This window comes from Podarcis cretensis (assembly GCF_951804945.1).
Source record: "Podarcis cretensis genome assembly, chromosome: 1".
NCBI classification, from domain to species: Eukaryota; Metazoa; Chordata; class Lepidosauria; order Squamata; family Lacertidae; genus Podarcis; species Podarcis cretensis.
In genome coordinates this window covers 71,053,905-71,180,542 of record NC_137170.1, presented here as the reverse complement: position 1 = coordinate 71,180,542, position 126,638 = coordinate 71,053,905, and the positions used below count along the sequence as shown (strand labels likewise).

Below are 126,638 nucleotides of genomic sequence, written 5' to 3'. Positions count from 1 at the left end.
GTTGCCCTCGTCGCCCCTTCTTCACTTTTAAGCCCTGCTTCCTTTGTACCATATATCAGGAGGGAGAGGGAGCATCATCATTATTAACACCTCCTGGATTTGTGCTCATGTTGTTTGGCCGCATGGCAGAAATGGAGGTTATAGCTATTATCACATTTTTCTTGATTGTTCCAAAGGTTTTGCTTTCTTATTACTACTGTCCTCCTCCTTCTTGGCCCACAGCAGGGATTGCTCCCAAATTGTTTTTTCGCGGAGAGAGCACAGTGCGAAGACAGAAACATGATTGTTATCTAATTTGAAACATGATTCTTACCCTAATTTTAACATAGCTACATTTAGGTAGTGTTAGGAAACTGGCCCCAAAAGAGTTGTACACAGGGCCTCGGCAGACCATCAATCTGCCAATAGTAATAGGAGGAAGAGCAGGTCCAGGGGGCAGCTGTGGGCAGTAGATCAGCTAGGCTTGTTGCTTGGGGTCAAAGCATGCAGGTGGAGGGCAATACCACCTAGTGTGGCAGATAATGTGGACAACAACATTTCCCCCTCCCTGCCTCCAAAAAGCAGCAGTTTTCTGCAAAGAATTAAACAGAAGCATAAGAAGCTGTTTACCATTAACTGATTGAAAATTAATTTTGTTTTCCAAACAGACCCTTCAAAAGCCGTTAAAATGTAGAACTAATTTGGAACTAATCAGGGTTGTGAGAATGGCAGGCACAAAGTTCTATGCACAGCCCTATGCTGAAGTCTGCATTCACATGAGCACTAGGCTTCCAGCTTAAAAGGTAAAAGGTAAAGGTACCCCTGCCCATACGGGCCAGTCTTGACAGACTCTGGGGTTGTGCGCCCATCTCACTTAAGAGGCCGGGGGCCAGCACTGTCCGGAGACACTTCCGGGTCACGTGGCCAGCGTGACAAAGCTGCATCTGGCGAGCCAGCACAGCACACGGAAACGCCGTTTACCTTCCCACCAGTAAGTGGTCCCTATTTATCTACTTGCACCCGGGGGTGCTTTCGAACTGCTAGGTTGGCAGGCACTGGGACCGAGCAGCGGGAGCGCACCCCGCCGCGGGGATTCGAACCGCTGACCTTTCGATCGGCAAGCCCTAGGCGCTGAGGCTTTTACCCACAGCGCCACCCGCGTCCAGCTTACTCCACTCTAAAGTGCCCCTGCTGCTATATACTTCACGCTTTTTTCAACAGTAGCTGTGTGTTAAAACTGGCTGAATTGCTGCAGGAACATTCTGCACTTGTTCCAAGTATCCCATAGGGCCCAGTATTAAAGAGATAGTACATGAGGCTCCTGGCAGCAGTCAACTGAAACAGATGCAAAGAGTTACCATGGTAATTACCAGAGGAGTAGAATCAAATGCAGCAAACAAGAAAAGGGGACAAGGGCTAATGTTGCTGGATGCTAACGCAGAGATTCAGACTTCTGCTCTGCAATTCAAACAGGCCTTTTTGTGAGCCCAAGGGATAGAGTTTTTCTTGCTCTAGCGGACAGGAGAGATGAGTAAATTAAGGGACTGGTAGCAGTGAGGCAGAAGCCTTTATTGCTGCAAATCCTCTCAACAACTCACCCCAGCTCTTAAACTGAAAGTTTCAGAATTTTAAATTTGGCTACCTTAACTATTAAAGTGTTTCACATGTAACTTTCTTCAAAATGCTGTAAATACCAAGGGCTAAGTAGAAGCCTCAGTAGCTGGATATCATCCAACTCCCAACAAGTAGAAAATCAGAACTTTATTAGTACAACACAATTAGCTACACTTTGGGATATTCATCCTGTGTTGTATGTGTATGTCAAAAATCTATTGTAGCAAATGCTCACAGTACTCCAATATAATAACACTGGCACATTGTTTCAAGTCTTTGCTCTACATGACAATTGTTATTCAGGTTTTTCTCTATCATTCTAATGTTTCTTATTTCAAATAGGAACAGATGCAATTTTACACCTAAATGCTACACACAAGAACAAGAAAATTCTCCTGGGTCATTCCTTTCCCAGCCAATTCTATTGCTTCATACTCTCTGCAGTCACTGCATTGATTTGCATTCTGAAGGTTACCTGAGACTTCTCACACATAAAAAAAAGTACAAAATGTATTTGACTCAACATGCAGGTACACATGCAATAGTGTTACGAAAAGTTTTGTAATATTTGTATTGTGGAGAAAAGAGTGAAGAGGGGTGAGTTTTCAATCACCCTTCTGTTTAATACAGATTGAGATATTCCATACAAAAGCTCACATGCAATAAAACAAAACAAAACGTGGAATTAGGAGGATACTCTTAGTTCCATTTATTTAGCCTGGATCCAAAGAACAACACATCTAACTCCATAAAGGCAGGGGAACTTTGAACATGGATTTATTTAACAGTAGCCCCTGAAGCTGACAGAAGTTTCAAAAATATTCTGAGATATAACATGGTTTCAAATGGGTATAAAAGTAATATTTCAGTCTCAGTGCCCAACAGGGGTGTACCTAGGAGTGGCCTAAACTGAAGTGCAGGCCCAGGAGGGAGTGAAAAATTGCAAAGAAAGGTGGAAAAAATTGCCAAGGGTGATTGCCAAGGGTGCAAGGATGGGGCTGGGGTTGTCAATACAGCCCTTTACTAAGGCGCAAGGAAAAGGGTGGGCACCAGTACAGCTCCTTGCCAAGAGCATAAGGGAGTCTAGGTATGCCTCTGGTGCCCAAGCACCTTTTGTACAGTTAAAGCAGTTGTCCCCCCCCCCCGCCAGCTAGTATACTAATCCGTTAGGTAAGTCCATTGTTGTGTTGATAGTTTTATTAATAATGGGGAGGGGGCAAGAAAATGAACCCCCTTCCCCCAAATTTAAAAACCAGATACCCACAAAAAGTATCTCAGCACTTAGTGGCCTTGCCTAATTTAACATACACACACGTGTGTGTGTGTGTGTGTGTGTGTGTGTGTGTGTGTGTGTGTGTATTCTCAATTGCAGACCACCATTAAGCGTTAAATATGAATATTGTTCTACAACGTGGTGTTCGAGGCAGCTCTTATTTGATTGAATAGCACAGCATTTCCCATAAACATAGCAACTCCCTCCATCTCCATTTTTTAAAAAAATAATATTTATTACTTTTAAAACTTACAAAAAAGAAAAAGAAGAAAGACAAAAGAGAAAAAAGAACAAAAAAGAGAAAAAACAATACAATACAATATACAAACCATACAAAACACAACCTTAACACACCAAACTAAACACAATAAACTAAACAAAACAATACAAAAACAATTTAAAAGCATACATCATACCTTTTCCATATTCTATCTTTCATTCCCTTGTTTCATCGACCTCCTCTCACCTCCCTTTTTGTATTCTACTTCTATTAGTCATCTCAGCAATTCCTTTCCCTCTTTCTCTATTTTCTGTCATATAAATGTCTTAACATATTTTTAATCTTATTTTCCATTAAAACTAGTATACTTATTTAAGCTTAACTCCCTAAAACACTTCCACCAAGGCCATAAAATCTCACTCCAACATTTTTCTATCACTCATCAACTTTACAATATTTCTATATATAAGCTTTAAAATTTCCAATCTTCTTCCACCATCTCCTCTCCCCGGTCTTGGACTCTGCCAGTCACTTCTGTCAACTCCATACAGTCCATCAACCTGGAGATCTTATGTCCGAGGCTCTTAATTCTTTTCCACGTCCCTTCTGCAGGTCTTCTTCATATTCTTTGATGCTAAAGAGCAGATCTCGGGGAAACTCCGACCTAACGATGCTTTTATTCCTTCTCGACAGGTCAGCCAAATTTCCATAGTTAAAGCTAAGATCCATAAAGTATTTCAGGGCATGTTTCTTTCTTTCTTTCTTTCTTTCTTTCTTTCTTTCTTTCTTTCTTTCTTTCTTTCTTTTAAAGATATTTATTAAATTTTCACAATAAAGAAATTATAAGACAGTCAACCAAACCAAAAAAGCACAAGAAAAAATACAAAGACACAAAAATACAAAAATACAAACAATTTTTTCTAGTTTCTCCTCTTTAGTTAACTTATTTTTCTGACTTCCTCGCGCCTCCCTTTTTTGTATTCCACTTAAAAATTGGTTCAGCAAATTCATATTATTCTTCCTCACATATTTTAGCTTCAAGCTTTCATCTAATATCAATCCATTTTTACCTTATTACTAGAACCCCTTCATTTCATTTCAATGTCATCAACATTCAAAAATTTTACAATGTTTCTGTAAGTAGATTTTAAATTTCCTCCAATCTTCTTCCACCAACTCTTCTCCCTGGTCTCGGATTCTGCCAGTCATTTCCGCCAATTCCATGTAATCCATTACTTGCGTCTGCCATTCTTCCAAGGTGGGTAGATCTTGAGTCTTCAGGGCATGTTTCAAGATTCCTCCAAATCTAAAGGCCCCCAGAACTCCAATCTCCTCCTCTTTTTTTTTTTAATAATATTTATTAAAGATTTTCAAATATAACAAAAAAAAGAAAAACATCCAAATTTAAGGCCTTATTTTCAATATCATCTTTCCAGGACTTCCCCCTCCCCACCCCCTCTTGTATTCCAATTCTTTCAAATAGATTCAACAAATTCTTACCCCAAATTTTAAAATTATTATCATTAACCCAATTTAAAAAATATTTTCCCATCCCCTAAAATCGACCTGTTCCCTTCCACGAGTTCCCCTCTTTAATATAAGATACAGATTAACATAAAATAATTAAAAAAAGAATAAAATATAATTTAACACCCTTTGGATTCCAAATTTCCCTCCCCCCTTTCCCGGTTGCGTTCCCAATGTCCATCAAATCCACTGTCTCCTGGAGCTCCCACATCTGAACCATAATCTAAGCCATAATCCTTCACCAGTCCGCTTTGCCGTCTTTTTAGTAATCTTTACCGTCTTTTAATCATCTTTAATTTCAAATGTCCAATCTTAGAAAGGGTCTATCTTCCAACTTTGTCCAGTTCTTGTTTTTCTTGTTGTTCTTGATGTTCTCTCTTCTCCTCTTTTTTTTTTCTTTTTTTCCCCCTGCTCTCCTGCACAAATGTTCTAATTCCAAAAAGCTTGTAATTCCTCTACAGAGGCTTTGTTATTCAGGAACAAAACATTACGTCAAGTCCCTTCCATTCTTCAATAGATAAATCTATTGTCTCCTTTAGTGTGTAGACCTCTGTAGACAAAATAGTGTTCCATTTCTGCAGTTTCCCAGGAGATAAAATGTCCGATTCAAATTCCATGCCAGCGATACTTGTAATAACCCACAGCTCCTCTAGAGGGATTATAGTAACTCAGTTTCATTCCCGATCTCACCCACCAGTCAAAGTAACTTATTATTCCTTGTTTTAAACAGTTTATATCCAATTTATAACAAATGTAACCAGCAAAGTCCTCGTAACAAAGTTCTCTTTTTGTTCTTCAGTTTTGGCAGCTCCTTTGACAGCTGTCAAAACCTCTATTTCTCCTCTCCAGGCGCTCTCACGGATCGCTCCCGGGGCTTCCGGGGGGGGGGTTGTATTTTAATTCACATTCCACTCTTCTCCTCCAGCCCAGCTTATAATTTTCCATTATAAATTAATATCTTTATCAAAAGAAAAGGTTGCGCTCGATCTTAGTTGTCAGGTCCTTTGCTTTAGCTCCTCTACAACAGGGGGGAGGTTGACTTCCTTTTTATACCTCCCCCGCTCGCTCTGAATTTAAGAAAAAATTTATTCCCCTTTTTAATCCAAGTTCCAATTACTCACGGGTTGTTCTTTTAAGTCCAGATTTTCAATGGAAGAAGTCAGCGCTCTCCGCCAAATGGCATGCGGCTTCGCTCGGCAGGGGAAGCGGAGGACTCACAGCACCACCACCACCCCCCGTCACCCGCTCCGCAGCCTTTAAAAAGGCTCCTTCGCGTGGTCGGGGGGGCGCAAACGGTGCCAGCCGAGTCACCATGCCCATGGGTTTCAGCGCCCATGGTTTTTGAGGGTCCCCGCGTCGCCGGCGCGGTAGAACCCAGCCCCTGCCGAGCAGACTCCCTCCGGAGCTCGGAGGGAGTCCACCATTCGGCGATGGCGCCAACCCGGAAGTCCCGAACTCCAATCTCCTCCTGACCCAAGTCCATGTCCCAAAAGTCAGTTAATCCCTGCATGGAGGGATCTTTCCAACTTTCCTTTTCCAGTCCAGGCTGGGCTCCGATCCTCAAAATCTGACTTTTTCTAGTTTTAATCATAAAAGGCCTCAACTTATAGTCCTCAATTTGCCTCTATAAGGCTGAGGCTCCCACTTGTATTACTTTAGGTTCGACAACAACAACTTTCTCCTTCTCCTTTTCCACAATTTGTCCTGCTAAAGTAAATTCCTGTACCAAATCCTGAATAATTTCTGTATTGGTGCTCACTTTTTGGCCAAGTTATCAATTTTAGTAGTCAAAACATCCGTCTTCTTGTGAAGTTGTTCCAACGAGTAGCTTATCTTACATAATGCAGTCACTAAAGCTTCTCCTGTCGACATTCTTAAATGGTCCAAGGTCAATCCCTGATTCTCACAGTTCTTATCATGCAGCTGGAGATTCCCCAGCTCCACTCCTGTAACAGTTTCAAAAGCTCCCTCTAGAGGGAAACAGTCTCCACTTGTATCAATCCTTTCAAGCACAGTTCAAAAAGTAAAGTTAGTTTCAATTTTCAGTTACTTTTCCTCCTTTTTAAACGCAGAAGAGGACAATGGAAACAATATATTTCTCTTATTTAACTGTCAACATACGTTCTCTTCACTGTCAATGAACTCTCCCAAAACGTCAATCTACTGGCAGCCCGTTTCCAGATTCAGAGCAGTGGTAATTTAATTTTTATCACTCTCTCCTGCAGGCTACAGAATTCAAAATTTCCCCCCTCTTCTCCTGCTTCCAAGTGGGGTTTAATGATTTCAATCGATGGAAGTTTAATCCTTTACATAAGGCTTTCTAAGACCTTAGCTTGCAGCTTCTTTGCTTCAATCTATTTACAAAAGGGGAAGGCGGACTTCCTGTTTGAGACCTTCCCGTTTCGGTACCAAATTAAGACGTTTGTAAATCCAATTTTCCGTTCTACTCACGGGTAGTTGTTTGAAGTCAAATTGTCCACAGGAAAAAGTCAGTGCTCTCTGGCAACAGCAATGCGGCTTCACTCCGTGAAAAAAGCACCGTGCCATTCACCCCACGTCGCTCCGGATCCCCAAAACTGGGTTTCCCCGCGAGCAGGGGAGGCGCAAAGGGTGCCAGCCGAATCCCACGTTCACAAGCTTCTCCCGCCTGTGATTTTAGTGGGTCTCCGCCTTCGCCGTGGCGGTCAGACCCTGATTTCCATGGAGCAAATTCCTCCCGATTGGAGGAACTCCGCCATTGCCGGAGGCGCCAACCCGGAAGTCTCCTCCATCTCCATTTTTTATAGTTCCTTCAAGCTTTCGCCTTCTCCCGTTTCTACCCCTCCATTCTTTCATAGAATCGTGGAATCATAGAATTGGTAGAGTTGGAAAGGACCCTATTGATTATTATCTTGATTCCCACCCTCCTGGCTCATATATATTTAAATCATTTGATTAGATCAATTGCCTCTATACTTGTATCTATATCATGTGTTGTTATTTACACCCATTTTTTCCTCTTTTTCTTCTTCCCTTTTTTTTTGTTCTATAGTATGTTGCTTGTCAATTATTTATTGCATTCCCTCACTGCTGCCCTTTCAAAACAGCTAATATTTAAGCAATTTCAAAGTGAACCCAAATATTAATAGGTGGCAAAGGAGGAGAATTTAGGTTATTTTTGTATTAAAATTTTTACACACATCCCCCCCAAAAAATCTGAGTACTATTGTTGAAATTGTTATTCATGATGCTATCATTGTTACACTCTTCTGCATCAAGTTCCTTAGGCATGTTTAGTGAAGCTTCACTGGTTCCTCCTCACCATAAGAGGTATGAAGGTATCCATTATACCAGCAGAAAGTTTGGATCATGCAAGGTGCTCAGTGGTCCAGTTTATGTTTATCTCTATTCTTTTTGTTATTTTTAAAATTTCTCACTACTAAAATTTTTCTCCCCCCCCCCTTTCCTCTTAGTTTTGTCTAGTCCTTCTTATGTTTTCTCTTCATCTTTTAAATTAGTTTTGTTAACAGTATGAAAATGCACATTAAGACTGAGGCAGTAAAACTAAGAATTGTACATTTGGCTGAACAGGATGAATGTCTTCAAGTTTCCTATATAGATATGAAGAGATGGCTGATTTAAAGGCTATTACGTTGAACGTGTGGTGACTAGGAAACCCAATAAAAAAGAAACACATTATCACATATATACAGCCGATGAGACTGCATATTGTTTTCATTTCAAGAAAAGATTGCTTTATCTGTTCCAAGTAGAAACATATAAAAGGCAAGAACAGTTTTCTTACCCTACTCACAGTAAGCAGTTTAAATGAAGTTTTTTCATGTCTAGTCTGTAGTGATTATATCTGTAATGTTTTTAACTATTGATTTTCAGACCCAACAGAACACGTTGATTCTTACTCAGATTGCATACTGTTTAAGGCTTTAAATGTATTTTAAGCCTGCTCTCCCCCGCCCCATGATTCTCCCTTAGCACTTTAATAAACATCTGACACTCTGCATGCCTGTTGCCTGAAGTACAATTAGCGTTTACAGTGTATTACATTAATTCTACAATTCTACAAGACAAATTCTGCCAGGAACAGGAAGGTGTTGACTTTATGGAATGCCCTCCCTTAGGAAGCCTGCCTAGGCTCAACCCAATGTGCCATTTAGGTGCCAAGTAGACCTGGGTGTTTAGAGACACCTTTGATGGGGGCTGAGGGATACTATTTGAGTTACACTTAAGCCCATACAAACCAGTTGCTGGAAACCGCAGAAGGGGAGTTGTGCTCAGCTCCTGCTTGTGTGCTTCCCACAGGCACCTGGCTGGCCACTGTGACAACAGGATTCAGGAATAGATGTCCCACTGGCCTGATTCATCAGGCTCTTATGTATGTTTGGCTGTTTTATGGTGCTGTCACCATCTTGATTTGTTATACTTTGTTGAAAAACAACACTGATTTTTAAAAAAGCATTTTCACAAGACTTCCAGTGAGCGTAGTACTCTGCATTTGAAGAATTAGGTCACATACATTTAACTAAGCAGATGGAACTTCATCTTTGGGAAAGCTGCTTTCTGCATGGATATAAATCTCTCAACCATACTCAACATATAATTTTCTGAATCAGAATTTAATCAGTTTGAAAGAAGGGCATGATGTATACCACGTGCTACTACTGTTCATCCTGTTCTCTTGAGACAAATGGGAATAAAACTGAACCCACATGTGGGAAGAATTGAGATCACAGAGAACTGTCTCCATTTATTAGGTTTCTATGAGGCATGTTATGTTCCCTAGTAAATACAAATAATGAAACAAAATCTTACTGAAGTAATATGTAATTTGGATAAGACAAGATATACGAATGTTGCTTTTCCTCTTGCACCAAGCAGTGACAGAAGCCAGGAAGTCATAGTTAAACCATAGCTTTCTGTTATGTGCAAATCAAGTGCTACAGGTAATAGTGTCAAAATAAGCCAGGATATAGAAGCCAGCTTGTGAGCCAGTGTGGTGTAGTGGTTAAGAGCGGTGGACTTGTAATCTGGGGAACTGGGTTCGCGTCTCCGCTCCTCCACATGCAGCTGCTGGGTGACCTTGGGCCAGTCACACTTCTCTGAAGTCTCTTAGCCTCACTCACCTCACAGAGTGTTTGTTGTGGGGGAGGAAGGGAAAGGAGAATGTTAGCCGCTTTGAGACTCCTTAAAGGGAGTGAAAGGCGGGATATCAAATCCAAACTCTTCTTCTTCTTCTTTAAAACATGGCTTCATATTCTGCCATGGTTGGAAGCCATAAACTAGTTCCAGGTTGGACATAACAGCAATAGTTAATTGTGGTTTGCTGGCTTGTTTGCAGCTGCATTCAGATTCCTGAAGCATGCATGTATCTTAGCTTATTTAGCTGAGATTTTATTCTCCAAACACAGCCAATGTGTCTTATTAAATTCATCCCTTGTAACCCTTGCATCTCCCCTTCCTGCTTTTCTCTTCCCAAGTAGCAAATAAAAAACAATAACAAGGGAGCCAATCATAATGAAACAATGATCAGATAAAGCCTTACCAGAAGAAAGTGTCCGGGTGGCAGCAGAATACCATTAGGGAGAAGGTCAAACAGATATTTCAGGATTCCAAAGGCAAGATGATGCAACCAAGATCTTCCGTTCTATTACCAACCATACCACAGAAGAGCTTCTTCAGAGGACCTCAGTGGACAAATATTGTATGGAATTTTTTGTTTATGTTCCACTGTGAAGAGCCATGTATGTTGACAATACAGCAATGATAAATGTGCAAAATAAAAAGTTACTGTGTTTATGGAGCAAATTTCATAACCAAAACTGTTCTATTTTCAGTTTATTACATAGAATTAAAACCTTACAGCTCTGTAAAACCTAGGCTGTTACGTAGTGCAAAACGATGTCTGAAAACTTAATTCAACCAGTTCATTGTACTGTATCTTGAACAGCAAAGGCAGAATGAAGATTACCTCTTATGTTGTCTCAAATCAACAAGAACACTACACAGTTTGGACCTGGCAGAGCAGGAGTATCAACTACACAAATCACCTGCCACAGTTTTACTAAGGTCAAAATGGTTCAGCATTATAATGTGGCATTTGTTGTGACAGGTGTACTTTTAGACATTTCTGAACCAACCTCTGAAAAAATCTAACCAGTAATAACAATATACCTAGTAAGATAGCATTTGGTTATGCCACTATACCATTTATTATGCGGTCAGGTCAACACTTTTTAAAAAATAGGCAAAAAGCAACAAAAACTGCATATGCAGAACACAAATGATGAAGTATATTAATGTATCTTCTGTGTTGTTGCATTTACACATAATACTGTAATAAAATGATTCAATCCATATTATATTACAAAAGAACAAGGCTGCAGTAGGTATTGGTACCTGCCAATATTCACATATACTCTTACATTTCAAAAGCTCCTCTGAAAAGTGGTGCTTTTCAGGATGAGAGGAAAGCTATTTTACAAGATTGCAGAAAAATATTAGAATGTTTTTATTCCCAATAACCCAATGCACTTGAGCACTAAGCACCATGCAACTTCAAAAACAGACTTGTGGGCAATTTCAACCATGTAAAGTAATCTCCACTTTTACCAGCTGAGTTTTAGGGTGTGCCCTTGTCTTGCTGTAAACTCAAAAAGGGCACATTACAGCAAAGGTTACCCATTCCGTTGCTTTCAATGGCGCTTGCAACTAGCTTTTAATGGATTGTACCGTTTTAGTGAATAACTATTTCTGCATTTCAAACAGCATAATTTTGCCTCTTGTACATCAGATTGCTTGCCAAACATCTATGGACCTCAGAGTCTTTCACTACTAGAGCCATCATCCACCCACACCGCCAATGTCTACCTGTTCACCACTGCTTTTGAGCAATCACAGAAGAGACCTGTAACATTCTTCAGTCAATGCTTATCTGCTGAAGAGCTGCACAGCTCAAGGGAACTGCAAAGGGCCTTTGATTACAGACTGAAGAACACTGTGTACCTTAGATGAGTTGTGAACCAGGTAGGAGAATGCCATTTTGAGAGGGAAGGAGTGCCAACATATGGGAATGGAACAGGTACTATACGGTAGTTCTTCAGATTAGCGGGCATGTGGCGCTGTGGGTTAAAGCCTCAGCGCCTAGGGCTTGCCGATCGAAAGGTCGGCGGTTCGAATCCCTGCGGCGGGGTGCGCTCCCGCTGCTCGGTCCCAGCGCCTGCCAACCTAGCAGTTCGAAAGACCTCCGGGTGCAAGTAGATAAATAGGGACCGCTTACCAGCGGGAAGGTAAACGGCGTTTCCATGTGCGGCTCTGGCTCTGGCTCTGGCCAGAGCAGCGATGTCACGCTGGCCACGTGACCCGGAAGTGTCTCCGGACAGCGCTGGCCCCTGGCCTCTTAAGTGAGATGGGCGCACAACCCCAGAGTCTGTCAAGACTGGCCTGTACGGGCAGGGGTACCTTTACCTTTAGTACTTAACTGTCTACAGACTAAATTTGGCATACTAGCCTTGATCCAAAGGCGGATAGCAGAAGCTGGCAAGCACTGTAGTCTGCTTTGTTTGTAAGAACTGTAAAATGGCTAAAATTGTTTCGTAACAAAAATAACTGCACAGAGTAATCAGACCTAGAGATGGACACACTTGAGTGGCATTCTGAACTAGAACAATATAATGAAGCCCAGAAACAGAAACAAAATACCCCTAGCAACAATAATTATTCAAGGAAAGGTATCATTACCTTGGGGAGTAAAAACCATAACAGAGCTCTTAAAATTTCAAAAATAAATTTAATCATCAGTTAGCCTTCCATCAAAACAGGGACACATCTTCCTAGCACGTCTATTTACAAGATGTACAATTTGTACATGATAACCTTAACCCAACGAAAGTATGCATGTAGGCATGGAGCTTCCTCATAGTGAGGCACTTACAAAATGTTTCAGCTGCAGGGGCATGAAAACCAATGAGGGATTCCGTGCCTGAAGGACCACTGTTTGGGCACTTGGAGCACCAATGGATCTTTACACTAGAGGTTATGCTATATGGCCATGCTGCATAAAAAAAAACCTAGCAAACATTATATACTTAATTAACTATAATGACAGATTGTTTCTGCTTACTAACTGAAATTGATAATTCCTCAAAGTGTTTCCCACATTTTTGCATGCACTTATAAATGCATGCAAATAATTATTTTTGACAGCTGATTAATTAGTTTAATAAAATATTAGCAATTTTGGAAACAGCTGCCATCCATAGGAAATACTGGCAAAATATATATATAAAAGTTAGCATTTTTCATGTGCCATGATAGATAAAAGTCTGATCATTCCCAACCCCAGAAAAAACATTCATATGACAGGAAAGTCACTCAATGTTTTTCAGTGTCTCCACAGTTGGCATGAAGCAAAATGAAACCCAGGAATTTCTGAAACACTGGTCAAAATATCTCTTCCTGCTCTCCCACAAGGAGCTCGTTAATAAAGATTCCATACAATCCATTACCCACTGGGCTGTAGAAACAACTGTGCAGTCTATTACTTTTTCAGAATTATGAATGATGGTGCAAAGATGAGGGGGAAACAGGAATGAATTTATCACGTTAAGCCTACACAAACAAAATCAGATAAGGCATACATACACATATACATATACATATGTATACATATGTATATGTATATTACATATATTACTGATTAGTTAGAATGAACAATGCTTTAAAAAAAGTATATGGTTCATCTTAATTTCTTCTGACAGCAGTTATTTTGTCTTTGTGCCCCATAAATAAAACTCAGCAAGAAGTCCAGAAACATTTTTATCTCTTATAATTCTCTCCTTTCAAATTGTGAAAGATGTGATAGAAAAGTGACCATAGAAATAGTGCTGATCCTGAGATGAAATATGGGACATGAAGATCCAGGCTAATTCTCATTCAAACTTTTGTTTAAGTTTCTTCTGAAAAATAGCTGGCAGAATGGAGAGAATAGCTAGAATCATGAGAATGAAAACAGAGTTCCAGGAGACTGCTTCACCTGCTGTTGTAAGCTGGTAGAGCGTTGTTCCAGCTTTAATTGCTACAAAAGATGGTGGCGCAACACCTGGAAATAAAAGACAAAAAAATGGATCAGGGGGGAAAAATTAAACACAAAACAGTTGTGTGTTTTTTTAATGTCACCAAATCTTATAGATGATTCAGAAGTCATGAAGGAAGAACCTGTTCTCCCCCAACTTTGCAATTCTATGATTCTATTTTTAAAGCATTTTTATTTAGGTTACCACACTAAAGTATTATCTATATTCCAGCTTGTAACTAACATGTACAAGATGGTTTATACAATAAAATATCGCTTATAAACCCCCCAATAACTAAAGCAATCAAGAATGAAAAACGGAGATTCCAAAACAACCAGCCTAAATAAAAATGTATTTGCTGCCTGCTTAAAAGCAGGCATTAATAAGCATGGGGTCAAGACAGAACCTTGTGGCATCCTGCAGGCCAAAAGCTACAGGCCAAATCAGTAGTCACCAAGGCCCACCTTCTGAAAGCTACAACCCAGGATTTCACTTCTGTCTGCTTCTGTGTCACTGGCACTTTGCCTTCTCTTCTTCTGTGACTCAGCTGACTAGCCCAACCAAGCCTTGCAGATTTAATAAGCCAGATCAGCCAAGGATCCAAAGCGCCTATCATGGGTCTTGGTTCTCCAGATAACTTTTTCACAACTTCAGGTTGCACAAGTTGAAAGGTATTCAATACAAAGTGAACAGTCAGGAGCCGTGTGTGATCACTGGCACTGATTCAGAAATAACCATAGCATCCACACTGTAGTGGATGCTAGCAACTTTATCTGAAAAGCTTCTTGCAAAGCAGTCACCATCCCCCTGCTGGCCAGAGTGCAACAGGCCTTTTTACTGTTCTGAACAGATCAAATGAGCAGACAAAACAATAGTGGTGATGTAGGATTTCTTCACCACCATCATGCCACAGAGTAGGCTCTAAAATGGAATGTATCCTATGATACATATGTAGAATTTCAGCTCATTTTTATTTAACTGTGAAATTTACAGCCTGCATTCCTTAACAACTAAAAATAAATAAAGCACTAAAATAAGAATATGCAAAAACAGTTATTCAAACTTTATACAACTGCCCAAGAGATGGGGCTGTGTACTAGTGAAGCATGCAGGATGAAGTCACATTTAGCAAATCTTTAATATTAATCTGAATTCTTACCTAGAAAAGTACCAATAAAAAATACTTTCAATGGTACATTTATTACAGGAGATGTTATATTGATAAACCAATTAGGAAGGAAAGGAGTTATTCTCAAAAATATTATGTAGTTAATGAGGTGTTCTCTGTGTCGTTCAACCTGTTGGGATATAAAAATTCCGAATTAAAAGAATCCTATTTTAGAAATATAGCAGCAATCTTAATTGCATAATCATTCCCTCTATTTCCAAAGTTTACTTGCGAGTGCTGGTCTTCACATAGCTAAAATGGAGCCATTCACACACAGGAGGGAGAAAGCAGCAAGTTTGGTTGAACCCCCAAGGTTCACAGAATTACAACAACAAAACCTTTGGGGAGGAACTAAGGATGTTGGCAAACCGCCAAAAAAGCCAAATGAGGACGGAGTGGCCAAGGAATGCTGACTGTTGGATGAAAAACCCCTCCCCAAACTGGGTAAGAGAGAGAACAAAATAGAGCATCATGGAGGACCATGGCTGACTGACTGGAACAGGGAACAGGAATACCCTATACTGCAATGCTTTGTTGTAGGTCCAACTTTACCCCTCTAATAGTGAACTCAGGTGGCTGAGGGTTAAACTGGGGCTATCCCAAAATAAGGAAGCAATTTCTACATAGGGGATTCTCTAGGTAGGGGTGTGAATGTATGTACAGAAAAATCAAACAATAAAATTTATTATTATTACTACTATCACTGCTGTTACTTCTATTACTATGAAGAAGAAGAAGAAGAAGAAGAAGAAGAAGAAGAAGAAGAAGAAGTAAACAGCCCAGAAAGCACCTGAGAGTTTCCAGGCTTGAGGGCACAGACATAACAGCCCACTAGCAACTCATTTCATTGTCAACAAAGAGAACCTGTGGTTGACATATTGCCAAATTCCCATATTTGCTGTTACTTTGGGGAAATTAGGGGTGGAAAGAGATATGCTACAACTGGTTTCAAGTTGGCTTGCTTGAAATTAACATTAACCAGTGTTTGTCAAATCAGACGACACAAGCTATGGTTTAGCACGAATGGCATGCAAGCCCAAAATTTACTTCTAGACTCACTCCTGTCACACTGAACTATGGTTTAGCATGAAATCCAGGTTGTGACCAGGTGTGGGGGGAAATGGATACAGTGGTACCTTGATTCTTGAACTTGATCCGTTCCAGGAGTCCGTTCGACTCCCAAAACCATTTGAAAACCAAGGCACAGCTTTTAATTGGCTGCAGCAGCTGCAGGAACTTCTTGCACTCAAGCAGAAGCCACGTCGGAAGTTCAGCTTCTGAAAAATGTTCACAACCCAGAACACTTACTTCTGGGCTTGTGGTGTTTGGGAGCCAATTTGTTCAGGAGCCAAGCGGTTCAAGTACCAAGGTACCACTGTATTTGTGTAATTCCTATCCTCTTATACTTAAATGTAAGCATTTAGGACAGATGTTCCACCAGAATGACTTTACCTGCTGTGACCATTTCACGGCTTTCTCTGTTAAATATCTATAAACAACAGGTCTTCCAACTAAATAGGACAGCATATAACAGAAAGAGGCCCCAAGTCCAGAGCACTGCAAATGAATGGAAAATGAGACTCTCATATATTCATCCTTCACATGATTAACATGCAATGGGGTTTCAAATAATCAATGTAGTTAAGCATTTATCTATACATTCAATATTACTCTCTCTTAGTTAGAACTGTATCACCTCAGACCACCTATAGGAGACTGCTTTGTTAGTACTCCCCTTTATGTTAAAAAGAAAATCTTTCATGCAGAAAACTAGTGCATCTGGGAGAAAACTAGTCTAGAACTTCTCTTACCATGTATGAGTTGTCTGTATGATTCTGCTGAACACACACTTCAACTCTAGTACAAGCAGCTTCAAAATAGTAGTAACTACAGAAAACTCTTTTTAAACTGATTTGAATTGGACTTTTATTATACAAGGGTGTTCGTGTGTCTGCATCTGGGGCCATCTGTTGTTACAAGTGACTAGCTGTCCACAACATGGTACACTGAGGCCACCATTTCCAAATTACCTTCACATAGCGTTTTGCAAATGACCCTAACCATAACGCCCTTCCTTTTTCCAAAGAAGTTGTTTCAAGTCTTGGGAAGGGATGTACATCACACCCTAATTAATGCATTTAAATTGGTTTCCAGTTGCTCACTTTTATAGCCACCACAGAAAAAGTGGGCGGAATTGAACATTGCACTATTACAAACATTCTGTCTGCACAAGCATATTAGCTTGCCAGACTGAACAATCCTCCTCCCGCCCACTGTTCTGAGGACTATACTGACCCCCCCATCCAATTTCAGGGAATTTGGGAGAACAGGGGAATTAAGGGGTAAGCCCTGTTGCAGAAGCAGGTTGTGTTATGTGAATCCCACCCAATGTTTCTGTTTTACTCAGAGTAAACCCATTGAAATTAATGGACCTAATTTAGTCACTTTCAGTAATTTCATCAGGTCTACTCCAGGCTAAACTTAGTTGAACACTATCTAGTAAAATTATTATTTTGCTATCACTTATTCAACTTTGTCCATTAGAAAGTACTCCTTTCTGAGAGCTGATTCATCACTACCACCCCTTATGTCAAAAGCAAATTTCACCTGCCCAAGGAGGGCAAGATTTAGTATACTGTCCTCACTAGTAAATGCTACATTTCTATTAACTATTCTATTTCTTTGTTAGCGTTAAAATTCAGTAGAGGAAAAGCCAGTCCTACTTTACATAAAACAATTATTGCTATTGGGCACTGATTTAACAGAGCCAGCTGAATATATTTAAAATATTCTTATCCTATCTTCTAATCAGTGCACCCAACTGCTCAGAGTAGACACAATGAAATTAATGTACGTGTTTAAGTTGGGTCCATTCATTTCAGTGGGTCTCCTCTGAATATGACTAACATTGGATACAACCTGAGGACACCTTTTCAAATCCAATAAAAAAGATAAATACACAAGTGATAGTATACAGAAGCAGAACAATTCTTCTCTCCTTAGAGATGTGGGCTTCACTGGGGAGGGAAGTTTGGGTCTTCTCTCCCTACCAATGACCCCAATCAAGATGCCCCCTGCACCTCAATTAGGCTTAAGGGTCAAGTTCCCGTTGGACCCACTGCAGCATAACGGAAAGGTTAAATTAAACTTCTCCTTATGCTGCAGTCTCACAGCACACCAGGGAAGAGACACTTGCAATTAAATGGTGAAAATCTATTTAGAGTAAGTAATGTGTATTTTGGCCCTGAGGCAAACCTCTGCCAGCAGGTTTTTAGGTTGCTTTCAACATTCTTTCTGTGTCTGTTTCTATGTTGTTTTTCAGTTATACTACTATTTTGTTTGTTACTGTCTTATTGTAACCTCCTAAGAAAGTAACAGGTAAACATTTAATAGCTAAACATTTAATTAATAAGAACTCCCCTGTTCATTACTTCAATTGTTACATATTAAAAGGTTATGCCTGTACTATTCACATCATCTGCTGCTGCACTAAATAGCAAGTACCTTAAACAAATATTTTGAAGAAAAGCATTCTGTATTTGTAATTAATACTTACCAAACAAACAAGAAATAGAGCTAGGGGGAAAGGGTAGAGAAATCCTGAAAGTATACTCAGAAATATTGATCCAGGAATAGCAAAGGTTTGCAAACTGAATGGTAGGTTTAGTTAAGGACAACATTACTTCACTGTTTTGAACATGCAGAGTATACTAATGCATGTTTACTCAGAAGTTAGGTCTGACTGTTTTTAATAAAACTTTCTCCAAGGTACATAGGATTACAACCTTAGAAATTTAAAACCAATACAATTTTAAATAATTTATATATCAAAAGTATTGCCAATGAAAACAATTTAAAAGATGGTTTAATATTTGAAATATGAATATACAGGTGAAACTCAAAAAATTAGAATATTGTGGAAAAGTTCATTTATTTCAGTAATTCAACTTAAAAGGTGAAACTAATATATGAGATAGACTCATGACATGCAAAGCGAGATATGCCAAGCATTTATTTGTTATAATTGTGATGATTATGGTGTACAGCTGATGAAAACCCCAAATTAACAATCTCAGAAAATTAGAATATCGTGAAAAGGTGCAGTAGCTATTCAATCCATAACACCTGCAATGGGTTCCTGAGCCTTTAAATGGTCTCTCAGTCTGGTTTAGTAGGAAGCACAATCATGGGGAAGGCTGCTGACCTGTCAGTTATGCAGAAAGCCATCATTGAGACCCTCCATAAGGAGGGAAAGCCTCAAAAGCCAATTGCAGAAGAAGTTGGATGTTCCCAAAGTGCTGTATCGAAGCACATTAATGGAAAGGAAGGGAAAAGTGTGGAAGAAATAGGTGCACAAGCATCAAGGATGACTGCAGCCTGGAGAGGATTGTCAGGAAAAGAGCATTCAAATGTGTTGGGGACTTTCACAATCGTTGTTTTGTCAACACAAGCATTTCAGCTTGCCAGATGGAAAAATCTCCCCTTTCCCCTGTGTGTGTTTCTGCAGGATCCTCTGACATGCTCTCCCTTCCCAACAGTCAATTGGAGGGGGGGGGGTCCACAGGGGGAAGAGAGGGGAAAGCCCCAATGTATTAGCAGGATATTACCTGGCTCTCAGTCATAAATCTGAAACATTCATTCTGCAATGTATAGAACAGACTATTATTATTTACTGAATTTATATACTGCCTTATACCTGGAGGTGTCACGGTAGTTCACAGACTATGCTGTTCTACTAATTTAGATACCAATAAAGGTTCACATTGGGTGTTTTTTTAAAAAAAAAATCTGTGGTATTTCTAACCTTTATTGGGTCCCAGGGCAGGAATATAATAAATGAATCTCAGCTTTACCTCTGTATAGGCTACTTACCGTAAGTTCTGTGAACCAAACTCTTACAAAACATAATTTTGTACTATGAAGTGCTATTCAATGGTACCATTAAATAGCCTTGTTTACAGCTGCTAAAAGTTGTTCACATAGCACTAATGGAGCATGCCTCAAACAACTTTTAAATAGCTAAGTGAATCAAAGACTCATTTCTATCCAAGTGTTGTTAACAACCTAGCAATAGCAAATTAGCATATTCTATCCCCACAGGGTGAATAACCACCAATAAAAATAAAGTTGCTTGTTTTAACAGGTTGCCTATGCGTTAAGAATTTTTTTTAACAACTTCACAGCACAAAAATATTCCTTTATGCAAATAAGTCAAGTCTTCCTAAATGCTCTTAACCCCTTTGACTTCTTATGCAGTTTTCACATCTTAAAAATATAGGATTAAACCAAGTTAGGTTGCTTCTTAAAATCAGTTTCAGAAGTTCCTTCAATTATTGATTACTACACTTAATGTTCTGTTAAAATTGATAAATCTCTCCCACTTGAAATGAAAAAAAGCAGGCTTAGAGAATCTGTGGCCTTCGGGAAGTTGCTGGACTCACTCGTCCAGCAAGCATGGCTAATGGTTAGGAACATCACAAGTTGTGGTCTAACATCTGGAAGACCACAGGTTCCCCTTTCATGGAATAAATCAAGCCAGGGTAATGCAGGATAATCCTTGCTCAGATTCCAAAGGCAGTGGCATTCTCTCTGCTTTCATTATCCTCTAGGATTAAATGATTTAACTCACAGGAGTGTTATTAAGGATGAAATCAACTTATTTCATAAATCATTTTATAGTTTCAAAACAAAGTCATTTGCAAAGGAAACCTATGTTCACTTAGATGTAGCTTCCATTGCCTACAATGAAGCATATTCTTTCGTAAGTACTGTATATTTAGGAATGCAGCCTTGGCTTCTTGAATTTAATCCCCCAACAATACAACGTACTCCGTTTTTCTTTTTTTCTACCTTTCTGGTCCAATCTTACATGTGAAAATTCTGAAATAAACATGTTCAATGCTGAAGTGGGGAAAGGGCCTTCTTATACAAACCAATGAAAACCACACACTGTTAACTACCAGCAGTTCCATATTGAAAGATGCCAAGTACGGTCACACAAATTCTTAAAGTTGTTCCCCACATTCCATTCCACGTTGTTCAAAAGCCCCCCCCCCCCTGATCCTTTCAGGAGGTACAGGGGATGGGTACCTTTTCTTCTATGAACTTCCATCTATTCACTCATCTTCGGACCCAAACCATGTAATCAAGAGTGTCCATCACCACCACACAGAAAAAAGAGCCTGGAAACTACTTCATGTCATATTCCAGAAAGCCACAGCTATGTGTATTTTTCAAATAAGGATACAAAACGTAAGTAGCAAAATAGGCCACTAGGACTTGTACATAGAAGTTGTCCTTGTATTTAGAGAGAACTTTTCCTAAGGCTTTGGCATCATCCATGTCTCTAGGAACCTTTATACATTCTCTCTCCTCTCTGTAGGGGAAAAAGAAATCAGATGAATTTACCAGCATAAACAGCAGATGCTTGCCCCAAACAGCAGGGATACTAATGGCACTGTGACATATGTATCATGCACTCTTAAGATTTCATGTAAAATACTAATTACACTGTTTGACTTATTGGATTTTGTAATACATACAGCCAGCTTTAACTACTACTTGATGTTATTCTGTAACCTGTTGAGGTTTCAAAGGTACTACATCAAAACATCAGTTGTTCAGAAATTACTAGACAGTTTGATATTATCAAAACCTTTGCCTCCACTCCAGCAATTATTAATCAAAGTCAATGTTCAAAGCAAGGCCACACATCGTATTCAACATAATATCCAGGCACAACTTAATAACTTTTAATACAAGCAGATGGAACACATGCTCATTGCTTTAGGAGAGAAGAGTAATTGTTTGTGGTGTTTATTCAGAGATAGAGAAGGGCTTCCCGGCAGAATCTGAGACCAGGGAAAAGAGACGGTGGAGGAAGACTGAAAGAAATTCAAAGACTATCTGCAGAGGCATTATAAAATTAATGGACATTAGTGTGATGTTGGATAAAAATTAAGTGGTTACCAGCTGTAATGTAGAGGTTGAGCAATAAGTTACGATAAGTTATAACAAGTTATAATAAGGATTTGCTGAATTAAGAATTTGAACGGGAATACAAAAGGGGGAGGTGAGAGGAGGTCTGGGAAATAAGTTAATGGAAATGAGTAATGGAAACTACATTTGTTTTAACTGTTCTTTTTTGCTTTTGTATTTTTGTGTTTTTATTATCTCTTTTTTTGTGTATGTTTATTTTTTGTATTAATTGGAAACTTTAATAAATATCATTTAAAAAAAATAATAATATTCAGAGATAGAGAAGGGCTTCAATACATAACACATATACAGAGAATACCCCAAATCTCTGCATCTTTGGAAGCAAGTAATTCCTTTAAAATACCTGTAGATATTATTTTTTGGAAAACGCTTGGGTGATTCTTAGCAGAACATACAAAGAAGCTCTATGGCCACATCTACACTACAAATGTAAGCCACTTCCACACAGTGTTTGGAATTCCCCAAGTGCCAGGTGTGTTTTGCTACTGGAGCTGGTGCAGCTGTGACTAAGTGGAGATTTCTGGGTGACAGGTCGGTGATTGCTATCTGCACTGAGTCTGCTGACTTGTGCACAGCAAAAGACATGCATCTTGTGCTTCTGTATTGCCCTGTGAATCATGGAGCCATTGCGGATCATCTTAGTCCTCCATCATCACAAACCACAATTTAAAAACCTCTGGCTTAGTCCATAGTTAATACCATTTTCATTTCCACTGTGTGTGTTTCTCCTTCTTGCATACTGGGACAAGTGAATTGTTGTAAGAGCAAGCTACAGTCAATCAATGTAGTTGATATCATAGAATCATAGGATTATAGCATTGAAAGAGACCCCAAAGACAATCTGGCAAACCCCTAGCAAACAGATATTCCATTGCGGCAACCATAACCTAAGTTTAAGGTGCCATCTGGCACTTAGCTTATATATCTGAGTTTTTAACACTGCTTCCACGTCAATTAAACAGTAACAGCTATCACAAATCCTTGAAACAGCAGTGCTCAGCACAATCAGAAATCTACAATTTCAGAGTTTGTTTGGTTTTTTGGAGAGGGGAGCTCCAATAGTTAAAAACTACTTTGAACCCAGTATCGTAACAGCTTTTCGTAGTGTGAATGTGTAGTGAAATGAGCATTTGTCCAAGTTTTGTCTGACGACATAATTTTGAATTGGACAGCTTAGCTCTGCCAGACATTAACAGGTGGCTAGTTTAACCTCTAATCCCAGGATATACAACTATCCACCGGGGAAATTTGCACACTGTGACATATTAAAACTAAGATTGGGGTTAACCAGCAATATGAAGTGTTTTGATATAGTAGTACAACAAGCTTCCATAATGTATTGTCTGAACAAAAAATATTTGTCAGTAATCTTTAAATGGTTATGTCAAATTTCTGACAGGAATGAGCCAGGTAGCGTACCTTGCAGCTTACTGGTAAATTCTGATATCAAAACTAGACATTTAGACACATGGTTCCTTTCTGAAAACTTAATGAACTGTGTCCTTCACTTCTGAGTTCTATAGGTTTGTAAGGTTCTTTAGGTGCATTTGCTGGAAACAAAGCAAATTCTCGGTCATACTTACTCACTCAGCTGTGGAAAGTTTTTATACACCAGAAACATAACAGATGCAGCTATTAAGAAGATGGACAATAATATGAGAAGGGACATTCGTGCAGATCCACCTTCTTTATGGGCCTTTCCTGAAATGGAACAAAAATATAATTAATTCATGAGTTCTTACAAATCATATTTGAGGGGTTGAATTGAGGAAGGGCACTTAGACTTCACCCCTTCATGGATCACTGCCTTGCTGTGGCGAAGGGGCTTGAATAACTCAGAGAAGCTATGAGCTATGCCATGCAGGGCCACCCAAAATGGACAGGTCATGGTGGAGAGTTTTGACCAAACGTGATCCACCTGGAGCAGAAACTGGCAAGCCACTCCAGTATCCCAGCCAAGAAAACTCCATGGACAAAGACAACAGGCATATAAAAGTTATGACGCTGGAAGATGAGCCCCTCAGGTCGGAAGGCATCCAACATGCTACTGAGGAAGAGCGGAGGACAAGTACAAGTAGATTCAGAGTGGATGAAGCGGCTGAGCCAAAGCCGAAAGGTCGCTCAGTTGCGGATGTGCCTGGAAGCGAAAGGAAAGTCCAATGCTGTAAAGAAAAATATCGCATAGGAACCTGGAATGTAAGAACCATGAACCTTGGTGAGTTGGATGTAGTCAAAAATGAGATGGCAAGAATAAATATTGACATCCTGGGCATCAGTGAACTAAAATGGACGGAAATGGGCAAATTCAGTTCGGATGACCATCATATCTACTACTGTGGGCAAGAATCCTGTAAAAGAAATGGAGTTTGACAAGGTAACTAGAGCTCACTCAAGTCTACTTCCCTAGCTTACTTTAGTGATGATAATCAAGCAATAAGTCCATCTCTTCTTAAATTTGCTTCTATTGATGGATAAAGGAAACATGCCCATGACCAACTTGCCTGAAACAACAATTTCACTCAGGCAGGCAACTGTGTGAGACTGCTACTACATAGTAAACTGGCTAGATCATCCACCCTGCTTATCTGTCAAGAATAATAATAATCCCAGAGTGTTTATTACAATTGGTGGTGCCATGATTATGCAATGTGTACTGAATATTCCCTCTTGTGATGTTACATGATTATGAGCTGGCAGGAGGAGAACAGAGATGATGAAACTGCCACATAAGTATGAAAATCATATGACGTGGCATAACAAGTGTTCTGAATTTAGCAATTTGCCTTGAAGTTACTGCACTTGTGTAGCATGCTTTCGTAAAGCCTCATATGTCTAACAGAAGGTAAACCATCTGCACAGCTACACCTGAAGTTTCATTACTCCTCTTAAAATCAGTGCCTCCCAGGAAGAATCTGTATAAAATCATTACTGTCAGCAGAAAGAAAGATAATTGTTTAGTAGCAGTTGAACTTCATATTTCTTACAGCAGCAAATGTACACTCTGGGTGTCACACTGCTATTCCAGCAAGCCAGCATCACAAATCATGGCATTGTATCTGTGCTGTAGGCAGCTATGCCTACAGTTAATTGTATGAATGTGCATTCATGTTAAGTCTGAAATAAGCACACAACGCACAAAGACATATGAAATTTTAAAATGCCAAACTCAACAAGGGTTTTGAGAAGATAAGTTGATAACCATTTTTACCCGATTTTTTTTTCTGCCATTACAGTTTTTTAAGCTCTTGACATTATGCTCATTTTAAAAGTTCAATTTCCAAATTACATGCCAATTTCTAACAACTGCTATTTCATTGGAGGCCAAACAAAGCTTACAAGTTTCCAATGCATTACACTTTTAAATTTTACTTTGATTAGAGTGCTTTTTGCACAGGGAGTATATCATGATTCAATCTGGAACAAATTCTATTGCAAATAAATTCAAAAAAATCATTAGGACCACTCAAGTGACATTATATGCGCAGAACTGAGAGTTAACATTTAACTACACTCAATCATCTCAAGTACAGTAGATATCTGTAATTACAACTTCAATTTGGCAAAGGCACTTCAATTACTATTCCAACATAAAAAACAGTTCAATATAAAAGTGATACTGAACCTTATTTTGATGCACTGTTGTGATAAGCCCAGTGAACCAAAAGAATTATGTTAAAACTAGAATGTACTGTACACCTTAATTTTAAAGTCCTTGTGACAAAGCCAACTTTTTAAATGTCTTTGACACAAGTCATTTCACTTACAGGAGTTTGCCACAGCCAGTTAAGAGTCAGAGTAAGAACACGTAATCATAAAGTAGCATTTACTGTACTTCCTCTATTCCTTACCCACTTATATCTAAACCGGATAACATAGCAAATTTATAGAATAGGCTTTAAAATTCGAAGTGCAGCAACTCTGAATAACTATGTCAAGTTCTGAAATAACAATGATTTCCAAAGCATCTACAGTAATTAATGTGGCTACAACAATGTTGCCATGCCAGCTTAGACCAATTACATGTTTAAATACTCTGCTCTTTCAGGCTGTAAATGTCAAAATGTCCTTACTTGTACCAAGCTACTAGGGTTCCCAATTTTAAAAGGCAAAAGACAGGACTGGTTACCCAGGGTAAAATTTGAAGTGCTACAAGACCATCATCTTAGGGAACCTAAGTACATGTGGGTCTGGTCAGTCTGTGGATGGTAATCCTCTCAAAACCACACATGTGCTGCCTTGGGTTCCAAGACACAAGAAAGGCAGGCTATACAGTACATGCAAAAAAGTACTAAAATGGTCTGTATCCAACCTATTGTCAGGGGCTCAGGAGCAGAGACACAGGGAGGAAAGGAGATGGAGAGCGAAGGGGAAGAATCTGAGGGGAGTGTAGGAGAAGATGACAGTGGCCCGAGAGATTCCATGAGCCTCTCCAGCGAATCAGAAGATTCACAGAAGGGGGCGCCGATGGCCAGGGCAAGGGGGGTCCCAAGGGGGACGCTCCAGAAGCAAGGGGCCAGCGGGGACTCCCAGAGCAGCAGTTGGAGATCAGGACCAGCTTCCCCACCAGAGCGTAGTGGGGGGGAAGGATCCCAGGTATCGGGACCAGCGTCTCCCCCAGTAGGGAGAGAAGATGAGTCAGAACTGGCCACGCCTCCATCGCAGAGTGAGGGAACAGAGGGGAAGTCAGGTCCAGCTAGCCCCCCCGAGGGGGGAAGCAGTGACAGGAGCAGTGTAACGGTCAGGAGGAAGGTTGCTGGCTGGGCGCGCGCGCCAAGTTCAAATGTACAGGCGCGCGGGACAGCAGGAAGCACGGATTGGGAGCCAGGTCCTAAAGCCCGCCGGAGGGAGGGGGAAGAATCCGGGGACTCAGCATCAGAAGAGTCCAGAAAGGGCAACACCCCAGCGGACAGGTGGACCCAGAGGAGGAAAGAGCAGAGGAGGAGGTGGAGCAAGGCGAGAGTCTTAAACTGGTGTCTGGGGGGTGGAGACTCAGACGGAGCTTCGGCGGTCTAGGGTTTAAGACGTAGAGCTGCGCGCTATGGCTTTGGAATGGAAACTGAACTTCAATAAAGACTTTTGTATATAACGACGACCTGGCGTTGGTCCTCTGTGAGCTGGGACCTTGGGCAGCTCTGACACCTATGAATTTAATGTATCATTTCTGCTTTCCCGAGAGAATGATATCCCATGTGCTGTTCTGGGGGATCCTTCAACCCTCTGGAACAGATCTGGGGAGGGTGCAGACGGAGGAGATGGGATAAGCCCTGTTGCACTAGTGGGAATAGTTGCACTGGCTTCCACTAGCAAACCAAGTTAGTTGAATACAGCCGTATGGTTTCCTTCACCCCCTCAAATAAATGTAGTTACCCCAGTTTTGTATTTAACCACTCACCTGGTTTCCACTGCCAACTAGGAACTCAACACAGAGGGGTGAGTGGACTAGCAAAGAGAACCAGAGTACTTGTTTCTCTTTTGCCAGCCTGTATAGCACCCATTCTGGCTAAAAGAAAGGGGCTTCACTTCCTCTGCAGCCACCACAGAAATACAGTGGACTGGTGAAGAAGAAACAGACAACTCAAGTTTTTCCACTGTCAGGTTGTTGTGTTTCTAGTGTACAATAAGTAGGGCCTCTCTTAATAAAAAAAGCAGGCAAGTAAGAAACTTGGGAGGCTAGGAATAGGCTCAGTCCTTTCTGAGCAGCCCTGCATGAACAGTATCTTATGTTAAAACTAATGCCATCATTAGCAGTGTTCCCATCTAAAATGTAACCTGACAGAAAAGCATGAGAAAGATGTTAGGAGACCTGTCTATCTGAAGACATGAAAGTTATGGCAAATATGGCAAAGAGAACATTTCACACACAAAAACATGCTTCACTAATACGCTGGGAGAAAAATGTTTTTGGAGAGAAGCATTTTCTCACTTGTGAGCAGTTTGCTCTGCCTTCCCGCAGTTCAACTTTACCCTGTATCAGTAAAATGAATTTTCACTCAGAACCAGACACACTAGGTCATCACAAAGTTATTCTAATAAAACAACTTCTCTTTCCAAGCCCACTCCCACAAAACACAACACATAATCCTACTTCATTTTCAACTATCAACTATCTATTCCAGGTGGGAAATGTGGAAGGTGGCAAATCTCCCAGAAGACAGTCTTTCATACAGCCTAGAGGAAGCAACTTAATCCCACCAAGAACAATTGGACATCCTTCCAAATAAGTCTACAGAGATTGCAAGTGTATAGTGAAAGACACCTCACATTTGGGATACGCATTCAACATATGTTCCCAAGGAATCTTTGCTGAAGAGGCTAGACATACCCCATCACTGATAACTGTCTGGCAGGCATCACATATGACATTGCAGACATCCCTTTCTAATTCAATCACAACTACTGTGCCAATTTTATTCACCTGAAGGTTTGGAAAGACTTGCAAGAAGTTATTCACTATTGTCTCTAAGACCTTAAGAATCAATGGGACCTGCCATAACCTCACAGCTGGAACTATACACAGAAGTCCCACTGTGAATATTACACTTTGAATACAACAGCTGAAAGTTAATGCATTTTTGTACTCAACTCCTGAACTACATTCCTTACTCCACACCACTTTCCTAGGCCCCTAACAACTGGTTTCCTTCATGCATAATGCTCATCACGTATTTATCATATTAAAAGCACTTCTTGTTATAGGAAATCTGTTCTCAGAAGAACAATGGCTATTATTCAAACTCTGAAGCCACCACAATGCATGAAGCTAAACTGGTCTTGATCTGGTCAGTGTCCAGAGGGATGACTGCCTGGGAACCTTGGGTTCCACGGTGAAATAAACGTAAATAAATACATAAAGCAGGCTAACAGCAACTTGTCCAATAGGAATGAACACAACTTTACTGCTGAATGCCACAGGCCACCCACAATATCCCAATTGCCCAACATCACCTTCAGAGATTTATGACTAATGAGTCTTGAACCTGAATTATCTGCTTTGAGATCCAACGTGGAAGAACTGCCCCACATCACGCCATATGGGCCTCCCCACCCATGAGAGCACAGCAAAGTTCCCAAGTAGGGCTCCTGACAGGCCTCGGGGCCCCCAGAACTTGTTTTCAAAAGGTCTCGATTTAAAAGGCTTAATAAGTGCGTCCCTTTGAGCATCTGCAGAGTGCCCAAGAAAACCGAGAACCGGCCAGCCACGGATTATGTGGGAAGACTGTTCAGTTCGGGATCTAGGCGAATGTGAACCCCGGCACTTCTTGTTTTGTGGCATTAAACGCTGCTTCGGAGCATGTGCATTTTCCCTCTGAGTCACCTTCCTCCTTCCTCTTCCTCCTCCCCTCCCTTCCCGCATCTCCTATCCTTCATTCTCCAGCCACCCCGGAACACCTCCAGGCACACCGCCGGCTTGGTTCCAGCGTCCCCCCCAATCCATCCATCCATCCATCCATGAATCTCTCACGCGTTCGCCTCCTGCCGCTTCTGCTTCCCACCTGCAAGCAGCTCCTGATGCCTTTCCAAGGCAGCCTCCGCCTCCTTCGCTGCCGCCGCCGCCGCCTCTTCCTTCTCCGACGTCCTCCCGGACCCTCGCTGGCTCGTGCCCGGCTGCGCCATGGTAGCCCCTTCGGCGACGCCACCAGCCCCTTCGCCGGCCGGCAACACACAGGCCCGGCTCAGCCTCCGCCGGCGCCAAGAACCGCGAGAGGAGGCGGGATCGGCCGCAGCCCTCCCCTCAGCGCCGGCGCCGCCCGCTCGCCGGCTCCGTAGGCCGCAGGCGCGGACTCTGTGATTCCGCCCCGCCCGCAGAGGCTCTCCCGCCGCCCTTCTGCCAACACCTTTGCTCTTGGGTTCCTGGAAGGGCTGCCCACGTTTTCTAGTAAATACCGTGGAAGTCGGTTTCTTTCTCCAAAAGACGCCGATTCGGAAGGAACGCAGTGGTTCCACCATGGGCGTAGGCAGGATTTTTGTGGGGGGGGGGGCAGAACCTCAGTTTGCTATGTATTTTTATGGATTTGGGGGCGGGGAGAAGGGCAGCTGCGCCCATGGGTTCCACCCAGGACTGGATTTAGGTTTGATGAGGCCCTAAGCTACTGAAGGTAATGGGGCCCTTTATAGCTCTCCTTTGTCAGCTCTCCTTTGTCAGCAACAAATTGTTGCTGTTTTTGTGTTGAATATATGCTATAGGTCCATATACAGTACAACACAAAACACTGTTGCTGTATGTAGGTTTTATTTTATTTGGTTTTTTCCCTTATATTTTGGAAATTTACATCCAGGTGTTTTTTTTCTTTAATTTTTTGTGTGGCCCCCAAGAGAGTGGGGCCCTAAACTGTAGCTTGTTTATACGTAAATCCAGCACTGGTTCCACCGAGTAGAAGCGCTGCGGGACATTTCACTAAGTGGCTGCTAGTTATGATGGCTGTCTGCTCATGAGCTTCTCATACGCATCTGGTTGGCTGCTGCAGAAAACAGGATGCTGCGCTATAGGCCTTTGGTCTAATCCAATCTAATCTAATGAAACCCAGGGTTTTATCTTTTCTTGGCTGGGAGTAAATCCAGTCTCACACTGTGGCATTTCCTTCCAAGTAAGGGCCGTAGCTCAGGAGTAGAGCATGTGCTTTGCATGTACACAATCTCAGGTTCATCTCTAGATCGGGCTGAGAAAGATCGCTGCATGAAATCCTGGAAAGCCACTGCCAAGTCAGGGTCAAAAATACTGCTAGGTGGACTAAAAGGTCAGGCTCAGTACAAGGCAGCTTCCCATGTTCTTATGCAATATGCATAGAGTGATAGTGGTGTACAATTGGCTCCAGGACAAAAGAGGAGCAGGCTTTTTATCGGCACACTTTTCTGAAAATAAGCCACAGAGTTCAATGGGCTGCAGGCTGCAACTTGATGGAAATGTGTGGGATTTCTTCACAAGCAGGAATGCAAAATGTTGTATTATGAGCTTGGACGGTAGTACTTAAATAAAACATGCTAGTAAAACTTATTTGTTGAACTTTGTAGATTTGTGCTTCTTTGTGTGCCTCTTTTCCCCAATATTTCCTCAAAGGGATATCACTTCCTCCCAATATATACAGAACAGTGAATGGCGTACAACCTACCTTCCCCTTGTCAAAAAGACTGTTCAGTAAAACTAGCTACTTTAAATAGCAAGTTTAAAACCAGCCAAGCAGAAACCCTAATTATATACCACCATGACATTTACTTCAAATTCGTTTTGATACAAAACTGAAGGAAGTTCCTGTACTGAGAAAACAGGATGTACACAACTTAGTTAATGATGAGGCATTAGGGCCATAGGTGTTTTTGTAAAAAAAAAAAAAATCTCAACAACTTTGGGTTTTCTTTTTAAAAGCTTAGCAATTTGGGGGGTTTGCTTTAAAAAAGCTCAACTTTTGAAGTGTCCTGGTTTTTATTTTTTAAAATATGGCAACCTTATGCAGCATATCTGTGTGTGGGTTGTGAAACACAACACTGAAGGCCAAGTGCATTCAAATACTCAAAAAGCAGCATTAGCTGCTAAGTTCTATACATTACAGAATGTCTATAATGTTAATATTGTTTCATGCTACTCCAAGTGGTGTGAGATTCTAAGGGTTCCAGGCGCTTACCCAGGATTCAGTTTCTTTGGAATGAGGGACAGTGGAGACTGTGGTGTCTTTATGATAATATAGTTTATTTACATAAATACAACATGAGCCTACAATGGAGGGGTTCACAGCATTAGCACCCCAAACAGGTCTTGAGAGCCAGTGTGGTGTAGTGGTTAAGAGCGGTAGTCTCGTAATCTGGGGAACCGTGTTCGTGTCCCCGCTCCTCCACATGCAGCTGCTGGGTGACCTTGGGCCAGTCACACTTCTTTGAAGTCTCTCAGCCCCACTCACCTCACAGAGTGTTTGTTGTGGGGGAGGAAGGGAAAGGAGAATGTTAGCCGCTTTGAGACTCCTTAAAGGGAGTGAAAGGCGGGATATCAAATCCAAACTCTTCTTCTTCTTGTTTCTCCCATAGCCACAACCTTGGATTTGAACAGAAATCAAACATCTTGCTTTGTCTGTCTGGCTTTCCAGCTTGCCTCAGGCCTTTTGTCTTTCTAACTAACCAGGGAGGGAGGCCCACGGGCCATTATCTGACTGGCCTGGCTTTTCCAGCAGTTGAATCTCTGCTGGATCCAGTAAATAGAAGCAGGGCTCAGGCATATACTGTAGCCTACCCCTCCCCAACTCATAACAAGATGTAGCAGGCAGTCAAATTGGACACTTCAGCAAAATGCTGGCCAATCCACTAAACTGAACTCAAGGTGGCATACTTGGGATTCCTTGAAAGTATTTCATCCAAGCATTGACCAGACCTAGAGATGAATAACCTCAGTAAGACCGAATCAAACACCACTAAACCATAACTGCCACAATCATAAGATGTTCCTGCTGAAGCCATGTAATCTGGCAGCATCATCTAGGGGCATTCAGAATTAAAGGTCCTGTGCAGGATGTTTCCTTGTTCTATGCATGCCAAACATGCACAGTATGATTTTTAACAGCCTTCACTCAAAAGCTTTAATATGGGAGTGTCACCCTCTGAATGTTGTCACCCTCTGGATGTTGTTGGACTTCAGCTGCCATTGTCTTTGACTGTTGGTTATGTTGGCAAGTTAGCCACCCCTGCTCTACTTTCCGCTACATAGTTCCTCAGTCTTCTCGTCATTTATAGTACCTTCCGAAATGAGTACAGCGAACAATATACAGTGGAACCTCGGTTGTCGAACGTAATCCATTCCGGAAGACTGTTCAACTTCCGAAACATTTGACAACTGAGGTGCAATTGACGGTCGGCAAAGTCAATGGAGCATCAATTTTAAAAACTCTCAGGAAGCAGTTTGACTTCCAAAAAGTTGGAAACAGAAGCATTCACTTCCTGGTAGTTGGCATTTGGGTTCTGAATTGTTCGGCTTCCGAAGCGTTCAACAACTGTGGTTCCACTATAGTAGATTTAGGTATGCATACAGATACCCCACCATGAGAGTCCTCCAAAACTTTACACCAGAGCTAAAGCAGATATCAAGGACCTTCTCGCTGAACAACTGTTTCTTTTGGAACTATTGTTAGATATTTCAGTGCCCATTTAACACATTATTAAATACGATGACTATAGTGGTATGGGCACTTCCAGCTACAGTTCTGTAAACTGTTAGCTGTGAACACACCCCACTAGGCTCTACAAAGTTCTGATTAAATTAAACATGAAAAGTGACATACGCTCTGTATAAAAGTTTCTCTGCCTAATAATACCTTGTAGCAAATTAGATCAGACTTGGTAACTGGGTCTTCTGTTATTTAAGACTGTCTCTTTGTTACGGTATACCAAACAGAAATGAAAGTACAAGCTGAAAGACTAACAGCTTCAGCACATGTTATAGTTGATGATTCAGTCTGAAGTGATTGTTCTCAGTGGTATCAATGTTCCAGGAATAAGTTCTAATCTAAAGTAATCTTAAACTATAAATTTTACTTCAGTAAAATAGATCACCAAGAGATTTACTACCTGATCCTCAAGCAAACTGAATGAAAATGTAAACCAGTTTAATCCCTATTGCGATAATTAAGATTTCCACTTGCTACATTTTTCCTGGCTATGCTTCTATATTTTTAACAGCACCATCATCACCAGAATATCTGATCCTGCAGGAAGCCATGAGGCCCTTTCATGGCAAGACACTATGTAGTTGGAATAGTGGCATTGAATTATGCCGCTTGAAAAGACCAATGAAACAAAGGCATTTCAGGTATGTGTCATTCTTGGCATTGATAGGAGAAAGTGGGATGCATGATCAGGCCTCTAATTCAACCAATTCAACTGAAAAATGAGATTCCCCACTACATTTTGATATTTCAGTGAAATGTATCTGTTTGGTTCAAAAGATCAACCTTTTGAGTTACAACTCTTCTACCCTTAAAGCAGGTTTTTTCTCTTGTAGAACCTTGCTACAAAATTTTCAGGCTTCCTCAAACTCAGCCTTCCAGATGTTTTGAGACTACAATTCCCATCATCCCTGGCCACTGGTCCTGCTAGCTAGGGATCATGGGAGTTGTAGGCCAAAAAACATCTGGAGGGCCAAGTTTGAGGAAGCCTGCTACAAATGTTAAGTTATTGAAAGATATTTCTGTAGAGACAAGATAAAATTAGCAAGGGTTTAAAAATGGAGTTTGCAGCTAAAAGGCTAAAAGAGTTGGTCATTCTAAATTATCTGTAAATTCCACTTTTCTTTATTATTTAAGAATCATTTTGATGTATAAACACACTAGTTCAGAGTAAATAAAATTGCATTATGCAATTATGATAGATTAATTCCTCTCCATATATGCCCTTATTAATTTGTCTCTGCTTTTTTCTTTATTATGCTGTTTCTCCACACTTTAATTCCCTTATTTCCTCTACTTGAACTTTCTTCCTTTGATAGTCTGAAGTTTATTTTCCATTGTAAAAGAGCACTATAGTTACATATGAATTATCACTAGCAGAATACTCCCAACACTTGATGGAGCATTTCTTATAATGAGATTAGTAAACAGAACTAGCCCAAAGGTCTGTCCTGGAAAGCGCATAGTGTCACTTACAGCAGTTAATGTGAGGATGAAAAGCCACTGTGGACTTAGCTGCTAAACAGGATTAGTGTTTTATTTGGGAGGGTGGTGTGGAGATTATGAGTACTGCACTAATTTCACCCCACAAGCAATGATCTGCATGAAATCTGTGCATTCATCTTGAACACTGCAGGTCAGATATTTATTTTGATCTGGATATTTTAACTTTGGTTCTTAACAGAACCGTGATGGTTTATTGTAGTTGAGGAAAGAGGAATAACCACAAACCCTCATATGTGATATCAGAATTCACTGGAACTTATCTCAAAAGTAGAACTTTTGAAGATACAGTACGGGGCTAGGCACAAACCAAGATGTTGCCTCAACACTTGAATGACCTCTGGCAGAGAACTTTTTATGTTTATTTTATTTAATAATAATAATAATAATAATAATAATAATAATTTTATCATTTACAATTTTATCACCTGCTCTGATCCTTTTAAGATGACTTTTGAAGGACTCAGGGTATTCTAAAAAAAACATACTTTTTGGGTGGTCCCCCTAACATCTTTAGTTACTACAAGAAACATCATGATTACATCCAAAATTACTTACAAGGTTTGTGAATGTAAATATTATTATTATTATTAATAATAATGTTGTTGCTGTTTAGTTGTTTAGTCGTGTCCGACTCTTTGTGACCCCATGGACCAGAGCACGCCAGGCACTCCTGTCTTCCACTGCCTCCCGCAGTTTGGTCAAACTCATGTTGCTAAATAAATACAATAAAAATATTATTCAACCTAACATTATCAAGGTGGTAAATATTAAAATGAATAAAAGAGGTTTCACACAGGTGTTCTGGAAGGTGCTATCTTTTCTTGTACGTACTGTATATTTTATGTGTAAGGATCACAAAGGAGTAATAGGCAGAGTAACATATCAGGAGACTTTGAGAGGCTAACTATGGTTGGGTTGGAGAGTAAAAAGGCAGGAAGGGATGCAGCAAGGAAGAAGGGCAGAGAGATAGGCTGTTGGAAAACTTAGTGTCAAGGACAAATAATTTACAGAACTGGAAGTGCATGAGGAGGATACTCAATGTATAGACGTGGAAGTGGAGTGTTTCATAAGAACCCCTTTCCAAATTAGTGGAGAGTGAGATTGTGCACACCACACCTCCACACAATGAAGATTTTGGGTTTCATCTTCTTTGTCATAAAAGGGGTAGATTTCACAACGTGGTAGATGCAAGGTGACTTCTATACGATTTGAACAATAACTAATTTTCTATGTTTAAATGATCTGCAAATACTGTTTGTATTAATTGTTCCAGATTTATTTATCTATGGTGTAATTATACCAAAGCAAAGCAATTTACATATAATTATATTCTGTTCTATACTACAATAATTTCCTACCTATACTTTCACATTCATTACATACTTCCTCTGTCTCTTTCATCTTTCATCATGCTGTTTCTCCCCAGGCTCTCATTGTCTTGGTTCCTCCCTCCTTGCATTAGTCTGTTGACTGTTTAAAGTTCATCTAAGTGTTGACTCATCGCTTGCAAAAGACTTGCCTACTTCCAACACTAAACTGGTGAGACTCTGAGTAGCAGGCAGTCCTATTCAAACTGAAAATATTGTAGGAGATTATTCTGGCAGCAGATTTTACATATTAAACTGACCTGAATGAATAATTTTTGAATATATTAAAATTGTTTTAGAAAATGTACATCATGAACCCCAGAGACTAGAGTTATGTGTTACAAGAGGCTCCCCTGGTGTATGGATTAGGAGGTCTGCAACTCCAAAACTTTAATGGAAGAAATCTAGGGAGGACTGTACTGAGGCACATCTGAAGTTCATGTGCAGCTCTGTCTCTCCATTTCATTTGCTCTTGAAATGATGGAACAAGCCAAGGTTCATAACCCAACAACAAACCATGGCTTATGACTGTTGTTTGTTAGGAAGAAACAAACCATGGGAAAGCTAAACAAACCATGTTTTAGTGTTGCAGGCAAGCTGTGAGTGCCTAATATCATATATACATACATATACATATATATGTGCGTGTCAGATCAGCTGACTGTCAGGCATCGCAAAGCCCCTTTTAAAGTGCCCCCAAAGCCCCCTATTAGCTAATGGTTAGGTCTTGTAGAATATTCTGAAAGGCAATTTGCACTCTGTACATTTGTCTGATTGACATGAGGATGTCCTGCTCACCTATCAAAGTTGGCCTGCAGGCTCCAGCTCGACTGGATCTTTTCTTGGGAGAATAAGAGATATCAGTAGGATGAGCGTTGGGGTGAATTTGATTACCCAAGACTATAAAACCATGAATATGTACTTGGGCATAGCCATAAAAAAACTATAGGATTAATATAGTGGTTAATAGCTTGTGTTTACATATATGCGGCCAGTGTTCAATACCTCACATGGATGCTGACGGTTGGTTGTCCAACGTTACAGCAGTAGAAAACGCGGGCGGACAGAAAACCCAAGGAAGAAACAGAGCGCTCCAAGGCTCGGTCCATCACTTTTTGCTGCCTCTTAGCACCCTCCTTCGCATCTGCCTTATCCGAAAACATACAAGGGAGAGTCGTTTATATTTGCACTAATGGATCCAGTGAAAGCACTATGTTTCCTGATCCTTATTCCACACACGTAGCATCCACACGTTACACGTTGTCCTCGTTTCCCCCCTCTGCACGACCAATGCTTGCGCCACCCCCGTTTGAGAGGCATACGGGGGCCTGGGAGGAAGCGCTCCGAACGGACTACAATTCCCGTGATGCCCGTCAGCGGCGGAGGTAAGAGCCGAGCGGAAGGCGTCGGGCCTCCCAGCGGCCGCGAGCAGCAGTTCTATCCGGGGCCTTGGCGCGTCTCTCCTCCTTTCGCGCCGCCGGCTGCCGCTGTGGAGCGGCGGGTCCATGTGCGCATCGAGCGGCGCTGCTGCCCCTGCTCTCCTCCGCGTCGCCTCGCCTCGCCGGGCCTCGACCCTCCCGCCATGGATCCCAACACCATCATCGAGGCCCTGCGGGGCACCATGGACTCCACGCTGCGGGAGACGGCCGAGAGGCAGCTCAACGAGGTGAGCGGCCAAGGCGCCAGCGCGGCCCGGCCCGGGGCGGGAGCGGAGCGCGCCAACAGGGGCAACCCCCGCGACCAGGCCGGGCGGCGGGCGGCAGCAGGCAGCCCTAGGCCCCCGGGCGCCGACGGAGGGCAGATTGGGCGTGGGAGCCGAGGAACAGCCATGCGGGGCCGGGCGGGGTGAGGGGAAGGCTACGTGCGCGGTGGGTCTGGCGAGGGGAAGGTAGCCTGGCGGGGGGAGCCCGGTGAAGGGTACAAGGGAGGTCACCTCCAAGCTCCGGAGGGAAGGGAAACTTGGCCGGAGGGGGGGGGGTGAAACGGGGTTATCGCGCGTGTCACTTTATCCGTTCACACGCACACGCGGAGGGCTGCTGCGGGAGGAGGCCGGTGGCAGCAGGAGAGCCGCCCCGCCGCGCGGAGCTGCCTTGTGCGAAACGTGGGCAGGAAGAGGGAAGTAGGCGGCGTGGAGGGAGAGCGGAGAGGCCTTGCTGACGAAGTGTGGACGGGGCGGAAGGGAAGGCCTTGCCCGTGGTCGGCCCCGCTGTCAGGCCGCTTTCGCGCTCCCTCCAGCATTGTCCTCAGGCACATGGCAGCCTCATCCACCCTGGGGGGAAGCGTGGCAGGGGCTGAAGCCGCTCCAGTGCCGCCGCCGCCTCTGGGCAACGAGGCAGGAGTGCCCGATCGTGGCACCGACGGAGTTTTTAAACTGCCCCTTTCGAAAAGTGGGTTTTTAAAGCAGTAGCCTAGGATGCTGTTAGCCCATATATGGGCGCAACTTCTGAGTTTTTAGGTTAGGCAAGCTGAAAGGAGGTTGGTGGGTAATAGAGCCCTGTAAGAGATCTGAGACGGTCTAGTGATCGGAAAGGAAAGCCTGTTAAGGCTTTTTGGAATTAATGGTTTCATAAGTAATGCAGCACACAGACTTCAGCTCCGAACTGTCAGCTTGACTGCAGGTTAGCGAACTTCGTAACTCAGAAACTGCAGTTGGGACAGTTTCTGGGCTCCTTTCTGTTCAGGTTGTTCCATGAGACTTGAAATCTAGTTAGGCCAGAGAAACCTACTCTTTACCAAAACAAGTCTTCTCAAATAATTCCTAAGGAGTTAGTATAAATGCTATAGTTACTTTTACTCATAAACTAGTCAACATGCTTCTCAAATTGAAAGGAGGAACAAAACATCAGTATGATGCTGTGTGTTTGAGTGAACAGCTGATGGACTTTCTAATGGCATTTCAAACTAAAGTATTTTTATTAAAAGAATAAAGACTAACTAGATGCTAATGTTTGGTATAATTTCAAAAACGTGGTGCCTGCTTTGAAAAGTGTGGTGTTCTTTTAAACAGACAACTTCCAAACATAGCCTGAAAGCTTTGAGGCTGCAGAAAGCAGCAGGAGAACGGTGGACGAGACTGTTTTCGGCACATGGTTTGTGGGACTTTCTTGCACACCATGCTTTCCCTTGGTTTTCCATCGATTAAGCTAACTGAAGATGAATGTACAATACTGAAACATTTGAAAGACCTACATTTTAAATATTAGAATGGAAGGAGGCTTCATATAGACAGTAAAATTATGCCCAAATGGGCTATCTCCTCATATATTTGTATGGCTGACTGACTAATACCTTATCTGAATTGACTTGGGCCTATGTGGCAACAGTCACATAACTGAGGATGGTAGTACTCTTCCAGTGGCAGCTTGTACAGTATTATATTGCTGACACTAGGAGAGTCTGCTATGCTTTTCATATTCTTTGGTTTGCAATAGATCATCTGGCCTGTACTACACACATGGTTCAGAACAGATGTAGGTGATTTATGATAAGGTAAATCACTCTTTCTGGAAAGGTAGAATGGCGATACCTGAGTCACCGTAGGTAACAATGGTTTTAGAACCCAGAAAGTGTAGGAAGTGACATCACTATGGAGGTATAAAAGAGACATACTAATTGACCAATTAAGACTGGGGCTTGGACTTGTCAACAGATGTGGTCATGTAGCCTGCAGTGTTGAAAATGAAATTATTGTGTCATGGCTTCAAGAGGAATTGGGGAAAGCTGCTTTTCTAGGTCTCTTTTTATATTGTGGGTTTAAAATTATTGCTGTTTGTGAACAAACATGTTCAGTCTATTTATCTACATAGGTTAAAAAAAAGTACACCTTCCAATGTTCCATCATATTTTGCTTGTGGCGTGAAACTGAATTAATAAACTAACAGTTGCATACAGTTCTGGGAAATATGCTAATATATGGCTAATATGCAACATTTTGGGTTTTTTGAACAAAAGTAATATACACATTAATATTGTAGTATCAAAAAGATCACTAGTATGGCTGCTACACAACATGTGATAAGCAGAAATTTGGGATTACGATCATATTCAGCATAAGTGCAAAATGTGCTTATAATTTGAAGCTTTTGCCAGAGGAAATATTGTGATACAATTGAGTGAAATACTGCATTAGAAGTGGTACCAGTTCACTTAATGGTCTAGGCTTGCTTTTTGGGCATTGAAACATGATATTATATTGTAAGTTTTAATCAGACTTGCATTATATCATTTTGAAAGCACAGCCCATAGTTTTCCTGGCATATGTTTAAATAGCAAAGTCCTCGCCTCTTGTCTGAGCTCTATAGGTAATGGCCAAATGTTAACAACATTGTTCTTCAAATGTAGGTCTTTTATATACAGTAAATGCACGTTTAGGATTTTTGTCCTGATAAATAATGCTAATAAAAAGATTACAGAGAAGTACTGTGTATACAGGTTGAAACTTTTTATCCTTTTTCTCATGTATATATTAAAAAAATTTTTGGAAAGTTTCTTGTCATTTAATTTTTTTAATTCTCAAAGTTGTGAGATGTCCATCAATTTAGGTAAATAAAAAGACTTGTGTATATTGTGCATGCTTTGTTCAATAAGTCTTAATCTGAAAAATGTGCATTGACCCTAGACTAGAGCTTTGTTCATATATTAGGTCGTATATTGTTATAAGTAATTCATTCAGTATTTAATGATATTAATAGGTTCTATGGTGCTTGTGGATCTTTGAGTTATGCTTATATGTGGTAAAACGAAACTCCAATATGTTCTTAGTAATGGGAACTAGGTAGCTGATCATGTACAATGAAGGGTTCAGTTACCGTTACCCATCTTACTCTTAAAAATGGGCTCTCATCTGCTGCTTAACATAGGAATACTGTATAGGAAGCAGTCTTATATCATGCAACAGTGTTAGTCCATCTAGTTCAGTCTTGTATCACAGGCTGACAGTAACGCTCTGGGTTTCAGTTGAGAGTCTTTCCTGGTAACATCAAGAAATGAGTATGGGACCTTTCTCATGCAAAACATGTGCCCTAATACTGAGCCACAGGCCTTCACTAAACAGCCTTTTATATGTGATTGGAGTAGATGTCATGTCATCACATCACATTTGAGCAAAATAAAATTATAAGGTGAAATTCAGCAATGCACACCTGCTTGTGCTGTATGACTTCATTTCCTTTCCCCCCCCTTTGTGCTCCCATAATTTGTTCTGGAGGGTTCCCCAAGTACTTGAGGATCTACCCCAAGTAGATCTTGAGGGCAGGAGTGGGAGGAGAGGCTTGTGACATATTTTTGCATCAGCAGAAGTGCATTCTTGGGCTCTGACAGTGTTGGATGCAACTCATAATCAGTTTACAGCTGGCCAACAGCAACTGAGCTGTAGACAGTTGCAGCTGGAATAAAGTGGGTGTCCATTGCCGGACTGGTTGCACTTTGGTTGAAACCCATGTATCAAGTATTGGACTTGAATGAGGAAAATTACCACTCTGCCATTAGTGCTTGACTGAAGGCCACCAGTATATCAGTTTAACGTACATCATTCTTTTTGTAAATCACTTTGAGGTTTTCTGCAGTCAGGAGTATAAGTTTTATGAAATACATCCATCCATCCATCCATCATGGAGTTGTGAGGTTAAAATGCTGTCCTGGGTTATTTAGTTGAAGTGTGAGAGATAAATGCAATAGGTAGCTAAACAGATGTGCAATACATAAGTCTCAAAGTTTAGGATGTGGAAAATCTGTGACCCTTGAGCTTCCATCATCCCCAACCATTATGGTCATTGATCAGGGATAATGGGAGTTGTAGTCCAGCAACATCTTGAGGTTCACAGGCTCCCCACCCTGGTTTAAGATTATTGATGAAGTGCATAGTGGTGCACTGTGAATAGCGGTCTTATTTAAATATAACTTATATTACAACCTCATATGTGTCTGCCTATTCAGACATTATCCTCATTTTCAGCAGAATTTATTTGTAAGTGTTGAGAATTGCGTTTCAGTTTTCAAGATTCATATAGTTGGTGTGGAGTGTGCCTTTTGTTAGCAATTGAATGCTAATTTTTGCATATTGTGTAGAGTCCTACAATGTAAGGAATCTAGAGCACATTACTTTCTGATAGCTACTGGATTTCTCCAGTGTAATGTGTCCTCCTAGTCCTAGTCTAAAGAAGAAAAGCTTCAGTGATAGAGAGCAGAGGTTTCTTAACCCCTCCTCCTCCTCCCTCCTAGCTTATCTCCAGCCTCCACAAAATGTTGGGCTAGTGCCAGCTGTCAAAATTGCCTTTATGTGTACTGCCACAGCCTAGTTTCCTACTGGGAGACAGGAAGCACCATCGTTCTTCATTGGGTCCTAGACTCCCTCCTGTCCTGCTAGTGGCTGGATAGAATGCAGTTGCATTTAATTTTGTTTTAAGTGTTTATGCCTATTTTGCTGTTTGTTTGGGTTTTTTGTTTTTTTGTTTGCTTGGTGAAATGTTAGTGCGGAAGAAAGAGAGGTCACTATTAATTATTCCACAAACTTAAGAAGAATACCTAAAAAGCAATTATACATTTGCTTTGGTTTTCCAGATTTCTTCAAACTAGAAAAGAAAATGCTTATTAGTAGTAATCCATCTGATTTCTAGTTGAAGAATGCATCCTAATAATCTCATTCCTCTTTCCCCTATCTTCAGACATTCTAACCCTTTTAAAGGTTTTGGAGGTCTGTGTTAAGAAGTAAATAATGACTTGAAGTGATTACTGCCATCAAAAGATGCCAAAATAGAACATTTAAAAATCTGTTGTAGTTTTTTGTTGCTTAGTTAAAATGTCGGTAAACCATGGCAACTAAAAGCGGTGATAATGGTTCTTTTAGTTTTTTGTAGTACCCCACCTTCTATTATCTACTGGAACATATTAATAACACTTACTTTACCATCCTCTTTATAAAAGAAGTTTAGTTGAAATGCCTTTTCCTTGAAACATTCTTATGGCTTAAGTGACTTGCTTGTATGTTACCAAATTATGATAAATATTTTTAGATTGCCTGTGATTGAGCTTCATTTTTATTTTTTATTTTTAGGAAGCTGGTGTGTTATAGCTATTATGTTGCTGTAAAATTGGAATGACCCAGAGTGAGCAAAGTGGTGTGTGTGGCTAAAGCTTTGCTTAAAACATTAAATATGATCTTACATAACTTTTGAGTAAGTGAACTTTGATAAGAAATAATACTTCAAAGTGTGTTTAGTTCCTGAAAGAGTAATGTAGCATGCGGTGGAGTGGTAAGAACAACTCTGTTAATAAGGTTGCATAGCAAACATAGATTTTAGAAATGTCACTGGATTCCTTGGCTCTTAAACAACTAGGAAGTCATGCCCATGACACAGCATTTTGAGGACAAGGCAGGGTGTTTTATCTTGTTTACTCTTAAACAAGATAAATAGGCTTTCTTTAAAATGTTAGATATTTTTCAGTTAGTTTCAGGTTCTTCTGCACGCATGTGAATATCAATGCAATATGAAATGGCAAGTCTTAGGAAGTAGCTTCCCTCCATTGTTACCATACTGTATTAACTTTTGAAGGACTTGAATATGTAGGATTTATTCTTGCCTTCAGACATCATTGCATTTCAGTTCTGGTTCTTGTCAGTAATAGCAAACCAAGAAGTACAATACAGGTAACTTCTTATACAAGGGTTCGGTTCCAGGGGTCCATGCATATACACAAAAATGTGTAAAGCCAGGAACCCCTGGAACCAAGCCCCCTGCAATGTGGAGGACTGCTTGCCCAGCTTTGGGAACCCTCCTGCTTACTTTGCAAAGTCATTTAAGTGCTTGCCCTGCTTTGGGAATGAGGAGGGAGGGCTCTAGATTCCTTCCAGAGACCACATGCCTCCTTCCCAAACTTATCCACTAGGTGCTGCCAGACAGGTGGGTGGGTGGAAATAAATAAATAAATGGATAGTGCTTTCCCTCTGCTCTCCGTTTATTATTATTATCATGCAAAGCTTATAAGTTAAATAACTGTAAGATGCAAGTTACCTGTGTAGTAAACTAAGAAGTGTTTTTAAAACTTAGCATAACACGAGCTTTTGCATGGAAGGGTTTTATAAGAGAAGTTTCACTATCTTCTCTGTTGATGAACTAAGAGAGACAATTGGGTAGCATTATGATGTAATTTGTGCCACACCAGTGATAAGCCACAATTTGTTCAAGTCTTTCTCTTTTAGATTGTGAGAATAAAAGGCTGGTATAAAGGAAGGAAAGCATACACAAATGTGGCAATTTGAAATGCTGCTGGACACTTGTATTATAGCAGCTGTTCTGAGGATGCTTAATAAGCAGCATGTGGAAGGAAGAAGGCGAAAGAGTGAAAAATGGGACAATGAGAAAGAAAACCTTGAAAAATTAAGTAGTCTCCATATTGAATGTTGGTTAGAAATTGGAATATGATCCAGAGAAATCTAGCAAGCATTCATGATGTTCTTGAAAAACAAGTGTACAGAAGATTGGAATGGAAATATTGATTGAAATTCAAAGAAGTGTCCACCTTCCATTTTATTCCCTGTTCTCAGCTTTCCAATTTTAGACAGGCATGTTGTTTAAATGCAATATAGTTTAAAACTTTTTTTCCCTTAAAAATGTGATTATACCAAAGTCTGCCTGAAGTTACATTAATAAAAATCCCTAACCTTTAATATGGCTGAGGCTGTAATTGTACCTTATTAAGCATTTTATAATGAGAGAGCTTCATGTACACTGACACAAATAGCAGATGATACAATATCACCTTTTTGCTTGAACTGAATTCCTAAATTAACAGCATCCATTGCATGCCATTTTGCACCTCTTGCTGTAACGTGTTTGCATTTTCCAGCCTTGCAGTTTGTTTACAAGGGCAGTCTTTCTGATTATAATTCTAACAAGTTAAGTAAGGCAGCACCTTGGAAGAGAGCAATATTTCCATGCAGATCAGATCAGAAGCATTGTCTCATTTTCTCTCAGTTATGACTTACCAAGACTTCATGTCTTAAGTTAGTAACAATAATAAAACAACAACAAAGTCTGATGAATGAATGCATCCTCTATTAAAGAGAAGTGGTTGGCTTAAAGCTAATGCATCTTTTTCCAAATTTGTATCAGTAGCATGATGATATCACACCTCTTTAGGTAGCATATTTGAACCAAGATTAGATTGTTCTGGGTTCATGCTGTTCTGCTGAATAGGTTTCTTTTTATGTCATGCCTGTTTGTCACTATGCCAATTTTTTTTATATTGGCAGTGAACTAAAAGTGAGTCACCAGTGAGTAGTTCATTATGTTCAAACAACTTGGATTTGTAATCGGCTCCTAAGATGACTCGGCTTTGTCTGGTGGTTAAAGGGAAAATATTTTACAATGAGTTGTCCTAGTTTCTCCATACACACAATGAGGGCGAATGGTGCTTTTGGAAGGTGCGATGAAAAAATCATTCTGCTTTAGAAACTGTTCTTGCCAGTACAGTAGAATCTACTGATCTATACATGCCTCTAGTAAGAGAAGGAAGAAGTTGTCACCCTATTGATCTATTAAACCAGGTGTCAGGGACCTCTGGCCCTCCAGACATTGCTGAACTACAGTTCACACCAGCTCAAGCAAGCATAGCTAATAGTCAGTGATGATGGAATATATAGTTCAGCAACACCTGGAGATCCAACAATTCCTTACACCTGCAATAGACCAAAAATAGAGGCCTATTTGAGCATCTTTCAAATTCACCAAAACTCTTCAGCAGGCTAGATGTTATGAAAAAAAATGATATAGGAGGACGTATTCTTGAATGTGATGAAAAACCAAAATACATAGTTTGCAATAGAATGGAGTATATATTGTGCAGATTTAATTGGATTAGACAGTACCTACTTGTAAAGCGGATTTCTGGTTGCAGCATGATATGGTGAAGCAATAGCTACTGATCTCTTTTGAAAAATAGGAACATTAAGAAGCTGCCTTATACTGAGTCTATCTAGCTCAGTATTGTCTACAGTAGACTTGCAGCACCTCTCTGGCATTTTAGACAAAGGATGTTCCAAACCCTACCTGGAGATGATGGGGCTTGAACCTGGGACCTTCAGCATGCAAAACAGATGGTCTGCTGTTGAATTACAGCCCTTCCCCAGTGTAAGATAAAAAATATAGAAGACAATTGTTCAGATCTATTTTTAGCACTAATTTTAACACTTGTAAGGTAGAGAACATAAGTGGAGTACTGATGGCAGTCCTTACACTAGCAAAGCTGGAGATGAATTTTAGATGGTGAATGAAATGTGAATGAAATATAAACTCAATAGTAGTCAAAGAGTAGTGCCACAATGCAATAGAAAAACTTGTCTCATCCATAGGGCTAAGGCCCCTTCAATGTTAGGTGGCAGAAGGTGATCTTCCAGTTCTATATTTTCTTTTCCTGGGTGGTTAATTTTGGTATTGTACAAATTAAGAGCTTTAAAAGATGCAGATTAATGGTTTCATTAGCACCTAAACTACAGTTGTTGATTTATCAGTCCATTTGTAGCAAAGGTGACAGCTGTAGTGGTCACAACACCATGTTATAAGAAAAAACTGCTGCTTTTCCCTTATAGGGTATTCCAGAGCCTGTATAGAGCCCTTCTAAGGTTCCCTATCTGCAGGAGAAAGTAACAGAGGCCAGCCAGAGTATACTGTACTGAGAAGCAAAGCAGCTTGGAAGCCTGATCTTTATTAAAGGAACTGTTGCAACAGGGTCCCCACTCACCAATGCAGGAGGGAGGAGAACCCTGAACAATGGTGCACAAACCCTTATATAGACACTTGAAATTGTCCACCCTGTAGTCCAAGACCACCCCCCTGAAACATCATATATACATCACGGAAGAAGGTGGTCTACAGCAGAAATCCTGTCTGACAGGATACTTGATAATAGTCACTGATTGCATTACCTGGGCAGTCTGGCCATTCTTTTGTGATGGTCAATACTTTAGTTCCTGAATCCAGGTCAGAAGCTCACCCTATTCATACACAAATGTGGCCTTTTTGCTTGGAAGCAAAAAGACAATGGGAAGGCTTTCTCCATTTGCCTCTCTTACTGCAGAGGAATATTTGAGCTAATTGGGAGAGACAAAATGGTTTCAGGATTGCTCTCCCATACTATTTCAGACACGTGGTGTGTGTGTGTGTGTGTGTGTGTGTGTGTATGGTGCATTTAATATATACGGTGTGTGTGTGTGTGTGTGTGGTGCATTTAATATATACAGGGTGAGTCCTTTAAAAGAGGCCCCGTGGATACCGAGTACACATGTTCCACAGGGCCTCTTTTAAAAGACTCACCCTGTATGTATTAAATGCATCATATATGTATGCATTTATGGATATTAATATTTATTCTATATTTGAGACCTTAAAATTCTTACAACAATCAAAAGATACCCGTGTTTCCACTACAGCTGACACCTTTGTTGCAAGAGGGCTGATCATTGTAGTTTGGACTTTAATGAAACTAAGGGCTTAGGCTTATTGCCATTGATCTGTATACTCTTCCCCTCCTTCAATACTCTAACCTGTGATTTTCCTAAAGTGAGTGCTGGGACTTCTTTAAAAAGGGGCAGGCAGGTGCTTGGAGATGTATTTTTCTTTTTAATATTTGCTGCCAGTTGTGTGTGTTTATAGGGCTAGGGATTCTGAATATCTGCTTGCTACTTTTATGTCCCCTTTTAAATCCAGTCTGAGTGGCTGTGGGCATTCTCTCTGCTGCCATTCCCTATTTATTTGTAGCAGGACTTCTAAGAACAATTTCCCCTCTGATCTCTCTGGAGAAACTTTTAAAGCAAACCTTGGAGCCGTTAGCTTTTCCATTTCTGTGATGTTCCTCTAAAGCAAATATTCCTCTGTGACAAGATCTCTTAATCAGTACTCATGGTTGATAGGTGTAGTCTGAGACTTTCCCCACCCCATCAAGAATAAGATTGTGTTGGTTTCCTAAATTGTTGCTCAAGCTCTTTTTAGTAGTCTCATCTTAAATTCTATAAATTTGTTGAGGAGGAAGATAGCATGCTTACAAAATGTTTCCTGGCACTACAAGCGTGTAAGTCACTTGCAGTGAACAGCAGGAATTGTCTCTTACACACACCCTAGGACTTTAAACTCAACTTTGATTCATTCTGCATAGATTTGTGTTGCATGTTTCTAATAAACAGCATGTTCCTAATAAACACTGGCAGATTCATAAGAGTGGAGTGTCATGCTCTTGAGATAGAGATAAGGTCCTAGCCACAGGCACAGTGTTCTCAAACCAGGAAGAAGGGAAGAGCACCTTTGTTGTGAAATGTGGAGGGGAAGAAGGAATAGTCTGCAGCTCAAAAATCAAACTGTAATAGAGGGTAGAGGGGAAGGATTCCTGAGCTGCCATCTTTCCAGACATGCTGTGTGGGAGGTAGAGAAATCTTGAGTACAGTCAATTCTCAAATTATGTGGGGGGTTATGTTCCAGGGATAGCACATAAAGCCAAAATCACATGTACTCAAAACACATTGGGTGCAGTGGTGGTTAGGATTGCCAAAGTCTTTCCCCCCAGATGCTTGTCCCCTTTCTGCCTCCTCCTTAATTCTGTAAAGTGTTTTTTTTTGCTAAGTGTATAAAGCTGAAAATGCAGGTAATGGAGCAAGATAAAGTGATGCATATATTTCCACTTCCTGTATTAAAGCTGATAACATCTCACGCAGCCAGATAGCAGCTCTTAATAAGATTATGCCGGAGTAAAGGGCATTAAATGTGATAGGCATCTCTTCTCCCAAATGGGAAAGTCGTCTGGGAGCGGGAGGAAAACAGAAGGGAAACACGCCCATAGGAAATGAAAGAGGGGGGAAACCAGAAGTGTGTCCTCTGCTAAGAGGTTCTGGGTGCTGTTTCTTAAAGAGTTGGGCCCCCACCTCCTGCTGTCTAGCTTTAGTTGAAGAACATACAGCACTCTGAAAACTACAAAGCTTTATTTGTAATGGTTTCCACAAATTATTTTGACATCTGACTACACCGTATTCACTTACTTTACAGGCTCACAAATCAGTGAACTTCGTTTCAACTCTCCTTCAAATCACTATGTCGGAGCAACTGGATTTACCAGTGAGACAGGCAGGCAAGTATTTTATTTATTTATTATAGTATGTATGCTAATATTATTTGACCGTGGGCAAAAATACGTAATGATAAGTAGATTTTAAAGCTGTTGTAACCTAGATAATATGAACAGAAGCCATATGGTCTTAGAAAATAGGTATGGGTGATTTGGTGGGGGGAAACGCTTGTACTACCAGTCATCCTTCAACCGTGGTAGAACTAACATACATATTTCTCCATACAAAGCTCTGTGTCTTCAGTGTGCTTATGATTACATGACAATGGTGTGTTAATATTTGGAGATGAAAGTTCAACTCATCCTTCTTTGCCATTTCATTTCTTTAAAAAGTACATAATGGCTGCTGAAGTAACCTATTTGCTAGAAATAGTACTGCTGGGATAATACCAGACTCTTCAAGCTAATTGTGTTTGAGATGCATGCATTACTAATTTGACTGTTGGAATAACAGCAGGCTTTGCACATTATTTGGAGTCCAGTCATGAATGTAGGCATAAAGATTTGCTTCATGCCAGCTGAGGTGTACAAGGGAAATACTATTCTATGGTTCTCTTGTGATATAAGCTGAGCTAAAGTAAGTTAATACTGCAGCTGTATTATATTTTTGCTTCATGGTACAGTTACATTTGAAATACTTTGTTTTTACAGTTGGTTTATACTTCATAAAATCTTGTTTGATCCCAATATGATGAATTGGAAATATAAGCATGGATAAAATAATGATTTGTTGAATTCAGTAGTATTGACAACTCAGTCACTTTCACCTTAACCTCAGTCACCAAACATCAGCGCAAATGAGAAAGTTCAGAGTAATTCTGAAAGATTATGTGAAGTTGGGTAGGTTTGACAGTGAAGAAATTTCATACCCCTCCAAAGGATTCACTTTTGTCCAAAGGTGACACGGTGATGATCATAGCATAAAGAGTGCTCAGTTTTGAGGATATCAATCAGACATCAGACCTGTATCCCATAATTCCATCAAAGAGCTTATAGGGGGGCTTGTCTCATCTTAGCTGTACAGTTGCCCTATGAAATAGGTTAGACTGATTGTGAGTGGCATAAGATCACCAAGAGAGCGTCATATCTGAGTAGGAAGTTGGTATACAGGTGTCAGTTGTGACACTGTGACCACTTAATCACACTGACACTCTCCCTTAGATATGTTCTGAGATATGTTAGTCACAAGCTGCTGCTTAATCTCAAAATAATGTTTCATTTGGGTTTGTTTGTTTTTATATGTGTTAATCAGTATTACTACAGAGACATCATCTTAAAAATGGGCTTGGACAATATTAATATTGAATGCTTCTCTTGGCAGGTGTTATCTACTTGAAAAATATGATAACTCAGTATTGGCCTGACCGGGAAACTACACCTGGAGACATCCCACCTTACTCAATACCGGAAGAAGATAGACATTGCATTCGTGAGAATATTGTAGAAGCCATTATTCATTCTCCTGAGCTCATTAGGTATACTCTGAGTCATGATCACAGAGCACACTCTTTCCCAACTCTTTCCTTGTTATTTTAAGCCTTCATTGTCACTAGAAATTTTAACGTTGATGTTGCTATGATCTCAAATAAATCTAGGTAGGTGCTGAAAAAGGTATGAACATGACACCCATGTAATTTGGTAATGAGGCAAGGGAGGCGATCTAGCAGTATCACTTTGGAGAAGCATGGCTATTTAAATAAATTCATTTGTGCGCCTAAAACTATTGTAAACTGCCCTGTGATCCTTGGATGAAGGGTGGTTTAGAAATTTATTTTTTTTACTTAATTATTAATTCATTAATAATAAACTTGAAATTTCATTTAGTACAACATTGCCTGCTCACTTTAATTAAGAATTCAGTTATCCTAAAAAAAATCCCAGCTAATGCATTGTAACAATATTTTTGTAACTTCTTGTGTTCCAGGGTACAGCTTACTACTTGCATTCACCACATTATCAAGCATGATTATCCAAATCGTTGGACTGCAGTTGTAGAGAAAATTGGCTTTTATCTTCAGGCAGATAATAGCGCCTGTTGGCTTGGAATTCTTCTCTGTCTTTATCAACTTGTGAAGAACTATGAGTAAGTTCCTGTCTGTCTTATAAACCCATAGAAGAGCCACATCAGTGATGTGTAGTCCCAGTTCTTGTAGTTTACACAGCTAGTTCCTAGACAGTAGAGTTGTTTGAATTGTCAAAATGAGCAAGCTGTGGAATTGGCCCATTTTGATAATTGAAGGGAAGGTTGCGAGTGCAAAGACTACTTCTATCAGGATCCCTTCAGAACATGGTGGATGCTGCTCCCCAGTCTCCTACTCTCTCCTCCCAAAGTCCTTGTTCTGTGTCCCACCATTTTACTCAAATTTTATAATCCTAGATGATTTACAAGTGTCTAACCTGCTTTCACTTAAGGGGTCATGAGAGGTGATTTTAAAAGTTTAAATGTCTGGCCCAGAGCATGGATTGGAGCACATTGCAGAGTTTTATTGCTGAAGCTACACAAGCTTGGTCCTTGGGACATTTCCTGGGAACTTTAATTAAGACGCTTGAGGTCCTTGGAGGAGGACTGGGATGTAATTTGTCTAATTGCAGGTGTTCACTTCTTCAAAGTCATGCTTCTCCCAAACATTAAGGAAGTCTGACTGCCACACTCCGTTGCACTAACCCACCAATCTAATGGTGTCCCTTGACATCTTTATTTTAATCAGTGTGGCATCTAAATTCTTTCTAATGTCAGTTCTCCTCCTCCTTAAAGATATAAGAAACCGGAGGAGCGGACTCCTTTGATAGCAGCAATGCAACACTTTTTGCCTGTTCTGAAGGATCGTTTTATCCAGCTTCTCCCTGATCAATCTGATCAGTCTGTACTTATCCAGAAACAGATCTTCAAAATTTTCTATGCTCTTGTTCAGGTAAGAACATTTTTTTCATTCCTAGTGCAATATTGCCTTAATTAATGTAGCTACTGTCTGAAGCTATTTTTCATCAGTGCTTAGCTAAGGAAGTCAATGACTCATTTGGGATTATTTTGATCCAGAGTGGGTTTTGTAGACTAGTTCGTTTTGAGCTTATTTTGGTCTCTGCTAACTGAATGCCCCCAAATAATATATTCACATGGAATATATTTTGAACATATTTTGTAACCATTGCTTTTTTGTTTGTTTGTTTAATAGTACACATTACCCATGGAACTGATCAATCAGCAAAATCTAGCAGAATGGGTTGAGATTCTGAAAACAGTTGTGGATCGAGATGTACCAGCTGTAAGTGCTTGTTACATTCAGGCCAGTCAGTTTATGAGCATGCAAAGAAATCATATGTGTAAGCTGAAGCTTTCTTTATAGTTTTTGCTTCTGTATTTCCCACATCCGATGTGGTAAGCTACTTTTCAAGTGGAACTATTGCTTGTCTTGTCAGAAGTGGGTATTGCACTGCTGGAACTGCAAACAGTGTTCCCAATATGTTTGTGGTTCCCTTGCTTTCATGGGACCTGTTCCTTTTGGATCATCTGAAAACATATATGAATTTGAAGGTATTTGGGGGCCCTTTTCTATATGCTATTTTTTCCACTAGAAGATACACAGTATTTTGCCTTGGTATAATTGCATGGTATACTTTAAGCAAAGATCCTAATTTCTCAGAACCCCCCCCCCCCAAATAATGTGAAGTACTCATTCTGTTAATCTGCTATTGGTTCCTAAAGGAAACCCTTCAAGTGGATGAAGATGATCGACCTGAATTACCATGGTGGAAATGTAAGAAGTGGGCATTGCATATATTGGCTAGACTTTTTGAAAGGTAATGCTTTTCCACAATATTCCTTTTCATTTTTTAAAAACATAACTTTTGTGATGATGTGCACAATATATTGCAGTATTATATTGGACTTCTCACTAATCCAACAGGTATGGAAGTCCTGGAAATGTTTCCAAGGAGTACAATGAGTTTGCAGAAGTTTTCCTAAAGGCATTTGCTGTTGGTGTCCAGCAGGTAGGAAATTCTCTTTCAAGTCACATGCTTGATTAATAATTACTTGCGGTTTAACATCCTTTTCCCCCTCTTATTTTTAGCCAAATATGAAAGATCATACTAAGCTTGCTAAGAAAACACTTGAAATAAAAGTTCTGTCCCATCCCCCCCCAAAAAAGTAGGAACTGCTACTGCTTAAAAGGGTTTGATCCCTTGTTCTTGGTGTTTTGCACCATTTATTTTTGGATTACCAAGGTCTTTAATGATGGTATAGATTAGAGGTGAGCCTGTTGCCCTCCAGATATTTTTGGACTACAATACCCCCCACCATTGGCCCTGCTGACTGTGGTTAATGATAGGTGTTGAAAGTCCAACAACATGTGTACTACAGGTTTTCCATTCCTGGTATTGAATGAAGCTTGAGTGACCTGAGGCCATATATCAAGTCAGACTATTTGCCCACCTGGCAAACCTCTGAGTTTCAAATTGTGAGAGGGGTGTCTTTTCTCTAATACAGCTGTACCTTGGTTGTCGAACGCCTTGGTACTTGTATGTGTCAGCTCCCGAACAATCGAAACCTGGAAATGAGTGTTCTGGTTTTCGAACTTTTTTTGGAAGCCAAACATCCAATGCGGCTTCCGCCATTGTTTCCGGCATGCCTGCACAATAGGAAGCCATGCCTTGGTTTCCGAATGTTTGAACAGACTTCCGGAATGCATTCTGTTCGAAAACCAAGGAATGACTGTATTGTGATATTGGATATTGAATGTAGGATCTTCTGCCTGCAAAAGATGGGCTCTACCACTGAGCTATGTCCCATCTCCAAAGGGGAACATAATATGTGAGACCATAATCAAGGTTCCTTCCACATGAATTGTTTCAGTGCTCCTGTTACTTGCAAATCATGTAGGGATGTGCTGGTTTATATAAACTACCAGAACTGGTGTTACTGGCACACTCCAAAAGGTACAAGCTCTTGTTTCCTAATTCCTTCCCATGCTAATAGGTACTTTCTAAATCATGTGTGCAGAAAGCTGTGACCTAAACACAACCTAAGGTTAGTTTTTAGCAGTTATCAGCAAGATGCATTAATCTTTAGAACCAACCAACAGCAGTTTTTTTTTCCTTTCCCCCCCTTTTTTAAAGGTTTTGCTGAAAGTGTTATATCAGTATAAGGAAAAGCAGTACATGGCTCCTAGAGTTCTGCAGCAGACACTGAACTATATCAATCAGGGGGTGTCGCATGCAGTCACTTGGAAGAATCTGAAGCCCCATATCCAAGTAAGTTCTTTTCCCATCCTCTCTGAATGGTGACTGCATAACAGCATGAATAACCTAAGCCTTTTTCTAGCCCTGTGTATTTTGAACTTGAACTTGAGCTTGAACTGCTTGCTATGTTAAGCGGTTTTAAATTTGGTTGTATTGAAGATAATGCTCAGTAAATACCCATAGTTGCTTTGAAAGCCATCAATTAGAAGAAACTTGGTGAGCCAGAGAAATTAACTACAGGAAAATACTTTAGACCTCTTTTGATTCTAGGTATCTTTGTAATTTTTTATTTATTTTATTTTTTGCATATTTGAAACAATTGTATACTTTTTCCACAGCAGTAAAACTTCAGAGTTCATTAGATTATTTTTATTTTCCCTTAATTTTTTTTTAAAGGTATTGGCATAGATATTTAATAAATAATAATATATTTCTCAGCGATTTCATACCATGGTGTCATATGAAGCCAAAATAAATCAAATTTACATATAGTAAAAGTAACTATGTTGGCCATAGAAAACACTGAAAATCCATATTGGGGCAGTACTTTGAGTAGGCCAACCAAATTGTCACAAAATAAAGTGCAAGCTTTCAAGATATTGAGAACTCTTCATTGCACTAGATTACCATCTAAGGTGGTGGAGAATATATAACCAATGGTATTGCTGTGAGTCTGCATCTGGAGAGTGTCTTAAAACAGTGTGGCAGAGGATCTAATACGCATCCAAATGATGTTCTTTTAGGTGTTATACAATTATCAGGTTGCACAAAAACTGTTGGTAATAACGGCTTATTCCAGTTTTCATTTGATGTATTTAAAGTTCTGACTTAACTTGTTCAGTTTATGTTGTAGACTGCCCTGAGAACCTTTTTTTTTTTTTTTTTTTTTGATAGGGCAGCTTATAAATGCCAAACATGCTTCTAACAAATTATATTCCTTATTATTTGCAGGGAATTATCCAAGATGTTATTTTCCCACTGATGTGCTACACAGATGCTGACGAAGAGCTATGGCAGGAAGATCCATATGAATATATACGTATGAAGTTTGGTAAGTAGTTCAAAACTAAGTTTATTTTTCCAGCTAGGTAGTACTAATGAGGAGATGCTGCATATGTTAGGGACATTCAATCCCATCCCTCTAGCTGTTGTAAGAGCTTTGCACCACAACTTTTACTGTGGCATCCTGTACGAGGAACACAGAACATAACTGGACAGGTCTGTTCTGCTTGTCTTGTACAGGAAGCCTTCACAATAAAGGAAATGCCTCTCTCCACCCCTTGCACAAACTAGTTTGTAACATTCAGAGGTTAATCCTAACGCAGAAAGTACTTTGTGGATATATTTTACAATACTTAGGTTTTGAAAACAAAATTAATATGTTTACTACTTCCAGGTACTACTTCCAACATGTTAGGCATTTTACAGTATTGGGATCTTTATGTTATTGTTTGTGTTTTTAAATAACAAAACCTGGTGAGTGAGGACTAAAGTGGCTCTGTTGTCTGAATTCACTTCTTCTTTTGCACTAGTTCCTTTTATGCTTCAAAGACCAAACATTTAGACTTCTGTGTTTTGCTTAATAGATGTGTTTGAAGACTTCATTTCCCCCACAACTGCTGCACAAACATTGTTGTTTACAGCATGTGGCAAAAGGAAAGAGGTATGCTTTTTAAGGATTACCTGTAATCCAAGAACAGTAACTTTTTCTGGTATTTGTGTGGGCCCTCATATAGGTTTCAGGCCCAAATGTTTCCTATGATTAATACTTAGCCACTACAATTTACATGTTATTGTCATGTTTAAATTGAATTCTAACAAACAGTTTTAATGCTGCTGCTGTTGTTAGAATTTTGTTTGTTTGTTTAATGAATCATCACTGCTTGAGCAGAGCCCAGGGTGATGCACAACAAAGCTGACAACAAAATTAAATCACTGATGAAAACAAACACACAACTAGTACACTGGTACCTTGGGTTACACACGCTTCAGGTTACAGACTCTGCTAACCCAGAAATAGTACCTCGGGTTAAGAACTTTGCTTCAGGATGAGAACAGAAATTGGGCTCCGGCGGCGCAGCGGCAGCAGGAGGCCCCATTAGCTAAAGTGGTGCTTCAGGTTAAGAACAGTTTCAGGTTAAGAACGGACCTCCGGAACAAATTAAGTACTTAACCCGAGGTACCACTGTATATTCATAAAGGAACAAGTATTAAAAACACAATGCTCACATAGCTGTTCAGGGCAAACATTACCATATCGGGGGGGGTGGGGGGGTGTGTACACACACGTGCGCGCGCGCGCGCGCGCACACACACACACTATATATATATATATATATATATATATATATATATATATATGGGACGCAGGTGGCGCTGTGGGTTAAAGCCTCAGCGCCTAGGACTTGCCGATCGAAAGGTCGGCGGTTCGAATCCCTGCGGCGGGGTGCGCTCCCGCTGCTCGGTCCCAGCGCCTGCCAACCTAGCAGTTCGAAAGCACCTACAGGTGCAAGTAGATAAATAGGGACCGCTTACCAGCGGGAAGGTAAACGGCGTTTCCATGTGCGGCTCTGGCTCGCCAGAGCAGCGATGTCACGCTGGCCACGTGACCCGGAAGTGTCTCCGGACAGCGCTGGCCCCTGGCCTCTTAAGTGAGATGGGCGCACAACCCCAGAGTCTGTCAAGACTGGCCCGTACGGGCAGGGGTACCTTTACCTTTACCTTTATATATATATATATATATATATACACATACACACTATATCTGTTTATCAATCATCTACCTATCCACACACACGGACAGCCTCTTCAGGAGAAGCCACACAACTGCTTTCTTCTAGATGGAAGGCACTACACCATCCCATACTGCAGCATTAATCATTCTCTGGACCTACCCTGTCAATCCATCACAGCTAGTTTGCACATGGTCGCAAAACCCCTACAGATATCCTGTCTACATCAAGACACAGCAACTCAAACTGTATAAATATATTTATTTGATTATGCAGTGAACAAATAATAAATGGATCCCACAAGATGGTGCTCCCGAATCTCACCAAGATCTGTTTCAATTGTGATATCAAATTCAGAGTAATTAGAAATTATTTTGCCCTAAAAGTGATTAGCAAATTTGTTGGAGGAGAACAGTGTTCTTAAATCTGGGCTGTACTTAACTGGCCATTTACCACCTCAAACAGCCATGTAGCATCTGAATACCTATAAGGTAACTGAGCAGTGTTCATTTATTAGAAAAATGAAAAGAAAGCCACAAATGACATCATAGACATAAGGATATTTTCTAATATTTTGAATAATAACTGAAATATCTCAAATTGTCTCTTTATACTAGGTTCTGCAAAAGACTATGGGCTTTTGTTATCAGATCCTCACAGAGCCAAATGCTGATCCTCGTAAAAAAGATGGTGCTTTGCATATGATTGGTTCTTTGGCTGAAATACTTCTGAAAGTAAGTGCACTCAAAACTTCTCTGACTAATTTTTGCCATATGAAGAAGGCACTTTAAAAATCCTGTAGCAACACATAAATCTTGTTAACTCAAGTAATTACAGTGGTATCTTCTCCCATGGCAACAACAATATTTACTAAAATCCTTTGTTAGCACATTTTCGAAGCGTGACATGACTGGCACTAGTATCAATTTGTATTTTGCTATTGTTAGAGGAATGCTAATTCCTGGCCAGGTTTTGTGACTTATTTGTCACCTTTCGAAGATAGAGACCCAATATTTCCAGGCAGTGGTTAACAAAAAAAATCTATATTGCCTGGCTAAATTAGATCCAGTCCATGGGTTGGATGATCCATATTTCCTCAATACTGAACCCTCTGACAGGCACACACAACTTGTGCACATGAGGAGTGAAGTTCACCTTTTCAGCTACTTCCCTTTTTCAAAGCTCAGTGTGAAGTGTAACATGACCCCACACCTTCTGCTAGTTTTTCTATGTGTAGAAGATATGGGGTGGGTGTGTCTTTTTTGCAGTAGGCTTCATGACAGGTGAGAAACAGCAAGATGCTGTTGCGTGCTTATTCCAAATCCTAAAAGAAAATGAGAGAAAATATTACTCCCCTTAAGAGGTTCTCTCTGTGTGTGTGCTTATGCATGCATGCAGAGAAGTAGGGAGGGCAGTCAGCAAGATGCCTGACTGCTAAGCCAAGCCAAGCCAAAATGTGAACCTTTAGCAGTGAGATCTCTGACCATCTATGAAAGGTGAAATTGTGTTGCTGTAACTGACCAGGTGGGCAACCCTACCTTCCCAAACAAACATTTGCGATTTGGGTGTATTAGGCTATTTGAGAGAGGGTTAATCCTATCAGGACTGGGACAGGAGTGCAGTATATTGCCGGTCTTGAATTTGCACATTTTACATAACTGCCAATGTAGGAGATGCTGTGGTGTAGATATCTTATCTACCTCTTGACCCAGATACTGGGTTTTCCTATTGGATTTCTAGAATCTTATGAATTGACAATAAACTTTAGCACTCATCTAATTTTTGACACTTTCAATAACAGGCTTTTGTTAAGTTGAAGCTGGAGAATAATTTTTCCATGATTGCATTTTGACACTCTGTAACTATGAATCATTTAAATGTTTGCGCCTGTCTGTCACAGGCTGTTCTCTTTGTTTTGATAGTCCAGTTTTTGGCAGCAGCTGCTGCTGTTAAATCTGGGAATTGGTAGTTTTGTCGTAAGTTCTTTTTTAAATTTAACTTCATCTTGACATACTCTTACTTTAAAATTACCTTAGCAGAAGGGTTAGCAATCTTAACAGGAATTATTTCCATTCACCCGTCCTTTCTTACAAGCTAGATTGATCTCTAATTGTCTTACATTCCGTTGTCTTATATTCCAATAGAAAAAGATATACAAAGATCAGATGGAGTACATGCTGCAGAATCACGTGTTTCCTCTCTTCAGCAGCGAGCTAGGCTACATGAGAGCACGGGTAAGTGTAAAACCAGGTCCAGTCTCATCTGCTCTTTCCATTGGTAGCCTCTTGGTGAAGATGTCTAGTGAAGGGGAGGGCTAACATGGCATAGCTTCTTTCACAAAAGGGCTATGTGAAATCGTGAGGAGCATATGATTTCTAGCAAGTGGTTTTGGATGGTGTGTGGGTTGTGGCCAGGGCTTTTGCAGAAGGGGTGGTGTAATATCTTGTGGAAGTTGTTATCTGGGTTCCCAATTTTTTTTAAAGAGGCCACACTAACAGTGGCAATGATCTTGAAGATGCCATGTCTCAATATCCTGGAATTCATGATCACAGCTTTTCTCACAAGTTCCCTCACTTTCAGGTTGTACCATTGCTAAACTGCTCTTAAAATTTACAAACCACAGCACCCCTATCCCACTCTCACAGAGGAGTTATACTAACTCCTCTGTGAGAGTGGGATAGGGGTGCTGTGGTTTGTAAATTTTAAGAGCAGTTTAGCAATGGTACAACCTGAAAGTGAGGCAGTCGGTTCTTCATGCAATTAAAGCCACCATAAGTTTCCTTTTTTAAGAGACCATCATGCAGTTTGTCACTTGACTCCGGACTTCTCCTAATGAAAGGCTGTAGGCATTTGTGTGCGTAGCTTCAAATCTATGTCTAGTGGCATGGTCCATTTGCGTTCTGCTTATAGACCATGTTGCTCACATACAACCTGCGGCCAAAGAGCAACTTGAGATCATAGTACTGGTCTAGTGATGTCGAAAGACAAGCGTACCACTGATCAGCCTCCAAACTCTCATACATGTCTATCTAAAGGGGAAATAAACATTTCAGTGTGATTCTCACATTTCTGTCTTGCATTCATGCTTTTCCCAACTGTTGTGTGGGATGGGTATGTCCATAATTACCTAAAATTGCATATCATCTTCTCCAGGCTTGCTGGGTGCTTCACTATTTCTGTGAAGTAAAGTTTAAAAGTGACCAGAATCTGCAGACAGCCCTTGAACTGACAAGAAGATGCCTAATTGATGACAGAGAGATGCCTGTGAAGGTGGAAGCTGCCATAGCACTGCAGGTTTTGATTAGTAATCAAGAGAGAGGTGCTTTTTCCTACCCTTTGACCTATCAAGTAACCTTACAGTGTTGTGTAGGAGTGTCAACCTTTTTTATTTGGAGGGCTGGATTTCCTTGGGGCACCATCCCAGGAGAGTGGGGTTGCGGCCAGTGGTGTGTGGGGCCACCCCACTATCTCCCTCTGCATTTCTGTGCTCTTTCTGCCTCCCCTTCTCCCTCTTCCCTGTGCAGCAATTAGACTTAAGTAAAAAGCCCCCAATAGTGACAATGAAGGCCTCCCCCCCCCCAAGCCTAAGTTTTCTGTGGTTGGGAGGGGATTTCTCAAGGAGGTTGCAGCTGAAGAGAAAAAGATTAACCTCCACATGTGCTTCAATTCCCCCTGAAAACTTCTTCTCAACACTCCACAGCGAATAGGCTTCAAAAAAATACTTTCACTGGCAGCTTTTTTCCTAAATCTAACAGCTTCACTGGGATTGGGGGTTGCACACCAGATCGAACGGCAGGTGCACGATTCAGACTGAAGGAGCCTTCTCTCCTTGGAGGCTGAGGCATCTTATTGCTGGGGAAGTAATATTCCTAGAGTAACATCCATAATAAGGATAGGGTAGTGGGTGGCAGCGGCACATGGTCCAGGATTGGCAATCTGTTTTCCATATCAAGAAACTGAGCACAACTGAACCAGAACAGGGAGGGGGGAAAGCGTGGGGGAAGTGGTAGTGGTGTTTTGCAGATTACCATTTGTACCTACATTTGAAAAGATGATTGAAAGCTACATTCATGCCAAGAAGCTGAGCATTACTTGAAATGGCCTTTATCAGAGTGTGGCTTTGTAAAAGAATGCCTAAAGCAGGGGTGGCCAACTTGGTGCCTTCCAGATGTTGTTGGGGCTACAGGTGACATAATTCCTGACCTTTGGCCCCATTGGCTGGAGACTGATGGGAGTGGTGGTTGAACAACAGCTGGAGGGCACCACATTGACTACCTCTTGTTTAAAGTACTTGCTGTTTTCCTGTAAATTACAGTAATCTGTTCTCCTGCTTCTTCTTTTTTGCAGCTAAGGAATATATTACCCCATTCATTAGACCTGTAATGCAGGCTCTTCTTCATATTATTCGAGAGACTGAGAATGATGATCTTACCAATGTGATTCAGAAAATGATCTGTGAATATAGTGAAGAGGTTACTCCTATAGCGGTAGAAATGACCCAGCATTTGGTAAGTCACACTATTTTACCATGCGCATGGCCTGTATAGTATGCTGGCTGCTGTTTTAATATCCTGATGTTGTGCTAATGTAGACAGTCAATTACATATTCTAACCTGCTTAGTTTGCTGCCAAAGGTAGTGTGTTGGTGGTAGCAAAACATAGACAAGAAATAATATTTTTTTATTAAAGCATAATAGAGAAGATTTAATTATACATATTTGGGATACTCTGAATTTATCAAAGAAAAATGACTTAGTTAATACCACAAAAATCCCAAATACTGTAGCGTTGTTGGGCTATTTTAAAGATTTGGGGTTGGAGCCAGAGTTACAAGAAGCAGAAGTCTGCTCTTGGGACTCTCTGCTGGCGGGCAGGAGGAGGTAATATTTGCCATTTTCTCCTTTCCCTGGAAAGCTGCTCCAGGGGGATAAAGCTTGGGAAGTGGTGCTGGGGCCTTTGGGTAGAAAGCAAAAATCTCCTACCCTCCTCCTTTATTTAGCAGTCTCCACCCCACCCCCTGCAACCGCTTAGCTTAGCTGTTTTTTTAAAAAAAATAGATTTTTTACATTTTCATCAGTATGCATCCCTGATTAATTGTATTTTTTAAAAAAGTTTTTTTTTAAGGAAGCCCAAATTATACATCAGGGTTGAGTTCTTCCCCACCCCACCCTGATACAAAGTCGTATTTGATAATGTTCTTTTGCAAACAGTCCTGAAAATGTTGTTTGTTACACTATGATTCTTTAGTCTGCTGTTGAGCTTCCTATTAACTCTTAACTGAGATTTTCTTCTTTCTCTTTGTAGGCAATGACTTTTAACCAGGTGATTCAGACAGGGCCAGATGAAGAAGGCAGTGATGATAAAGCAGTAACAGCAATGGGCATCTTGAATACCATTGATACGCTTCTCAGTGTTGTTGAAGATCACAAAGAGGTAAGGAATTTATTTTGCTTGTATCCAGGAAAAGCTGCAAAATAGCCTTGTTTTAAGAGGGTTGGTAGGAAGCCAGCATCAGTATTTAAATTCTGTGAACCTATTTTTATTGAAAATACATTACTGTTTTGTTGTTAACCTTTGTTAAACAGTAAAAACAAACTCTAGTCCTGACTGAGTTTTACAAAACTGCTTTGCACTTTTATACAAATGATTTTTGAAGAAAGATAGAGGTCACAAGACAAACACCTGCTATTCTAAGTACCTCAGCGCTTTGCATATTCCAGAGGGAATCAATACTTAGTAGAATTCATTTTTGTGAGAAACTATGTGTGGGCCTGCTGTGCTTTAAAAATAGACCCAAAGTTAAAAACCTGACCTGTATTTATGATATGAAACAAGTATATTTTCATACCTTTCTTAATATGATTCAGCTCCTAGCAATGGTGAAAGGCAGAAAGCTTTTAAGGCAGAGATGGGGAACTTCAACTCCCTGAACACTGGCCATGCTGGCTGGGGCTGATGAGAGTTGTAATCCAACATCAGGAGGGTCATAGGGTCCTGCTCCCTGCTGGGAATAGTGACTTTGATGTCATCCATAGAGCAGATAACAATATTTCATAGCCCTCTCTCTGGTTCATGGGATTTCATAGGAATACAAGAGAGCCTTGCTGGATCAAAACTGATCTGTATAGTCTAGTTGGCAGCCAAATGCCTTCAAGAAGCATAGAATCACAGCAAAAAGCAATTGTATGTCCCCAGTATCTGGTGTTCAGGGGTACCATTCTTCTGAAAATGAAGGTTCCGTTGAACTTCCTATTCTTTTAGTCCAACTTTTCCTACCAAGTGGGCTGCAAGAATACTTCATCATGGAACCCATGGGACGCACATTGCCCTGTTGGCCATGGGGGTGGGAAGAGAGGTCAAAATTTGACACACAAACCCAGTCCTCATGCTACCTTCCCAAAAGTGGCTAAGTGAGTCGCTGGGCTTTAGGAAGGAGGTGCAAGGCTCTGGCAGGGTCCTAGAGCCCTCCTACCTCCTTCCCAAAGCTGTGAAAGGACTAACTAGGCTTTGGGAAGGAGGTGGGAGGACTCTAGGACCCCATTAGAGCCCTCAGTCCTCCTTCCCAAAACCCAATGCCTTGCTCACCTGGCTTTAGGAAGGCAGCATGAAGGCTGCGACGGTGTGTGTGTGCCATGGTTGCTGAGGGCCACCAAAAAGGCCTCAAGGGCCGCATGCCCCCCTTGGGCCATGTGTTGGGCTGCCCTGTTTTAGCTAGTTACTGATCTGTAAGAGGACCCATTTTTGAATCCTATGACTGGTAATTTTACTCAGAAAACTAGCTTCTTATATGTAAAAATAGCAAAGGGAGCTTTATTAAGCTTGTTGCCTGTGCTTTAGTGCTGGTGGGCAGTCTATTTTTTTTTGTCTTCCTTGTTCCTTCTCCTTTGCATTTTATCTTAATGCTTTGTTACTGAAGCTTCCTCACAAACTATCCCTATAATTAATTAATTAATCCACCCATCCATCCATCAACTCCCTCCATCCCTATTGTAGCTAATCAGGATATGACCCTAGGTTCAGAAAGGGGTTCCTGGCTAGCTTGCAGCTCCAAAGTTATTCAGCTGTGCCAGATGACACAGCAGGTATAAACAAGACAGGAGTACAATTAAGAGCCGATTTAAAGACTGACTTTGCAGAATTTCTATCATGCTGTTCCAACTCCAAAGAAAAGCTCCAGGCAGTTCATATCAACATAAAAACAAAGCTGTGAAAATAAACCAGAAAGCTAGATATATAAAAGCAGTGGGTAAAACAATCAAATAGTAGAAAGCCAGAAATAATTAAAATGCTTGTAACAAATTAATTAAACAGCAAAGTATTCAGTTGTAAAGGAGGGAAACACATGAATCTCCCAGGCTCTCCATTTCATGGCACACAGCCATGTTGACTAGAATCCTTCCTCCCTTTTCCTATTGTGTTGTGACTTTTTAGATTGCTAGTCTGATCTTTGTAAGCTGCTCTGGGAACCTCTTTTGGCTGAAGAGCAGGTTCAAAATGTTTCAGATATATAAATAAACAATAGATAGGTGGTGACACTGCAATATCTAATTTCTCTGCCTGCCTTGTATTTGAGACCAGTGGCTTCAGAGTCGTCGTGTGTGCTTTAGGACATATGAACCTAGCAAGTGTGTTCAGTGAAATGGATGAGAACTTTGTTGAACAACCTTCTCTGTGACAGAGATAAGAAGGCGATATTCTTAACCCTTTAGTACTCAAACATCTATTAAAGACATAAATTTGATCAGAACTTCACTCTTTTTGTTCTGATGCTTATAAAACAGTCCTAGTATTAAACACTTCAAATAATGGCAGTGACCACCTTTGTAAATGTGCTTTGCCTCTGATTGTGCTTTTTGAAACAGGCCACCCACCCAAGTAATTTGTGGTTGCGTGTTTTATTTAAAACTTACCCTTTTTTCGTTAAATAATTTTCATTAATTCTCAATTACAGAAATCCAGTATATGCCACATTGTATCAATACCAGATTACCCCACACATTTCTCATTAACATTAAAAAAACACACAATAAAACACATTTTTACTCCTCCCCCCCCAAAAAAAATCCCCAGACTTCCTTCCACCCCCTCTTCTGGTTCTTTAAATAAACCAAATCATCTTACATTCCAGGTCCCTTTACCCAATTTCCCAACTACTAAACAATTAAACTTGTGATATACTGCACAGATATTTGAAACATTCAGACCGCTTTATACATTACACATCTGTGCTTACAGACTATTTCCCCTTTAAAAATTATCCTTATTGTTGCTTTTTGAAAGCGTTTAATCCATGTCTGCTGATGTCCCTATTTATTTGCAACCGCTGGCCCCTAAATAAAAACCATTTCCCAGACTGTTACCCATTCTTTTTTCTTACTTTGGCATATTTAAATCTCCTCCAGAAGAGGCTTCCCATTAGAACAATTCCCAATTTCAGCCCTCCTTCCTTCCAAATTTCTCTCTGTCTCCAAGGTTGTGATTTCACTCAAATTTCTCTAACTATTTCCTGTCTGTACTCATATTTAAGGCTCCTCAAGTAAGCCATAGGATACCGAATAGCTGTATCGATCCTATGGCTTACTAGCCAAGTTAGACAAAAGCAGCAAAGATAGGTCCTATTAGAAACCTTGTCCACCCACCCTCATAATTTATAATCCCATCTAATTAATTGTTTTCCTGTACTCTATTTCTGAAGACCCAAATTCGTCCTCCAATACTTAAAACAAGCAATTTATGACATTGACCATGTTTCCTTTAAACCATTCCTTTCAGATTACCCAGCAGTTGGAAGGTATCTGTTTGCAAGTAATAGGAACAGTGTTACAACAGCATGTTCTGGGTAAGAGGTCTCCCCACCCTTCAGCTATTACTTTGCATGTGGTGCACTGATTGGATCAAGCCAAGGTTCATGACATCTTTTTCCTGTTCCAGAATTCTATGAGGAAATCTTCTCCTTGGCTCACAGTCTGACTTGTCAGCAGGTCTCAGCACAGATGTGGCAGCTTTTGCCTCTGGTCTTTGAAGTCTTCCAGCAGGACGGCTTTGACTACTTTACAGGTGAACTTCCTTGTTAGGTCTGTCTTCCTTCATTGAGCATAGGCAGGCCACTGCAGAACTAAATGATAAGGATACCTTTTTGTACCTTGCAGCTTTTCATATTGACCAAGAGAACACATAAATAATAACTGTTGATTAATCTTTTTACTGCAGATATGATGCCACTGTTGCATAATTATGTAACTGTTGATACCGATACACTCCTGTCTGATACAAAATACCTAGAAATGATCTACAGTATGTGCAAAAAGGTAAGTAACTCACTAATCCTCCTATCATTGTAGCTAAACTTATACCTTTGGAGTGCTTTGATCTGCAGAACTGGCACTGCTACAGGTGCCAAAAATATTTATTCCACATTTGTGAGAAATCATTCATTTCATTTGGAGCTTCTTGCCCATTGACATAAGGCAAGTGCCTTTGCCTTTGAGAGCCAGCGTGGTGTAGTGGTTAAGAGCGGTAGTCTCGTAATCTGGGGAACCGGGTTCGCGTCTCCGCTCCTCCACATGCAGCTGCTGGGTGACCTTGGGCCAGTCACACTTCTCTGAAGTCTCTAAGCCCCACTCAACTCACAGAGTGTTTGTTGTGGGGGAGGAAGGGAAAGGAGAATGTTAGCCGCTTTGAGACTCCTTCAGGTAGTGATAAGGCGGGATATCAAATCCAAACTCCTCTGCTGCTGCTGCTGCTTCTTCTGTGTTCTTTTCAGTGCTTGTTTAAATCATTGTTTAGACAAACCTTTCCAGGCACCTTTCTTTTAAAAGTTTTTTAATACCTGTCTTTCACTAGGGTGTGTTTGGAATTTTAATGTTTTGTTTACTTTTGTAAACCACTTAGATGTTTTATTACACATAAGCAGTAGATAAATTTTGCTGAATAAATAAATCCTGTAGATATCCCTTATGCAGTATAGATCTAGGAAAGAAAGACTTGTGCCTTTCCAGCAGCTAATCCAAATTCACATTCAAGAGACTGCAAGGTCCAGCAACTCTACACAGACCTAGATAAGCTAAATTATTGGGACCTCTGGAATTGCATGTCCATTTTGCTTAAAAAATACGTGGTGGATCCAACTATACAGAGAATCAGTAGACCAGGGGTGGGAAACCTGTAGCCTTCCAGATATTGTTGGACAACTCCCATCAGCTCCAGCCATCATAGCCAATGGTCAGATATGATGGGAGTAGTAGCTGAGTACCATATGAAGTGCCACATGTTTCCTAATCCTGTATTAGTCCATAACCTCTTCTGAAAGCTCCTATGCGCGTAACCATGCAGTAACCAGTCATGCAGTTGTATTACTCTTCCCCTGAAGTGGATTAAAATGGCTACAGTCATGTGTGTGCATAGTTTCTAATCTGTGCCTAGTAATACAGTCCAATTGTGTTTTGCATTTAGACTGTGTTGCTCACATACAGCATGTGGCCAAAGAGCAACTTGAGATCATAGTACTGGTGCAGTGATGTCGAAAGACAAGCTCACCACTGACCAGCCTCCAAACTCTCAAACATGGAGATTGAACGTGGGCTGGATTCATACTAAGTGTAATTTAAACACATCTCTTTGTATTCAGGCTTCGGCTTACTACTGTGTGGTATTGTGGTTGGTTTTTTATCATAACCTTGCCTTCAAAGTCAGGTTATTAAAAAGTGGTGGATGATTTTAGTTGGATTAAACATGAACACACCAGTTTCCATTACAGCTGTTTTTGTACATGACCTCACAGTGATTTTGCAGCTGAGCTGAACTGGAAAATTATTCATGCTGTGGCTGACTACAGAAATCCCAGTGCCTTCTGAATTTCGCTCTGCTAAACAGATTATTAGAGCGGTTAGGTCTAATACCTGTGATTCCTTGCTAAGATGGGGCAGGTGTCTGTCCCCAACCTACTCCCAAGTTTCAGGGAACTTCAGTCAAGAAGAAAGATTGAAATGTATGCACTTATATGCATGCAAAGGAGGTTCCTTGAATTGTGCCCTACATACCTAAATACACTATTTTAAAACAGAGACTCCCAATTTTAATGCAACCATCAAAAATGAGCTCTTACGTATATACTGGCTTTCATTTAACTTGGTGATTGGTGCTGTAAGTGTTACTGGTACATACTAATAATGTATTTTCACACTAAGGCATATTCCTACACATTAACATGCACGCAGCTGCTTGCTGCTGTGTAGAAGAATCTCCAGAATGGGGCAACATTCCTGGGTGCTAGATGATTCAGTTTTTCCTTCCCCTTCCACAGTCGGGCACAAAATGCTATGTCTGTCTGAAATCTGGAAGAAGAATCTGTATATACAAGCCTGTTTCTTCACCTGGATCACCAGTGCTTGATTAGGCTTGCATTTTGTGTAGCTTTGTGCTCATTTCAGTTGGCAGAATGTTTTCTATTTCCACTGAAATACACAGCAAATTATGTTGGTGAGAGGGACAGAAATGCTCACATGTCATTAAGCTTTGTGATAAGATAATTACCGACAAATGTTTACCTAAGTTACAGTTGAATGTACAGTGGTGCCCCGCAAGACGAACGCCTCGCAAGACGGAAAACCCGCTAGACGAAAGGGTTTTACCGTTTTGGAGGCGCTTCGCAAAACAAATTTCCCTATGGGGTTGCTTCGCACGACGAAAATGTCTTGCGAGTTCCCGCGGTTTTTCCCCGCTTTTTCCGCCCTTTTCCTAAGCCGCTTAACAGCTGATCCGCTGATAAGCCGCTTCTCAGCTGATCGCTAAAAGCCCCTAGACCGCTAATAGCGCTAATCCGCTAAGCCGTCAATGGGCTTGCTTCGCAAGACGAAAAAACCGCTAGACGAATAGAATCGCGGAACAGATTAATTTCGTCTTGCGAGGCACCACTGTATAAAAATGGTCAGTCACATTCAGCTCCTTTACTGGCTAACCTAACCAGGAATTCAGTTTTGTGGATGTAAAATAATATTCCCTAGGTGAAATCCAATACTGCTGTTCTACTTGTAGAACAGCTTTTGATCTTGCAGAGGCACCCACCATAACACAGAAGAGGAAACAGTCTTTACCAGTTTCCCCCTGTAGTCCCCCACCACCACCCTCCACAGTGGTCTGGAGGGCCCCCCAATCCTCTGGAACAGATTTTTTTGGAAGTTATAGAAGGCAGCAGCAGGAAGGAGAAATCAGTGAAAATCCCCTCCACTTACATTAGCAGATATCAGCACTGGATCAAAGCCATTCTGCAAATGGAACAGTAGTATTGGGATTTCAGCCAGTAACTTCTTTACGCAGTTAATATTTTTTTCATATGGTTCTGATACACAGTGCAGCCTGCCTGTGCAGATGGGAGGTAGAATGACTCGAGTTTCCTTAACAATTTTGTTCCTTTGAAAATATAAAGAATAAATGCTACTAAATATCCAGTACTGAAACTGATGGGGTATAATTGTATTTCTTAGGTCCTTACAGGTGTGGCAGGAGAAGATGCAGAATGTCATGCAGCAAAACTGTTAGAGGTGATCATTCTACAGTGTAAAGGTCGTGGCATTGATCAGGTAAGTGGAATGGACTTTGGACTGCCAAAAATATATGATAGCTGCAACTCTCTAGAGACACAGTCACCTACCCTTTTCATGTTTAATCAAAAGTGATGTGCTGGGCTTTGGGAAGGAGGCCTGAGGTCTCTAACAGGGTTCTAGGGTCCCCCCACCTCCTTCCCAAAACCTAGTTTGTGCTTTCCCAGCTTTGAGGAGGAGGTGGGGGGCTCTTGGATCCTGCCAAAGCCTTGCATCCCCTTCCTAAAGCCTGGTGCCTCGCTTAGCCAGCTTTGGGAAGGTAACACAAGGGCTGGGAGGTGTCAAATTTTGGGCTTGCTCCCCACCCCCGGTGTCAAGACAGTGTGCGACCCATGAGTTCTGCATCAAAGTACTCTGGTGGCCCACTTAGTATGAAAAGTTGAGCTACCCTGAGTTAAAAGATGCATCTGGTTGGGGTTATTAATGAATGTAAAAATCGGGTTATTACTGAATGTTGTCACTATAAATGTTTTGCAGTGTATACCTTTATTTGTGGAAGCTGCTTTAGAGCGGTTGACCAGAGAAGTTAAAACAAGCGAACTGCGAACGATGTGCCTCCAGGTTGCCATAGCTGCTCTGTATTACAATCCTCATCTACTTCTGAATACTTTGGAAAATCTACGCTTCCCTAATAATGTGGAGCCCGTTACAAATCACTTCATTACACAGTGGCTTAATGATGTGGACTGTTTCTTGGGGTAAGTTTGTGTCTTGGGGATCACAGTTCTGATGGACGGTGCTCTGAAATTGTGTGCACTCAGTGCATGTCTCATCCACCTTTTCATATGGCTTCTGCAGGGCTACATCTATTGGGGATAAGTGAAAAGAAGCTTTATTGTACATTTAAGACCTATTTGCTCTTGCACTTCTCTAAATTAAGGTCTCCATTGGGTTGTATACTACTTGCCTTCTTTTTCCTAAAGCTGAAAAATAATGTAATATGAAATTTCCTCTTGCATTTCAGGCTTCATGACAGAAAAATGTGTGTCCTAGGCTTGTGTGCACTTATTGATCTGGAACAAATACCACAGGTTTTAAATCAGGTTTCGGGCCAAATCCTGCCAGCTTTCATCCTTTTATTTAATGGCTTGAAAAGAGCATATGCTTGCCATGCTGAGCATGAAAATGATAGTGATGATGATGATGAAGCAGAAGATGACGAGGAAGCAGGTAAAGCATTGACCCCTCTGGTAGCAGTTCACCAGGATTTATCATGTTCTGGTGACAGCTTCTCAATGAACTTTCAATCCTGGTACGTCTGTCTTTCGATTTTCCTGTTCTTGCTTTTACCTCCTTGCTTTATTCGTTCTCTTCCAAATAGGATTCAGATGTTTGTATCTTGGCCTGTCATTTCCTTCTTTTTCACCTAGTGTTTTGTTTCCTATGTTACACACTATATTTGCTATGGTTACTCATTTAGTGCTTCCTCTGCTTTATCCTTGTATTATGAACACTTTTAATATCAGACCAAGTAGCTTAGTTTTTCGTGCCAAGTATCTTTACTTTTCAGTTTGCTTTTTGAAAAGCAAACCTAATCAGACTTCACTGTTGCTTCATTGCTCTTCACTTTGTCCAATTTTTGTATTTTTTCTTTTATGTCTCTGTGTTGGGCTTTTATTTCTCATTTCAAGCTGTATAGTGCAAACTGAGAAAGTTTTCATCTAAGGCATTGTAAATGCATCGAATTTTCCCAGATAAAAGCAAAACAGAATCCTAGAGCCTAGCCCTAGGTTAAAACTGTGGAATTGTTATGAAGTACAAATATTACATAAATTAATGGAGAAAAGTACACTGCTGTTTTTTATCCTTGAGCCATATCTTCTTACAGAGGAACTTGGGAGTGATGAAGATGATATTGATGAAGATGGACAGGAATATTTAGAGATTCTGGCAAAGCAGGCTGGAGAAGATGGCGATGATGAAGATTGGGAAGAAGATGATGCTGAAGAGACTGCTTTGGAAGGATATTCAACCATTATTGATGATGAAGATAATCCTGTTGATGAATATCAGATATTTAAAGCAATTTTTCAGAGTAAGTCCAACTGCTGTTTATCTTGCATAGCAAACTGGTATTCTCTTTTTTGCGTGGGAGGGGACTCCCATTGGAATTGGGAAATGGGGTAGCAATTAGGCGTGCAATTAGAGTTCAGGGAGGAATATGATTTAAAACTGCAGCTGAGGTATTCCACCACACGCCAAGCATGATGTGGGTTAAGTTTGAAAGTGGGCAGGTTTTTTTTGGTCTGTGAGTGAAGAAATCTTACTTTTCATGTTGTGGCACATCCTTGAATGTGTCTGTACCTCAGTGTGGTTCGGTTACCTCAGTGAAGCAACCTAAGGTTGTCGAGGATGGTTAACATTCTGCTTTTTTGTTATGTCGTACTCCTCATGGAGGCCATTTTGTGACTGGTGTCCCCAACATCCTCTCAAAATTCAAAATGTACCCACTAATCCGAAAAGGTTGGCAACCCCTGTCCTATATCCCTTCCCAATTATTGAGGTGTTTGCAGGAGTCACTGTTAGTGGTCTCTTACGACTCAGTTGCATGACCAGTTTCCATCAGCAGCTGTGTGTTCAGTGTTGTGGGCCCAATCTATGGAACTCCCAATTAGCTGGGATCAGACATTCCGCTCTATGTTGAACTTGTGGTGCTTGGTGGAGACTTTCTTTTATTTTAGCAGGCATTTTAAGTGAGCTTTGTGATCATATGGCTCCTTTTAACTGATTTTATGATATATGCTATGCCCCTGTTGTACCCCACTTAGAAATTGTGGTATATAGATATTAAAATAATTGTATTAAAATAAATAAAAGGGTGAAACTAATATTTAAATTTGAATCAGAATGACTGCAAATATCTTAAACTTTTGTAACACCTAGATACATTTCTCATTATGTGTAGGAATTAAACTAATGTTTAAAAATTGTTCCTGACCATTAAAAGAGTTCCTGACCTTTAAAAGCATGTCATTGTGTTCTCTGTTATGTGCTCTAACTGAACTGAAGATCTGGCTACAATGAGTCTTACATGATCTACTTTAGGCACTAAAAATTATAGACATCACATGTTGTAGAGTTGTAAGGGAATTTACCTTTTTGTTGCATTTTCAAGTCTCCATGGGCTTACATAATGGGTGGTATCAGTGAAATAATATAGATCCAAACTGGGTTTTATATGTGTTACAAAAACTGTTGACCCTTTTCCTTAATTGGTATTTCAGTTAACTCCATTGTAATTTGTTCTAATAGTATACTTTTATCTGTATGTTGGGCTAATACAATTATTGAGATTCCATCTGCTCCTTTCTTCCTTTCAGAATGTTAATTTGCCATGTAATTCTAATAACAATACAGTGGTACCTCGGTTTACGAACTTAATCCGTTCCGGAGGTCCGTTCTTAAACCGAAACCATTCTTAAACCGAGGCGCGCTTTCCCTAATGAGGCCTCCTGCCGCCAGTGCCCTTCCACTGTTCAGATTCTGTTCTTAGACCGAGATAAAGTTCGCAAACCGGGACACTACTTCTGGTTTTGTGGAGTTCTTAAACTGAATAGTTCATAAACACAGCTGCTCTTAAACCGAGGTACCACCGTACTTCCATTTTAGTGGAATGTGGAGTATTTTGGAAAGAACTAGGCCAATAATTGGTTTAGAGGGAGATATTTGGACTTGAGAGAAAGTATTACCAGAAGCCTGGGTAGTGGCGGATTGAGAAGCGTTGCAGAGCAAATAAATTATTACCTTGCTGAACTCTTAGCCTATCTTTAGTCTGTCTGTTAAATGTCTACATGTCTCTTTGTTCTGTAGCAATTCAGAATCGTAACCCTGTTTGGTACCAAGCATTGACACGTGGTCTTAATGAAGAACAAAGAAAACAGTTACAGGATGTAGCAACTTTAGCAGATCAGCGAAGAGCAGCCCATGGTATGCATATTTTCACTATGTTTGATATAATCTGTTACTATTAAGTGCTTGCTATAGTATTAGCATTTTATTAAGGGACCTAAAAGTTCTCTGTCTCACCCTGTTCTAAGAAAAAGAGGACCTGCTTGTAGGGGACAAGCTTTGCGTTGATCTTGCAGCTTATTGAAGTACCAATTCTTGAAACAAATTTCTGGGCTTGATGCTACCTAATTGACCGTTGATTTTTCTTGGAAGTCACATATGCATGTGTATGTGTTTTCTAGCAATTCAGATGGAGAAAGGGCATGGCTGTGGACCTGCCTGTCTTCCAAGTGTTTTTGGTTTTTTGTAAAAATGTTAGAATTCTCTTTCTTTTCCTTTTGGCAGCTGGTATATGTTTCAAGTTTGCATGCCCTGTTTCTCTTTCTTGCCCCTGATACAAGTGGGCCTTTGCATAGGATTAACAAAGTTAACGTTCACCATTCAGATTTTGTAACACCTTGTACATTCAGAATTGTAGAGTTGGAAGGAACCCTGCTGAAGGTCATCTAGTCCAACCTCCTGTAATGCAGTAGTTAAAAAATAAAGCTTGGATTATGTATTTATTATTGCTTTTATAACTCTCCTTTCTTCCAAGGAACTCAAGGTGGCATACACATTCCCCCCACCCCCCATTTTTGGGAATTTGAACTCTGATATTTCATGTCCTAGTATTCTGCTTGAAATTGAGTTTGTCTCTGAAGATATTTGAAAATATAATTTCTTATTTAAAAAATGGAAGCCCTTCATTGCATGAATGTGCACATCAAGAGCTTGATACAGCTGTGACAAGACATGGATTGTGACTTTCAGATAATTATATTTTTCTCTCCCTTTCAGAATCCAAAATGATTGAAAAGCATGGTGGATACAAATTCAATGCTCCAGTTGTGCCAAGTTCATTCAATTTTGGTGGTCCAGCCCCAGGAATGAATTGAATTATCACTACTTTTCCTCCTACTGTGTGATTGTAGTGAAGAGCTTGTGTTCCTCCCAATAGTGGTTCCAGAACTGGTTCATGTTATCTACAGCTCACTCTAAATGAATTGGTAGATTGAACATTTAAAAAAGAAAAGCCAACCCAGGAAGTGGGACTTGATCATGCAACCGAATACTGGAAAGGTTTTATGAAGATAGGAAGAACCTGACACTTGAGCTTCAAATGACACGCTGTGGAAATCAGAAATCAAGAGGTAATGTCATGAAGACAGCTTCCTTTCTATGAAGAAAAAAAGGCATTGGCTGCAGGACTGTTGGAAAGGTCTCATTTACAGTACACAAGCTAGAAGGCCAATTTAATTTTTACACCTGTGGGACTATGAGTATTTGCCCAATCTTTTCCCCTTACCCCTTCTCCTGCTGGGTATCTATTCTTTTAATGTACATAAAGGTAATTGGATAGCCTTACTTAACACTTCATCATTTCCATTTATCAAGATTGTTCATATGTAGAATATCGGACACTTATTGTAGCACTACATAATTGATTAAATCTGTAAATGATTTAGCATTTTCATATTGAAACAAGCCTGCTAGCCTATGTACAAAAATAGCAAAATGTTTGTTTATAAAAAAGGGATGTTCTGGGGGAAAATTTCAAGTTATTTAAAACTAGCAGTTTTGTACCTGGTGACTTTGTGGTGCAGTCACCACTGGTTGTGACTTGAATTTGGTTATGTACAAAAGGGGTTAGTGGTATTTCATTGCTGCTAAAAAAGAAAAAAAATGGCAACACCCTCTGTGTCCTTTGTTTTTTCTTAAAGCTGTCAATGTACAAGTGGAAATTTGGATACAGAAACCTTCATGTTTTAAAGTGCTGAGAGGGGAGTTCATTTTCTCAGCAGCATGTGAAATCTGACATGAAGATTTGCTCTTACAGGAGTGTATTTTGAAGTGTGGTGGTGAACATCTACATATGCAATCTATTAAAAAAAGTAATTTGGCTAACTTGGGTTGGATCTGATTGAAGTTTATTCCCATATTTGGGAATATTATTATTCTCATCCTTTTGCTCCTTTTCTAGGACCTGGGTAGAGGTTTTAACATCTCTATTCTGTCTCTTGTTTTCATACCCACCCCACCCTGGCCTTGTGATGTCCAAAAGCAGACATTCTGTCATTTGCCTGATCCAGCTATATCAGTGGCTTGGTTCATATCCCAGCTTATTGTACCAAGATATTTTGCCTGAGCACATAACCCTTTCACGTAAGCTGTGATTAAAGCAGGGAGACTCTAACTGGGGTTTCTCTTTATATCTGAACTGAGAAATGGTGGTTACAGTTTCAGAATAAGCCAGGATCACGAACAGTGTTTGAGATTGGCTTGTTTGATGGATAACTATGGCTAATCAGAGACTTCCCGGTTTAGTTGTGGCTTGCACAAAGGGGCTGCATGCTTGGGCAAAAAGATTTGCTCATATTCTAGCTTATAAAGCTAAGGTATGATCATGTGAACATGGCCTTACAGTTACCAAGTCTCATTTTTGAAGCTACAATTTGTTCTCCCTTGCCTCCAGGTGGTATATTAGTTAGTATATTAACTAGAAAGGTAACAAAGTCCTCCCTACTGGGACCACTATTAAAATGATTCAGTGAAAAAGCCAACATCAAAATGATGTGTTTGGCCTGGCTTAGGGCCCATCTATAAAACACATATATAAAATCTTAAATGCTGAGGTTCTTGATCTTGCCTTGAGATCACTGGTGTCAAATATTTTAAGTAAAATGTTTTACCCCTCCTGGCTGTTTTTTTTATTCAATGTCATCTGCTGTTACAATTGATGCTGAACAAGCTACCTTAATTTAAGTGTAAACCTCCAGAACTTTAAAGGCAGGTTGAAAAATGATCTGATTTATATCTATAAAATGAAACTGAAATGAACATATATATTATGATATTCAAAAATGCAGTCTTCGGAAAAACAATTTGTGTGATGCGTGTTTGTTTTGTATGTATCTATTTTGGGGGGTGCTTGGAATGTAAGGGTTCCTAACAGAATACCTACCTCTCACTTGTCTCAAGCCAGACGAAGGGCTTTCCCTTTTCACTCATGGGTTCATTCTTGACTTTGGTCTTCAATGTGGATTTGATTAAGGCAGGCTTATGTAGCATCCGAATTGCTTGAGAGAGGATGATCTTCCATCTATCTTTTTATTCAGGTTCTGGTCAGACTAGCATAATAAAGTTGGATTCCTGAACCTGTCCTGTAGACATTTCATTGCCATTCTGTCTTTTGAGCTTTTTAAAATTTAATGTCCTGCGGATTTTCTTTCATTCTTTTTTGTAGCGGGTACAACTTTGCAAATGCTTTGTTCTCATTTTGACATCTCTGGTAAGGTTCTGGTATTTAGAGAACTGGGCCCCTTGAGTTGCTGTAATAACTTTTCCTCCTTGGACTTAGCGCCACAGCTCCTAACAGCAAACAGTTGCAGCACAAACTTGTTGAGTAGGATTAATGTGGTTTGTTAATTGGACTGAATTCCCATCAGCCTCAGCCAGCATGGCCAATGGACTCTGCCCCTATGGAAGCTGAATGCTACCCCATCGGCTACCCTAATATATTTATACAAATCCCATATAGTGTGTGGTAGCTTAGTTTGCATTGCAAAGCTGAGTAACTTAGGGAGGCTTGCAATACTTATAAAACTCAGGGTCATCCAATTAAGTTGAATGGTGGACCTGAAGATAGACAAAAGTTGGCACTACTTCACACAGCATGCAAGTAAAACTCCCATTTGTTACAGAAGATTGATGCCCAGCAACTTGGAGAGCTTTAAAAAGATTAGACAACTCATGGGGAAGGTCTCAATGGCTACTAGCCACAATGTTTGTATTACCTCCAATAGCAGACAGCCATTTGCTTCTGAATACGGTGGTACCTCGGTTTATGTTTACAACTATTCGGTTTACAAACTCAACAAAACCAGTAGTAGTTTCCCGGTTTGCGAACTTTACCTCTGTCTAAGAATGGAACACAAATGGTGGAAGGGCTCTGGTGCTGGGAGGCCTCATTAGGGAAAGCACGCCTCGGTTTAAGAATGGTTTCGGTTTAGGAACAGACTTCCGGAATGGATTAAGTTTGTAAACTGAGATACCACTGTGCTGGTTGCTGCGAATCAGCAGTGCACTTTTGCCATTTGTGGGCTTCCCATAGGCTCCTAGCTGGCCACTACAATAACAAAAAAACAGCAAGTCTGATCTGATCCAGCAAGGCTGATGTTCATATGCTTAGGGCTATGTATGTCCTTCATGACAACCCTAGGCAGCTTTTCGGCATGAGGAGAAAAACTTGGGGAGCAAAATTCTGCTGTTTGACACATATGGATATAAAAAGGTGTTAATACTCTTAAAGGTATGTGTCTGAACTCATGCCTGTCCAGCACTTTTGTATCCATACATACACTATCAAAGAAGTTTGGGATCTTTTGCTGGAGTTATAACATGCCTCCATTTATGAATATGTGTTTTACCCTTAACCTTATGCCCACAAAAAGTTCTTACACCAAAGGAATAAAGAAAGCTTGTTTTATTATATGAAATAAGTGTTCTTGAGACAGAGGGATGCCAATGGAATGTGCCTTTGGGAATAAAATCAAATGGTTAGAGAGATACAGCACCTGCTGTAGAGGCCAATACAGGAGGTATATTTTATTGCACTGGTACAGATGCCCCATAGTATTTCTTCTCTCTGCACTTCTCCCAACTTTTTTTCACATGTGTGGACCCTTACAAGGTGTAGGGAACTAAATTCCAGAATGCCTTCAGAATGTTTGTGATAAGGCCGGTACTAGGGTCAAGGAAGGTTCATAATGGGGAATCTCATGTCATATTTAAGTTATGTCAACTTTCCTCTGCCATGATCTACAGTAATAAACTATAGAGTAAGTTCAAATTGACACACACACCTATTCATAATACATGAAAACTTCACTTAATTATTTGCTTATAACTCAATACACTATAGTAATGCCAAAAGTTTTTTACGCCTTTATTTCATAAAATTTTATACTGCTTGTGAAAAATCTCAGTGGTTTACAAAAACAATAAAAGTACCAGTAAAACATTTAAAAATAAAAGAGAAGCAATAAGCTAAAAACAAAACACCTCAACATCCTGTATTGCTGGCTAGGCTTGTCTAATCAAAAATGCACTGAGAAATCACAGTTGAAGGTACCTGCCTGCTTTCAATAAGCAGGGAGTTCCAAAGTGTGCGTGCAAACATTTTGGAGCTTTTTCGTATTAAAAGACCTATGTGACAGACCCCATCCTCTTGGTTTCAACTGCCACACATCATGTTGTATGGTAATACGCATGCTACAGCAGAAGTGCATGAAGATGCTCTCAATATGTGGTAGTAGAAACTATAGAGCTGCTATGACCATTTTAAGATCACAGCCCACTGACTCAGCAACAATGCCATAATTTTATTAATTCCCTTGTCAACAATTAACCTGAACATCTTTGAACTGCCACAAGGCTCTTTGCAGTCTAGTTATTTTCACCCAGATGGAAAGGATGCATAGGGATTTATTATTTTTTTGTATGTAAGTAGCACCATGATCCCACTTCACAAATATATGGATACTCTTTGGTTGTTCTGACTTGTTTTACCAAATGTCTCTGCCCTGGTGCCCTTTCTTCATTAATGAAGGTGGCCCTTCACAAATGCATGCTTTGTGTACAAAATAGCACGCAATGGCTCCTGAAGCAAGGTATAAAGCAGCTATGGCAGTTTTCTTTCTAATTTTATAGAATGTTTAATCTTGGTAGTATTGGCTGTAGTCACAATTGAAACATTCAGTTTTACAATCTGGAATTGGGGAATAAATGTTGCTGAGTGATTTTGGTCCAATCACTATTTTTTCCCCAGCCTAACCTACACCACAGGATTATTCTGAGGTAAAACCAGGAGGAGAGGGAACCCTAAGATGCTAGCTTGAGCGTTTTGTTAGAAGATGTGAGTTATAAATCTTTCCTGGAATGTCTGCTTGTGCAAGACAGAACTGCAATGGTGGAAAATTGCCCCCTCTGTGAACTGTGAAGGTGCGACAGCCGCTTAAAGAGATACCTCTTCCCTTCTAAAGTGACGCTTGGCTAGGATAGGAGATGGATTTGGCGCGGGGGCAGCCAAGTTGCCTTACATTACAGGATTCCGATGCATCTTGCAAAGCAGGCCCCTGCTACGTTGTCTGTAACGTGGGAAGTCGTCCATGCTGCTAAAAGAGGTTTTACCTATATACGAAATGGCTCCAGCGAAATATAACATCAATATACATGATGTCGATTTACGGGGGGGGGGTGATTAAAGGACTTCCTTAGGACGGTTCAATTCCCACCCCCGGTGGCCATAATACAGCCTTTCTCAGCGTGAAAAGCTCAGACTAGCCTACCCCCCACGAATGCCATCACCACCGAGTCCCGAGGGCGAATGACGGCGTTGGCCGCTCTAAAAGCCGTAACACCCCAGTCTCTTCCTCACTCGCCTTCCCCATGTTAGAATCTGCCTAACCGGGGGGGGGGGGGTTCCCTTGAAAACCACTACCGCCGGGAGAGGGGGGGACGGGACATTTTCGAAGGCCAGCCGATATCCTCTCTGCGAGCGCATCCTCCCGCTTTGCTAACAAAAGGGGAAAATGGCGCCCGTCCTTCTTTCCCTCGCAGACACACTAGCGCCTCGTGCGACGTGATACAAAATGGCGCCTCCAGAGGTCCCAAACCCAGCATAGAGGAGAGTCAATGTGGCGCGGAGGCGGGCCTATCCGGCAACAGCCAATAGACAATGAAATCTGTAGGTCGGTGGCCCAATCGTGGCCGTGGGCGGTATTTTCTGCCGCAGCCTGTCCAATGGAGCCTTATACAAGTGCTGGTGGCGGGGCCCGCCCGCACGGCTCTGGGCGGCGCTGGAGTAGGCGGGCGGGCGCTGAGACGGCCGTTTCCTGTCCTGGTGCATGGTGGTCGGACGGAGGAATTGTTGGAAAATTTCTCGGCGAGGTTCGTATATAAATGTGTTTTTACCCAGTGTGCCTTATTCTAACCGCCGCCATCTCCGGCTGGGACGCTTCACTCTTGGGTTCGGTCTGCCTTAGTCCCCCTGCGGCGGCGTTGTATGCAGGGGAAAGTGAGGGGAAAGGGGGCAGCCCGCGTTCGTATCGCGGCTCACAATAATAATAAAAGCCGAGGCGTCGCCGCCGCCGCCCGCGCTTTCTCCCCCGCCTCCCTCTTCCTCCATATTCCCGCCTTATAGGCCTCGGTGCTTCCCGCTCTTTTCTCCCGCGATGCTTTTGTCCCCGAGGAGGGAGAGAGTTCTCACATGAAACAATAAACTCGGGCCACGGGGGCGCTCGGGCCACTTTCGCGGGGCGTGGGCTGCGGGGGGGGGGCGCCTCCTTTTGGCGGCTGCGTCACTGGACGGGGCTCGTCTTCCCACAGCATCTGCGTAGCTGCGCGGGAGGCGCCTCGTGCGGCCCCCTCCGTGCCTCCTCCAGCATCGAGCAGATGGGGCTGCGGTCCCTATAAAGCCCTTCGTGCTGCGAGGGGCGATTCACACGCGCAGTGCAAACACGGGGGTGCTTGGAACCCGCTAGACTCATTCCCGAGGAAGCATGTTTAGGATGGCAGCCTTACTCGATCGCTTTTCAATCGGTTAGCGACCGGTTAAATAACACACGCAAGTTTGGGTTGGCTAACAAGCAAATAAATGCAGATTTAAGGGTGGCAGGTTCCAAAGAAAGCAGAGTAGCTTATTTGTTTTATGCTATGCATGCGTGGATTACGACAAGGATCCTCTGGGAAGAGGCATTCCCTACTATGGAAAGAAATGCCTCCTCTAAAGTGATGCCTGTCTGCTACAGACCCGGGTTTTTGAAATCCTCATTCGGTTCTGTGGTTAAAATTCAGTTACAACAATACTAAATGTTGAGGGCAGGCGGGATTTTCTTCCACACTGCACATTGTTTGGCCAGCATCCAATACAAATGTGCAACCTAGTCATGCACATGTTTGCTAGGAAGCAGGTCCCAAGTGAATGGGGTTTAGAGACTCACTTTCATGATTTCAATAGAAATTTTAAGTTCATGGAGGTATGTTGTGGCATAGGTGTAACTTTAACAAATGTCACTTGAGAGACTTGAAGGAAAACACAGTATTCGAAACTTACGTAATAACATACATGCTGTTTAGCGATAGCATAGCTATATAAAATAAACATTACTAATCTTCTGCATATATTCTGTGTTTGGGGAAAACTTCACAGAAACTTTTATGATGTATTTTACAAGACCTTTTAACTTAAAATGCACCTGAACATAGAATGCTGTATTTTTAAGCATGCATACTTTGATTTATTTTCAATCAGAGTGATTCCCAAAGCAGGATACAATTTGGAAGTTCACAATGCTGGCAAGATAATAAAACATAAGAAGGACAAGAGAAGTTCAAGAGGCAGCATAAGAACTAAAGGATGCTAATTACAAAGGATCAAGAACCAGCATAAGAACTTAGAAGAAAGTTCCCATATCTGTTAGGGTGACCCAGTTTGCACTTGAGGCAAAACCATTGTTTAGCAGTACATCGACAAGCCTTCATGAGCCCAAATACACAAACCCTCTACTCTCACCAAATTTAGTTTTACTTTCAAAGAATCTTGGTTTAGTGCTACATACAAACCAGGGGTCCTGGTTTAAAATTGATTATTATCAATGGTTAGTTAACCCAACTCCATAACCAATGGTTTGTAGTCGGCTTATTTAGAAATTAGGACCACTGTTTCATACTGAATACTCAGCTGAGAATTTTTAAAAGCAAAACTTAATTTGACGTGTCCTATCTACATGGGAACACATGAGCTCAAGGCTTAATGTGGCCTCATCCACATTGTACTAAACCAGTGGTGGGGAACCTCCAGCCCATAGGCGTGATTAGACCTGCCATGCTGCCAGATTTTGCTTGTGATAACACTTCAGGTGAACTACATCTACCTTTCTTGTGCCTGATATCATATGATGTCAGGTGGGGAAATTTCAAGCCATGGCTGCAAAGGAAGAATCGAGAGCAATCTAGTATGCTCAATTCTTCACTTGCAGCCAAAATGTGGTGCTGTTTCCATTAGGCACCTTTTTCTGTTGGCCTGCATGGTTACATAAAAAGGCACCAAATTGAAAGAACATCAAATTCAAGCTCTTTTTGCAAAGAGAATAGCAAGGCGCTGCCTTGCCCTAGATGGCAGACAGGAGGAGAGAGTGGATGAGCTGAGGCTCCAGTCTTCACGTATCTCTAAACTATAGAATGTTCTGGGCACAGCCTTACGAAGACTTGCTTTCATGGGTGAGTTTTCCTCCTTATGGCTTCAGATTTAAATTGTTCAAATGTGATCATAATACAAATTCAGATTTTTAGAAAGAATGATATGGCATATTTTACACCAATATTTCCAGTCCATTTAAAAAATGCTAGTGCATTTTCTAATAGTTGGCAGAGGAGAGGCATGCTGATATCCTCAAAAAGTATCACCGCAGCTGGGTGTAAGCCAAGGGTGGGCAACATACAACCATATACTCTTATGTACCACATGAGTTTTCTAAGCCTAAATTATGCTTTGAGAAGTCTAAGTATTTCACATATATTAATTCCATAATAAGATTATTAGAGAAATATTTCACTTATATTTATACACTAGAATGGGAAATTAAATAGTTTACTATAATTAAAATAAGTAGGTTAAGTGCATTCTTGAATCATGGCGAAGTTTAAGTGGCACTCTTAACTGTTGAGCAACTTCTCTATAACTTTGTAAAGCACAACTTTCATGATACCAGTTCTTCAGAAGGGTACAAACCCTGCATGCAAAAACTGATGACAAGGCACCACAAAGTAAAAATCAAATTGTTTTACTACTTTGTTATGGGAGTATGTCAAGAAGTTTGTTCATACCACACAGTTTGTTTTCTCCCCAGCTATTCACAATTGGCATCTACAGGAAAAACAAACAAACTCTGTTTTGAAGACATATCACTTCCAACAGTCATGGATATATACAAAACATACAAGGCAATCTGTTTATATGACCCCTTGCTTATTTACTTCTTTATTATATTTGTATACCATCCTTCATCTGTAGATCTCAGGGTGGTTCGCACATATATTCATTAAATAGTCTCTGAACTTGCCTTTAGACTCTGAAGTTGTTTCTAAAACCGAACTTTCATTTATTCTTCATTTTCCTAATAATATTTATTAAAATGAGACTGATATGACAGATTGCTTGTATTAGTCTTGTTGAATAGAGGGATGCTGTCAACTATCAGTAAGTCAGCATCTGAATTGAAGCAGTTCTCTAATATACACAAACTTTTCCATTGTCCTGATAAAAGTGATATGTTCCTGAGCTCAAAAGTCAAACTGGATGTTATGGTAGCAGTTACATGTGTTGAAAAATGGAAGCACCCCAATCGTGTAGAATGGGGAAGTTGGGAGGTTTCTGATTTTATAGGCAAAGGGCATAATAATAATGAGCGCAGAACCCTTGCCCACAGCTTCTCTTCAGCAGAGCCCCAGTAATGTACATTCAGCGTGCAGAAAGGTAAGCAGCATGCTGGGTTCAGTGCCCATCACCCACACCCTTTCTGGCTCTCAAAATCTTACACAAATAAACCCCAATTTCTGCATCATTGGGCCAGATTCAACTACCACTATTCTCTAGTTTGTCTTTTGTGGAATGTGGGAAACGATTACAGAAATCTGCCACGAAGTTACAAGGTGACCTAAGGCAAGTCACTACCCTTAGCCTATTAACTTAGGAAAATGCTGTGTGTTAAAAAGCAAACATGTAATTCTCAACCATGTTAAGAATAAAATATGTTTCTGTGCAAGGAGAACACCGACCTGTTCTGCTCATGCAGCTGGTCTTCACGTGCCTCTCCTTCAGAACATAGTTGACTTCCCTGGTAAGCAGGGGGGGAGAGCAGCAATGAGCATACTCTCTCTAATGTTTTACACTACACATGTCATACTCACAGCCATTTTGTGACTGGCTTATATGACACATTGAAAATTTGAAATGTGCCCACTGGTGTAAAAAGGTTCCATACCTCTAGTTGCACCTGCAGCTGTCTTCCAAGTAGAGGAAGCACTTGAATGGCTCAGAAAAGTGGGGATGGTAAGGGGGGTGTTGTGTGTGTGTTTGAGAGAGAGAGAGAGGTGCAGCAGCAATGGCGGTAGGTGCCAAGGTGGTGGTGCTGGACACCCTGAAATGGCGGTAGCTTTGGAGCAGCTGAGGTGCTCCTTGAAGCTCCCAAAGTGTCCATTGCCATTGATTGTTACCATAATAGAAGGCAGCACTGAATCTTAGACTGAGTTATACTGGCACAAAAAATTATCAAAATATTTTTTAAAACACTTCTGTTAATTTACTCATTACACTCTGAACCTTCAAAACATTCTTTGAGTACTAGAAGTTAAAAACAACAACCAGGACTATACTTTTGTGAGACCTTTTGTGAGTATTGTAACAACATCCTTACAATATAGCAAGGATTGTGGTTTGAAGTTTCTGCATGCTCTCCCTAACAGTATGCACTGTAATTATAAGAACTGGCAAAACGGTATGTTTTCCAATGAAAAATTCATCAGAAATATTACTTGGTGTGAGGAATACTATTAAAACAAATTCTGAGTGTCTTGAATCCATTGTTAATATTTTAAAATTTCTCTTTCTTTTCCCTTTAGGTAGACAATGTTATTAGCCCAGATAAATCGAGACTCTCAGGGAATGACAGAATTTTCAGGAGGGGGGATGGAGGCTCAGCATGTAACACTCTGTTTAACAGAGGCTGTAGCTGTGCAAGGTGAGTAATTGGATTAATATCCCAGTGGCAATCAGTGTGGCATTCAGGACAAGAAAATGGCTATCTTGATGAATTTATAAAGCATACTATGACATTTTGGGTTTTGAAATGCATCACATAAGATAATTGGAACCTATAGCAAATGCCTGAACCATTTTTCCTTGACCCTAAAATTTATTTTCCATAGTTTATGCATCAAACAGTCATTACATTGTGGACAAATATGTGTTATGAACATCAAGTAACACTGAGAATTTTTTTGTTGTTAGATGGAGACAACTTGGACAACATGGAAGGAGTAAGCTTACAAGCAGTTACGCTCTCAGATGGGTCCACAGCCTACATTCAGCATAATTCTAAAGGTATATTTCGAGTTTAAAATTGCTACAACCAACTAGCTGTTTAATCGAAAACCAAATAATATCATAGATGTTTGCCATTTCATACCAAGATCACCTTACAAAGTTGAATTGTGTTTCTATGTAAATATCAATACAGGCTTCAACAGAAGATCACACTTTTTTTTGTCTAAAGGTGAAATCCAACTGGCGCACTTGTTCTCATGGGAAGGGCTTTTTAATCCAGCAGACAGCTGTGCTAATGGGAGGGGGAGTTTTTGCCAATTCAGCCTTCCTACTGCAGTCCCCCGTGCCATATTTCAAGCTGTTCTGGAGGTAGCCCATCCCACTTGAATGGATATTCAGGGGAGCTACAGGAGAAAGGGGAATTGCCTCCCTTCTTTTTTCAGTTTTGTTATTGTTTATTAAATTTCTATACATGTACTGCCCTTCATCTGAAGATCATAGGGCAGTTTACAATATAAAAACACAAGGTGTCCACTAGTCAAAACTCCTTCTTGTGATCAGAGGGGCACAGCTGGATTCTACTCATTTTTTAATACAGAATACATTTAATACATTAGTTGTTAACACTGAAGACACAGCACCCTTGTAACTGTGCTCATGGTCGCAGACGACTCGTAATGCCTGCTCCGTGTCTTAATAGGCATGAGAGAGAAAAGTCTCCATAAGCAAATATCTCTGGACTCACTGTTTAATCATTTTAAATAAGTAGAAAACAAGTGCTTAACGTACATACCTTTAGAATGACTTGGGCTACACTTCTGTACACACCTACATGGAAGTCAGTTTCTTTGAACTTCATGGAATATACTTCTGAGTGGATGCATACAGTGTTGCATTGTAGGATACTGATCCTGTACTCAAGATAGTAAATGGGCCTTATCACGCTGCTCCAAAACTTGGAACGTGTTTCATTCCCTGAAACAAGGCAGCAGTCATTATTATCTGGTGTGTTCAGGAAAAGCTTTTTATGGTGCAGGTGAGCCCTACAAGGATCTTTTATAGTGCAAGAAATACTGGAATACTAGCACATACTGTGGGATGCTAAGGATCATGAGAGGGGTTTGCCGCAAGCAAGACCTTGAAATGATGTAGATGTGTAAAAATGTACCATGGTATTTTAAGGAGCAGGTCTGTCCTGCTTGAATTGTATAAGATGCTACTTCAGCTGTGACCTTTGGAATGTATTGATTGTTTTATATAAATTTGTTTGTTATAAAATGTAAATAAAAGAAAAAGAAAATTGCTTCTGCATGTGGTTCACTCTTTCTTGATTGAGGTTATAGTCACTTGAATTTTTAATGTGCATATATTCCAGATGGCAAATTAATGGACGGTCAGGTGATTCAGCTAGAAGATGGCTCAGCTGCCTACGTTCAACATGTTCCCATGTCTAAAAGTAGTAAGTATATTACAGTGAATACAAGTTTAAAGCTGTTGACTTAATGACAGAGTGCAATATAATAAATGATTTAATTGTAACTTTAAAATTTAAATATTGTTATTTTTTGAAGTTTACTCTTTTTAGCAAATTTATTTTCTAATGGTGATAAAATGTTAAAATTGGTCTTGCAAATCATAAATGCATTAAGTAATTGAAGTGAAATTTTATTTTCCTGATACAGGAGATAGTCTTCGTTTAGAAGATGGACAGGCAGTTCAGCTGGAGGATGGAACTACAGCTTTCATTCATCACACTTCAAAAGGTAAAATGCATTTGGAATAGTCATTTCTATTATGTTTAATTTCCAACTCCACATTGTTGCCAACTAACAATAAACAAATAACTGAATCATTTTTTGTCACTGTCTTATACATTATATAGTAAATTGTCAGCTGCTTCAATATTCAAACCTTTTGTTCCATACAAGTGAAGGGAGGTTTCAAAACAGTATTACTTGATTAACCATGTCCATCCTTTGAAAGAAATACACACAAAAATGTGGTCTATATGTTCTTTGTTGGTTGGTTGATTGGTTGGTTGGTCTAAATATATACTGCTGTATCATAGAAATATATTACAGCAGTTTACAATATAAAACCATGCAGTAAAATCATAAAAAATTAAAAGCAAGTTAAAAGCAAAAGAATTAAAAACAAGCATCAGTAGATAATTAGGAGGAATATACTCTTAATTGCCTGCATAGGCCTGGTGGAACAGAAAAGGTTTCAGCAGGTATTTAAAAGTTGGCGTACAAGGTGCCCATTGAATCACTGGTGGCAGGGTGTTACACAGGACTGGGCTGTTGACATTTCAACAGTTTATACACAATTTAATTACAATTGTCTCTTGTCTTTAAATAATTTCTCAGACAGTTATGACCAGAGTGCCCTGCAAGCTGTACAGCTAGAAGATGGTACCACTGCTTATATTCACCATACAGTGCAGGTTCCACAATCGGATACCATCTTAGCCATTCAGGCTGATGGCACAGTGGCAGGCCTTCATACGGGAGATGCTACTATTGATCCAGATACCATCTCTGCTTTGGAACAGTATGCAGCCAAGGTAAATTTGAAGGGCACCTAATTTTGTATGGTATTTGCTTTGTGAAATTTAATAGAACATATAATCAAACTAAATGTTTACTACACTGGATGGGATGAGAATCAGATTAATTCAAAGCAAAGCAAAAGGCAGGTTGGCTGTAATCAAAGAGTAGACAGTAGGAGAGATGATTAAAGGCAGAAGAAAGTATTACCGTATTTTTCGCCCCATAGGACGCACCGGCCCATAGGACGCACCTAGTTTTTTTTTTGGGGGGGGGGGAAATAAAGAAAAAAAATTATCCCCCCCCCCCGGTGCGGGGCTGGGGCGGGGGAAGCCCGAGCTTCCCCAGCCCCCAGAACAGGCTGCTATCCACAAGCCTTGGGAGAGCTGCGTGAAGCCAGAAGCCTGGGGCGTGGTGAGCTCAGCGCGCCCCAAGCTTCTGGGTGCAGGCAAGCTCTCTGCTAGCTGTGGGAGAGCTGTGCGAAGTTGCGCAGCTCTCCCATGGCTTGCGGATAGCTTCCTGAAGCCTGCATTCGCCCAAAGGACGCACAATAGGACGCACACACATTTCTCCTTCATTTTTGGAGGAGGGGAAAGTGCATCCTATAGAGCGAAAAATACGGTAGATTCCTTTGAAGCTAGTGAGAGATGGAAGTTGATGACAGACCTTTATCTAGATGCTGAAGAAAAGTAACACAATCTGTTAAAAGTGAAGAAGGTATTTGACTGAAAGTAATAAAATCTAATTTAGTGAATGTTGAGAAGTAGTGCAGCATGTGAGGCAAAGTGAAAAGTAGGAGGTACTGCATTTAGGAGGAAGTAATTCTAATCCTTGACCACTAGTGGGGATTTCCTGGCAATACCCAGGATTTTAAAAAAACACAATATTTTTTGTCTTTTTAAAATTGATAGTGTGATTTGGGAGTTTGGACCCATCACACCAAAAATCAGGTGAAGTCATGCCAGAGTCACATTCTGGTCCACCATCTTGTCAAAGCTTCAACAAGGCTACTATCCCTACCTCAGGAATCATCATGCCAAGTTTGGCAACGATATCTTGAGTGGTGGTGAAATTTGTGCCAAAAAATGGATGGAGTCACAGTTCAATCCACTGTCTTCATTTAAAATGGCCCCTGGCATCCAGACAGATGAAGGCCATGAGTCCCACCCTGGGAACCCTTGTGCCAAGTTTAGCAACAATATCTTGAGAGGAGGCCCAAGTGATGTTTCGGTTCACCATTTTGATTCAAAATGGTGCCCGGCATCCCGTAGCTTTATTTCAAAATATATTTCTTCTTTTTCTTTATTTTAGGTGTCTATTGAAGGAAGTGACAATGTTAGTAGTACTGGGATGATAGGAGACAATGAACAAGATAAAAAAATGCAGGTATGTATCATGATATAATTGAACCGAATTGATGGGTGGGGTATAAATATTATTATTATTATTATTATTCTTAGCTGCCATATTTCATCTTGAATGTTTCTGTTTCTGTATCTAAGAAATGCATTTTAGATTGGCTATGCTGTCAAGTATATTCCTCCCAGAGTCATCTGCCTCCTGAACTATCTTGCAGAGAATAAAATCCACCTAACTAGAGGGGTTTTAATCATTTGGATATTGAGAAGCATTGGTGGAAGGGAATTGGCATCAGGTTACGTTTTCCTGTTCCCTCTTCTTCTTGAAAAGCCTCTCCAGCATAGGGGGACCACAGTGAATGGGCTAATCTGCAATGTGTGGGGAAGCTGCTAACTGGATTGAGGCCCCTTCTGTGTGCAGGAGGGCTGCTCATAAAAAGGTGTCTCCATCCAGTTGGTTTAAGAATAAGTTGGGCATATGCAAAATAAGATGGGCTTCCTGCACCTCTAACCTTCAACATCTTTTTTTTTTTTACACTATAAATCTGCTATTGGGGTCCACTGAACCCCTTTAAAGTGCTAACTGGAAATAAAAAATATGATTAAATTTCAAAATGACTCCAGTTTAACATTAAAAATAACTTGCTTTGGTATCACATTCCAAAAGCTTTGTCTAACACAAAATCTATAGGGGTAGATTGGGCCCCACTAGTTTTAACTTTTCACTTTTGTGCCTTTTGATATATTATCAACTTAATCTGCAATGCTGGGTTTAGTACAGCTTGAGCTGGCCAGCACAGAAGGTGGGGCAGGGTGGCTATTCTGCTGGGCTTTCAGCAGGCACAATGGGGATCTCCACAATGGCTGAGCACCACCACCAATGGAGCCTTTCAGAGAGACAATTCTGCCTCATCCTAACCCTCTCTAGCACTGTGGTTTGGGGGTTACCATTACCCTGTTTGTGGAATTTACTTCCAAATAAACCAGCATAGGATTGTTCTGAAGAGGTATTTATTTGGACAGAAGTTTCATTGCCAAAGTTATGTCAAAACTAAGTAGCGAGGAAACTAAATGAGTGTTAATTAATTAAAGTAGGTGAAAGTGTTTGAAGTATTATAAGTTATGAGTAATTACAATAATTACCTTGCTTATAACAGCAGTACCCTATACTTCCATTATTAGATGCACACCTGGATGTGCTCTTTCTCTCTTTGGAAATAATTCTGTTTCTATGAAAGAAAGGTACCGATATATTTGTAGTCAAGCAAACACACATTCTCTTGACAGTTAAAAACAAATCTAAATATAGAATGCAAGAATATGCAAGGTTTTTATTTATACCCCAATCTTCTGGCCATAGGCACCTGGTACCATTTCACAACAGAAGAAATACAAATCAGACAATCTCTTTTCAGATCAATTCTTACCCTGCCAGGGGATGATCTGCTGTATACAACAGATCCTGCCAGACCCTGATCAGGGCTGAAATGGGGTCTTTGGGTGGGGGTGTTGCTGTGTCAACTCCAGGGTGGTGCAACAGAGAAGCCTTGGATACAGTTGTCAATACAGCTGTGTAATGCTTCTAAATACCAGTTGCTGGAAACCACAGGAGGGAAGAGGGCTCTTGTGCTCTGGGGCTGCTTCAGAGTTTCCTACAGGCATCTTGTGTGGCCACTGTGAAAACAGGAAGCTGGACTAGATGGGCAATTGGCCTCATCCAGTAGGCTTATCTGAGGTTATGTTCTTATGTTAATCTTAGCCCTCACACTATCTCAACATTGCTTGAGAGAAGAATGTAAGTACATGAGTTAAATTGACAAAGGATTTATAGTATGGTTATAAGCAAATTTCCCTGAAGAGATATTCCATGTTACATGGTGATATGCCATGTTACAGATCTTTTAATATAATTCCTGGGATTTTTTTCAACATTTCAGGGAACTCATAGCAGTGCACCCCTATACAAAGCTAATTATTTTAGCATTTAGCAATTAAATCACATGGGAAACACAGATATCCACATTTCATAGAAAGTTTTATGTTTCAATATATGTCTGGAATGTTCATGATGTCATTTCTTTCACCTTAGATTGTCTTGCAAAGCCATAGTACAAGAGTGACAAGTAAATCACAGTCAAGTGGAGACAAGGCTTTTCGGTGCGACTATGATGGATGTGGAAAACTGTACACCACTGCTCATCATCTTAAGGTATTCACTGAAATAGTATCAAAGCTTGTTTTTGGCAATATAATGCTGGCCATAAAGTCATGCAATTGTATATCAGTTGGCCAGGTTACAATCTGAATTTGTGTCCTTAATACCACTTATACCACTGACATGTTAAGTGGCACAGTTTTCATTGTTTTCTCCATTGTTATTTGACAGATGATTCTGTAAAGCACAATAATTGTGTATTTGTATCTGTGTTTCTGACTGAGACTCTTTATGTCTCTAGCTTCTCTGGGTAATGGGGCTGTGGTCCAAACGGGATAATGTTGAATTGCTGATAGTTTTAAAGGAGTTGTGCGTCGTGATAGAGCTTCTGGTTTTGTTTGTTCCTTCAGCTGGTAACTTGCAAATAAAATAATGTGAATATTTTAAACCTGGAGCCTCACAATGCATATTTAAGGCATAGAGCTTTTTTGCTAATTCTGTAGAGGAAGATGTTTTCTTGATTTGGGGGCAGAGGGAGCTATCTTTCCTTTTAGATATACATTGTTATGATTGTCCCTATTTTTAAAAACCACCAAGTGCCTTCCAAGCATTCTTACATACACAGTACTTCTGTGTTTTTCAGATAGCAACCAAGTTGCACAGGGGACATAGGTCTGGCATAGCTAATTCCTGTTGTCAGGCATAACCAACTAGATTTCTGCTGTGGCCTCCCACCGCTCTGTACAAATAAGATTGAGTATACGCTTTGCTCATGTCTCCTGAGCAGACTTCTACTCGGGGAAAGTCCCTCTGACTTTTGCTGATTCTTCCTTCCCTCTGCAGCCTCTAGTGTCACCTCCCACACTGTTGCATAGGGTTGGGGCGCTCTGTGGAGCATTATGGGAGGTGGTGCTGGGGATTGCAAGGGGAAGGAGGGAACCGGCAAACAGTCACTTACCCACCATCCCCACCAACAGGATTTCTTTGCTGGATCAAAAGCTTTTGTGGTCTGATTATATGTCTGCAAGGACTCTTTGAGATGACTGCCTCATAAGGCCCCAGTTGTGGAGCAGTGAAAACTTATATTGAAAAATACATATCACAGCCTGAAATGATTGGCCTTTTTCAACAGGTACATGAAAGGTCACACACGGGAGACAGACCATATCAGTGTGACCATCCAGGTTGTGGAAAAGCATTTGCAACAGGTAGGGTCGTGGGATTCCTTCATGCCCCCCACCTTTAATTTTTTTAAATGAGAAGTTGTGACTAGGTTTCTTATAGATTGACTGATGACTTTTTGCATGAATGAAAAGAATACTAGCAGAAATTGCACATGTCTAGTTAAGAAGACATAACTGCTTATTTTGGGGACTTTTAGATATAAAATAGGTTTTGTGATTGGGTAAATTATGTGTCGTGAAGACTAGGTTAAGCATTTAACTTTTTAAATAGTTTATCATTCAAAAGGAGGAGGAGGTATTTCAATGATACAGGTCTTCATAGAGGAAAACAACATAAAAAAAGATTTTGAGGTTTTCTAGATATAAAGCCATTCGACTTTAAGGGGATGATTAACCACAAATTAATACTACAGTAAAATTTATATTCTGAAGCAGTTTGCCTTCAGGTGTTTCAGTTTGGTTCATTGTTTTTAAAAGCTGCCAGTGTTTCAGGTCTCAAGAGCAGGACTTATGACAGTCTTCCATTTTGCTAGTGTGAAATAAATAGATATAAAACATGGAGATCAATGGAAAATAAAATCTGTGTAGAACTAAAGATGTTTAAAATTTGAGACAAGATGGTTATGATCATCCAGATAGTCTTAGATTTTAAAACATTATTGATACTGTATTTTTCAAGGTTATGGATTAAAAAGCCATGTCCGAACCCACACCGGAGAGAAGCCATATCGGTGTTCAGAAGAAAACTGTACTAAGTCCTTCAAGACTTCAGGAGACCTACAGAAGCACATCAGAACACACACAGGTACATGGCATATTTATTGTAGCCATTGTCTATTATTCTGATAATAACAGTTCATGTATAGAAAATGGAGGGTTTTTATGGAATCTAACTGATTGATCACAGTTTGACTTCTGCAATCATGGTAAGCATGCTCTCTGTTGAGCTCTTAACTGGTCTAACAATCTATTTTGAAGCCTTCAATATTTTGAAATTGCAACTCCTTTACTCTTTACACAAAATATTGAGCAAAAATATTGATATTTCTGTAGCTGTTCTGACACTAGCAAAATGTGCTCTGTATAGATAGTTTTGGTTAAAAATCTAGCTGCTGCATTTTGCAGCAACTGAACTTTCTGTCTCATAAGTAACTATAAAAACGTAATGTGTGAAATGGCATGTATTCTTGAATCTAAAACTTTACTCTATTTTGCTGACCCTAGAACAAAGTTACTCATACAATCTCTGCTGAGCAGTGCATGAGATTGCAGAGGTCCTTGCACTTAACCAGGGTTTGTGTACCTTTGGAATGAGGCATGCTAGAGACTGTAGTATCTTTAAGTTTATTTACACATATTTATACCTGAGCTTTGATGGAGGGAGTGCAGAACATTACATCCCAAGAGTGTCTCTTGTTGCAAGCTTTAGTCCAGAGCAGAAGCCAGTCTTTGCATATACAGTGGTACCTCGGGTTACAGACGCTTCAGGTTACAGACTCCGCTAACCCAGAAATAGTACCTCAGGTTAAGAACTTTGCTTCAGGATGAGAACAGAAATTGTACAGCGGCAGCGGGAGGCCCCATTAGCTAAAGTGGTACCTCAGGTTAAGAACAGTTTCAAGTTAAGAACAAACCTCCGGAACGAATTAAGTTCTTAATCCGAGGTACCACTGTAACCTCTCTCAACCAACCCTGCATGTAGTTCTGGCCCCTCCCTTCTTTCCCCAAGCCTTGTGTAAAAGGGGGCATTTTTTCCTGTGGTGACGTCATGTCCCCAGGCAACCTCCCCCTCCCATCTGCTCTACAGATGTTGTAATGCAACTCCCATCATTCCTGACGGTTGGCCGTGCTGACTGGGACTGATGGTGGGAGTTTGAGCCCAACAATATTTGGAGAATCCTAGGTTCCCCACCTCTAATCTAAAGTAACCATAACCCAGCTACTTGCTTTCTGAAAAAAGTGATAAATATCAACGGCAGGATTTATAAACCGGTTGTGTGACATTCTTCTGGATGTTCCATTCCTTATGCTTAAAACTGGAAAGGGTGTTGCTGGGCGGATCTAAGTCTGTTTCACTTGTTTTCTGCCTGTAATTTGATACACAGCATTAAGTAAGGATTACAGAAGCTATGGCAACATAACACTATAGCATGTACACTTAAAATCTCATACATCTGTTTGGCAGAAAACTGACAAAACATACTAAGGAGTGATGTGCAGAGGGTGTCCCCCCCCCCACCAAAAAGCTAATAGTTACCTTTCTGAATAGTTACCCTTGAAGGTTTTTTAGCTTCCAGTGTTGTATAATAGTGATGGGGTATTAGATAAATATCTCAGTAATACATTGAATTATAAAAATTGTGCTTTCACCCATCCCTCTTAGGCTTCTCTCTGTGGCATGAAAGTATACAGAGATTCGACAGTTCTTAGCAAAAGCACATGAGAAAATACAGCACATCAGCATGAGGGTACGCCAGCAATATAACATTCATTGAAGGGTTTTTAATATTGATCAGTATAGCCATATTTAAGATAGTTGTGTGTAAGTTAAACAGTAGGGAACAGATGCATTTTTATTTTTAGAATTACTTCATAGGTGAATTTGATACTAGACATTTGAACATGTCTAGTGGTGTACTTACAGGTGAATAACTAAAACTTTACTTCATAAATTCCAGCCACAATCCAGAGAACCCTAAAGCTAGCAAAATGAGTCTTTTTGACTTTTTCTTTCTCAAGCAGCAGCTCTTCATACTCTGTGACAAATCCCTTTTGAAGCCTTGGGGATATTCAGACATTGTGGTGGAGTGTGACAGAAGGGGGGGGGCGGGAATCGATTATTTGTTGGGGGGTGCACAGTCCCATAAACTCCCTGAATTAGCACTCTGGATTGTGGTTTGTATCTGAAGAATGTAGTTTCCAAATAACTAGCAAACAGAAAGGCAGAAATGCCAGCGTTTGTTAAAGAGCTCCCTGCGTTGCATAATATATACAAAATGTTTTGCCTTGAGGGTATCCCAACTACCCTTTTAAAAATGTTTTGTTGAATACCAAAATTACCTTTTGATTGTTTTTATGAATTATATATTATGCATACACAATCTGAATAATGATGTTGATGGGTTGTTGCAAATACATACACTCAGCAGCTTCTAGTGGGTTCCTACCCTTTGCGTGTTGAATGAGAGTAATGATGCAGAAGCAAACAGTAGCACACCCTGAAGTTCCTCCCCTGTTGCTTCAACTGTTTATGGTTCTGACCCTGCATACTTAAGCTTCCCCAAGTTTAAAAAGTATGTTTTGGTATAAATATAGTTACAAATCAGGCATTAGAAACAGATATTTACCTAAATCTCTGCCAAAACGTATAGCTCATAATAAAAATAGACAAAAGAAGATAAGATTGGAGGTGCTGCTTAATAACAAACTTGCTATGAATTTTTTTAACATATAACTTAGTACCAATTTTTTACATATAACTGAAGTGAGGGAGTCGTAAGATGCTTTAAAGTAAGTGTACTGATTAGCCTATTTCTATTTTTGTTTTCCTAGGTGAAAGACCTTTCAAGTGCCCCTTTGAAGGATGCGGTAGGTCGTTCACAACATCGAACATAAGAAAGGTTCACATCAGGACACATACAGGGGAAAGACCCTATTATTGTACAGAGCCAGGATGTGGAAGAGCATTTGCCAGTGCAACTAATTACAAGAATCATGTGAGAATACATACAGGTATCTGAAAGATAGAATTTTACTTATAATAATTTTAGATGTGACAAAGACTTCCAGTTATAGTTTTGAAAATGTATCTATTTATTCTGTGTAGGACCTATTCTGTTTTGTTCAAACTATACTGTGCTGCTTTTGCTTGGAATATTTTTGATTGTATAAATTGTTTTTAATTGTATGATTATATTGTAACGCATCCTGGAACATTATAGTGAAGGACAGGTGAGAAATTTTATAAACAATAGAATTCACATAGGTTGAAATCACATGTAATGTTAAGCACACAGTTTCAAAGGTGTCTTTAGCACTGGTCACTTCCTTTCTTGAGAAAACTCAGCCACACAGGTGGGAATGGGGCTTTCATCCTTTGCTCCCCCTACTGGTTTCCCAACAAAAATCTTCAAAGTTGCTGTTTCCTCCAAAGGTACTGTTTATGCCTCGCCCCAGTCCAGGTCATGACATAGTTTGGCATCTTGGATTAGACATAGGGCAGCCCTGAACCAGGTCCCAAACCGAATTCAGGAGAGGGGCTTGTATAGCCCTGAGTTTAATTAGTTTTAAAAATACAAAAAACCCGGTATAAACACGTGTTTGGCATAAGGAGATAGGGGGAGAAGGACAGACCAGAGTCTCTGCCTTTGTCTCCTTTTCACCACCAACCACATTTAAAACCCTGGTGAAACATGCAGTCACCCAACCACCACCACCACCCCTTTTGATAGCTGTCTAAACTAACTTGGGACAAACCCTTGATTGGCCTGATTCAGTTTGGGGTCTGGGATTTGTCCAGAGCTGGCACACAACCCTACTGTTTACTGAAAAATAACCCTCCTTCCCACATGTCAATAGAGAGGGAGGGAGACCAAACATACTTTTTAAATTGTATGATTAACATAACATGTAGTTTGGTCCCATCTCTTGTTATGATGAGCCCACAATTGTTCTTCTAATTCCATAGCTCAAGTACATTCTTTTACATATTTGGCATTCAATAATGTTTATATTTCTCAAACATTGTGAGTGGGGGTGGCAGTAGAGACAGAGGTTATTTTGTGTGTGTGTTCTTTTCAGTTAAAGGAACAATAACATTTTAAATTGTGCACACATCCCATATAACAGACTTGCAGATCTAATAAACAGAACAGTGTTTGGCAATTAGATGCATTGTCATGTGCTAAGGATATTTTGTAACAGAGAAAGCATCTCCGATAATGAATAGTCCAGCTGCCTTGTATAGAAGGGGCGAGGCTGTAAGAAAGCTGCTTCCGGCTGCCATTGGCTTAGTTACTATGATCTAAGGGGTGCTGTTTGCCATTGGCTGTCCTTTTCTGATCCTGTAGTGTGGTAAGGCAAGCAGAAGGTTAGGAAAGAAGAGACAGAGTAGCTGGAGGAAAGCAAGGTTAGATGGTGATGATGGTGATGATAATAATTTTATTATTTATACCCCGCCCATCTGGCTGGGTTTTCCCAGCCACTCTGGGCAGTTTCCAACAGAATATTAAAATACAATAGTCTATTAAACACTAAAAGCTTACCCCTAAACAGGGCTGCCTTCAGATGTCTTCTAAAAGTCTGGTAGTTGTTTTTCTCTTATTCTGTTTTCCTTACTACTTTTGTCATCTTTCTGTCTAGGAGAGAAGCCGTATGTATGTACAGTCCCTGGCTGTGATAAACGTTTTACAGAGTATTCCAGTTTATATAAACATCATGTCGTACATACACATTCCAAACCATATAACTGTAATCACTGTGGGAAAACGTACAAGCAGATTTCCACGCTTGCGATGCACAAGCGGACAGCACACAATGACACAGAGCCAATAGAGGAGGAGCAAGAAGCATTTTTTGAGCCACCTCCAGGTATGTGACTATATCTCATATTAGCAACCTAAACTGGTACACCTTTCAAAGACTTCTTACATCTTAACCAGAGGAGGAACTAAAGCACTGAAACTAAGGAATTTTTTTTTAAAAAAAAACTTTACTTGTACTTAGCAGCAAGGGTTTGTTTGTTTGTTTCTTTGTTTGTTTGTTGGGTGAGGTATGAGGTGGTAGACAATTTAGTACTTCCAAAGCAGTGCCTGCTTCCACCAAACTGGTTTTAGATCATATTGTGTTTCTTTTTGTCCTTGTGATGCAGATTCTTTGACCTGTGTGGCCTTCTATTTTGAATGCCCCATGTTTCAAATCCGGTAATGGGTGTGTGGCTATTCTGCTGTGCCTCGTTACACTAGCCATTAATGCAATATACTAAACTGATGCTTACATGGCGCTGTCCACCACAACCCCAAGATCTCTTTTAGGAAAAGTCACTGCCAGTTCAGCCCCATCAATATTCTTGTTGTCTTGATGTTTGTTACTTTGTTAGCAACATAAATTGTCACTTAGTTGCTAATTCATCCAGTTTTGAGAGAGTTTTTGGAGTTCTTAAATCTGCTTGGGTTTTCACCACCTGGAATAATTTTGGTCTTGATTAATCTAAAAGTTTAACCATTTCACTACTCAACCCTCACTCCAGGTAATTTATTAATACATGAAATAACGTTGGTCCCAATATAGATCTTGGGTAGAGCCTACCTCTTGCTTCCCACCATAGTTAAAGCTGCCCTTTTTTCTCCATTATGAGCCACCCCTGCTTGCTGTCTAGCTTCTTAATTGGTTTTGTCTGTAAGGTTTGTCTTCAAGCTCATTGGACTGGTGGAAGGGACTTTCATTTCTCTGGCTCCTTGCCCCGTTGCTGATACAATACAATTTAAGCCCTTTTAAGTAAACTCTGGGATTCCTAATTACTACATACAAAAAAGGAGATTAGGATGAAAGTTTATATTTAGCTGGGGTTAAACATTTCTTTAGATACTACACTGTTTCATCACTTGTTACACAATGGAGTCTCTCTTTTTCCTTGGAAGGAAAGTGTGTTAGTTAATGAATAATTCTTTGAATGGACCATTGATGATAGTTGTATCCCAGTTCTGGCAGGCAAAGATTAATATTTAACTAAAGCTAAATCACAGTCTTTATTTTAGATTAGAACCTATGCAAACATGATATGAATGCAAATCACAAAGGATAGCTGGCATAATTCTTCATTTCATTTTTACTGTAGATTGCATATGAACTAAGCCCATCTTTTTTTTAATTAAACAGGTCAAGGTGAAGATGTTCTCAAAGGATCTCAGATAACTTATGTAACAGGTGTAGAAGGAGAGGATGTCGTTTCTGCACAGGTTGCTACAGTGACTCAAACAGGACTGGGTCAGCAAGTGGCCCTTATTTCCCAAGATGGAACTCAGCATGTGAGTATTTTAGCATATTAATGCTATCCCTACAAAATGGCTTTCAAAAGTGGAGATCTTTCCATTTAGTCACCCCATTTGATTATGCTTACAAATATTAAAATACCTACATAAAACTCAATTGGTATTATGTTGGTTCTATTTTAAAGCGTCAGGCATACAACTAACTCTGATGTAGTAATATCGTAAGCACTAATTACTGACATTGTCTGGCAGAAAGCTAGAGTGAGTATCTCTAGTAGTTACAAGTTGCAGAAATAAATTTTGTTCCTACCTATTGACTTCTACCATTAGGACAGGCTCTAATCAAACACATAGGACTGAAGAAAAGGGGAGAAAACTATTGTTTTTGATGCAGCAGAAAATGCCCCAAGAATCTAGTTTCCATTTCCCCTCTTCTTTAACCTTTGGACAGTTTATGAATGGGCAGAAGATGTTAAGATTTATTTTAATTTTGTAATTAACATCTGACACGTTGAGCAAACAAATAAACGTGGGGCCATTGTAATGGAAAAAACGTAGTATGGTCATTGAACAATATGATGTAGAGAGTTTAAAGTTTAAAGTTACTATGGAAGCTTGAATTCTTTTTTTTTTTTTTTTAATGCTTTAACTTCTACTTAGCTTGTTTAAACTTGGTGGTGTTTATCTTCAATGCTACCTGGACAGGTTAACATCTTGCTTGCTAAAAATGCACAATACTGTATGATTAAGGTCTGTAACTCAAATATAATTCTTTCCATTTAATTCAACAATTATGTTTTATTTAAGGTTAACATATCTCAGGCTGACATGCAGGCCATTGGAAATACTATCACTATGGTAACACAAGATGGCACCACAATCACAGTCCCTGCCCACGATGCAGTTATTTCTTCTGCGGGAACACATTCCGTTGCAATGGTCACAGCAGAGGGCACTGAAGGGCAGCAGGTAATATTGCTACTAAATATATGCAAGGATGTATTTGTATATATGGAAATTCTACTAAGTATTAAGTACTCAGTGAAATGCTACTTAGCATTACATGGACAAACTTGAATGAACCCAAGCAACTAAGCATGCTCAGCCTCATTATAAGCCAACTTCATTAAAGTAGCCAAAGTTCATTTTAAACCAGGATCTTTGGTTTGAACATAACACTAAGCCCGGATTGTATTAGTGAAACAAAACTCAGCAGAAGTCCTCCTCCAGGCCCTTAAGATAGGGGGGTGGAGCCCAAGGCTTAACTGGAGCTTGTACAGTTTGTCCATGTATGATTAAATCATGCCACAGATACAGGGGTTTTTAAACAATTGTCAGATAAGCCTGATCTACTACTTCTTTTTTTTTATTAAAGATTTTCTTGTAAGTGTAATGCCTGATCTACTTCTTAAAGAATATTAAGAATGAGAGGCACTTTGCAAGAGAGCATTTAAAGGAGTAATCATTTTTTATATTCCAATGTTTAGCAAATTTTGTATTTTTATTTCAAAGGTTGCCATTGTGGCTCAAGATTTAGCAGCATTCCATAGTGCTTCACCAGAAATTGGACATCAGCAACATGGGCATCATTTAGTAACTGCAGATTCTAGACCTGTTACATTGCTGGCAACATCCAATGGAACACAAATTGCAGTGCAGGTAAGTATGGAATAAACTTCAGATAGTTATTTTTAATACAGATTTATTTATTTTGTCCCTATGCTTTACAATCTACGGCAGAGGTGGGGAACCTTTTTTGCACCATCCAGATCCTTATCAGGATTGGCCTTCCCAGCCAAATTTAACTGGTAGGTGGGGCTGCCTGCCTGTCAGTCACCTGATGTCACAGTGAAATCATTGTGATGTCAGGTGAATTAGCACTTTGAAATCCCAGAACCAGGACTTCAAAGCACCCACACTAAAGGGGGGGGTCTGTTTTAGCCTGGGGTTTCATTGCAACCCCCACCCTGTTTTTCAGGGAGAGATTTCCATTGAATCCTGATGAGCTGATGAACAGAGGTTAAAACCTGCTCAATTTAGCTGCATGCACTACTTCCCCACAGAAAACTAACTCACATAGTATTTTTTTTAAAATGTTTTTAATTTGCAGCAGAAAATGTATTTCAGTACAACATTTTGTTTATTTCAGCTTGGAGAGCAGCAATCTTTGGAAGAAGCCATTAGAATAGCTTCCAGAATACAACAAGGTGAAACACCAGGAATGGATGATTAACTCCTAATGTGGCTAAAGGAACAATAGACTTATTTACATTTTATTTTCAATCAACAAAGGTCCACGCCAGCTGAAATCTATAAAAAGTTTGACATATTCTTGCTTACTAATACTCTGCACACACCTTACGCAAGAGTGAAGAACATTTCATGTGTATAATGTCTCTGTACATGAACCTTGGGAATATATGATGTCCACCTCTTAGACTCTTTCTCTGCCCAGGACAACAGAATTAGGATTTTATGTTAAATTTTCTTGCTTATACTTACATCAGATTTCAAACCAGATTACAGGGAAGCAGCAGCTACTATAGAAATACTGGGATGAGTTTTGAAGTCACTCAAAAACAATGAAGGCATTGCTGAAGATTTCATGAGTTTAAACTGTAACAACAGTAATCATTTCAAAAATCATTTGGAAGCGGAACAATTTTAAATGTTTCTCACATACAGAAGAGTTCTGAATTTTGAGACCTTTGTAAATAATACATTTTGAAGTGTGTTTCATACACAATCTGAAGATTCATCTTCTTTAGCTTTCCCATCCCAACTCACAGATTGTAAATAAAGACTGTTCATGCTGGAAGTGCTAATTATAATACATTTGGATTGGATTATGTACAAAGAGAAGCTTTGTTGTTCAATATTAAAGGGATGTAAATCTAATGTTTCTGCATTTTTCCCTAGCATCATTATCCTATTTACTAATTTTGAACTCAGTTCTCCAAGTGTGGATCTATATATTGCCAAAATGGTACCATTCACACATAGGAGGAAGAGGTATCAGCAGGTTTATGAAAGTATTTAAGGAATAAACCCTTGGGTGGTGAAGAATCAAAACAGCTCAGTGAAGATAGCATGCTCTGTGGCCACAGAATTCTGACTGATTATTGGGGAGTGAAACATAAAACAAGAATGGGAGGGATTATTATGGGAACAGCTGACTGGTAACCTGAACAGGAGCACTCTACACTGCAACATTTTTTTTGCAGATCCCACTTGTTCTATAAATCAAATTCCACTTACAATAGAAGTATAACAAGATTATGTACTAACCTAATTAAAATAATAGCATGAAATAGTTCTTTTTTTATTTGCTGCCAGAATTAACTAGTCCAAACTTCTGTTTAAACTTTAAATGTGGTGTAAGTAAGATATAACAGCTGTAGTGGAGCAATTACTGGTTATGTACTACATTTTGCAAACAATTGCTTCTGGAGCAGGATATCCAAAGGTGCAAGCCCTTCTACCTCCTGCTGTCTTTCATAAGATGTGTATACTTTTCAAACCATCTGAGAATTAACTTACATGTCACTGATCAAGCACCTGATTGTGTGAGTTGCTCAGTCAATACACAAGATTAGTGGGCAGTTTTACTAGACAATGGCAGAGTAGGAAGGAAAGATCTATTGCTAGTTCCCTTAGGCAGCACACTTTGGGTCCACTTTGTTTAAAAAAGCCAAGTGTAAAAATGCACCAGCAGAATATTAGTGTAATAAAGCAGCAGGAATATCCCAAGAAGCAGGGGAGGACCAGATACAGGCTATGCCACTATATGCCTATTAGTGATATAATTTGCAAAGCAAAAGTTACTTTGATGTCTTCCTCCCATGTAGTAATGTCACATGTTTAGTTTGGAATGAATTATACTTCTCAGATTGTAGATATCCATTTGCTGGGAGGCTTATTAAGGGCAATAAGCTGGACATACATAAAATTCACTATAGGCAGAATAGTACATAAAGCTGCCTTATAAAAGCTCTATTAGTCCATGTAACCCAGTTCTGTGAACTCTGACAAGTAGTTGCTCTTCAGGGTCTCTGGCAGAGGTTTATCCCATCACCTACCTGATCCTTTTTAACTGGAGAGCCAAGAGATTGAACCTTGACATGTGCTGTATCACTGTGCTATGGTCCCTCCCCAAAAGAAATCCTTAATTTGGGTGGTGCCAGAGACCAAGATAAGAGCATAGTAGTATACAACCGACAACAGCCCCCCCCCAAAAAAACCCAGATTACTCCCAAAGGAATGTGACTGTTGTGGTTCTGGTTGTGTAAACATCACACGGCTGACTATGTGACAAGTGTTCTTTGGGGGTATGAATGTTCCAAAGAGATCTCTGCCTCTACAATAATAATTTAGGGTAAGGAGATACATATGGGACTTTAGAGCATGGAGTAATCTAGACTTCTCTTGCTACAGTTCTGCTGAGAAGAAATATGCGAGTAGTCAATGAAGATTACTTACGTTATCTGTGATTTTTCTAAGTTCCTTACAAAGTCCTCTAGGATCTGTGTAATGTTTATATGGGAAGGCACTATAATCAATATAGCGCTGAGAAAGATTATAACCATAGCCTTTGGTATCGTTAAAGGTCAGCATTCCCTCCTGTTGGGAGAATATCAATATTGACTTTGCAAGATTATGGGCTGTTGCACATGAACACGCACCCACAGGAGCAAATACTAAATTTTAAGAGACAATTTTGCCAGTGGGAGGATGTCAGGGATTGAAGGACTGTCATCAGGCAGTTCCACACCACACATACCAAAAAACCTACACCTATCTGCCTTTCAGCATCAGTGCACTGGATGCCTACTGTTGTGGTTTTGCTCCATAACAATCCAGAGCAAACCTCAACGTTAGTTAGCAGAGTAAGCACGATGCAGGATTCCAAAAAATAAACCATACGCAACCAGCTTCATCCAGTAATTATTTACTGAAGGTAAATAGCATAACAGTCACAAATCCAACTCTTCAGGATTGGCATAGTCATTAATAATCCAGTTGCAGCAAAACCTTAACTTAAACTTAACAATAAGACTAAAAACTTAGGCACTTCAGCATACTATGTACAGATCACCACACAGAAACAAAGTAGAGAGAACCAAGAAGGAAAGAGAAAGTCAAACCAGGCTCCTTCAGGCCTATTATTATAGGAAGCATGACCTTGGGAGAAAGAGATAAAAGGACTAGTTTGAATCAACTTGACTCAGCTTCTCTGAAGGAATAACCCAAACATCAGGAACCTTTTGCTTACCAGGCAGAAGAGAAACTTGACTTGTCAGCTAGAAACCTCCAGCTTCTATCACAGAGAGAAAGTTTCAGAACCTTATCCAGAACAGAATAGAAAAGATCTCTGCACTTTAAACCAATACTTTCTGTACTTAAAAAATGCAAGCCGTGACACCTACATGTTATTTCCAGTCTAATCTGAGAGCCATCCCATAGATCCTGGACACTAACACTTGCTGGATTAGTAACAATTTTAACTCCAGTCTAGGGGGGGTCTGTTTAAATATCTGCCAATGTATCTTTCCAGCAGTGTTGCACTGAATATATGTTTGTCTGAACACCTTATTGCAACCATTTGTAGAGGACAAAGGTAGAGCTTGGCAAGGTGAGTAGGCATATTGGATTGCCTGGTGTAGTAGGAGACTCAGAAGAAACCAAGGTCTCTTGACCAAACTGAGCTATAATTGCAAATACTGCAAAGCTGTATTGAATTTGCAGTACAACAAACAGAATAAAATAAGAGCAGGACTGGTTCAGAGGATAAAGTTTGTGTGGCATAGGCATCAAACTGAAATTGCCTACCCAAGAGATGCCACATCTTTCTTGCTTCTTTAATGGTTAGGAGGAAGACCAGTAGTGTTTTTAGATGTATGGAACCCAGTGCTTTCCAAACCAGGAGTGACACAAAGAGTGGAATTCACAGTACAATGCTGACAAATTTTAATGATGGTTGTTGTTTTTTAATCTGCAGATTGCTGCAGAAATGTGGAGAACTTAATTTAAGATGGAAATAATGAGAAATTGAAAGAACAAAAAATGTCAGATCCTTCCATTCCTAGTCCTGGATGTTTTTCCAGACTAAAGGTCCTAAATGCATCGTTACAGTTTCCTCTAGTTAGGAGAGTAGTGTTGGATACACAACATTGCTGAAATGATTAGCTTTGGTTAAATAAAAGGCTGGTGCAAACATTGCTATCAATTCAGCAAAGACTGACCAGGATAATGAACAGATAATTAAGAGCACCAAGGTCAAATTAGCCCATGAGAGCTTATCAGTCATAACATTACTTGTATCTATCCGTAATGTTTAGTGTAATTTGCCCTTTTTTGTTTGTTCAGAAGCTGTTTGTGAAACAAGGTTGGTTAGTGCTCCAAGCAGAATGTTACATTTGAAATGGCACAATCACCAAATACCCACCAATCACATTTGTGAGCTGCATTCATACTCTCACCACAACCGGAGCTCCTCAACATTTCACCTCACACTCAAAAGCCAGGTTAACTCACATCCCTCACTCACTGCCAGCTCTCCATCCAGTCTCCCACCTATTTTAAACAGCAAGTTGCTGTTTCTTATAAACGAAGCCTACAAAATATGAACAGCCCATAACCGTTATGTGCAGGTGCTGTCTTAAAATTCTTCTTCTTCTTCTTCTTTGGCGATCACTCGTAGCCATGTAAGATTGTATTCCATAAACAAATAGTGCAGTACCTACTGATAGAGATATTAGAAAGGATCAAAAAGAGGGCAGAACAATTATTACACTGTGCATGTATTGGCTTTTTATAAAGCCACAATGCATATATACTTGGAGCAAGCCTGTATTGAACTCTATGGGACTTATGCCTGAGGAAGCATGTGTAGGCTGCACATCATTCCTATATATTGGTTGAGAACAAGGAGTCAAGAAGGCAACAGACTTTTGCCAGTGTTTGTCCACAGACAGCTTTCCAGGTCTTGCGCCCAGCATGACTAAATTGCTTCTGGCGCAACAGAACACCATGACAGAAGCATGGAAACGGTATTTACCTTACCGCTGCAGCAGTACCTATTTATCTACTTGCACCAGTGTGCTTTCGAACTGCTAGGTTGGCAGAAGCTGGGACAGAGCAATGGGAGCTCACCCAGTCGCACAGATTCAAACTGCGGACCTAATCAGCAAATCCAAGAGGCTCAGTGGTTTAGACTACACCGCCACCCGCTTTTAAATCTCATGTTTCTGACAAGGTTAACATGATAGTTATAGTTGTTTCCTCCCATATAAACAACCCTGTGAGGCAATTTAGGCTGAGAGATGGTAACTTATCACACAGTGACAATATTTCCTGGCTGAATGGGGATTTCAACCGTGGTCCTTGTGTGATTATAAAATACTTTGTGGCTGTGCATTGGGGCCTACTCTCTGCTAAATGTGCCTAGGGCTGAAGCCCAAGATGCTGAAGTGTGATTCAGTGGTAGGAGCAGGGCTTTTTTCAGTCAAAACTCAGTTTGGGCACCTCTCAGGCGGGTGCCATTGCTATTATAAGAGAACAAGAGAGGTGTTCGTGGCAAGTTCCACCATTTATAGAAAAATAGCACTAGGTACGAGGCATACACATTAGGTGTCTAATTATTCAGCTGGGATAGCAGCAAGGGTGAGGTGCTCCTTTTGGAAATCTGGAAGTGTTTAGATTTAAACCCATTTGGGCGTGTCTTTGGAGAAGGTTCCTACCGGAGTCATCAAAAGACACTGTGGCAAGCAGTTTCTCTTTCCCTCTCTTTAACGTGTCCTGAAAGATGACACGCTTGATGAAATTCACACTCAAATGCCCCGTCTCCTTTTTATTTCTTCCTCCTCAAAGGCCATCTTTCTCTACCGCAACCAACACCACCCTGCTGTTGGGAGAGAGAGGCGGCTCCGCTCCTCCCTTCGCAGTGGAAGTGTTTGGCCGCAGGGAATTCTTGTCTGCGCAGGCCGGGCGATGCTCCTGCTTCTCTTGGTGGCTGCGAGTTGTTTCCTTTTAACTGGGGCGAAGCCATTTAAAAATCCCAGCGCGTACGCTCGCCTCTGAGGAGAACCTCCTTCGGAGGATACATGTACCAGGGGGCCTCTGGAATCGAATGTAACCACAGCTAACTCGCGCCCCCCACCCGAATATTTTGAACTGTTGGCGCCAATAATTTTGCTTTTATTGATGCAAAGCAACGCGTCCAGGGGGTCTTGAATGAGCTTTGCGGTGAGCGAGGCTGCGACGCCCGGAGACAGCTAACCTCTTTATACCACACGGTGGGTACACAGGCAGATAATTTTGAAGAGCAGCAGACGACTGATCCACACGTTATTCAGACCCGGCGATTTAGACCGGGCCGCGTGTCCCTTGGCTAGGATTGCAGCCTTTAAACTGTCAGGATGATTTATAGATCACAGCCTCGGGCTCACTGCTAAACCAGTTTGTCAGGCCGTAGGTAAAAGGGACCCTCCAGCGGGTGGCTGTTGCTGACACACAGTTACATCAGCAGCAAGCCAGTTTCGGCCAAATACAGACGGCGAGAATTGCAGCTGAGTCAGAAAGAGTCACGTCGCGCACGGGCAGGCGCTGCTGCTCCTACTGTCTCCATCCCCCACCCTGGGGAAGCCCCCTTGCTGCTGCCCCTCCTCCTCCTCCTCTGGACCTGCACGAGCTCCAGTTCAAACGCTGGCCCTGCTGCACGCGCAGCTAACGTCCCCGCGGAGCTCGAGCCCCTCCAGGATAAGAACGGTATTAGAATACGCCCGCCCCTCCTACTCCCAACCCCGAATTCGCGCCAAATTGCCGTCTGACGCCACCACGCACAGCCCCGCCTCCCGCCTCCCATGTTTTCAAACGAAGGGGGCGTGCGTGATTGGCTGGCGTGACCTGGCACGTGACTAACGGTCGCGGGAAAGCCGCGGAGTCCGAACGGGCGAGTGTGCTGCTGCTGTGGCAAGAGCCGGAGCTTCGTGGAGGAGCGCGCAGGCGAGGCACGGGTCGCGCGTCGTGTGAACAGGCATTTCAGCGCAGGGAGGCGTGGTTTACTCCTGTCAGCGTCCCGTCTGAACAAGGGAAGGCCTCCCGCGGATCTCGGCCATGAGTTTCCTGAGTCTGCAGCCGCAGCAGCAGCAGCCGGTCGCGGGACCGCGGCGCCTTGCGGCGCGTCGGGCAGCGGCCCCGATCCGGCAGAAGCTGCTTTTTTCGGGCGGCGGGAGCGACTGCGAGGAGGAAGAGGAGGAGGAGGAAGACTGCTACGAAGAGGAGGAGGAGGAAGGCGGCAGCGGCAACAGCACCGGGGAAGACTCGGCTTTCCAGGAGGCCGACTCCCCGCTTTCCGTGAGCCATACCCCGGCTCGGCGCAGGGAGCCGCCGCCGCCGCCGCGATCGCCCGAGGAGGTCGCGATGGAACTGGCGCCTCCCGCGCTGCCGGGCGACGAGGGAGACTCGTGGGAAGAGGAGGGCTTCGGCTCCTCGTCCCCCGTGAAATCGCCCGGAGCTTACTTCATGGCCGGCTCGCCGCCGCTGAAAGGACCCCGCCGCTGCTGCGGCCGACCGTCGCCGCCGCGCTCCCGGGTGTTGCCGTGCCGGGGCCACCAGGGTCCCGTTTCTGCGCTGCCCGAGTATCCCGACACCCCGCCCCACAAGACTTTCCGCAAACTGCGCCTCTTCGACACCCCGCACACGCCGAAGGTGAGAGGAGGGGGAAGGAGGAGCGGAGGACAATTGCGGGAGGGGGGGGATCCGGAGGCTCAGTGGCGGGTGCGGGGCTTGGGGGGGGGGAGGTTAGGCTACCCCACCGGCGTGTCGGCTCTGCCGGGGAGTTTCCATTCAGTCGCTGCCGCCGCTTGGTTCGCTTCCGTCTGAGCACGTGGGCGCTCGGTAGGTCTCCGGGCGGCTCCCTTGGCCGACCGCCCCGCGTAGTATGTAGTCCGTGAAACAGGCGTTAGAGGCTGCTTCGCTTTTTTACTTTAAGAAGCTTGTTGCAGACCGTTTTGGGTTGATCAGAGCAAAAATGTTATTTTCGGGGGAAAGGGAAGACAATGCAACTAGCGGTGCTCTGAGGAATAGGTGCCACGCCCCTTTCGCCTTTGTCGCCCCCCCCCCAATAACTGGCAACTTAGAGAGAAGTGAATCCGTATGGTCCGCCCATGCAGCCTTTTCGCTCGTTTAAAATTAAGAGCTGCCATCAGACCGTTCTCCAAAACATGTTGAAAGTTGAAATGAGAGACTGTTGGCAAATGCAAACCATACTTGGCAGGTGAAGCCCAGTGCTTTGAAAGTGTGGTGTGCCCCCATGAAATTTCAGTGGCTGCCTTGGTATCTAGGTATATACCAAATGCAGCTGGTGAAGCAGGTTAACGTCAATAAACAGAGGCAACATGCTGGTGTACCTGCGTATTTTCTCCTTTTTGCACTGTTTACATGTGGATTGCCCTTTTAACAGCAGCCAGCATTGTAAAGTGCAGAATACTCCCAACTAAACAATGGCTGCTGCTTGATTTCATTGGTTGGAGAGCCTTTTAAACATAAATTCCATTCAGCTACACTTCATAAGTTGGTGCCAAATACTTGAATAATTTTTTCCACTTCCAAGCCTGTACATCGTGCTTATTACATAACAAGCTAGCTTGCCTGTTACAGAAATATTGGCAACTTTGGTAAGCCCTGCCCACAGATTGTCCGTTAAGATTATGTAACTGAGCTACAAATTGTGCCTAAAATAGTTTTCACCCACATTGCAAGATGCAGGGCCAGTTCCGCAGCTGTTTGTTCCCCCCACAAGAAAGCTACTCTGGACACTTCTGAGCCCTGAGACTGTCCTTTCAGTTTGCTTAGTGAAATTGAAATGTTTACATTCAGAAGAGCGGTTAAAAAATACTCACCTTTACATCATGAAATCAAACTGCTTTTGTAACAGTTGAGAGAGGGAAGAAAACTTTTTCACTAGCTTTTTTAAACTCCAGCTTTAAATTTTAAACGTTTTCATGAATGTAAAAATATATAATAATAAATGTTATTATGGTACCATTATTGTCCATGTAAAAGAATCTTGAGAGGAATAGAAGTATTGGATAACTGAATGAATTGGAAGGCCATCTGCTTGTTTTAATGATACATGCATACATTTTGTTAAATGTTGCCTCATAACTGTCTTCGTTATAGTGGGTGGATTGTAGAGCCTAGGCCAGTGAGTTCTCTGTTCAAATCTTTGCTCAAATATGACGCTCACCTGATGCCTCTGGGCAAGCTACTCAACTGAAATACTGTGAAGATAAAGTGAGACAATGTTTTGCATTGAACTAATTTGAGTATAGGGACGCGGGTGGCGCTGTGGGTAAAAGCCTCAGCGCCTAGGGCTTGCCGATCGGAAGGTCGGCGGTTCGAATCCCCGCGGCGGGGTGCGCTCCCGCTTCTCGGTCCCAGCGCCTGCCAACCTAGCAGTTCAAAAGCACCCCCGGGTGCAAGTAGATAAATAGGGACCGCTTACTGGCGGGAAGGTAAACGGCGTTTCCGTGTGCTGCGCTGGCTCGCCAGATGCAGCTTTGTCACGCTGGCCACGTGACCCGGAAGTGTCTGCAGACAGCGCTGGCCCCCGGCCTCTTGAGTGAGATGGGCGCACCAACCCCAGAGTCTGTCAAGACTGGCCCGTACGGGCAGGGGTACCTTTACCTTTTACCTAATTTGAGTATAATATATACAGTGAGGCATATAAATAGAAAAAACATAATACTATGCATGTGTACTTGGAAGTAAGTTCCAGGAACTTAACTATTCCCTGGTAAATGGACATAGAATTGCAGCTTGAGAGTGCTATATAGCACTTTGCCAGATAAATTTGCAGGATGTTCACATCTATGACCTGGGCATGGTGACAAATTTCTTGATTGCAGTGTGCTCTACACAGGGCTTTCTTTGCTCTTGACATTTAAATTAATCCATATTGAGAAGTAAGGATGCTACTAAATGCTCCTGCATGCCTATCTTAAAACAGCTACAGTTGTTTTCAGTCCATTTCTACACACAATTCAAAGTGTTGGTAATTAAGTTGTTGTGGTCCAGCGGTTTTGGGTAGTGGTGGTGTTGAATACCTGTTGTTATCTCTGCAGTGGAGTCTCTGTCTTCCGCTTCATAGAGCTCTTGAATCAGTATGAAAGAGGAGCTTTTTAGCCACTGAGGAGGAGTCTCCTCGCCCTTTGTGCTGATTGGAGCCAGAGGGAAAGAAAGGAGGTGACTTAGCCACTGAGGATCGGCTCCTTGGTCACTCTGGAGAAGAACACCAATGAGCTGGAATTGTTCTGTATGCTCCAGAGCTAAGCACTGAGGAACACTGAAAACACAAGAGGCTTCTGTTTCAAGAGAAATGTGTGCAAGGTCTGTTACATACAATGGAACTTCATGGGAAACACAACTTAAGTTGCTCCAAAAGAAGATAATGGAGCACTCAAATTAGTTGCCCCTGCATTTCAGGGGCTGGACTAGATGGTCCACAGGGTCCCTTCCAACTCTACAATGCTATGATTCTAAGTTTAAAACCCTAAATGGTGCAGCCCATGGAACACAGGGCTTTTCCCTTCTGTGCCATTATGTTTACTCCCTAAGATCATGGAGAGGTTATTATTCATGTTTTGATGTCTGGTTGGGATGTAGGAGGAGACTGGGTTTTTTGTAAGATTTTTTTTTTTAAAAAAAAAACTTCGTAAAATTGCTCTTGAGTGTTGCTAATCAGTGCACTGGATGAGCAGAATGCCAGTATTGTAGATAAATAAAATTTCATACGTGAAGCTGAATTTATTGTGTCTCCAAAAATATTTTGGCTTTGTAGTCATAAGAGGGAATCTGGGTTTTCTAGCTTTAGAATCAGGATGCAAGTAAGTAGTAATTGTCTTAGCAGCATGGGGTGGAACCAGGAAGCCACCCTCCTGCCACCACCATTGCTGCTGCCTATCATTGACTGTCAGTTTGTTTCTGGGATTAATTCAAGTTGGTCACACTCATATTTAAAGTGCTTAAAGTCCTAAACAATTTAGGCCCCAAATATTTGAAAGGCTGCTTCCTTTCCTACAAACCACCTTGGAGGAAGCACTTTTGGTAGTTCTGCTGTCCTCAGAAGTTTGTATTTGTTTGTTTGTGTATATGGGGCGGAGATGAAGATGGCCTTGGAGAGGGCATTCTCTGTGGCAGCCCCTGAGTTGTGGAATCCCCTCCCCACAGGGGTACATCTGGCACCTTCACACTACAGCCTTGGGTGCATGCTGAAGATGCACCTCTTTGGCATTTGACACATAAAAAATGTGTTTTTAGCAACCACCATATTCTTGTGACTATTTGTTTTAACAATTTTTAATTCTGAATTTTTAATTTTAGCCCATCCTAGGACTGTCTGGTGAAGGGAGGGTCATAATTTATTGATAATAGATGGGATAAAGTGATAGCAAGGTTGAGGCCTAATCGGACACTGACACTGATGTGCCCATGAGGCCCTGACATCCCTGCTACTAAGCCCAGTCCAAGTAATCAGCGGCAGTACTAGTGTTGGGAGGGGATATTGACCTCACCACACATGCTACTATGGGCTAGCTGAAGAGCCAACTCTGTATATATGGTATGAAAACTTTGGATCTAACCAATTAACGTTATGTTCTCTTGGTTATGTTTGAGAGTGAAGGGAAGTTCTATTCTACAATGACTAAATTGGCTACCACCTTCTCTCCTTTGAAGGAGCTGGTATTTCTTTATTCATTAGATTTAACTGCATGGTAGACAGGATTACACTTTCTGGTTAACAATACAATATGAACTTTGCAGTGAATAACTACATAATTTTCACCCCCATTTTATTTTAAGTAGACACTGTGCCAGGTAAGTCCAAAGTCTGTTTTGGGGGCCTAATCTGGCCCACTGGTCAGTTTAATCCAGTTTATTTTCTGGGGTAAAACACTAAAAAAGCTCAACAAGCTCAACCATAAAAAAGCTCAAAAACTCAAAATCCTAAAAAAGGCTCAACAACTTCAATCCTCAAAAAAGGTCAATACAGTCATACCTCGGGTTACAGACGCTCTTCAGGTTGCGTTTTTTCACGTTACGGACCCACCAAAACCTGGAAGTACCAGAACAGGCTACTTCTGGGTTTCAGTGGTCGTGCATGCGCAGAAGCGCTAAATTGCACTATGCACAGAAGCGCTGAATCGCAACCCGCGCATGCGCAGATGTGCCGCTGCAGGTTGCGAACGCTTCGGGTTGCAAACATGCATCCCGCATGGATCACGTTCGCAACCCCGAGTGTCCACTGTAACTTTGGTCAGCCCTTTGGTCAGCCCTCACGGCCCTTCACTTCATCAAATCTGGTCCTCTTTGAAAAAAGTTTGGACACCACTGCTCTATGAGCACTATGCATATTATACTTCAAATACATCTTACAGAGAGCACAGTTTTCTTACGTATTACTATTATTTTAAAATGCTATACTGCTAATTTCTATTGGTGATTCTTTTTCACCCTCAACCAGACAAAAAGAAGTATGTTTTCACAATTTCAGCAATGTTTAATATTTGCTGTTGCCAGTGTGGGCCTAAATGAAACCATTTATGTTCTGAGAACCTGGCTTTTATCAGAGTTTTGAAACTATATTGAAGCAACCGGTCAGTGGCCAAGTATAATACTGAAAGTTTGGTGATTGGTGGCACGGTGGCTGTTTATTTGTATGTTATGAGGGGGCTTTGGATGTCTGCTTTCTTTTGGTTTAGAATATGGCATGAGAGTCATAATGGATCAAAAAAATAAAAAGTCAAGACAGTACTGTATTACTGTATATGGTGTCAGTTGAGTTCTTCTGTTGCCTGTGGTTGAACAAAAGTTGTAATAGCTTCCACAGTGTATGGCAAACTGTTGGCTCTGACTACAAACTGGAAAGAAGAAGCGGACACGGAGCAATGGTTCCAAACTACAAGAAAAAAGATTCCACCTAAACATTAGGAAGAACTTCCTGACAGTAAGAGCTGTTCAACAGTGGAATTTGCTGCCAAGGAGTGTGGTGGAGTCTCCTTCTTTGGAGGTCTTTAAGCAGAGGCTTGACAACCATATGTCAGGAGTGCTCTGATGGTGGTTCCTGCTTGGCAGGGGGTTGGACTCGATGGCCCTTGTGGTCTCTTCCAACTCTATGATTCTATGAAGAAAAGTCATCTCTTAGTTGTGTGATTTTTAGTAAACTTGAATGAGGTAAGAAGGATAAAGGACATCTACATCAACAGGACTCAGGTATGACTTTCTAGACTCCCATTTATTTATTGTCAAATTTACCAGTTCATTGATTAACGCTTGCAGTCCTAATAGTGGGTGGGTGGCACCACTTTGCTGTGGTTCCAGTCCTACTTGGGTGGACATTTCCAGGGGATGATGCTTGGGGAGTATTTTTCAGCCCCATGGAGCCTTCAGTGTATTTTCACATATATTTGGAACTACTAAGTGGGGTCCTCTAGAGCTTCGGAGTATGTTGTCAGCAATATGCTGATGACACACAGTTCTGTTCCTTTACATCTGCAGGTGTGGCAGTGGATGTGCTGGACCATTGTCTTGCCTCTGTAATGGACTAGATCAGATAAGACTGAGGAATTGTTAGTGGGCTGTCCTAAACAGGATGGATGGGAGGTTGCCTGCTCTTGATGGGGTTACACTCCCTCTGAGCGACCGGGTACATAGCTTGGTGGTACTTGTGGTTGCATTTCTGTCACTTGAGGCTCAGGTGGCCTTAGTGGTGTGAAGTGCCTTCCATCAGCTTTGACTGGTGGCTCAGCTGTGCCCCTACTTGCACAGGGATTGCCTAACTACTGCTGTCTATGCTCTTGTAATCTCTAGGTTAAATTACAGCAACACGTTGTACACAGAGCTCCCTCTGGAGATGGTTCAGAAACTTCAGCTGGTGCAGAATTCGGCAGCCAGGTTGCTTACTGGAGAAAGACAGTTTGAGCATATTATACCAATCCTGGCCCGACTGCACTGGCTGCCAATTAGTTTCTGGGCCCAATTTCAAGTGCTGGTTTTGACCTATAAAACCTTAAATGGCTCAGGACTGCAATACTTCAAGGACCACCTCTTTCCATATGAACCTACCCGAACCCTGAGGTCATCCTCTGAGGCCCTTATTGTGTGCCTCCATGAGAGGTCTTGAGGGTGGCAATACGAGAACGGGCCTTTTCTGCTGTTATTCCCTGCTTGTGGAATGCTCTCCCCAGGGAAGTTGACCTGGTGCCTTCATTATACATCTTCAGCTGCTAGGTGAAACATTCCTCTTCAACCAGGCCTTTGGCTGATTAACATCTGATGCTCTTTTAAATGTGTTGTGGGAGAGGAGATTATTAGTTTGTTCTTACTTTTTACTATGTGTTTTGTGGTTTTCATATTGTGATTTTATGTTGTGAACCACTCTAGGATCTACAGCTCAAAGGCAGTATACAGATTTTAATAATACTAATAGTTACTCCTAATTCTTTCACCTAGTTGGCAGATTTGATTAACATGGGTTGATATGTACATGTTCTTGACTGCAGGATGAAAGTAAGCATGGACAACTAGTCTTGCACATTGCTGTTATCTAAAAACTGTAGCAATTCCTTCTGTCAATAACTGGTCAAAGCCAACAATGTGTAGCTTACAGTGTTTTACTGGTTGGAGTTGTACATCTGTTCTCTGATTTTAAGTAGGCAACTTCAATGTATAACTAAGTGTATAATGGCAAGAGCTGGACAGAAGCATCTTTAGTTAGCCTTCTATATTTAGGAGGTGATCAGGTCTTGCTCTTCATCCAGGTGAAGATTTTATGAACTAATAGTTGTATTATCTGATCAACACCTTGTGTTGCATTCTGTGGCATGCCTATAACACCAGCTGTGATTTAAAGAAAGGGTGGGAGAGAGATGTTTGTTTGCCAGAACTATTTTTCTTTTCTATTAACAAAGAAACTCTTGATTCAGAAATGCTGTTGATTTAAAGCGTTTCACACCAATTATTGCCTTGGATCCCAAGAAGTTCCACTAGAAGGGGATTGCCAGAAGATGACTCTTTCCTCCTTTGGCATCTCCCCAAACACTTCAGAAAGCTTCTGGGGGTGAGGGTGAGTTGTGGCTAAAAACAGAGGTCACTGAAAAGCTGGGTGGAGACAACTTCCATTTATGTCCATATCATTAGCTGAGAGAATGTGATAGTTTTTAGGTGTTGTTAGCATGCTTTAAATGATACTAATATGTTTTCTACTCTGGGCTCTTTTGGGAGGAACAACAAGATAAAAACTGATTAAACAATATGTCTAATAGAACTTAGGAAGCCTGCAGGTGAGGTGAGGGGTGTGTGGGTGTGTGTTTAGTTCTGCTTTGCTCATTGCTCTGATAACCAAAATCAGTTAGATTTTACATATGAAACAATGAATAGGAAACCCATTTATGCCATAGTAATTTGCCATAGGGGAAGCACAAATGTTATATTTGGAAAGATTATTCATTCGTTTAAATTCCAAATAATCATTAACTTGTTAAGTCAACATGGAACAGAACTGTTAATTTACTCGTTTCCTTTTTTTTTCAGAGTTTACTTTGTAGAGCTGAAGGAATGGGATCAAGTTCAGCTAAACTCCGAGGTGGCTCTCTCTTTATGAATGTTGGAAAACTAGTAAAACAGGAATCTGATGTGGGGCAAGCACCTCACGTGAACATTAATCCCTTCACTCCAGACTCTCTCTTCCTTCAGTCATCAGTTGGGCAGTGTCGTAGGAGAAAGAGAACACACTGGAATGAGTAAGTGTCTAGAGCTGGTCATTGATAAACTGCTTAAGAAATAAACTTTTGATAGCAATCCTGTCAATGAAGGGATTGTACTTAACTATCCTTATTTTCAAGTGAATAATTGGGTATAGAGTTAGGGAGGCTTTAAGAACACAAGTGGTTAAAATTGTACAGCAGAACTTGTAACATTGCCTAACATTGTGAGATATTAGTTTGTAAATTTTGAGGTGAAACTAGAGATTGCTAAACATGGGGTGCAAATATAGCTCTTTCTCTGCTGATGTTATATTCATTTTCTTCATCTCCATTCTACGCATTTGGTTGTTGCTACAGTGGGGCCCCGGGAAACATGGGTAAATTCTGACAGCTTCACCTTTAGCATGAGGTCTAATTTGAACCTAAACGTAACCTTTTACATACCTGTTCTTCTGCTTCCCTTTTATTAGGAGTCTGACTCCTAGCAGTCTCTCTTCCCTGCATTTGACACACACATCTTACCGCGGTGAGATGTTGGCATGGCACAATATTAATTGACATAATCTATTCAAACAATCGTTCTGTCACATCACCTCAATGCAGCACAGCTTCCCTCGTGACTTTTTGTGCACACACCTGTCAGTGTTTGTAAAAAGCCAAAAAAAAAAGAAAAAGAAGGAAAGGGTTCTGACCTCCCTTTGTCTCTTCAGCCTGGTCCTCGGACCCTTGTCTGCATAAAAGAGACCACGAGAATATCCTTGCAGTTTTATTCTTAAAAGTCTTTGTGCAAAACACGACTAAATAACTATACACACCAGCACTAACCAACCAACCAACCCAAACACCAGCCTCCAAACTAACATTTCTCACTCTATATATACAACTTGGTGCAGGCCGCTGAGTCATGCTGACACAGCTTTATTCGCATTAAAGAAACAGCGGCCATTTTAGCCGTCTTCTACATTGTCCCTACTATTGGCATGGGTGAAAAAAGATGTCTGGAAGTGGTCTGGTAGCTATGGCTTTGCACAGTTCATGAATTTGATTAAATTGCTTGGAAAGTAAAATGTAACTTATCGATGAAAGTGAAGGTTTCATAGCATTTCTTTTACTTATTGTTTGTGTCACAGCTCCTATGGTGAAGATATGGAAGCAAGTGATGGAGAGCCTGAAGATGAAACTACGAGACCTGCCAAGGTAAATAAAAATAAAAAACAATCCCCATTTATTCCTAAGTAAGCATTTTTAAAGTTCCATTGAAATCCATAGGATTAACCTTTTAAGAAGCCCTTTTCCTCAAACTTGTTTGTCTCAATCCTTTTAGCGGATCAGCATAACAGAAAGTAATATGAAATCACGATATGCAACAGAATTTCATGAATTGGAAAAGATTGGATCTGGAGAATTTGGTTCAGTATTCAAATGTGTGAAAAGGCTTGATGGTTGCATCTATGCAATAAAGCGTTCTAAGAAACCCTTGGCTGGCTCAATTGATGAGTGAGTAAAAAATTAAATGTAAACTATCCCATGTCCTTGTATTTCACTCCTCTGCACATACTCATTTTTAAAATAATCCCATCAAGGCATGTAAGGATTGATTTGTTCACGTATTGTCTTTGCAGCTACAATACTGAAATGTTTATAGTTGCAAAACTATCATTCATTCACCTGTACATAACAAACACAGCACTCCTATGCCATAGTTCATACCTCTTCCAACTCAAAAAACTTAACTGCTCTTGTAATGTGACCAGCATTCTATGCTTGCTTCCTTAAACCAGTTTCAATCTTTATTTAATTTGTTTTAATACCACAGGCAAAATGCTCTTAGAGAAGTCTATGCTCATGCAGTTTTGGGACAGCATTCACATGTAGTCAGATATTTCTCTGCTTGGGCAGAAGATGATCATATGCTTATACAGAATGAGTATTGTAATGGTAAGTAAAGCTCCTATTGAATTTACCTTACTATGAATTCTGCTCATTAAGGGAACATAGTTGTAGTAAGATGCTAAACTTGTCTGGGAAAGGGGAGGGAGATCTGCTGACTTATTTGCCAACAAAGTCAATGGTGCACTTGCTAAGTCCTTTTTCTTTCAATGGAATTTAAGCATGTGTAATGGGGTACAGGATTGCAGCCATTGGCTTGGACCCAGCCAGGTATGTCTTACATGAGCAGAAAGGCATTTGTGCTTGTAGAAGACAACCTAGCAAATTTTCATGATTGCTCCATCCTGCTGAATCCCCCCATGCCCCATCACACACTGTTCTGGAGGGTCATTCACCTTTTAAGAAGTGGCTTTTATGGTGTGTGCAAGAGGCAGAAGTGGGGATTGGAGCCTAGTTTGTACAAGCAGTGCTCTGTCCATCTTAGTCTCTGAATCAGTAGCATTTTATATTAATGTCAAACACATGTGGTTACAGTTAGGATAAAGCAAGTAGAAGTAAAAGATCAGATGAATTTTAGACAATTTATGATACAACAAAATTCAAATAATTTGTGAGCTTCTTAAATAGGCAAGAAGTGAATGTTCTTACAAACATTTCAGCTGATTAACTAAGCTTGCTTCCTGAGTCATAAATTGGGGATCTTCATTCCAAGAAAAAATTCAATACCCAGTCTAGAATATTTCAGAACAAAAATATAAATAATCTGGTTTGCTTAATATGTGGTTGTACTTGTATAGCTTTACTCATGTATCTTTTTTAGTCTCTTTTCTTTTGTCTGTTATTGTCCCTTAACCCTAGACTAGACCTCTCGAACATGTGGCCCAGGGAATTGGATAGAACCCCTACAGCCTACTAGCTCCTTGACAATGCAGTGCCTTCCAGATGTTTTTGGGACTACAATTCCTGTCATCATTGGCCACAGTGGCTGGGGTTGAGGGAATTTGTAATCCAACAACATCTGGAAGATACCATGTTGGCTATATGTGCCTTACATTATTGTTGCAAGAACTACATCTAGGTAATACATGTTAAGTGCTTTGAGCACTTTAAAAGTGTTATACAAATGCTAAGTATTGTTAAACACAGCATGCATTGGCCTTAGAACCAAGGTAACAATATGGTGCCCTCCAAATGTTGCAAGACTATAGCTCCCATCATTCTATACCATTAGATGTGCTGCCTGGGCCTGATGAGAGTCCAAAATGTCCTGAGGGCACCACCTTGGCTACCTCTGGCCTACAAGAAAATGAATTTTCTACTTTTACATTATTTAATTTTGCTTCTAGGTGGAAGTTTAGCTGATGCTATAAGCGAAAACTATAGAAGTATGCGCTATTTCAGTGAACCAGAATTGAAAGATTTGCTTCTACAAGTTGCTCGTGGTTTAAAGTATATCCATTCAATGTCCTTGGTGCACATGGATATAAAGCCCAGTAAGTATTCAGAGATCTGGTATTTCCTTCATTGAAGGTATTTTTAGAGATGATTGAATATGTGGTAGTAAAATAACCAGTGAACCACACCTTAGTAACGGAAACTTTTTCATTCTGAATACAGAAAACAATGAAAGAAATCAGTTCTAAAACATACAGCTGGCCAACTGCTGTTCAGTTTATTTTGGATCTTTTTTTGTGTGTGTTAGATTATGCTTGTTTGCTGGCTGTCCTGAAATTTGGCTTCTTTCCCAGAAGGCTGTTGGGTTAATTATTCAAAGAAGCCAGCAGATGGTGCAAATTCTGAAACTAGATTATATTTTGACGAATGTCTATTTTTATTCCTTGGCAGGTAATATCTTCATATCTAGGACTTCAATTCCAACTACTATATCTGAAGAAGGCGATGATGATGAATGGACATCTAGCAGGGTTGTTTTCAAAATAGGTAGGGGAGCATGGAGTTACATTTTCCTGTGCAACCTTTTATTTGTTTTTGCTTTTGAGAAAATAACCCTTCTTCCCATTCTTCTTTAATGTAGGTGACCTTGGTCATGTAACTAGAATATCTAGTCCACAAGTAGAAGAAGGAGATAGTCGTTTCCTGGCCAATGAAGTTTTACAAGAGGTAAACAGTGTTTTGCTAATGGGAGTTAAATAATTAATTGTATCTTACTGATGACTAGGGCTTGGGTCCTCTGATTATGAATGGAAGGATCCTCCCTTCATTGAAGTAGAGTTACATTCACAGGAGGGCCCCTTCTGAAAGCAAAACTCTTTATTAATAGTCACTTCTTTCCAGCAAGGTGAACTCATAGTGACTTAAACGAACATAATAAAAGCATGAACAAAGTGAAAACTTAGGATCTATGCCTTGATATATTGTTCTGGTGGGATTTTGTAAACTTTTATTTCCTTTGCAGAACTACAATTACTTGCCAAAAGCAGATATTTTTGCTCTTGCATTAACTGTGGTGTGTGCTGCTGGTGCCGAACCGCTGCCAGCCAATGGGAATCATTGGCATGAAATTCGACAAGGAAAACTCCCTAGAATTCCACAAGTCCTTTGTCAAGAGCTATTAGAGTTACTGAAGGTAAGAAGGTGATCTGTGTTCCTGGCATCATGCTACACGTTCTTTAAGGGAAGGGTGGTCAGCCTTAATTTTCATCTCTTTCCTATTTCAGCTTATGATAAACCCTGATCCAGAGAAAAGACCCTCAGCAGTAGCTCTAGTCAAGCATTCTGCATTGTTATCTACTGCCAGAAAGAGTGCTGAGCAACTACGAATAGAACTGAATGCTGAAAAATTCAAAAACTCTTTGTTGCAGAAGTAAGTTGAATCCATACTGTGGCAACTTCAGTGTCAGAAATCTAGGAAATAATATTAAGAGCCAAGTAGCAGAAGACTCTGTTCCTTGTTACAAAAAAAGAAAACCTAGACTTTATTATGTAACCTCTTAATTTAACTCCAGACATAAGCAACAAAATAAAACATTTTGCAACTTCTCTTGAAGCACATTGAACGTAGCACCAGTGATTTGAAGTACAGCAGACACCATATTTTTTGCTTTAGGTATTGTTTAACAAGATACCAACACTGAATGGAAGCTGCTTGAAACTCTGGTTCTTACAGTGTTTACTTTGATTTGGTAAAGACTGCTTCTAAGTACTCGGGGGCAGGGGGGAGGAATCAGGTTCATATAGTAACATCTACCATGGGGAGAGCTTTGCGTTCCCAAAGAGGAGAAAGTATGTAAATCTCTGAATGGGAAGGATATGTGCAAATTCTCCCTTTGTATGAGACCATACAAAGTGTTCAGATGATATGCAAGTCACATTAGCTATGTGGTCCCTAGTTTATTACTAAACCAGAAAGGTGTGGTTCAGTGGTGCTGACGGAATGCCTGTCTTGGCAAACGATTGCTGAAAACCTTTTTACTGGGTTTTTTGAAGGGGAGAACAGAGGTTTTTGACAGCATATTTGCCCTGAAAGCTTCAACTGGTGGACATTTTTAGTAGCCCTAGTTGCAACTTCCTCAGCATTGTGTCTGTGTGTGTATCCGTGTGTGTCCCTGTGCATCCACGCAGCAACAGTTGATGCTGTTACAAACTATTGGGTGACACCTCAGTATTAAGATTGAACTTGACCAGAATTAGTCTATGAGGTGACAAAACATGCCAGTAACAAAAAGTGGACGTTACAAAGTTTGACGAGGACTAGGGAACTTTATGTATTAAATATGCCTAATGAATACAGCTACTAGGTCTCAGCTTTTGGTTCTACAAAGTGGAGGTCAAAATGCAAGGTATTCTCTTCCCTCCCTTTAAAGGGAAAGCACATAAGTATATTTACAGGATGGTGAAGAGAGCATAATATCAAATGTGTGCTCTCTTAAAACACACTACCATTCAGGCAAAATCAGAGTCTAGGAAATGACTGTTATCTAGTTAAGTTGGGGGAAAGGTACTAATGGAGGATGAGATTGCAGAAAAATGGAATGAATTCTTTGTATCTGCTTTCATTGTGAAAGATGTGATAGAGGTGGGGAGAAAGTGGACAGGAAGTAGTTTTCTCCCTCTTAATACTTGAACCCAGGATCAGCAGATGAATTTTATATCAATAAAATATCAGAATTCCTTGCTCCAGCATGCATTTTAAGGTCGTGTTTGGTTTTATGATAAATTTTTATTGTCCAAATTTCTGTGAATTAATTTTTTTATGTACACCACTTAGAAATGTGGGCCACTAGAATGGAAAGCTGGACTAGATAGGCCTTTGGTCTGATCCAGCAGTGCTGCTGCAGTGTATTCTTGTAGAAAGCTCTGTGTGATTCTGCTAATAGTGCTGGTAGACCAGAAAAAAATGTTACAATAAAATGTTTGCACCCTGAATTACTGTTCTTGTCTCTTTAGAATGATTTTGGATGCAAGTTATTTGGTGGCAAAATGACTTTTTTTCTATGTTCCAGGGAACTTAAGAAAGCACAAATGGCAAAAGCAGCAGCAGAAGAGCGAGCTCAAATTACAGATCGAATGACAACTAGATCTACAGCACAGACTAGAACAACTCGCCTTAATGGAAAGAAAATGAACCGTTCAGTTAGCCTGACAATATATTGAATTGTCCGTTCCAGAAAGCTTTCAAGAAGATTGTGGAATATTCCTGGACTAGTTTAGGAGAGGAAGAGGATTCTGTTTCTTTAAATCACTATCATTGGTGTTATAAAGAAGTCTTTTACAATTTTAGTTTTGCCAAATGCAGTTAAATAACTGTAGGATCCAGGCTTCCTATGAGTGGCACTCTGCTCATTGAGGTCTCTCACCACAAGAAGGAGCAAATGTGATTTTTCACCAACCCTCCCTCCCTGCAGCTCCTGAAAATCTGCTTCAGAGGATATAGGGACCCTCCAGAAAATGGTGGGAGGTGGTGTGGGAGCTGTGGGTGGAATTGGAGAAAATTGCTGCTTTTGTCCAGCAGAAGCCTCCAATGGGTATCAGGCTTTTCTGTGAATGGAAGAAACTCTTCTGTTGCAGAATGTCAAGTCTGGATCTGACCCTATGTGTCCTCCTGCTCCTTAAAGAAACCAGGACGCTAACTTTCAAGCCTTTTAGTTACACTGAATAGTATACCATCCAGAGTTAACCACTATAGTGGTTTGCTGCTTCTCATTCTTAATGCATTTCAGGGGAAAGATCTTTTCCTAGTAGTCTAATGGGCTTTTTTGAGTAAACTACTCTATTTGGAATGGAGGGGGAAAATGACATGGGGAGAGGCCAAAGGCCAACAGGCTGAACCATACCTGGTGTCAGGTAAACTATTGTGAATTTTACTTGTGTATTCAACTGGGAGCACTTTGTTAGGCATTGTGTAGACCACAGGAAAAAGCCTGTGGAAACATGCCATGTGAAACTGCTGCTATTTTTAGTTTGTATTTGCTGTAAAACTGTAGCATTAAAACAATCATTGTGTTAGTGGGCTTTTAAAAAAATTATGTGAAAAATATCAAAGCTGCCCTGCTGAAAGCAGCTTCATTCTCTGAAGCTAGTGTATTGTGTACAGAGTCAGCACACCAATTTTATATTTGAATTACATTATTAGTGTAAATGTTTGTTTGTCATTCTTTCTAATAAAGTTCTCCAAAAGTTAATTCCTCCCCTTCACCTCATCTTCCCTTTATGTGTTAATATTTCAGTGTACCTGTTGGCATATTTTTAGAACTTGTACATAAGTATACTGTTACCATTTTCAAACTGAATGTATAAAAGTGTTATAGTGTACGATACTGAAAGCTGTAGTTTGAGACACCAGAAGCTCCAGCTAAAATCTATTTCAATTTTAGTTGCAAAATTAATATAATTGGCCCTCCTAATGATCTGTTCTGATATTGCCAAAATAGATGTTACCAATTACAGGCTTTTTGGCTTAAACCAACGTTTTCTATATGAATGTTTAACTTTGTTCTTAATTAGTATTGAATCAGATTATTAAAGTGACCTTTTGAAATTAATATTGTCATGTTTTTGTCAGCCTTGAGTATCATATCCCAAATGGTCTATAAATCTACCTGTGAAGAATATTTTTGTGCACGCACACACACACTGAGCTGGTCATTCCTGCTTGTTCATCTAAATCCTGTTGAGGAAACTCATGTCTGTCTGCGTTTGAGGCAATACAAGGGTGTAGTGCTTTCCAGTCTGTCAATAAATATGAGCTCTTTATTGTGGTGGTTGCTCAGTGTTTGTTTATTTAATATACTGCCTTTCTCCAAAGTTGGGATTCCAAGGTACCTTGCAGAATTTAAAAACATCAATTACAAAATATAAAATAGACAAAGTACAGTAATTAAAATAGATAATTCACATAAAGCTAGCAATTTAAACATTTGCCCAGTAATCAGCATCATATACACCTTTGTTTCCAAAGGCTTGTCTAAGCAGGAAGGTCTTGGCCTGCCAGCAAAAAGAGAACAAATCTAACCTGGGAGCAGCCACAAAAAAAGCTCATGTCACTGCCAACCATGTTTCAGATGTGATGAGTGAGGGGAGATGCTCACCTCAGGATCTTAGCCCACAGACAGATTCGGATAGGGAGATCACGCTTTGAGACTCCTTAGGGTAGTGATAAAGCGGGATATCAAATCCAAACTCCTCCTCTTCTGGATGCAGGCTACACAGGGCTTTATACTTCATAACCAGCACTTTGCATTGTGGCTGGAAACGGACCGTTTGCCAGTGATGTTTTAACAGGAGTACCATATTCCTTGTAATTAGCTGCAGTTGGACGCAGGTGGCACTGTGGGTTAAAGCCTCAGCGCCTAGGGCTTGCCAATCGAAAGGTCGGCGGTTCGAATCCCTGCGGCGGGGTGCGCTCCCGCTGCTCGGTCCCAGCGCCTGCCAACCTAGCAGTTCGAAAGCACCTCCGGGTGCAAGTAGATAAATAGGGACCGCTTACCAGCGGGAAGGTAAACGGCATTTCCGTGTGCGGCTCTGGCTCGCCAGAGCTGCGATGTCACGCTGGCCACGTGACCCGGAAGTGTCTCCGGACAGCGCTGGCCCCTGGCCTCTTAAGTGAGATGGGCGCACAACCCCAGAGTCTGTCAAGACTGGCCCGTACGGGCAGGGGTAC

General features: G+C 40.8%; 4 protein-coding genes across 6 annotated transcripts; 3 read left to right on the top strand and 1 right to left on the bottom strand.

Annotated features, from left to right (window-relative positions):
* Positions 1-12,376: 12,376 nt before the first annotated feature.
* On the bottom strand, positions 12,377-29,810 carry TMEM41B (transmembrane protein 41B). Its single transcript, XM_079966793.1, has 7 exons — positions 29,342-29,810; positions 23,432-23,549; positions 21,097-21,225; positions 18,406-18,499; positions 16,302-16,406; positions 14,841-14,979; positions 12,377-13,707 (listed from the first exon to the last, which is right to left on the bottom strand). Exons 1-7 carry the CDS (start codon positions 29,793-29,795, stop codon positions 13,538-13,540), a joined length of 1,209 nt encoding a protein of 402 aa, XP_079822919.1. The 5' UTR covers positions 29,796-29,810; the 3' UTR covers positions 12,377-13,537.
* Positions 29,811-37,316: 7,506 nt separating this feature from the next.
* IPO7 (importin 7) lies at positions 37,317-76,407 on the top strand. The gene is made up of 25 exons (XM_079965987.1): positions 37,317-37,528; positions 48,891-48,972; positions 50,291-50,444; positions 50,894-51,052; positions 51,725-51,881; positions 52,143-52,232; positions 52,673-52,767; positions 52,875-52,959; positions 54,085-54,219; positions 55,159-55,258; positions 55,794-55,870; positions 57,557-57,673; positions 59,084-59,173; positions 60,093-60,258; positions 61,287-61,447; positions 62,244-62,372; positions 65,712-65,778; positions 65,871-65,996; positions 66,150-66,247; positions 69,422-69,517; positions 70,016-70,236; positions 70,503-70,708; positions 71,367-71,573; positions 73,349-73,465; positions 74,324-76,407. Exons 1-25 carry the CDS (start codon positions 37,445-37,447, stop codon positions 74,419-74,421), a joined length of 3,117 nt encoding a protein of 1,038 aa, XP_079822113.1. The 5' UTR covers positions 37,317-37,444; the 3' UTR covers positions 74,422-76,407.
* A 3,404-nt stretch (positions 76,408-79,811) lies between these two features.
* ZNF143 (zinc finger protein 143) lies at positions 79,812-102,761 on the top strand. Of its 3 annotated transcripts, none has more exons than XM_079966212.1 (16): positions 79,812-80,473; positions 85,205-85,323; positions 85,593-85,685; positions 87,004-87,087; positions 87,305-87,391; positions 87,998-88,194; positions 89,489-89,563; positions 91,625-91,744; positions 92,823-92,898; positions 93,554-93,679; positions 96,427-96,606; positions 98,236-98,463; positions 99,751-99,899; positions 100,671-100,832; positions 101,376-101,522; positions 102,013-102,761. In XM_079966212.1, exons 2-16 carry the CDS (start codon positions 85,212-85,214, stop codon positions 102,094-102,096), a joined length of 1,920 nt encoding a protein of 639 aa, XP_079822338.1. In that variant the 5' UTR covers positions 79,812-80,473; positions 85,205-85,211; the 3' UTR covers positions 102,097-102,761. The 3 variants fall into 3 exon arrangements, with proteins under 3 accessions (XP_079822338.1, XP_079822340.1, XP_079822339.1); XM_079966214.1 differs by having other exon boundaries at positions 79,816-80,473; positions 87,311-87,391; XM_079966213.1 differs by lacking the exon at positions 79,812-80,473 and adding an exon at positions 84,039-84,059.
* A 5,998-nt stretch (positions 102,762-108,759) lies between these two features.
* WEE1 (WEE1 G2 checkpoint kinase) lies at positions 108,760-125,520 on the top strand. Its single transcript, XM_079966208.1, has 11 exons — positions 108,760-109,571; positions 117,456-117,664; positions 118,759-118,825; positions 118,953-119,125; positions 119,445-119,566; positions 120,865-121,011; positions 121,364-121,459; positions 121,554-121,639; positions 121,935-122,105; positions 122,197-122,342; positions 123,982-125,520. Exons 1-11 carry the CDS (start codon positions 108,978-108,980, stop codon positions 124,130-124,132), a joined length of 1,962 nt encoding a protein of 653 aa, XP_079822334.1. The 5' UTR covers positions 108,760-108,977; the 3' UTR covers positions 124,133-125,520.
* The last annotated feature ends 1,118 nt before the right edge of the window (positions 125,521-126,638 follow it).

Bases quoted from the DNA above. Each gene is read 5' to 3' on its own strand.
- TMEM41B (XM_079966793.1), bottom strand. From the start codon at position 29,795: ATGGTGGAACCACTGCGTTCCTTCCGAATCGGCGTCTTTTGGAGAAAG. The intron at 23,550-29,341 runs GTGGGAAGCAGA...GTTCCATTTCAG, and splicing joins GCATCAGGAGCTGCTTGCAG to GAAAGGCCCATAAAGAAGGT. The intron at 16,407-18,405 runs GTAAGTATTAAT...ATTCATTTGCAG, and splicing joins CTCTATTTCTTGTTTGTTTG to TGCTCTGGACTTGGGGCCTC.
- IPO7 (XM_079965987.1), top strand. From the start codon at position 37,445: ATGGATCCCAACACCATCATCGAGGCCCTGCGGGGCACCATGGACTCC. The intron at 48,973-50,290 runs GCAAGTATTTTA...TTCTCTTGGCAG, and splicing joins TTTACCAGTGAGACAGGCAG to GTGTTATCTACTTGAAAAAT. The intron at 59,174-60,092 runs GTAAGTGTAAAA...CATCTTCTCCAG, and splicing joins TAGGCTACATGAGAGCACGG to GCTTGCTGGGTGCTTCACTA.
- ZNF143 (XM_079966212.1), top strand. From the start codon at position 85,212: ATGTTATTAGCCCAGATAAATCGAGACTCTCAGGGAATGACAGAATTT. The intron at 91,745-92,822 runs GTATTCACTGAA...CTTTTTCAACAG, and splicing joins CCACTGCTCATCATCTTAAG to GTACATGAAAGGTCACACAC. The intron at 96,607-98,235 runs GTATCTGAAAGA...CTTTCTGTCTAG, and splicing joins TCATGTGAGAATACATACAG to GAGAGAAGCCGTATGTATGT.
- WEE1 (XM_079966208.1), top strand. From the start codon at position 108,978: ATGAGTTTCCTGAGTCTGCAGCCGCAGCAGCAGCAGCCGGTCGCGGGA. The intron at 109,572-117,455 runs GTGAGAGGAGGG...TTTTTTTTTCAG, and splicing joins ACACCCCGCACACGCCGAAG to AGTTTACTTTGTAGAGCTGA. The intron at 121,012-121,363 runs GTAAGTATTCAG...ATTCCTTGGCAG, and splicing joins GCACATGGATATAAAGCCCA to GTAATATCTTCATATCTAGG.